The sequence below is a fragment of the Sceloporus occidentalis genome, unplaced genomic scaffold (assembly GCF_023333645.1).
Source record: "Sceloporus occidentalis isolate IW3139 unplaced genomic scaffold, rSceOcc1.0.p SCAF_199, whole genome shotgun sequence".
Classification (NCBI taxonomy): domain Eukaryota; kingdom Metazoa; phylum Chordata; class Lepidosauria; order Squamata; family Phrynosomatidae; genus Sceloporus; species Sceloporus occidentalis.
This window is the reverse complement of record NW_028317179.1, coordinates 1-115,856: the sequence shown is the minus strand read 5'-3', so window position 1 is coordinate 115,856 and position 115,856 is coordinate 1. Positions and strand designations below refer to the sequence as shown.

The window sequence follows — 115,856 nt, the reverse complement described above, 5'->3', positions numbered from 1 at the left end:
CCTCCCCCGTGTCTTCCCAGCCTCCCTCCTATCTCCAGCCTCTCTCCCTCCCTCTCCGTGCTGTCTCCCCTCCTCCCCCCGAGCCGGGTGTGCCGTAGCCCGCAGGATACTCGCAGTGTCCCCGGGCCTTGCACTGGCAGGCGGGTGAACCGCCGGGACATGGCGGGCTGGCCGCGGGAGGCTGGCAGGATTATCGGTGCGGCCCGAGGCCAGTGGTGACCGTGCGGGCAGTGAGCCGGCGGCCGCGAACATGTCGGGGGAGGTCCGCCTGCGGCAGCTCGAGCGCCTGGTCCTGGCCGGGCCGGGCCGCGGAGCCGGGGGCTGTCTGAGCGTGGAGAGCCTGCTGGACTCCCTGCTCTGCCTGTATGATGAGTGCTGCGCCTCCCCGCTGCGCAGGGACAAGAACATCCACGACTACATCGAGTGGGGTAAGTGCGGGGTATTCACTGAGGTGTGCGGGGTATTCACTGAGGTGTGCGGGGTATTCACTGCCATAGGTAGGGTATTCACTGAGGTGTGCGGGGTATTCACTGCCATAGGTAGGGTATTCACTGAGGTGTGCGGTTTTCAATTGTGTTTATTGGTTATTTGCCGAAAACCTTGGAGCCAGGCATAGGGGGGCACGTTGGCGGTGAGGCTGGGCATAGGGGGCACGTTGGCGGTGAGGTTGGGCATAGGGGGCACGTTGGCGGTGAGGCTGGGCATAGGGGGCACGTTGGCGGTGAGGTTGGGCATAGGGGGCACGTTGGCGGTGAGGCTGGGCATAGGGGGCACGTTGGCGGTGAGGTTGGGCATAGGGGGCACGTTGGCAGTGAGGCCAGGCATAGGGGGCACGTTTGCGGTGAGGTTGGGCAAAGGGGGGCACGTTTGCGGTGAGGCCGGGCATAGGGGGCACGTTTGCGGTGAGGCCGGGCATAGGGGGGCACGTTTGCGGTGAGGTTGGGCATAGGGGGGCACGTTGGCGGTGAGGCCAGGCATAGGGGGGCACGTTTGCGGTGAGGTTGGGCATAGGGGGGCACGTTGGCGGTGAGGCTGGGCATAGGGGGGCACTTTGCGGTGAGGTTGGGCATAGGGGGGCACGTTTGCGGTGAGGCTGGGCATAGGGGTATATTCACTGGGTTGTGGTGTTGAGGGGTTTCTCACTGAGTGCTCTTGGTTTGAGGGTTACCCACTCAGGCTGTGGCTTTGGAGATACTGACCGGATGGGCATGAGGTAGAGGTAAGGGGATATCCTCTGAGAGGTCGACCCAATGGGGGGTACCCTGATTCTGCTGGCGCAGAGAGGACCCTCTCGGAGGTGAGGCTGCAGGATACACTGAGATGCAGAGGGATTAGGAGGCACAGAGACTGAGTGCTGGGGTATGGACACTCACCCTCAGCCTGTGGGGAATTGGGAAGAGTCTTGGGCATAGGGGTATTCCAGCTGCCAGAGCCCATTGGTAGACGGCTACTACGGGGGTCTTGCGAAGGGTTGGGTATGAAGGATGGAGACCGTGGCAGGTCTGTGTTGTGTATTAAGGGCGGTTCCGGAGTGAATGGGGTAAAAGCGGGTCCTTGGTTTTCTGGTCATTTGCTACATTATAAAGTGTTCTGCTGTGAGGTCTGAGTGGCGTTCTTCTATACTGGTCGGAGTGACTGGGATATGCTGGTGGGGAGTGCTGGAGATACGGGCTCCTGGAGGAACGCTCTATGCTTGGTGACAGTGTGCATGCGCCCCGGAGCAAGTATGTTCATACTAACCTGGAATTTCAAAGTGAGTGGACACTCGGGCTCTGGAATCAGAAGACGCATCATCACGTTCTACCGCCCCCCTGCTGTATAAGTTGGTGCATTTCTTCAGGGGGTGTAGATGAGAGGGGGTAAGAACGTAAAATGCCCCCCTCCTGTGGCACTGTGGCAGCTTGAAATAAATGGAAGTATTTGGGATTGAATACAGGGGGGCCTCGTTCTGAGGTCGAATAAATGTTTAGGGGGGGTCATCTCCCGGGGCATATTGAGCGATTGGGGTAAATGAGAGTGAGTGAGGGTTATTGGTGTTCTGTGAGTGTGAGAGTGTACGCTCGCCCTAGCCTGGCATTTGGAATGAGCGTTTGGGATTTAATTCTTTTATTTTGGGTTTTTCCCATGTATTTTTTACATTTCCTGCTACGACCCAGCTGTGGAGAAGGGCTTTTGGTTAAACCGATTGCCCCCGTCGTAAGTGATAGCGGGGCATGTGGACCGCTGATGGTTGGAGTAGGGTATTACTTTTTGGTCACATTGTGCTTTGAGGGCAGTAGTTAATCCTGTTCTCTGCTCTCCAGCGTTGGATTGAAAGGCTGTGTCTGACCCCCCCCCCCCCCACGGGGATCTTGGCAGATCATTAGCAGATGGGTAGTTTCAGGCTTATTACCCCCGTCTTAAGGTACTCTTCCTCCCTGGCTGGTGTAATCCACGCTGCCCACCGTATGACTGAAGGATGGGCCATAGGCGATGTCCTAGAGTACATACTGCAATGACATCATAACGGACCCTCGTTACCTAATGTCTCGGCTCGACTTACTCCGCGGTTCTAGTTCTGGCAGACCCTTTGAATGTAGGGACTGCAGGAAGCGCCGCGGTAACAGTTGGTGCTATATAAATACATATATGCTGGGAAGCTTCTGTAAGGATCGATAATGCGATGATAACCTAGATCCGCGCAGGTCCAACGTGACAGCTGGCCTCCTTATTACGGCCGGTGGTCCAACTGGGGGCCGTGACGACGCTGCAGTCTCGCTGCGTTACCGCTCGGGGCAGATTTAGCCGTCTCTGCGGAGTCACGGAAGGTCACGCCGGAGACATCAGCCATTGTTAAGGACATGCTTTAGCCCGGCGGCCGCTTCCAGCGCCGGGGGCTCCGCTTTGTCATTGGCGTGCCCTTGATCGATGCGGCCGTACGGGTGACTGATGGGTGGCCGGGCCGGACCGCGACCCGATAAAGAACATTACGCCTCTGTTATTGCATCGTTATATCTGCAGCGCTTGTGTCTCGGGGAGCTTAGAGACGCATGACATGCCGTTAACCTGTTAAAGCCCAGAATACGGGCTCCCCCTGCCACCGGAATGGTTCAGCTCATTGTGATGGAGGTCTTGAATGGAGCGTTGAACGTATGGCTGGACCATTCATGGTTTTGGTTTTTTTTATTTGGAACTCAGCCTTCCTGAGGACAGATTGGCTCTCCGCAGATTAACCCCTCGGGTGCCGTGTCACGTTAACATTGTATGCTGGGGGGGGGGGCATAGTAAATCCAAACGTGCTGCCGATCTCCATAAGCAAACAGGCTTTTCTCCCGGCGGTGGGTGGGCCGTCCACGTGCCTCATTCATTTAAAATAATTCTGCGTTACCGTCCGCTGATCGCGCGCTGGCCTGGTTCCTGTTAAAGGGATAGTAAGGCACCGCAGTAAGGGGGGGGGGTGGGGGGGTGAAGCCAAGTCGCTGAATATTTTTGGAAGAAATAATCGACTATTATCGTCCTGGCCATCATTCTCACAGCAGGCAAGCGGTTAATTATTTGGAACCCCCGGCACCCTGTACCATTGACGCAGCTGTGCAGTATAGTTTCCATACACGACCCCCCCCCCCACGTAGGATGCATAATATTTAATATGAATGTGCATTGGGCCTAGGGGGCGCTCACCAAGCCCCTGGGCTTCCTGGTGGCTCGTTCCTGCAGCGAGGAAGCGGAGCGCTGCCCGGCGCTGTGCGGCTCAGTGACGCTCCTTCAAGTAAACTGCATCCTCAACACAGCTTGTTGGACGGGGGGGAGAAGCCTCGGTGTTCGTACCTCCACCTCTCGAGGGGTCAGTGCTGCGCCGTCCTCCGTCCAGCAAGGCAGTCATTACCCGCCGTTCTATTATCATTTATTGATTTATATGGCGCCGTCATAGTCCGCAGTGCTGTACACTAGGCATATGATATAACCGCCCCGCACGTCAGTTTGTTGGGCAGAAAATCGTCCTTTTCACAGGAAGTGTTGAGTCGCAAAACACAATTCCAGTGGGGTTTTTTTTTTTTTGGTTCTCTAATCAATAATCCATTCCTAATCTCTTTATGTCACCAGCTGGTCAATATCTACCGATTCCACATCATAAAATAAGTGAAGAAATCAGGAAATGTGTGGTTATTGCAGAATATGTGCGTTAAATCGTTCGCCCAGAGCGTGACGCCTGTCTCAGTCAGTCTGATTTTTGACGTGGAAACATCTGGGGTTTTTTTTTGCCGTGGCTATTCCTGCAACGTTTTAACCAAATCCACATTTTTTTGGAACGATGGCAAATTTACACATTTTTATTGTACCAATTGTATCGTTTTTAAAGTAACGTGCGGAGGAACCCCGCGTCCGCGGCGTTTGGTATCGGTGACTGCGTGCGGTGCTGTCATCAGAAGCCAGATATTAAACCCCAAATCACATTAAAAGAGTTTAGTCCAATGAATATCTTTTTTTGGGGGTCAACATAGAAAAATGATGTCACTGCAGGTTTATGGGCCTCATCCGAATCGCCTGAAGAAGAGGCCTCTTCGGTCTCAAAGTCCCAGAAACGTATATGATTCAGCATCGGGGGTAAGGGGCATCTGGCTGCAGTAATTCATACCCCCACACGCATGCATGATTACAATGGAAGAGCGTTTCTGCTGCTGATTGGCAGTCTCAAGCAGCCAATGAGTGTCGTGCAGCGTCCAGACCGGGGGGGGGGGGAGCTGCAGCTTTGTAGATGCAGTTTCCTTCTTCCTTTGTTTCTGTTACAAAGTACTTTCATATCTTGTTGAGGGGGCTCATTGGAGGGACACTCACTGGAGTGTCGAATGATGTATGTGAGTAAACCTCATTTGCGCAACGTATTAGAGAGTGCGGTTAATGTTTTCTCTAAGTGGGACTGCGCCTTTAAAAATGTGATCGGTAGCGCCTCGCATGCGCCTATAAACAGTGAGCCCCTCTGCCAAATCCGTCGTTACCCCACGGCGCCCCCCCGGACCCCCTCCCTGGTTACTGGCTTCCAATAGCCGCGCCCGGAACCGCGCACGTTCTGTGATAACCCGCCGGCCCTGGCGTAGGTGGCAGTCTGCCGGGTAGCGATAACTCCGGGGCGAGCAGACAGCGCTGCTATTATGTACTTGGCAGCCCGTCCGAACGCGCCAAGCCTTTGTTCTACCCCACGGCTTCAGACTCCGGGTCCTTCCCTCTTTCTGCTTGGTAGGCTAAAGAAAATATTGCTCCAGCGGAGGACGTACGGCAGGGTGTTAGAAAACGTCCTGGAAGCGGCGAATATTACAGAAGGCGTTTAAAGGGACGCTAAGATGTAATGTTTGGGTTGGCGCTGACCGTTTCAACAAATTCCATCATTAATTATCCAGAAAGGTTGACCTAGACCCCAAAATGTTTTTAATGAAGTTCGGAATCTGCATTTTACGGCGTGCATTCTTTAATGTTGGATTCATTTAATGCTTCCCCTGGTTGCAGGAAGTGCTGAACAGGAAGCATACTTAAGTACACTTCCTGCCCGTACTCTGAAGTACTCGCATTGACATCGAGGGGAAGCTGAATATTTGTATCCCATTAGCCCATATGCAGTAGGATGAGACCACTCGCATTGAGTTTAGCGGGGGTGCAGCTGAACAGGAAGCATACTTAAGTACACTTCCTGCACACGCTCAGTAGAAGTCGTGTTAGAATCAAGAGGCCGATCCCCATTCAGCTAGCGTGCGTTGGTACCCCGGCTTCACGGAGAGACAGCCGCGGAATGGGTTACGGGAGACAGACCTCACGTTTTCTTTAACTGCGGTAACCAGAAGAACGCGAGCCAAGAGCGCTGATTTCTGAATCCTCCTCATCGCAGGAGCCAAACGTCTGCTTTTATCTCTCTCCGCGTGTAAAATAACGTCAGTAAAATGTTATTTGCAGAGACGATACGTTATCTCGCGCTGTCTTATCTTAACACTTTTAATAGCTCTCTATGCTAACTAATAACGCTATAAAGCCGCGTGCGTATACGGTCGTTTGAAGATATACGTTTTTTACACTTTTTTTAAATAAATCCGGTGTGTTTTAGCAGAATAGTGACGCGCATTGATCCAGTACGGCTGGACAAACGCAACCTTTAACCCTATTAACCTATTCATGTGACGGGGCAGCTGGCCACGGGCCTCTGAATGAAGGGACAATACCAGGGACAGTCATCTAAAACATAGTCCTCTTATAGATTGTAAGCTCACAAGAGCAGAACCTTTTTCCTTATGTAGCAGGATGTCTTAATGTATGTTTGGGTGGTAGATAAGTGGAACAGCCTCTCAGCAGAAGTGGTAGAGGGTAATACAGTGAGGGGGTTTAAACACGCATGGGATCGGCATACGGCTCCTGAATCTAAGACGAGACCAACGACTGATTAAGGTTTGAATCTTTACAGCAGGAGAAACGAGTAGACGGGGGCCGGATGGGGCCGATCTGCCTTATCTGTGTTTATCGTATTTCACGCTTGCGTTACATGATGTATAAAAAATGTGTCTTTACCTTGGGAGTTGTGCAGATGCGGAACTCGGGGGTTAATTTTGGAAGCCGATTTCAGCATCGCCTCTAAATATACTAAAAAAGAAGAAGCGTAACGTGCCAAGGGATTTATTACTTTTTTTCCATGAAAATGGGACAGTTATTCAAAACAGAAGTTATTTGTAGCCGGAACACAGCAGGAGATGTTGGGGACGAAGCAGGTTGGCTGTACGCTGCCGTTTCTCACTGTCACGGGGTCTACCACTTCTACTGGGCGGCCGTTCCACTACCACCCTCTCAACAAGGACACATAACCAATCTATGTTGCTTACGTAGGAGGTGTCTAATGCTAATGACATAACATCGTCTGTGTTTGCCCCAATAAAAGTAATTGCCTTCATCTGAAGACCCCATGGCCTCTTGGACCGATATGAATCCATTTCCCTTAAATGGTTAAGCGCTGCGTAAATTGTTGGCGCTTTATAAATAAAAGATAATAATAAAAATAATAATAAAGCAAGAGCAATCAGACAATTGTGTGCCTGTTACACAGCCAATAAGATGTGCCGTCCGCTGACCCTTTCGGACCCCCATGACTTGGGGTCAGTGCTGAATACAGAGGTCCTGGGCAGCTTAACGGGAGCGTGTCGTGGCGCATGGTAATCATGTGATGCCCCCCCCCCGGCTTCGCGTCCATTGTCCGTGTTTATGTCTTATTTCGGATGTCGCATTCAAAGTATGAATGGATTTCCTGTAGACGATGGGATTCTAGAATGTTCTATTCGGGGGGCTTCTCCCAACTTTCCCACCAATGCGTAGAAACGGCAGATCAGACCCGTCCCGCCCCGTCTTGGCTGCCCGTTTTTCCAGCTGTAAAGACTCCAACTTTTATCGGTTGGCTAAAGGTGATGTGAGTGGCACAGAGAGCTGGTTTTATATATCTGGCATATTCTGGCCATCCAGATGGGCAGTAGCCTCATCCCAGGGCAGTCCGGCCTGCACTATGGAGGGCCACTCCTAAAAGCAAGATGACGCCTCTTCCTACTTGGCCCATTAACGCTATGGAGGGCTGTGTCCATAGTCTGCCTAGCATAATGTATAGATCAACGTCTCGCTCAAAGCACATCTCTCCTGCTCGGACGGCCGGGGAATGGTCTCTTTTATTTCTTCTAATCTTTATTTTGCTCTGTATTGTGTTGGGGGTCCGGGCAGGTGTTTCTTTTTTCTTCAATGCTCGATTTCCTGTTTTCATTCATTTTTTTGCGCTTATATGAGAGGAAGTTTCCTCTGTATTCCGAGTCCGGTTTCTGTCCGCGAGATGAAAACTTCAGGAGATTAACAATCGGTTTAGGCGTTCCGCCGGCTGGCCTCCTGCCCTTTACTTTCTGCGACTCTGGGAACGAGTCTCAAGCTGCGTCATTCTGTTCCGTACCGAACAACAACATCGCCTTTTCTTCTGGTTACCAACTATGTGACCACCAGCCGACTGCTTCCATAGCCCCGGGCACCTACCTGTTGGCTTGGGTGACCTTTGCCATTGATTTATTGTCTTGTATTATAAAAAAAAAAAACTGCTAATAACCAGAGCTGGAACCCGTGCCGGAGACGTCACGGAACGGTGACCCGTATAAAATAGAACAGTAGAAACATTTTGGAAGCCATGGCTACATGTGATTTTCCCATCTCGTCCTGCTAGTCCCAACATAGATTCTGACAGCAGTTATTCGACCCATCTAGTTTACTACCACTTCTGCTGAGAGGCTGTTCCATTTATCTGTCACCCTCTCAGTAAGATAAAACGTCCTTACTTTCCATCTTGGCCTCTGACACTCTAGTTTTAGCTTATGGCTTATTGTTCTAATCTTTCTCCGACTTTGAAACAAACTTCTCCTGTACTTTAAGTCCTTTCACGTATTTAAACGTTTCTATCCCGTTCTCTCTCTCCACTCCTCAAGGCTTCTGTTAGATTACAGGGATGGACTTGGACAGCTCGGTCTAACGAAAGCATCTCGGATGAGCTTAATGTGATTGGACTGGGGGCATATAGGTGGAACGGGGGTATTATTCTGGGAGTAGGTAGGTAATGAGAGGGTAGAAGATGTGTAAGGCTTGGGTCCTTTTCTATCGAAGGCTATTGAGTAATTCCACGTAGAATTCCAGCCTTCCTTACTGGACAGACGTACAAAGATGTCCCCTGCTGGCTGACTGCTTAAAGGAGTTATTGGTCATGAAGAGCGATGGAGCTTCGTGTTCCTCGTGTTTGGAAGGCATGGATGAGCTCCACGTAGACCTTTGATGCAACTAGAAACATTTTGACACTCTCAGATCTGTAGCGTTACTTATGTATCCGTTTAGTAAGAGATTTCTCTTTTGCTGAGATTAGCTCCGGCGACGTGGAAGAATGAGACCTCCGTTATTGGCAAGAACTGGGAGAGGTATTATTATTATAAGGAATAGTATTGGTTTCTATAGCGCCGTCATGGTCCACTGCGGTGTACAAAGGGTAAGCATGACAAGTAGTGCTTCACAGAACAATTGTCACTTAAGGTAAGGTGGGCCTGCTCAAAGGAGCTTACAATCTAGAATGTTGTGGCAATAGGTTGCTTTTTCTTATAATTGTCCTGTGGAGTTATTAAAGTCCTTCCGATAGCGTCTCGGGTTTTATCGTGGAGAAGTCCTTCCGATAGCGTCTCGGAGTTTATCGTGGAGAAGTCCTTCCGATAGCGTCTCGGGTTTTATCGTGGAGAAGTCCTTCCGATAGCGCCTCGGGTTTATCGTGGAGAAGTCCTTCCGATAGCGTTTCGGGTTTTATCGTGGAGAAGTCCTTCTGATAGCGTCTCGGGTTTTATCATGGAGAAGTCCTTCTGATAGCGTCTCGGGTTTTATCGTGGAGAAGTCCTTCCGATAGCGTCTCGGGTTTATCGTGGAGAAGTCCTTCCGATAGCGTCTCGGGTTTATCGTGGAGAAGTCCTTCCGATAGCGTCTCGGGTTTTATCGTGGAGAAGTCCTTCTGATAGCGTCTCGGGTTTATCGTGGAGAAGTCCTTCCGATAGCGTCTCGGGTTTTATCGTGGAGAAGTCCTTCCGATAGCGCCTCGGGTTTATCGTGGAGAAGTCCTTCCGATAATTCATTTTGAGCTACTGCTGTGCGTCGGGCCCTGTTGGCTCCTCTCCCCGCGAATGGCTTTTTCCGCCACAAATCTTTTTTTTTTTTTTTCTTTCACGTATCTCGGTTTATCGAATGTTTTTGGCCACTTCTAAGGAAATTCAATTCCTGCCCTGCGATTCCCAGCGAGAGGGAATGTCTTCTGGGCATGGGGTATCTGATCTGACACGGAGCCAGAGCGCGGCGCAGGAAAACGTCCGTCACCTTTGGGAACCGATGTGTCCAGCGATTCACAGACCGCGGGCGATTTCACTGCCGCGTCTGCTGAGCCCTTTCCTCAGGAAGAGAACCGTCATCTGGCAAAGGCTGCGTGTCTATAATGTCCTGTTTAAGGGACTCTCCGGTCTCGCCCGCGGCCTTCACCACTCATATATTACAGCACTTTAATGTGTATTCTTCAACAAATATCAAAATAAGGTACCTTTAGGAGAAGCTGCAGCCGTACCCCAACTGTGTTCCTGTTTTGGTGCCACTGATTGGCTGGTTGAAGCAGAATCACCCCCCCCCCCCATGGATCTGCCAGAGGGAACGGGCAACTAGACGGGGGCCGAATGGGTCTGGTCTGCTGCATTGTCTGTAGCGGTAATCTACGTTGTTCGGTTCAAACTGGTTAATTTTAACCCTTCAACCACTTTAACCCTTCAACCACCAAGAAGGTTGATGACTTCCCTCCTACTGGTTTAACCAGCAGAGGTAGACGATTTCCCGCACGCTGCTTGGAACATCTTATTGTGTCTTCAGAGTAAGAAAAGACGTCCTCGGATCGACTAAATGCTGCGGTTTAGGGATGGCCGGAGGAGGCGACGTGGTCCTGGGCCAAGCACCGATGCTGCGGTGAATCCGTCTGCCGGGCGCTCGCTGCCACGCGGCGGAATGAATGGGGATCGGTTGGCAGCTTAGTTCTGGCAGGTGTGATGCCGCCTGCGACGTGCTAATCCTTGGCGTCTCTCAGGGACGCGACGATCGTCTCTTGTGTGCACTTAGCTAATCGGTTCCTACCAGATGAAACGGGCGATTGTGAGGCCCCGGTGCGCGTCATTCATAAAATATCTCGCAACAAAACGTTTTTTAATTACAACGACGGGGATTATGAGACGATCGGCTGATGTCTTTCTGCTCCTGTCCCCGGGTATATTTGGCACCGGGGTTCTCTGTATTAAACACGCGTGTAGCTATTAGACGTCACGAGCCGGAGGCGTCAGCAACCAGAGCGTTGGAACAAATAATCGCTCTTTTATATATTTTTTTAATATCAACTTTATTATTACCGTTTGGTATATGTACGATGACGGACCGGTGATGCCGTTTTATTATTACCGCTCGGGATATCTATAATATTATAGAGGGTCAGAGGACTAGATGAAATGTAAGGAGGTTTTACTTTACATAGGGGGTGGTAGATAAATGGAACAGCCTTCCAGCAGAAGTGGTAGATGCTAATACATTCGCTGTCAGGCTGAAATTAACCGTTTGACTGCTGCATTTGAGAGCGATTGACATATAAATGAGACGCCCATGTGACCCGTGATGGTTCTCTGCAGAGGATCTGCCGCTTTTATTATGTTTTTATTTGGATTTTTATTGAGAATGTCCGGTTTCTCGCAGCCCAGACGTGAGATGATTTTGGTGGCTTGTTTTATATCTGCGTTGTTTAATATCCTCAGTAGTATTGGCCCCCCGCAGAGCTCAGTCATAGACACGAGGGGCCCGGGGTTCAGCCTATACTTGTTGGCACTTAATAAATAAAAGGTAATAATAATAATAATTAATAGTAATACTTGGATGCCATAAAGGAGCTGATGGGAAGCTGACCCTTCACTTTTGCAGCAACTGCAAAGCAATCACCCAATAGCCCCCGGAGAGGCTTTAACCCCTTCTTATCACGTCCAGCTTCTCAGTGTTTGATAGGCTCGGGATGAGTTGATCCGGCTGCCCGTCGCTGGCTATGAAGCGATACGAGTTGATACAAAGTTTGCTTTCCAGAAACCGGAATCCTGCGGGAAGAGGGAGGGGGATGAGTTTGGTGGCCGAGCCAATCGTGAGCACATTTTTTTACTATAAATGGGACAAAGCTTTTTCCTCCCCGTTCTCACGTAGAAGTGGCAGCTCCTTTTCCAACGCCCGATGAGGCCGGTGCGGCGTGTCTGCGACTGCCTGGAGACCTGCCGGAACGTCATAAACAGCCCTGTTCAGTATATTACTGTATACAGCGCTGGGGGTTATATTACTGTATACAGCGCTGGGGGTTATATTACTGTATACAGCGCTGGGGGAGTATATTACTGTATACAGCGCTGGGGGTTATATTACTGTATACAGCGCTGGGGGTTATAGTACTGTATACAGCGCTGGGGTGTGATTATTGTATACAGCGCTGGGGTGTGATTATTGTATACAGCGCTGGGGTGTGATTATTGTATACAGCGCTGGGGTGTGATTATTGTATACAGCGCTGGGGTGTGATTATTGTATACAGCACTGGGGTGTGATTATTGTATACAGCGCTGGGGTGTGATTATGGTATACAGCGCTGGGGTGTGATTATGGTATACATCGCTGGGGTGTGATTATGGTATACAGCGCTGGGGTGTGATTATGGTATACAGCGCTGGGGTGTGATTATTGTATACAGCGCTGGGGTGTGATTATTGTATACAGCGCTGGGGTGTGATTATGGTATACAGCGCTGGGGTGTGATTACTTCTTGTACATCGCGTTCCATTTCACTTCCTTTTTTACCCCTTTTCAGATGCAATCAGGGCTTTATAACCATGCGTAATTTATATTCTAAGGAACGGGTTACGAGGGGTAACGTAATGATGCTGTACGGGGAGGGCGCATGTTACCCCGGGGGTCAGGACTTTGCAGGGGTAGTTAGCAGCTGTGTCTTGTAAATGCCGTACAGTCAGGGGGCTGGAAATGGATAATCCCCGAATTGCCGGCATAGAAGTCCTATCAGAACACAGGGGCTGCCGGGAATCACCCCAAATATGTCAATATGTGACCCGGTGAATTATTTATTGGGGTATATAGCTCCACCATATTCCGTAGCGCGGTACAATGGGTAGACAGGACATATCAGGTAGTATATAACATAACAATTTCAGTTGCAGAGACAACAGGTGAGGAGGTTTCGGAACAAAGGAGCTTACAGTCTAAAGGGAACTTATTGTCCCGATACGCTGCAGCACCAGCCCCGATTTCCACTGGGGGGGGGGGGTGCTCAGGACAGGAAATGATGTCATAGACACTGGTAAAATAAATGTATGAGGATATCAGCATATTTTATGTTTATTATTATATATATTATGAATAGACAGCACCTGGTTCTCCTGCAACTGACAACTCCTATTATGCTCAGACTTTTTTGATGCAGGCAGAGTTAGTCTTCCCGTTAATATTCTTAAATCAGTTCATAAACCGGATTAATGTATTTCCCTGCTGTGAGTTTAACCGTCCGACACTCCACAGCCGCTCTGCGAGACCCCGGCCCCCGAGGGCCGCCGACAGGACGCGATTCCTAGATATCCCACTACGTCAATTACAGATTCACAAAGTTACTGGTTTTTACGTGTTTTACACATAATTCCTGGGCTGTTGGCGGACCTCGAAGACCAGAGTTTTGCAGCCCTGCTTTATCGTTGGCCGGCCTAGAGTGATGAGAATGGTCTGCAGCGGCCGTAATGCGATTACTCATTTGGGAAAATGATGGAGTATTTGGTGACTCGCTCCGTTTCCAGGACCCCAGATAGCAGCATATGGATAATTCACTTATTTTTAGTCAATTTGAGAGCAGCTGCTTCCTCTTCCTGCATCCTCAGAACGAGGGATTTTTGTGAAGCTCGCCGCGGATGGGAAATTGTCGTCAATTAGTGATCCCGACATAAAGAATTATATACATCGTAACATCCTCCTCCTCCGCTCCGGCGGGAAAACGCTTGGCCGCCTGGAAGCGTTCGTTAAAGAGACAGCGCGATGTCTCATCAATGGAGGATGTGTATTACAAATGTAAAAAAAAAAGCCTTTAGGAGAAGCTGCAGCTCCAGAGAAGAACACCTGCTTTAAAGCCCTCTCATTGAGATCATTGGCTGGGCTTTCTGTGCATGCGCACGGGGGGGTCTCTTCAGACCCCCATCCCGGCAATCCTCACCAGAGCTGGACCTGACTGGCAGTAGATGTGTTACGCTGGGGGGATGCAAATAGGGGGGGGGGGGGATCCTGCAGAATCCCCCCATGCGTTTGCAGTGGGTCCCTTTTTAACTTGGAAACATGTATTTTAGATAAATTCCCCATTTTCCCGAAAATAAATGTGCGTTGGCTGTCGATAAGTTTGTCGTTTTATTAGGGATAATGCACGCGGCTGGTGAATTAATTATTTATTATTAATAGCGGTTTAAAAAGCGGCTTTTTCACAGAAAACCCGACAAACGAAAGTATTTATTTAACGGGGATTATTTGATTGTCCCCGTGCGCATCGGCAACATCACAATGTAATGCTCTGGGCTTTGCCGGTTTTGCGGCTGGCTGCGGATCATGGGAATTGCAGTCCCGTGCAGCTGCGGCTGCCGTATACCAGGCAGGGTAATGCAGAGCGAGAGGAGGTGGCCGGGCCGGCATACTTGGAATACCCCGCGCTGTATTTTCCCAAGCCGGGGTCGGGATCAGCGATTTCGGACGTTAACGTGCAAGATCATGAATTCTTCCCGACCTCGAGGAGAGATTTTTTTTCCTCCTCTCTCTCCTTAAATGGTCTGCCTGCTCCAGGCGCTTGGTTTATATCCCCCGCTGCTCCGCGGCATCGATGGTGTGCCTGCGCTGACTCGGTTCTAGGAGCAGCTGTCGGCCCCGTAGCCTCTACTATACCAGATGACCCCTGCCTGACGGGGGGCTCGGCAGCTGCTCCCGGCCCCTCGCTGGAGACGGACGCAGCAATGAATGGCTTTGCATGGAAATAATTGCACTGCACAAGGCTTCAAAAAAGTCAAATGTAAAGGACCGGAGGATGTTTGGTCGGTTCGTCTCCCACCCATGCGTAACTCGGGACCCCCGCAACTGTATATGCCAATGCAGACGGTAACCCGGCTGCCTACGCTGCCCCCCATTAGATTGTAAAATCTTCCCAGCCGTACCCCGGCTTTATATGTTTATAAATATATGTTTATACATACTCCAGCCGTCATGGGCACTTTAATGAATGTGATAGCTGAGCGGTCCCTTGAAATCTTCAGGGGGTCCCCTTTGCCAATGCATGGCGGGGTCTCTGCAGAATCCCCTCCCCCGATACGCATTTGCCCCTTTTCCCTACTAGTGCCGATATCGGATACCCCTAGAACTAATAAAACATTGATCTATACATCCGTCTATACCTTAAATTTCGGTTCAGTCTGTCGTTGCAATGACAGGGGTCCGCGGGGCCGTTCCGCCCCTGCAATAATACCCCGTGGCCGTGGCTTTGGGGTAGTTGTCGTGACCACACGTATGTTTTGGAAGGTGTCCAAACAAAGGACTTGGGTCCTTTTGTCCAACGTACTCATTTTTGCCCCCCAAGGCTTGCTGTACGTTAAGGAGAGGACGAGCCATTGTCTCCTGGGCTAACTGCGGCCCCCTCTCATCAGGGGCGAGGGTAACAAAGTCCTCTCTGATGGCTCCGTAGCCCAAAGCACCGCGGCTTTTGTTAAGGGCCGGTAATGAAATCTCACCTGCTGTCGCCCCCCCCCCCCCCCGGACAGACAATGGAGCTTCTGCACCTCATTCAACACCAGGAAGCCACCGCAACACATGCTGCCACACAGAGCGCCGTCATCCTTACAGCTGCCGGGGCCGTCACCTTACACATCCAACTGAAAAAACACCCCGACGGGAGGGGGTTAAACACAGACCGAGACGCTTATTATTATTATTATTATTATTATTATCTTTTATTTATATGGCGCCAACAGTCTACGCAGCGCTTAATACAATACAGATATACTCAAGGGGTCTGACAAGACAAGAATTGACAGACTGAGACAAACCGATACATTAGGTGGAGAGGCTCGGCTCACAAGCTTACAATCTAGAGGGAAATGGGGTGACAAACATAAGGCACAGAGAAGGGGTGAGAGGTAGTGTGGGGGGGTATCAGTGACGGGTGAGAGGTAGTGTGGGGGTATAAGGCACAGAGAAGGGGTGAGAGGTATTGTGGGGGGTATCAGTGACGGGGTGAGAGGTAGTGCGGGGGGTATCAGTGACGGGTGAGAGGTAGTGCGGGGGGTATCAGTGACGGGTGAGAGGTAGTGTGGGGGGGGTATCAGTGACGGGTGAGAGGTAGTGTGGGGTGTATCAGTGACGGGTGAGAGGTAGTGTGGGGGGGTATCAGTGACAGGTGAGAGGTAGTGTGGGGGGTATCAGTGACGGGTGAGAGGTAGTGCGGGGGGTATCAGTGACGGGTGAGAGGTAGTGCGGGGGGGATCAGTGACGGGTGAGAGGTATTGTGGGGGGTATCAGTGACGGGTGAGAGGTATTGTGGGGGGGTATCAGTGACGGGTGAGAGGTATTGTGGGGGGTATCAGTGACGGGGTGAGAGGTATTGTGGGGGGGTATCAGTGACGGGTGAGAGGTATTGTGGGGGGGTATCAGTGACGGGTGAGAGGTATTGTGGGGGGGTATCAGTGACGGGTGAGAGGTATTGTGGGGGGGTATCAGTGACGGGTGAGAGGTATTGTGGGGGGGTATCAGTGACGGGTGAGAGGTATTGTGGGGGGGTATCAGTGACGGGTGAGAGGTATTGTGGGGGGTATCAGTGACGGGGTGAGAGGTAGTGTGGGGGTCGTATCGATGACAAGGATGTTCTAGCAGCTAAGATGGTTGTGGCTTCTCTGAAGAAGTGGGTTTTTAGATGTTTCTTGAATGTTGGGAGGGAGGGAGAAGCTGAAGGTTCCTTGGGAGAAGATTCCAGAGATATGGGGGCAGCTCGAGTGAAATCTTGTAGACGGGAAAAGGAAGAGGTGATGAGTGAGGAGGAGAGCCTTAGCCCATGGGAGGAACGTAGGGATCGAGTAGGAGAGTATTTGCTAATGAGGTCAGAAATGTACGGAGGAGCAGTGTTGCGGAGGGCTGGCAGTGTTATGGGGGAGCAGTATTATGGGGGGTATTATTGGGGAGCAGTATTATGGGGGGTAATATTGGGGAGCAGTATTATGGGGGGTAATATTGGGGAGCAGTGTTATGAGGGGTATTATTGGGGAGCAGTGTTATGGGGGTATTGGGGAGCAGTATTATGAGGGGTATTATTGGGGAGCAGTGTTATGGGGGGTATTATTGGGGAGCAGTGTTATGGGGGGTATTATTGGGGAGCAGTATTATGGGGGGTATTATTGGGGAGCAGTGTTATGGGGGGTATTATTGGGGAGCAGTGTTATGAGGGGTATTATTGGGGAGCAGTGTTATGGGGGGTATTATTGGGGAGCAGTATTATGGATGGCCTTATATGTCAGTACCAGGATCTTAAATTTAATTCTAAAGGTAATTGGGAGCCAGTGGGGGGTTTCACAGAGGGGGGAAGCAGAAGAGGAGCGACGTGCAAGGAAGATGAGCCTAGCAGCGGCATTTAGGACAGACTGTAGAGGAGAGAGTCGAGACAGTGGAGTGCCAACCAGAAGAGTGTTGCAGTAGTCAAGACGGGAAATGATAAGGGAATGAACCAGGGTTTTTGTGGATTCTTGGGTGAGGAATGGGCGGATACGAGAGATGTTTTTTAGGTGCAAGCGGCAGGATCTGGCGAGGGACTGAATGTGAGGGATGAAGGAGAGGTTTGAGTCAAGGATGACCCCAAGGCATCGGGCCTGGTTAGTAGGAGAGATAGTCGTGTTGTTAATGGTGATAGAGAATTCAGGGAGTGGAGTGGAGATGGAGGGAGGGAAGATGAGTTCCGTTTTAGAAAGATTATTAAAAGGGATCCTGATGCAAAGTTTCAAAAGTGGCCTTATCGCCATAACAACCAAGTGTCCCTGCTGACTGGACCGTGCCCGCGCTCGCTGTGTGATGTCATCGCTTGTATATACAGACCACGTATTCACTGGAGATAATGATGCAAGATTCCGTCACTGTATCATTAGGAGGATTGTCCTCGGGGGGATTGATTCACTAAGCAGTACGTTTGATGAGTTGAATTGAGGCGCGATGAAACGTTTCACCCTCTTAACTTCACATTCAGGGTCGGTCCCGGTGAGCTGCTTCTGTAGGAAGGGCTGAGCAGGCCCTGACTGATGTATAGATGAATTAACTATGGATTTATTAGCTAATTAAGACAACATCCAAAGTCATTAAAAAAAAGTTATATGTGCCCTGGAAAACTCTATACCGATGACCTCAGCTGGACCATAACTTCTATTGGAGGGGCAGCAGCTACAGGCTCTGACCCTGAACATGTGTATCTTAATTAGGTCAGCACTTCGAGCCCAATGGAGGGTCTGACAGCAGGATGTGTCTGTGTGATCTGTGCCCCGGGCCAAGCAAACATTAAAACACTTAATGTACTTATCCACAAGACACCAACATCCACGAGCCAAATGGAGCATTGAGTGGTAACAGCAACTTTAATTCTATATAAATACTGGTAAAAATACACCACCTGACAAACATTTGGGGTCACTGAGCTGTTTCCATGGAAAACAAGGAGACTTCTGGCTGTAACATAATTACAAAAGGTTTTCTAACCATAAATGAGCCTTTTAAACGTAAATTCGGATCAGCGAGCACAACCTGCCATTGAAACACAGGAGTGATGGGAGTGATAATGGGCCATTGGAACACAGGAGTGATGGGAGTGATAAAGGGCCGTTGGAACACGGGAGTGATGGGAGTGATAAAGGGCCATTGGAACACGGGAGTGATGGGAGTGATAAAGGGCCATTGGAACACGGGAGTGATGGGAGTGATAAAGGGCCATTGGAACACGGGAGTGATGGGAGTGATAAAGGGCCATTGGAACACAGGAGTGATGGGAGTGATAAAGGGCCATTGGAACACAGGAGTGATGGGAGTGATAAAGGGCCTCTGTACGCCTATGAAGAGATTCCAATTAAAATCTGCCGTTCCCAGCTACAATAGTCATTTACAGCATTAACCCCGTCTGCGCTGGATTTCTCATCCATTTCATGTTATTTCAATGGGCAAAATCTGCTTTTCTTTCATAAAAAAGTTTCTAAGTGACCCCAAACTTTCGAATGGTAGTGTGTATATAAAATGAAAGGTGCTGTTCCAATGATATGACATAATAATTACATGCTCTAACATGCTAAGATCTGTCCCCCAAAGATTTTATCACAAAGAACCAACACAGAAACTTTTAAAGAAGTGTTTTCCGTGTCTATGGCAACAACCTATTTTTGTGTGAATGAGACGTTTTACATGATTAAGGAGGTATTCCTGGAAGGGTTTGGCATTACTGGGAATAAAGTTTGGAATGCTGGCAGATTTGGGGAAATAAACCTTTTTATCGGCTGCGTTTTACACGTTCGTTTTAACCTATAACTTTCCAGATGGACTGCAACTGCCACGATACGTGGACAACCTGGCTACAGGTGGAGGGAACTATGAAGCTCTAGCTCTCTTGCTGTTACTACTCCCATGATGCTCAGCCAACCTATCACCTACCACACACTGGGCATAATGGGGAGGAATAAAAGCTGCCGCCTGGCCAGTCTTGGTGTAGCCTACGATCTTGAGTTGCAGAAAGGTTTTTAAACATTGTCTTTGAATTTATGTGTCCCCAAATGTGTATGTGTGTAATCGGGACTGCCCTGGGAAGAAGCGAGACGATTGGGAGGTATGTACGTCGCTCTCCTTAGAGTGAAACCCAAGCATTAGTTGCTGGGGGGGGGGATGTAGAACGGGCGATACATTTCTTTTATTGAGACAATGTATCAAAATTTAAGTGAAATTACCCTGAGCTAAGGGTGGGCTCGGTGGGCTTCATACCGCTTATCAGCCGTGTTATATTTACTCTCGGGGTCCCGGCGGGTCGGAGGGGGGGGGTACGGCTGGTATTCCTGTAATGCGGGGAATGACTGCTATAGAGCGTCTCAAAGGGAATTCCCAGCGATGGTCGCCGTTTAACGAGACCCTCGTTGTCCATGTGTTGGTTTATTGACTGAGGCGGGGGGTAGGGGGGCTGGAAGAGTAAATCAGAAGGCTACCCCAGGTGTGGGGTAAATGGGGTGTTACTGGGCAATGTATCAGGCAGATGGGGGGGCTTCTTAGAAAACGCGTGTCCGGTTTATTGAAATAGTTAATCCAGAGTCCTCGAGAGATCGAATTGTGGATCAAGCTGCAGCTTCTTTCATTGCCAATGGGAGCTGGAATTCACTGGCACCTGGCGGGCTAGGGATCTGTGCCATGTGGCCTGCGGCACGGCGTTCAGTCAGAAGGATAATCCCAGCGTGATCCCCGCAGCCGTGATTTCACATCAAGCAGGGAGATGATAGATCTGGTAGTTTAAGGTCAGCTGTTTTATTATTTTAATTTATAAAATTTTTTGCTGAATTTCATCGAAACCTAGAATCCGCCGGCTGATCGGCCCCATTCGGCCCCCGTCTAGTCGCCCGTTTCTCCTGCTGTAAAGACTCAAAACTTGTCTTGTCCGTGAGGCAGGATCTGTATGTGGCGTTGACTTGGGGGCCCTTGGCGTACGGACCCTGTAACGAATCATCACGCAGAGAGGACGCCACTGGCCATCTGGCACACGGGGCACATGCTCTTTAGGCCACTGGCCGACATCGCTCCATACGCACCCCGGCGGCAGATCATGTGCCGCAGCGTGCATACTATACATACGTGGCTATGTGAGCATAAAAGTCTGGCGGCCACTGGCCTTAAAGAGCCGGCGCGGCCTCGTTATACTCGGTCTGGCCCGCTGTCACTGTGATGATGGGGGGCTCTGGATTATTGGGTTGGGGTCTCGCGCACTGCGGGGTATGTGTGCGGAGGTTGCAGCAGTCAACTCCAGTCTGCACATGCCTCCCAACTGTCCCGCTTTGTGCTGATCAGTCCCAGTTCTGCCGCTCTGTCCCGCTGAGCTCTACCTCTTTCCTGCTTTTCGGGGCAGAGGTGCCGCTCAGCAGCGGTCCCGATTTCGTTCTCCAGTGTCTGGGGCTGCATATTGCGCATGCACAGTGACGCTCTGCCTCCCGAGCATAGAAGTTGCCCCTGAGACGGATCTGTTCCTCAGCCGAGGAGGGCACGAAGCGCTCTCGTGGTCGTAAAGATTACGAGCCGCCTTCGGCGAGGGGATCCGGGCTGGAAAGCAAACCCCGCTTTATGTGACAGCCGACTGTTTATGGAAACTCCGGCCGTTAAAGTAAACGTGAGCCTGTCACGCCGAGGCTTTCACCGCAGAGTCTTCTAGAGTATCCATAGGCAGCCCTAGTGCACCTTTTACCACCGACTACAGCTCCCATCATCCTCAGCTGGCTCTGCATGCGCAGTATTGTGGTGCATTGCAGCTTTCGTAAAATACCCGTAAGGTGGGCCAATAATAATCATTTACAGACACGAATCCAGATCTGCAGCACTTATTTAGCAAACATGGCCAGATTACCAGTGAGTATTAACCTTGGAAGTAAAAAGTAGAGCAGCCTCCCAGCAGAAGTGGTAGAGGGTAATACAGTGAGGGTATTGAACATGTATGGGATAGACATACGGCTCCTGAATCTAAGACGAGACCAAAGACTGATTAATGTTTGAGTCTTTACAGCGGGAGACTAGACGGGGGCCGAATGGGGCCGATCTGCCGACAGGTTCTAAGTTTCTATAGGAACTTTTTTATTATTATTTTTTGTGCCGTTTTTAACATGTAAAATGAAGCGCTGGCCCTTTTTCCCTCCCACGGACGAAGCGTTTTGGTCTGCATGCCTGTGGGATTGGGTGTAGGCCGGACCCGCTGGCCTCTGGCCCGTTCATCCGCTGTTTGCTGGAGCTGCGTTTAGCGGACCCGCGCCGGGTTCACGGCGTCAGGAAATGCCAGGACCTCTGTGATTACCGCCCGGCACGAAATATCCGTAAATCAGCGCGGGCCGAGGGGCCGCGGAAACGTGGAAGCCCCACAACGCAGCAGTCATTTTTTACCGTTTCAGGGATATTTAAACTCTATTTAAAATGCGATGATGAGTAAAATAAATAAATCCGACGGCAGGAATTCTGGAAGCGGGATTTCTGGCCAAAGAATGTTTTCTTCTTGGGATGAAATAGACGGGGATCAGAAAGCCCGCTTTCCGTGTCTCTTTGAACCGAAGTCTGATTAATTCCAGAATCCACCGCAAAATAAACGAAAACGTTCCGTGGAAATCCATCCCATAACGGAATGTAACGTTCCGGAGCTTTACGGCCCTCACCGCTCTCCGTTGAAGCCGGAAATTCCACTTCTCTAATTGTAAGAGTTATACTTCGCTCAACATTTCAGCTGTCCAAATAGGGACTGTCTCGTGAAAACCAAGACACTTGGGGCGTGTGTTTATGGCTGTGTCTTAAAAGGCCATCTATCTATCTTTACAGTATCTATCCGTCTATCTATACAGTGTCCGTCCGTCCGTCCGTCCACACGCTGTAATGAGTCTATCTCTTAGTGTTTCTTGGTCCTCTTCGTATCGGGAATCTTTTATTCTCTTTATTCCTTTGCATTCTTTCCCAATCATCCGTGTGTTTAATGAGCCGCTGCCCCAAACATATAGTTCGGAGTTATTACCGATGATGATTATTATGAATATATTATTATATTATTATAATTATGAATATATTATTAATATCTTTTATTTATGTGGCACCAACAATATACTCGGCGCTTCGTACAGTCCGTACATTGTATGCTCCCGTTCGGGGTCCGTCTCCCAGCGGCCGCTCCAATCTTTGGCGTGTTGTTATTCTCCGGGGAGACGTTCCCGGTATCGGGTTTATTCCGTGTATCCGGAACCGTCCCGCGGTCTCTTCTGTGTTTGGGGTCGCTGGCCGTCTGTTTTGAGGGACCGTCCTGATTGCTTCACCGCACTGCGCTCCACGCGCGGCCGCTGGAGAGTTTATGGGTTTCTTATTGCGTGATCTGCAGCCCGCGCGCGGAGTGTGTGTATGTATATGTATGTATGTGTATGTATGTGTATGTGTGCGTGTGTGCGTATGTACGTGTGCGCGGAGTGTGTGTGTATGTGTACGTGTGCGTGTGTATGTACGTGTGCGTGTGCATGTACGTGTGCGTGTGCATGTACGTGTGCGTGTGCATGTACGTGTGTGTGCGTGTGCATGTACGTGTGCGTGCGTGTGTATGTACGTGTGCGTGCGTGTGTATGTACGTGTGTATGTGCGTGTGTGTGCGTGTGTATGTACGTGTGCGTGTGCGTGTGCGTGTACGTGTGCGTGTGCATGTACGTGTGCATGTACGTGTGTGTGCGTGTGCATGTACGTGTGTGTGCGTGTGTATGTGCGTGTGTATGTACGTGTGTATGTATGTACGTGTGTATGTACGTGTGCGTGTGCGTGTGCGTGTGCATGTACGTGTGCGTGTGTATGTACGTGTGCGTGTGCACGGTGTAGGATAATGTGTCTACGGCGGTTTCAGTGATTTATGTCGTTTTTCTCTGCAGCCAAGTCGTTTGCCGTGAAGGTGAAGCAGCTGCGGCTTCATAAAGAAGACTTTGAGATTTTGAAAGTGATCGGGAGAGGAGCGTTCGGCGAGGTGAGGAGGTCTTTGCCGTCTCGTCACATTAACAGCGGATCCAAAACCTGAACAGCACCCCGGGGGGGGTTATTTCTCCCCCCTCCGGCATGTAAAAGGTTAAAAGTGCCCCTGTTGCGTTAAATAGATACATTCTAAAAATAGCATGAAATGGAAGCACCCAGAAATAAGGCCGAAATCCTTTCATTCCTTCCCACATTCATATTTTCTCAGGGACCGCCTAAATCTAGGCTGTGATCATGTGACACAAGAGAAGGGCACTGACAGGCTGATATGATATGACATCATAAGAAGCGTTATATATATATATATATTTCTGTTTTAGCTTGACATTGGACAAGCAAGGCCATAATCTAAAAGTAGAAGGTCAGAAGCTTACATGGAATGTAAGGAAGTTTTACTGATATGGTAGATAAGTGGAGCAGCCTCCCAGCAGAAGTGGTAGAGGGTAATACAGTGAGGGAATATAAACATGCATGGGACAGGCATACGGCTCCTGAATCTAAGACGAGACCAACGACTGATTAAGGTTTTGAGTCTTTACAGAAAACAGGCAGACCAGACAGGGGCCGAATATACATCAATATCTGGTAGAGCCCCCTTTAACCTTTGGGGGGGGTAAACTTGCCTCCCTTAAAGCAGCCAATCAGTGGCAGGATGGGGCCCCCCGTTGGTAGGATGGGGCCCCCCATGGAACTGTCGCTGGCCGGGTACCGGAGATGATGAGGGAGATTTGTGTGCAAGATAATGACCGGGGGAGGGGTAGAGAGGCAACATATATGGGGGGGGGGGTTGTACAATCGCATTTGCAAGGGGGGAGCGCACAAAAATGTAAAGGGCCCTCCCAGCTGTCATATTACATGCGTGTGATGGGGGAGAGCCTTCCTCTCTGCGATACCTGAAGCATTACAAAAAGCTATTACTACAAACCACAATACGCATTGTTTTGGGTAAATTAATGACTGAAATCTCGCGGTCATCGGGTAAAACTAGATATCAAAAATCATACCAAAACAGAGCCAGACCACAATAACCAGCTGTGTATTTCCTCCCCATAAATACTAAATCACCCGATAATAAAGAAATGAAAGGCGAATGATCCTCACAGGTCTTTGGTGGCCAAAAATTAATTTTAAGGGAAAAAAAAGCCCTATTTTATTCTAATGACCCAAAAACAATTTAAATTCTAATTTTATTAAAATCTTAATAATCCCAACAGGTAGAGCGGAGCAAACACACAACGCCGCAAATAATAATAATATCCTTAAAAGTTCTGGTTTGATTTATTTTGGGTCGTTAGAATTTATATCCTGCTGGGATTTAGTACCACCCCCCCTGGTCAGAGGATTCTAGGCACTCACTAAGCATCAGGAAGGCAGTGCTGTCATTGAAATCAGTCACTTTCTGTGCGTGCGGACGGGGGTCTCATTAGACCCCCTTGGAAATCTAATTAAAGGGACCGCAGAGCTATCATTAAGTGAGTGTGATGGCCGGGAGTAAGGCCGCTCGGCTAGTATTGATAGGTGCAGTCTTCCACGTGTCTTTACAGGACAGTCAGGACATCCCGTAACGATAAATGCAGAAAGCGCTTTGTCGTCCGGTCACTGAGAGCGTGATCAGGAAAGCGCCCGGATCAGGGTTTAATTTTTTCCGTTGCGAGCCCCGGGAGGAATAATCGGGCAGTAAATAGCGACACCTGTATTCTGCCGTGACATCATTTTATGTTATACTACGATTTAAAAAATGATTGTAAAAATTAGGTTCCAGGCAGAAATAGATTTTCCTTCACCCAGTTTATGGGACAGTAGGTTGAAATTTGGATTTGATTTTTAATGTCACAGCAGGGGCAGTAGGTACATGGAACGGCCAGCCAGCAGAAGTGACACAAGTCAGTCAGAACATTGATAGAGTTCTCGTCAGATGCAGCGGAACATCCCATACTTTGCATGTCAGAGACTCGTTATCCTCCGGAAGAGTTTAACCCCTTCATCTTTTTTCGTTGTCGCAGGTTGCGGTTGTGAAGTTGAAAAATACAGATAAGGTGTTTGCGATGAAAATCCTGAATAAATGGGAAATGCTGAAGAGGGCGGAGGTGAGTCCCGAAATAACAAGAAAACGGCAAAATGTACCTAAAACCCAAAATAACAAGAAAACGGCAAGACGTAAAGTGAAGAGTTCTGTGGAAATTCCGTCCAGTGATTGTCTCGTGGATTTAGTGTTATAACTGCGGAGATTACTGAGATTTCAACTCCCATCACTATATATAAATATATATACACACACACATACACAAAACACACATATATATACACAAACATACACACACACACATATATACACAAACATACACACACACACATATATATACACAAACATATATATACACAAACATACACACACACATTCACAAACATACATATATACACAAACACACATATACAAACATACACATACACACACATATATATATACAAACATACACACACACATTCACACACATATACACATTGTGATCCTGCACCCACACAGGGTACCAAACAGCACGGTCCTCTAGGGTATTAACGCCACATCTCAGGTAATCACCCACGATTTATTTGTAGTCCACGCATGCAGCTATATACAGGATTACATAGAACACAAATCCCCTACAAACAAAAGCCCAGCTCGTCTGAGCGCTTACTCACATATAACTCCCTCACTACTAAGGGTCTAAACTAAACAAAACGTAATCCCACCAACCTCTTTGATGGTCTCTTTTGTGCAAAGCCAAACAAGTGCTGCTTCCAAACAAACTCTCTCTCCCCCTCTGCCCAACAGGTCAGGCTTTATTGCAGTCGGTGCAGCTAATTACCTGCAGCTGGCCGGTGCATTGGAGTCAGCTTAACCTCCCGGCCTGGAACCCGTGTCAGTCCAGGTGCATGGAAACTGCGGGGTGGAGCACCAGCCTGCCCTATATGTCGTAAAAAACCCTGCAAAATCGAGGGGGAATGTATACCCCTTCCACGACAACACCCCGCACCTTGTTACAACACATATACATACACACACACATATACATACATACACACATTCCTACATACATACACATATACACACACATACATATTCACACACACACACACACATATACATACATACACACAAATACATACACACATTCCTACATACATACACATATACACACACATACATATTCACACACACACACACACATATACATACATACACACAAATACATACACACATTCCTACACACACACACATACATACACACACACACACATACACATGCTATATATTTAAGGACCAACACCAGTGAGCTTCTGCAAATTGGGCTGAGCTGGATCTGAATAATGCCCAAGAAGAGCTGAGCTGGCCGGTTGTAGTGGAGTAACGTTCCAGTATCCCAGTAATGACTTCGGGGTTGGGGAGTCTCTGCTGGGGTATTGTCTGGGTTGGGGGTCTCTGCTGGGGTATTGTCTGGGTTGGGGGGTCTCTGCTTGGGTATTGTCTGGGTTGGGGGTCTCTGTTGGGGTATTGTCTGGGTTGGGGAGGTCTCTGCTGGGGTATTGTCTGGGTTGGGGAGGTCTCTGGGGTATTGTCTGGGTTGGGTGGTCTCTGCTGGGATAATGTCTGGGTTGGGGGGTTTCTGCTGGGGTATTGTCTGGGTTGGGGGGTCTCTAGGTTATGGCACTGTATTCCAATTCCCAGAATAAGGTCAGCACCTTTGATCCCCCACATCCTGCAGCCGCTGCCCTTATCCTGGGAAACGCTCCGCAGTCCCGCTGGGTGTAAAATCGCGTGGGGTAACCCAGTAATCCCACTTCAAGCATCCACTCCGCCCCACCTTTCCCCCCCCCACCCGTCATCTTGTAAAATGTCTCTGTGTTTAAAGGGAATTAACTCCGGGTCTTAATTAATGTAATTCCATGTTCCGCGGCACTGTCCTGTATGATGCGTCCAGCAGAGTATAAATGTGTCGGCCGGAACCGGTTTGGTTTAGAAGAGGCAGGAATAGCCGGTAAATGTGTCTTCTTTTATTTAATAGCAGTTGATGTTTAGGCCGAGCTGCCCCTTTCCCGTCTCGTGGCGCCTGCTTCCCAATCAGATTACGGGTTTAGGCGCAGCGATCGCTGATTATCGGCTTCGTGCCGAGACCTTTTAGTAACGCGTATCTAACTCCCCGTCCGTTCATTAGAACTTACCGTATCCGTTCGATTATAAGATGACCCCCCCCCCAAACGCGAGATCTCAATGAAAGAAAACAGAAATATAATAATATACAAGCCTATTGGGAAAAATTAAAAACCACTACTTTTGCTTTTGTCGCTGTCACACTCTCGCTCACGCTCACACTCTGTCTCACTCACACTCTTTGTCAATCCTTGGCTTCCTCTCCTATCCCCATCTTCTTTCCCGCAGCTCCACTTCTCCAGAGGCCTCTTTTGTCTTCTTTCTTCGACCGCTCCTCCCCGGTATCAGCTCCGTTATCCAGGTACTTCCGCGAAAGGGCGGAGCCTCCCCGCACACACCCTCTCACCCGATTGGAAGAACGGGATAGAAGCTGCCCCCGCGGGGCGCACCGTGACTCCACCTCTTAGCTGCGTGCGTTTAAACCTGGGAGCAGCGCACGTGGCAAATATTCCATAGGAGTCATTTAACTACCCCCAGTATCTTCAAAAGGGGCCAGAGATCGTTCCAGCTACTCCATGCGGAGGCTATGATTAAGGTTAAGGATTGCGGTTTGTACACGTCGGCCCGGACTGGCCGTCTGACACACCGGGAAAGTGCCCGGTGGGCCACTAATCATATAGCACCCCAAACTCAAGTGGCAGATCGAGGGGCTACAGTGGGTGGCCCAGCTGGATATTATTATTATTATTTATTGCCAGGACTACTCTTCATCCCAATCTGGCCCCTCCATGCCTGGATTAACTCTAGAGAGACGGGTGCCTCGCCTTTATAGAGATCCAAGAGTTAAACTGCATAGACGTAGAGTGTCTTATTGCTTTACTCAACCCTCTGGAAGTGAAAGTGTTAAACCACACAGACGTTTAAAGTGTTTCATGATTATAAGAGGAACTCTTCTTCTCCTTCTTCCTTCTGCTGGCACTTCATAGGTTAATGAATATCACAGTTTTGCACCATGAAGTGCTGACATCGGGTCCCTTTAAATGTAATTTTATAGTAAATGAGTGCAATGAATGGGTTTTTCTTTCTGTTGTTAGAATGTATCGGGGTTTTGAGTGACATCACCGGGTGTCAGTATGACAGACAGGAAGGCATCCGGCGTTCACACGGGCTATGACCTCATACTCGGAATAAGTAAATGCGACGAGACTTTATTTATCGTGTTAGATTATCTGTGTCCTTCTCCTCCTCCATGGTCCCAAGATCCTTCTGATATCGATGAGAGGGCTCGCTGCAGACCCTGCACGCAAAAATAGGTGGGCAAAAGGGGTAAATGCCTACCCCCCCCCATACATTTGCAAAATAAAATGTAAAGGGACCTTGCAGCAGCATGAAGGTGCATATGACGGCTGGAGGGTCCATTTAAAGTTTATTCCTAAAGTTTTATTTATTTCGGCAAAAATTGTTTTTTTTTTAATTAGAAAACGTTTGAAAAGTAAAGTTTGCGCAATCACAATAATCTCACGTGTAAGAAAACGATATTTCTGCCTCCCGGCAGCCGGAACAAGTAAAGTTTAAAGGGACCCTCCGGCCGTCATAGGCACCTTAATGCAGCTGCGGGGGTCCCTTTAAATTTTCCGTGGCGCTCTTTTGCTGATGTAAGGGGGGGGGGGTTCTGTCGCCGGCTCTCCGTTCCCGGCCGGGGACCGTCTCTTTTGGGTGCGCATGCTGAAGGTCACGCTCTGATGTGTAACGCTATACGGGAAGACTTTCCACGATACGCCCGTGGGGGGGGGGGGGCGAGCAACTGGGAAAACCCTGCCGCCGATCCTTTGTAGCCAAACGCAATAGAAGCTGACCCCGGGGAAAGGGGCAAACGCTTTGGGTTTAACCCTTCAAATGCATTGCCCAGAGCCGACCCCTAGAAGGACGCCGCTGCCACCGTAGCTCGGGAAGCCGCATATAATGCCGGCTGCTGAAATTTGTGCATTCCTTCATTTTTTGCGGTTTTAGGAAATTTAGTCAGAGGTTTTGAAATGGTTTTTTTTTTCCCGTTAGCAGAAAAAAGGCTCTTGGCTTCAGAATGAATGGAAAGAATCGCAGTATATAATAATACCTGATCTATCATCAACAGCAAGCGCAATACTTTTGGTGTCGGAATAAAATAATCTATTCACAGATCATTCAGTTAATATTTCCATTAACTTTAATAGTAATAACAATAATAACCCCCCCAGCGCTGTATACAGTAATAACCCCCAGCACTGTATACAGTAATAACCCCCAGCGCTGTATACAGTAATAACCCCCCCAGCGCTGTATACAGTAATAACCCCCAGCACTGTATACAGTAATAACCCCCAGCACTGTATACAGTAATAACCCCCAGCGCTGTATACAATAATAACCCCCCCAGCGCTGTATACAGTAATAACCCCCAGCACTGTATACAGTAATAACCCCCAGCACTGTATACAGTAATAACCCCCAGCGCTGTATACAGTAATAACCCCCCCAGCGCTGTATACAGTAATATAACCCCCAGCGCTGTATACAGTAATATAACCCCCAGCACTGTATACAGTAATAACCCCCAGCGCTGTATACAGTAATATAACCCCCAGCGCTGTATACAGTAATAACCCCCAGCGATGTATACAGTAATATAACCCCCAGTGCTGTATACAGTAATACCCCCCAGCGCTGTATACAGTAATAACCCCCCCAGCGCTGTATACAGTAATATAACCCCCAGCACTGTATACAGTAATAACCCCCAGCGATGTATACAGTAATATAACCCCCCCAGTGCTGTATACAGTAATATAACCCCCAGTGCTGTATACAGTAATATAACCCCCAGCGCTGTATACAGTAATATAACCCCCCAGCGCTGTATACAGTAATATAACCCCCCAGCGCTGTATACAGTAATGTTGGTTGGTGACAAAAACCTGGTTTTATATATTTATTTATCGGCGTATACCATGCCCCGGGGTATAACACGAACCCCCGTCTGCACCGGAAGAGAGGGAGACGCGGCTGCAAACTATCCAGGTCTAGGATTTATCGGCGTATAACATGCAAGTAGGGTTTCCGCTTCTTATTTTAGTGCGTCTTGTACGCCGATAAATATGATAATTTTTTTCCAATAAACGCCCTTTATCTGCAGACCTGGAGCCGCCGTCGCTGTCAGTCATGTGATATTTTGGGTGACTTTCCCGGCTCAAACACCACACTGAGCTGATGCTTTATGGCAATGCTAATGAAGTCCGTTCCTCCATAGACTTTCTTTACTTAGATAGTCCATCTGTGTGATATGGAGTTGGGGTATTTGTCGAGCAGACTGGGGTCAGATGAGAGCAAAGGAAGGGGAGGCAGCATTTACATTCGTTGTCATTGACTGAGTTAAAGTCTCTCCGTTTTTGAGCCGCGTGGCAGGGAAGCGGTTAATATCTTCCCATTCCTTTTTTTAACACTTGCCTGAAGGATGCAGAAAAGACGCCATACGAGGCTTTTTCCTCCGCAAACCAGATTATATTTGGTTTTCCTCCCCTTGGGAATAAATATTTAGTAAACAAACGTCACCATGGCAACAGCAGGATGAAGAACGTCTATTTCCAGAGGTATTTTAATGGATGCCGTTCCCAAAATGAATCTGGAAATGTGAGTTATGGTGACCTTCCTTGTGCCCCGGGGGCTGTATACAGCATTCACAGGGTCTTCCTTCTCCTCGCCGTGGGGACTGAGGTTGTTTCTGATCTCGTTGCCGGCGGCGACTTACCTCCTCTTGGCCGCCGCGGAGTCTCACGAGCCGGCCGAGCGGATCCTTCAGATATAATGCTTTATTTTTATGACCGTACGGGGATCTGGGAACTCTCCGGGTTTTTGCCCCAAGCTCAGGGTGAAGGGGCCGATTCTCGGGGTCACGCAGTCAGTCTGAGCTCGTTTGGAGGTTGTAGGTAAACAGGCGGATGGAATGATAGAGAAACGCGTTGGTCATAAAGGAAGCGTCGTCAGAAATAAACGGATAAACCGAGAATTTTTATGACGTTCCGGATCACTGATTTTAACTCCATCAAGTAACTTCGCTGGTGGGGATTTTATCGGGACACTGGGGATGATAAATACCTAGAATGACATTAAATAGAAATGATGTGGAAATATAATTAAAAGGGAGAGTTTATATCGTTACCAAAAATAATGTTCAAAAGTTTGGGGTCACTTCGCTGTTTCCATGAAAAATAAGGGAATTCCTGGATGTAACATAATTACAAAGAGGTTTTCTAACCATCAATTAACCTTTTAAACTTAAACTCGGATCAGTGAACGCACACAGGAGTGATGGGAGTGATAAAGGGCCATTGGAACACAGGAGTGATGGGAGTGATAAAGGGCCATTGGAACACAGGAGTGATGGGAGTGATAAAGGGCCATTGGAACACAGGAGCGATGGGAGTGATAAAGGGCCATTGGAACACAGGAGTGATGGGAGTGATAAAGGGCCGTTGGAACACAGGAGTGATGGGAGTGATAAAGGGCCATTGGAACACAGGAGCGATGGGAGTGATAAAGGGCCATTGGAACACAGGAGTGATGGGAGTGATAAAGGGCCATTGGAACACAGGAGTGATGGGAGTGATAAAGGGCCATTGGAACACAGGAGTGATGGGAGTGATAAAGGGCCATTGGAACACAGGAGCGATGGGAGTGATAAAGGGCCATTGGAACACAGGAGTGATGGGAGTGATAAAGGGCCATTGGAACACAGGAGTGATGGGAGTGATAAAGGGCCATTGGAACACAGGAGTGATGGGAGTGATAAAGGGCCATTGGAACACAGGAGTAGATGATCCTTTTCTAGGAAATGTCTTGGTGACCCCAGACTTTTGAACTGTAGGGTATGCATTATAGGATGAGATCAGCGCTGTGGAATATGACGGCGCGATATAAAAGAACACGTAATAACTGTGTGTTTCCCGCTGGTAACCGCGTGCTTTGCGCTCCTCAGACGGCGTGTTTCCGGGAGGAGAGAGACGTGTTAGTGAACGGAGACAGCCAGTGGATCACGACGCTGCACTACGCCTTCCAGGATGACAACTATCTGGTAGGTTGATTGTTTCCAGAACGTGTCGCTCGCTGAAAAGAGCTGCAGAGAACGACATCACTTCATACAGATCCGGATGCCGGCCGATCGGCCCCCATCCGGCCCCCGTCTAGTCGCCCGTTTCTCCTGCTGTAAAGACTCAAACCTTAATCAGTCGTTGGTCTCGTCTTAGATTCAGGAGCCGTATGTCTATCCCATGCATGTTTAATACCCTCACTGTATTACCCTCTACCACCTCTGCTGAGAGTTCCTTCCACTTATCTACCACTCTCTCAATAAAGAAAACTTCCATACACCACATCTAAGCCTCCGACCCTCTAGTACTCCAGGCCGGACATACCGTGGCCCTTGGTAATACCAGGTGGCCGGGGGCCAGGCGTGTGTTACAAGTGGCTCCTACATTTCCCTGTAGTTATCTCCATGGGTTCATCAGAATGTTTATGATCCAGGCGGAACGTTGCATCATTTATCATGGATGGGCTTCATAGGAGTTGTAGTCCCTGTACGCAGGGACTGTCAGAAATTGCCCGAATCCCAGGAGTTTTGCCCCAATCTCAGGCAGATCCTTAGGGCCACACATTCAGGAGCTGCTCGTATGTAACGATATCTGAGCATCCTAATTAGTGCTTTACTCCCTGCTATACCCCAGCTAAAACCCCTGCCTGAACACAGGTGAATTAATTCAGAATATTTTAACATCCTTACAAGTTATGGTATTGGAACAATTTAGTTTATTTCAAATGAGGAGAAATGTTAGAGAAAGAGGCCCTAGTCTAAAATGAGAGGGTCAGGGTGTGGTAGTTAAGTGGAACAGCCTCCCAGCAGAAGTGGTAGAGGGAATTTAAACATGCGTGGGATAGGCATACAGCTCCCGTATCCCACGTGGAATCTCTGTTCTTTTCAGGCCACGTTTGTCAAGAAAACCAACAAGCGTGTCAGACAATGGCCGCTCCGCGTGACGGTCCGTCGCTCATCTGTTGTTTTGCTGAATAATTCTGGTGTTTTCAGGCAGTTTTAGAATTTTTCCGCCCCGGGTGCTCAGATAAACAGAGCAGCCCGTCCTGCTACACAAACACCGGCACGTTCCTTGCAGTACCATGTTACCCGGGGGCTGACCGGTCTCTTCGGGGGGGTGGGGGGGGTGGACCAGTGAGCCATCAGCACCCCTGACACGTCTTGTGCTTCTTCCTCCCCGCAGTACCTGGTCATGGATTACTACGTGGGGGGGGACCTGCTCACGCTGCTCAGCAAGTTCGAAGACAGGCTGCCCGAGGACATGGCGCGCTTCTACCTGGCAGAGATGGTCATGGCCATCGACTCCGTGCACCAGCTTCACTACGTCCACCGGTGAGTCGCAGCCAACCCGCGATAGATTGTAAGCTCACAGGAGCAGAACCCTCCTCCTGCACCACTATGTGTTATGTATGTTGATGCTGTGTAACAGCGCTACGGTATCTGGTGGCGCTTTATAAATGTAATGTCATTGGGGAGGCGGCCACCCCCACTGGTTTCCTGATCATATGTGTCCGTAGCGATTGCGTAACATTACGATCACCTATTGCATCCGGTGCAGTAAAGTAACGCCGGAGATAAGTGCGAGAAATGTCATGTGTTATATATATATACACGTTCCGCTCGTGATGAGATAGATATATATATATATATATATAGATATATAGCTATACATTCCGCTGCTGATGAGATATATATATACACGTTCCGCTCGTGATGAGATAGATATATATATATATATATATAGATATATAGCTATACATTCCGCTGCTGATGAGATATATATATACACGTTCCGCTCGTGATGAGATAGATAGATATATATATATATATAGATATATAGCTATACATTCCGCTGCTGATGAGATATATATATAGATATATATATACACGTTCCGCTCGTGATGAGATAGATAGATATATATATATATATAGATATATAGCTATACATTCCGCTGCTGATGAGATATATATATAGATATATATATACACGTTCCGCTCGTGATGAGATGTGGGGCTGTCGGCCGGCTCTATGTATTTGCCCCACGTTGTGGCAGATGGCCAGTCCGAGCCTGTCTTATTAACAGTGTTACTGCCCCGTTTTAAAGGTGCCCTCCAACCGTTATAATGCTGTGAGGTCCCTTTAAATTTCCGTGGTGTCTGCCCCGTAGCTTCATGGGGGGCATCCTACAGAAACCCCTCTATGTGCATTTGCCCCCCCCCCAGCATTTGTTCCGGTGTTGGGCTGAACGCGTCTCGTTGCACGCGGTATACTTACGGCCTTTCCGATCCAGAGCTGGCTTGGGGAGGTCTAAGGAGACCCCCTCCCACCGTGTGCATGCGCGGAGTGCTCTAGAACTTTCCATGCTGTCAGCAGCCCTCCAGTAATGCGTTTCTAATCAATGAATGTAATAATAATGCTGATGAATCATTTAGTGCGGCCGTTTGCCGGGGTCACTAATGCTTATTAACCCCGAGCGCTCTGAGGCTGTTTTGAATTGTGTGACATATTAGGCTCTCCTATCCAGTACTCAGGGGGTTAAAATAATTGCATTCACCTATGCTGGGAGGGGGGGGGGCTTCTCCAGTAATTTGCCGATTAATACTCATTAATATTTCATGTAACGGGGGGGGGGGGGTCGGCGGTGATGATATTTTTAAGAAGTATTCGTGGAAACTGTTTACTGGAAAGGGGGGGTCTGCTCAGACCCGGAGGAAGCGGTCATGATCTCACTGGGGGTGTTTGTAAGATGGAGACCCTCTGCCCCTGTTTAGGTCCGGGGGTCCGTAGTTTACACCCAGCCATGTGCCTCGTGCTATTGTCACAACACAATACTTCATCCTAGGTGTAAGCAGACGGGATCTCCTTTGAGGTTATAGGAATGCATATACACATTTCTTCTCAAGGTAGGGTGACCGTTTAACCCCTTCAGGGTCCCTTCTTCCAGGTGCGTTACTCGATGACTAAACATAATCAGTAGACCCCTAACAAGCCCCTTAAGATAAAAGTGCCCCATTGGGGGTTAGTTAACTGCCCCCTATTCCATCGGTCATGCCATGTTTCATCTCTAAACCCGCCGGCTTTCTGTCCCTCCTAAACAGTTATTTCCTTCCCCGCTCCAATGGGTTTTCTCTCTTTATATTATTCCTCCCCAATGTCTAATAATCCCTGAGCACTTCACTGGCATGTTATATAGAGGACTCTTCATATTACGCAGCCTTCTGCCCTCCGCATCTCAACTTAACGCAAAGCGGGGGTACATTTCCACCGGACCTCCGGTCGGCGGCAGCTCTGGCATACTTTATATTTCAGCTTAACTCTCACTTAACCCCTTAATGACAAAATGCATTGTTTTCAATGGGTTTAGGGACCTCCCATGAGTTTTAGATCTGGACCGTACCAAATAGACGCGCAACAGGGGTAACCAGGGTCTAGTATACTGTAAAATGTATATCCGTACGAAAACAGCCCCTAATACCCAGCAAACATTCTGACCTCCTTGAAAAGAGGGGGCATCAGGGGAGGAAAGAGGGGCGACAGAATTTGGAGACCAAAGAGGGACTGGCCAAACTGAATTAGGACAATGGAGAGATATGGTGCACGACATTCTGCCGTTCACGGGCAGGCGGTGGATGATGGGACCTGTAGTCGGTTACCAGCATGGCTGCCTCTGGGATACAGATCACCGGCGGATACCGGGTCGGTTCGTTGGGTGGAAATGGGAGGATTAATTGGGATCACGCAGAGCGGCTCATAAGCCCGGAGTGCGCACAGCGCTGTACACGGGTTACGGAGAGGCTGCAGACACGTTTAATGAACTGTCTGATTCCTTTTCTGCGTGATATTCAGAGAACGTAAAATATAACAATGTTGGCTTTTGTCCGTTCCGGCCCGGTTAAAGCCGCAGGAGTCCTTGCCGTTTATTACCGAGAACAGATTGCGAGGCATGAAACCGTTACACCTTCAGCTAAGTGGAAACGTTTTCTCCTTGGCAAGAATTTTTCGGTAAATGGAAAAAAAAATGAGGAACGTTCCTTTTTTTAGACGTCTGCTGGATTTTGAATTCTGTGAAACAGCTTAACTAGAAAGAGTTATTAAACTATAATAAACAATAAAAAGCCATCATAAAAAGTATAGCGCAGGTGAATGCCATAGTAACAGCAGTCGGAGAATATAGAAACATAGAAGCTGCCGGCAGATCGGCCCCATTTGGCCCCCGTCTAGCTTGCCCATTGGTCTCGTCTTAGATTCAGGAGCCGTATGCCCATCCCACGCAGGTTTAAATCCCCCCACATGGTTTGTGAATAAATTATTTACTGCCTCTGGGGGAGGGGCTTCAGAAGCGGGCAGGGCTAGTCACACACAAGGGGGTGGGTCTGGCTGTTTGAGGGGCATTAATAGTCATGGGGGTGGATGGATCTAGCCAGAGATAAGGGTGGGGCCAGCTCTGTGTGTCCTTAAATGTAGTTGGAGAATTGGGCAGGGAGAAGGCGTGGCTAAGGAGAGCGAGGGCAGTGACCCAGGGTCCCCAGGTGACTTTATACAGGGATACAATGATGTAGCCATACTGCATGCCCCGCCCCCACACAATTGTATGCGCCTAGATTGGACACCTTCGATGGCGGGCGGGGTTATAGACCAGTCAGAGGCAGGGGTGGAGCAGTAGGCGGTACCATGTCACTGGTTGCTAAAGTAACTGCACTTCTTTTAACTCTTTGGATCAGAACTGGACCGCCAATCCCTTTACAACTTTAAGGGGGGGGGCAAAGAGGGGCACTTTTTAGGGGGTTGGTTAGGCTCGGGGCTTTAGTAAGATTTTTTTAGTAAGACTTTGCGGCCTATCGGTATTATTGGCATCGGGGCTGTAGAACCCTGCGATGCCCTCATACCCAGCACGGGTCATCCTGCCAGTCATTTACAGTGAATTCTGCAGAGTGAAGTCATCCAATTTATTAGCCTTTAAGAGTTTTATTTTGTGAGCTCTACATCATTCATTAAGATTTTCACTCATCACTTTTTCCATTCTTTTATGGTTTTTACCACTTTTTCCTCTGGCTCTCCTGCAGCGTCACGGGGGTCTCAGACTGACTCATTAAAGATATTGTCAGGTTCGGCGGGTCAGTGACTTGCCACTTAGAAATCGCACCCTCCAGTGAGATGCCGGGATACAGTACCTTAGTGCTAAAGTCTGTCATTTTATCCATTCATCTGAAGGGTTAACAACATAAAAAAAAGCAGAAAAAAAAGTTATAAAGTTTTTTGGGGGGGGGGGTGTCACATGACAATTATGGGCTCCCGGCAAACATTTGGGCATCCGGTGGTACTGGGAGTGATAATTCTAATGCTGAATTGAGTTCTAAAAGCGTTAAATTCAGCGGAGTAGGTGGGACAGCAGCTTTAATCCTCCATCCATTAGTTTTATGTTGTGTGACGATCTATATGCTGCTGTTAATCTACATGGTAAAGAATAAAAGGAGGTCTTCTCGCCAAACCCACCCCAACATCTCAGGCTTCCATACCACTGTTGGGGTGCATGGCTGGACACAAGGGGGTTACCAAAACTGGAGACGGCCAGGATCAGGGCGAGACCCGACCGGCTACCAACACTTAGCTTCAGAGCATCGGGAGGTGGCCACAGGGGGGGCTCCCAGGTCAGAGAGGCCCCCCTCCCGGCTGACCCGTGGCCCCTAGTGTGGCAGTTACCCAGGACATCGGGGCAACGGCCATAAATCGAGACTGTCCCATGAACTAATAGGAGACTTGGGTGGTATGCTAAGGGCCCTGCTGTTTTTGGGTTCTGCTGCTTTGGTTCTTTGACTCCTTTGGCCCTCTCGGCACAGGACGGCCGGTAGCGTTTCAGGTAGTTACTTGCTTAGCAACAGCTGAAAATGCTTTGGATTCCGCTTCAGCCTTTTCTTTCAAGACTTTGTGGCAGATGGCGTCCACAGATGGCCCCCGCATTCCTAAGGAGCTTACTGCCCTCATGCCTTTAATGGCCACTGACACGCAGTGTCAGGCCGCTCCTGAAGCTTTGACGGGAATTAGCCGGACCGGTAGCAGCCTTTAGCTTTTAATCTCTGGCCGGCTGCCACGATGCTGTGCTGCGGGCGATGAACCGCTCTGCTTACCATCCCAGTGCCCAAACTGGGACTCCGATATCTGCCATTCCTGGACAGGGGCACAACACGCCGTGCCCAGGGGCTCATAACGGGACATAGCGTGCTGTCTGACTGCCCGTCAGCGCTGCCCGACGAGTGTGGATTTTGTAGGTGCTTTTAGCGTAAAGGGGAACTCCCATCACTCTGCCCAAAGTTTATTTTTTTAATAAAGCATTAAGTATGTAAGTTCTTTTAAATATATATACATATTACACTTACTTAAAGGGTTAAAGGGGCAGTTAATGTCCCTGGCATCCCCATTAAAGAAGATGTATATTAAAGTGCTCTCTGGCGAACCCTAACCCTCTCAACATGCATTCTTCATAAAGATATATATATGTGTATGTAAAATACATCACTTACTTGACCTAGAAGCTGCAGCCCTGTTGCCGCAGCAGCCCTTCCCCTCTGTTGTCCCCTTGAAGCAGCCAATCAGTGTCAGAGATGCTCTCCCACTGAAATCAATGGAAGCTCTTGCCACGCATGTACATGGGGGTCTGAACAGACCCCCTTCCCCGGTATTCACTAAGCTGGATCGGCGGTAAGCATATAAGTATATATTCTGCCGAACACATCTCCTGCAAGGAAAATAGTTAAGGGCGGGGGAGGGGCAAAAGCATATGGACGCATTTTAAAGGAAACACTTTAAAGGTAAAGGGATAGTTTGAGATCAGCGGCAGCCTGTGGCAGAGTCAGCATTTTCTCTTTTGAAGTGCACTCATTATCCTTCCCCGTCCCTACAGTCAATAACATAGCAGCAGCGTAACAATAAGGGGAGATAACTTAATGGGGAGGAATAATCATGCAGATCCTGAGTGCAGAAAGTTGCGATGGCAGCTCTGATGGTATACACGTAGGGGTTGATTTATAATCATGTATGATGTCATCGTCGTATGATTGTAACTGTGTGTAAGGCAGGAGATAGACAGTGATAGTTACATCGTCATTCGCTGGGCGACCAGCCCGCTCCTGTCTGTGAATATTCGTTGCCATCGTGGCCCCCGCTGAGGCCTTCGTGGCTCGTATCAAATTGTTCTCGGCTTCTAAGGCCCCCGGTGGCCGACCTGATGACGGCCGCTGGCGAAACTCGCTAGAAACTTGTCCCGTCTTTCCAAGTTAATGCTCAGCCTCCCCGGTGAGGTGCGGAGGTGACTCCGAAGCGATGGCCGGACCGGGCAGAAGATAGAATTACCCCAGAGCTGACATCATCGGGGAGGAATAAGAAGGAATTATAAGAATCCCATCCTTCAGCCAGCGATAACCGGCTTAATTTGGCGTAAAATTATTAATCTGACTCCCCGATGTCAATCCAATAACGAAACGACATCAGTTATGGGAACGGGGCTTATCTCCTTAATGCTGCGTCTGAAAACGCCATCGGACAATATTCTCTCATGGACTTTCAAGAATAATTTACTTTACGAGGAAGAAACACAAAAACCACCTTTTATTTAAAACAATTTGGGGGGGATTGGCACTTTTTACACCCCAGACACATACGCATGTATAAATAAATACTGGTGCAAGGTGACAGTGAACCAATTAGCTGGGGCATTCTATTGGTTGCTACGGTGACCGCATCATTTTTTTACATCTTATCATCAGAATTACATCACCCCCTCCCCCCATCTTTGTCCCAATAGCCCCCCGGCTCCGTCCTTAATGATCTATTTATCATTGTTACTGTAGGAAGAACATAATCTACTCATTAAATATTCTCAGCTCCTAGAAAAGAGGGGAGGAAACAGGAACCATCCGGCCCCATTCGGCCCCCGTCTAGTCGCCCGTTTCTCCTGCTGTAAAGACTCAGACCTTAATCAGTCGTTGGTCTCGTCTTAGATTCAGGAGCCGTATGTCTATCCCATGCATGTTTTATACCCTCACTGTATTAGCCTCTACCACTTCTGCTGGGAGGCTGCTCTACTTATGTACTACCCTGTTGCTAGCAGTTATCTGGAAGCTGAGAAATATTTCTTATTTCGAGCTCTTAATCCTGAGATTAGAATCGTGTTCCATAAAACAGATTTTCGGGATGAAGCGTCTCTGTGGATGCGCGTGTTTCCGGAGGACGTCACTGGGAATAGTCCGTCTTTGTTGCCCAGATCTGCTGATGTAAGCCGTTTCCCCCCCCCCCCCGCGAGCCGCTTTCAGGCCGGGGTGTTCTGCGGGCTCCAGAATACTCGGTGATCATTGATCTGAGTGAATGGGCCGCCCTCCATGTGATGTCTTCTGCGACAAAACAAGCCCGTTCCCATAATGGAGAAATTGCTGGTAGCTCATTATGGACAGAGGGGCGCAGGATTTAGTTTGTTTTGCCCCAAACACACAGCTTCGGCAGAGTATATACACAGGAACTTTATCCATGATCATTAACTAAGAAGTGCCTATTAATAATAATAATAATAATATTATTACCATTATTATTAATTATCATTAATTATTTTTATCAATTAATTATTAATAATAATAATATTATTACCATTAATTATTATTATCAATTATTATCATTAATTATTATTATTTTTATTTATAATAATGATGATAATATTATTATCATTATAATTCTTCTTCTTACTATTATTAATTACTATTATTACCAGTATTATTATTATTATGACATTATATAGATGACAGGGTCTGCTGCAGGGAAGTATAATATGTTTAATATGTATCATGCAGCGAAACTGCTATAAAATCTATATATAAGAAGTGAGAATATAGGCTCCCGGTGCTTATGGCTGCCCAGGACACTGCGCATGCGCACTCCCTTCCCAGAACGCTGTATCGTGTGCCCAGCGGTGTGACGGTGGAAAGGGTTATAGAGGCACCCAGCAGCCATGTTTTTAGTCTTTACGTGGTTTAGGTAATGGGTGGGGGGCAGATTTGACATTTCACCTATACATTTCTGAGCCAATAGCATGATGTATAGGTGAAGAGTCGCCCCCCACAATGTGCCGCCTTCTCTTTTCCCAATGACAGTTAGAATATTTATTTGCCAGGAATACACAGAGCTGCGTTGCCAGTGAAATAGTTTGGGTTCTAATAATGGTAATAAACGTTTCAGGGTATTAGGTCTGTGTTCTCTCTTTATGATTATTATTTATGTTTCAAGTCAAATCTGACAAAAACCCACCTAAGTCTCTCTTAGTCCTATCCAGAAAATAAAGGAGTACCCCTCAAACATTTATTGGAACTAGAAGAATACGAGAAGGGTTTGGGTGGGACCCGCTTACCGTTCTATAGGGGACGCAGGGACCAGCTAGATTGTAGCTATTTCTACGCAGCTATACAATGTATATAGATATTTTATTTTATGTAGTTAAAAGTTAAGTTTTAACCTTTTCTGAGTCCCTATTTTATTATGTATCAAGTCGTGTAAATAATCTCTGCATCTCCAGATATTTCTTAATTTAAAATATATATATATTTTTCTTTATTTCCAGAGACATCAAGCCGGATAATATCTTGCTGGATATGAATGGACACATTCGACTGGCGGATTTTGGCTCCTGTTTAAAACTCATGGAGGATGGCACGGTAGGCTCCTCTTTCCGAATTTTAACTGCGCGTCTTTAATCGCAAATTGATTTTTAAACGGCAGGTCCCTTTTGTTTTAAAGTGTTTGCGTTCTTGAGGTTCCTGCATGCGTGGAGCCATGTTTTGGGTACAAGTTCCATCCCCCTCTCTCTTGATCTCTCGTGCCTTACCAGATACTGCCTGATACAGCTCAGAGTAGACCACGGTTCTTCTCAAAGGTACCTAGTTGTAAGGTTAAAACTAAAAATAGTAGTATAAAATAAATTAAAAATAAGGAGTACAAAAATAAATAAAACATAAAAAAATAAAAATAAGGATTTAAAAAAATAAATAAAAATAAATTAAAAATAAGGAATTAAAAAATAAAATAAAAATAAATTAAAAACAAGGAATTAAAAACTAATAAAAAAAAATGAAAAAAATCAGAGCACTCACCGCTTAACGGTTGGCTTTTTTTTTTTGGTGCCGTATACAGTATACACTGCTCCGCTGCTATAGCGCTGCCACATTCAAATCCATCAAACTATAAGCCATATTATACACTCTGATGGTCAGTATGTACTGGAACCCCTTAATCAATGCAACTACCTGGTTTTAATGTTGTGGGCCAACAATTGTAATCAGAGGCTGTAATATCAGCGTGAGTGCAGCTCACCGGTCTGCGGGACCCCCTGCCACAGGGGATCATATTGGGTATAATGGAAACTCAGAAGAAGCATGAGAGCTCAGATACAGAGTTACTGTTTAGGTGATTAGCTGGAAACTCAGGCAAGTCTTTGAGTGATTCTGTCTCCCCCAGGATAGTCCATATAGACAAGAAGACCCCCTGGAGAGTTTGTATAGTCAAGGAGACCCCCTGGAGAGTTTAGTATAGTCAAGGAGACCCCCTGGAGAGTTTGTATAGTCAAGGAAGACCCCCTGGAGAGTTAGTATAGTCAAGGAGACCCCCTGGAGAGTTAGTATAGTCAAGGAGACCCCCTGGAGCGTTTGTATAGTCAAGAAGACCCCCTGGAGCGTTTGTATAGTCAAGGAAGACCCCCTGGAGAGTTAGTATAGTCAAGTAACATAACATAACAAGTAGTATTTATATAGCTCCTTTCTCCCAGTGGGACTCAAAATGCTTTTTTAGCGCTCGCTCTCGGAATTAACTGGCTGCTGAATATTAGGTGTTATTATTACCAAATCAACGATACTCATTTATCGAGCTCGGGAGGGTGGAGAGCTGAGTTGACCCTGCTGGAGGGTCTGTATAGTAAAGGAAACCCCTTGGAGCATTCGTTTGGTCTAGTAGATACCTTGTTGAGTTTGTATGGTCAAGAAGACTCGTGGAGAGATTGTGGGTTCCTTCCTACTCCCGTAGCCACATCAGCAATTATCCTTGTGAAATATTCTGTCTTTCAGCAGAAATAATGAACTTTTGGTCATCGGGAATACTTGTATCTCCCACTCACACTTTCCCTAAGGGTTGTTGGTTTACACGATGCTGAGTGTGATGGATCTTGAATCTCCCTGCATGGAAATAAAAATTGGTCTGCGGGTTCTAGATCGATTTGCAGTCGTAATGAGTGACCTCTGCCCTTCTAGGTCCAGTCGTCTGTGGCCGTCGGGACTCCGGACTACATCTCTCCTGAGATTCTGCAGGCCATGGAAGACGGGAAGGGGAAGTACGGGCCGGAGTGTGACTGGTGGTCTCTCGGGGTCTGCATGTACGAAATGCTGTACGGAGAAACGCCGTTCTACGCGGAGTCTTTAGTAGAGACGTACGGGAAGATAATGAACCATAAAGTAAGCATCGCTGTTTTCTCGCCATCTTGCTGGCTCGCCATCTTGTTTTTTTCCCACCATGGATAATGCAACCTGAAGGGTAAAAAATGCAGTAGTGAAAAAAAGTTATTTTGTGCTTCTCTGAAACATTTACAAACTTTTCTTATTCTCAAGATGATATAGTTACATAATTAATGAGGCTTAAAAAGTCATAAGTGCGTTAAATTGAACATCTCCAGGAATGTGTGGAATCGCCTATTGCAGGGGAGCCTCCGAAATGATCCCGATGGGCCCTTGGAGCGTTCGCTTGCGGCTGGCCATGCGCTCGCCATACTGTTTTAAGTCTGCGTTTAAGAGACATTCAGGTCATCAGCATGAAATGTTCCTTTCTTGTCCCGAACCTGTGTCCCTTACTCCTTACTCCTCCTACGAGGGCTGTCAGAGCCAATCACCTTCCATTTAACGGAAGGAGCAGCTTAATACGGTGGGTGAACCAATCAAATCATGTAATAGATAGGCTTCTATAACTAGCTCGCTGGATCAGTGATACTTTATTTCGATCCGAAATGTCATTATATTGTTTTTTTTTCTCTCTCTCATGTTTTAAATGATATCATGTAACATGCGTTGAAAATATAAAATGTTACCGATACAAAACATTAACACGCAGCAAGCAGGGAAACGTTAATGCTCTTTTTATGCTGCTATGGCAACCTCATAGTAGCCTTTTGGTACCATGTGACCACAAGGCAGTAATATGCCATAAGGGAATCACCAATTCCGGGCAGGTTTTAATTCAGAAACGATATCATTATTGTCCCGTTATTACACGAATTATACCGGAGTCTAATTAAGCAGGATAGGCATTGCAGCTCAAAAGAGATAATTCCCTGCTTGACCACAGCTGGAATGTTGTGCACAGTAACCAGTTCTCACCCGTTTGTCCCACCTTGCTTTGTCCTCAAGGAGCGGTTCCAGTTTCCAACTCAATTAGCGGACGTCTCCGAAAACGCCAAGGACTTAATCCGAAGGCTGATATGCAGCAGGGAGCACCGGCTGGGTCAGAACGGCATCGAAGACTTTAAGAATCACCCGTTCTTCGCCGGCATCGACTGGGAGAACATCCGCAACTGCGAAGCGCCTTATATCCCCGACGTCAGCAGCCCGACAGACACGTCCAACTTCGACGTTGATGACGACTGCTTGAAGAACTGCGTAAGTCCAAGTCCGTCTGTCCTGCTCGGGATAATGAAGCTGCCTCGTATAGCAAACGCCATAATACATTTATTGTGTGTAGCCACCACAAACCTAATTCTATACCTGCCAACAGTCCCGTATTTCCCGGGGGAGTCCCTAGCGTTGATCCCTATCCCACCTGGGTGTTCCCAAGCTGTACAGCGTCTCTTCACGGTGCCATGAAGGCAGATGCAGGGGTGGCCGGTTACAGATCGTCTTGTTTCTGGTGATATTGTAGGGCAGTAGCGGATTTTTAAGTTCTATTTTACTATATTTTCCCCTGTAAAACAAGAGAAACAAAAATCTTTACGCGGCACGACAGCAAACTGGCCGGCGCTTGGGGTAGATCTGGCTTGGATTTGGGACAGGAGCGCAACAAAGTTTTTTTTGTTTTGTTCGGCTGATCATTACAATCACTGCCTCATCCGGTTACAGAATCTCCGCTTGGCTCCGCCGCGCAGCCGCTTGGAAGCAGATGGGGTTGAAAAATCTTCCTTCCAGTTTTAAACATCTGGACTGATGAGAAGCCCACGAGCTAAAACTGCCCTGAAATTAACTTATTTAACTCTAAATCCCTTTTCCAATGGCCATGCTGTGTATTCCTAGCTAAAAACTACCGTAGAAATTTCCTGGCTTTTGAAAGAAAAGCAGATTTTGTATTAAAATAACATGAAATGGATTAGAATTCCAGCGCAGACGGGGTTAATGTTGTAAATGACTATTTTAGCTGGAAACTCCTGTGTTCCAATGGCCTTTTATCACTCCCATCAGTCATGGGTTCCAATGGCCCTTTATCACTCCCGTGTTCCAATGGCCCTTTATCACTCCCATCACTCCTGGGTTCCAATGGCCCTTTATCACTCCCGTGTTCCAATGACCCTTTATCACTCCCATCACTCCCGTGTTCCAATGGCCCTTTATTACTCCCATCACTCCCGCGTTCCAATGGCACGTTGTGTTCCAAGTTTAAGTTTAAAAGGCTAATTAATGGTTAGAAAACCCTTTTTGCGATTATGTTACAGTCAGAAATTTCCTTGTTTCGACCCCAAACTTTTGAACAGTAGTATATTCTTAAGGTGATATCGCACGGACCATGGCAGTGTGTACATGTTACTTTGTGGCCCTCTGTTTTTTGGCTGTTAATGATTTGGGCCCCTAAGCATTGAGTCCTTTTTTAGTCACCCACCGCGTTAGCTCAATAGAAAATGGAGTTTTGAGTTCAACTTCCTGTAGTTTTTCCACAAAAGAAAAAGATCTAAAATCGCATAAACATTCAGGGTTTTAGAGGCGTCTTCGTCAGACGGAAGCATCGGTGACGGAAAACCTCTTTGACTTTTTTTACGTATTTTTAATATATTTGCCCAATAATAAAAGTTATCGGCTCAGACTAAAGATAACGATACAGATACACGTGTGATACGGATCGCGCGGCGCAGATACAGATCGTAGACTAACTTTTCCCGGGCCTCTTCCGCAGGAGACCATGCCGCCGCCGACACACACGGGATTTTCCGGCCACCATCTTCCATTTGTGGGATTTACTTACACAAGCGAGTGGTGAGTGGCCTGCGGGAGTAACGATCGATCGTCGATAAGGCGAAGGGGATGAGTTTTCTGTCGCGTGTCTGGTTCTGGGGGTATTCGTGTCATCACTGGTGAAATTTGCCGTATTCTCCTTCACTCTATAACATCGATAACAAAGCGTTAGCCTTTCTGATGTTATTTTGATATTAAATAGGGTCTCGAAATGAAATACATTGCCTGGATAAAAAGAGCATTTTCTTACTCCACGCTAGTGAAGGATTGATACTGGGAACTAGAGAGGGCATTCTGGGGGGTTTTAATGACATTTAATTATAAATGGTTATCTCAGCATAAATAAATACATTTATTTAAACTATTATTAAAACATAGCAGTAGTATTAGTAATAGTAATAGCATAGTATTAGTAGTAGTAATAATGGTATTATTAGTAGTAGTAATAGCGTAGTAGAAGTAGTGGTAATAACAGTAGTAGTAGTAGTAGTAATAGTACCAGTAATAGTAATATCAGTAGTAGTAGTAGTAATAGAGTAGTAGTAGTAGCAGTAATAGTAATATCAGTAGTAGTGGTAATAGCAGTAGTAGTAGTAGTAGTGATATCAGTAGTAGTAGTGGTAATAGCAGTAGTAGCAGTAATATTAATATCAGTAGTATTGGTAGTAGTGGTAATATCAGTAGTAGTAATATCAGTAGTAATAGTAGTAGTAATAGCGTAGTAGTATTAGCAGTGGTAATAGCGTAGTAGTAGTAGTAGTATTAGCAGAAGTAGTAGTAGTATTAGCAGTAGTAATAGCGTAGTAGTAGTAGTTGTAATAGCGTAGTAGTATTAGCAGTGGTAATAGCGTAGTAGTAGTATTAGCAGTAATAGCGTAGTAGTAGTAGCGTAGTAGTAGTAGTAATAGCGTAGTAGTATTAGCAGTGGTAATAGCGTAGTAGTAGTAGTATTAGCAGTAGTAGTAGTAGTAGTAGTAGCGTAGTAGTAGTAGTAGTAATAGCGTAGTAGTATTAGCAGTGGTAATAGCGTAGTAGTAGTAGTAGTATTAGCAGTAGTAGTAGTAGTAGTAGTAGTAATAGCGTAGTAGTAGTAGTAATAGCTTGTGTTTTCCAAGCAGTGTATTTGTTTTGGAGCCATATAGTTTTCCGTTTGACCTTCTGGAAGCTGAGATGGGTGGCAGCCTGTGGCAGAATCTGTGTTAATTAATCCACTCAACCTGAGGTTGCCACCTTCCTATTCTAATTCCTGTACGGAGATATTTCCAGCGTTTAAATCATATACCTCCGCTCGTATATATGCCCCCAGTTAATGTATTCATTATAGCTGAAAAAAGGAACCTCTTAGATACCATGCAGCCGTGTGACACCCGACGCGTGTTTGGTTTTTCCCCCCCAGTGTACTTTCGGATAGGCGCTCGCTGAGAGAGGCATCTGGGACATCCAGCACAGACCTGGACGCCACCGTTCAGAGGACCCTGGAAGACAGTTTGGCGACGGAGGCGTACGAGAGGAGGATACGGCGCCTGGAACAGGAGAAGCTGGAACTGAGCCGGAAGCTGCAGGGTGAGCGCGTTATCCCAATCCCGGGAGAGAGGAGCGGCTTCCCAACCCTCTGCCGCACGTTAACAGCGGCCCCATTCGGCCCCCGTCTAATCTGCCCGTTTCTCCTGCTGTAGAGACTCAAACCTTAATCAGTCGTTGGTCTCGTCTTAGATTCAGGAGCCGCATGTCTATCCCACGCGTGTTTAAATCCCACGCGTGCTGTATGTTCACTGTGTGTCCTCCGTGTTTTATCTTCTCAGAGTCCACGCAGGCTGTCCAGGCTCTTCAGTATTCTGCGGTCGATGGTCCGGTCACCGCAAGCAAGGATTTGGAAATCAAGTCTTTGAAGGAGGAAATAGACAAGCTGAAAACCCACGGTACGAACCCAAAGCCCAAACCCCCCCAGCCCCCAGCCGTTCCAAATGCTTCCTTTAATCATTTTTAAAAAGGGCTTTACAGTCATAGTCCAGGGATACGGGAGGAGGTTTTACGGCCAAGTCCTGTACGGAGGCGATGTCTTCGCGCCCCCCCCCCGCCGCCGTATGAAGCGGAATGGTCTCTCTGGCCGCCAGTTTCCATTCGGTTAGAGTAATAAAATGTTTCTGCATTATGTGCTTCGTTGTGAAGGAACGCCGGAGCCCACGGACGTTCTCACGCAGTCCGGATATATGTGTCGGGTCTCGTGGTATTAGCAGCAAAAATCATTTTCACTCGTGTCCCCTTGGATTTGATTCAATTTAATATAACGTAGAGACGGCGGCTATAAAGAAGGCATGTATCGCTATTAATATGTAATATAACTGGTACGGAGTTTTCTAGCCCCCCCCCTCCCGTCTCTTTCTCTTTGTCCTTCTTGCAAGCATTTGCTTTCTTTTAGGAGAAAACCTGATGATGTGGCCCCTAGTCCTACCTAGGTCGCCTATATGTTAGGGGGTTGACCTTATGTGCTTACCGTCATTATACACCGCCTTGGGGTCCACTGCCATTGGAACACAGGAGTGATGGGTGTGATAAAGGGCCATTGGAACACAGGAGTGATGGGAGTGATAAAAGGCCATTGGAACACAGGGGTGATGGGAGTGATAAAGGGCCATTGGCACACAGGAGTGATGGGAGTGATAAAGGGCCATTGGAACACAGGAGTGATGGGAGTGATAAAGGGCCATTGGAACACAGGAGTGATGGGAGTGATAAAGGGCCATTGGAGCACAGGAGTGATGGGAGTGATAAAGGGCCATTGGAGCACAGGAGTGATGGGAGTGATAAAGGGCCATTGGCACACAGGAGTGATGGGAGTGATAAAGGGCCATTGGAACCCAGGAGTGATGGGAGTGATAAAGGGCCATTGGAACCCAGGAGTGATGGGAGTGATAAAGGGCCATTGGAACCCAGGAGTGATGGGAGTGATAAAGGGCCATTGGAACACAGGAGTGATGGGAGTGATAAAGGGCCATTGGCACACAGGAGTGATGGGAGTGATAAAGGGCCATTGGCACACAGGAGTGATGGGAGTGATAAAGGCCTCTGTACACCCATGGAAAGATTCCATTAAAATTCAGCCATTTCTAGCCTCTAGGACTCAGGTCAGCTTGTGTTGAGTACCGGTGTCTTGGCCTCCTCGAGTCTTTATGTAACGATGTGTTTATATTACATGAATCTATAGAACGCCAGCAGATTCCATAACACTGTTACTAGGGATAAGACGGTAACACACGTGAGGCATGTACAGGAGGAGAGGAGAGCTCCGCTCACAGAAGCTGACGCTCGGTCTCTACGAGACGTAAGGAGAGTGGCTACTTGGGCAATGTCGACTTGATTGCAGCGAGGACGAAGTGGAGAAGAAATGGTTTCTTCAGGCTGCCGGCTGAGGGTGTTAGGATGGGGGCTGTCTGCCTCTCTCATGGATAGGTGGGCTTTTAGCGGCTTTTACAGACAAAGTGTAAAAAATGGTCTACAAGCTGCCTGAAATCTTAACATTGAATCATACGTCGGGCTGGCGAGCGATGTCTGATCAACTGGCAGAATATGATAAAATACGCTATTGACGTGATTGTTCCAACATTATATACAGAGCTTGATTTCAGACTGTAGCACGTGTGTGAGAGGCTGTTCCATGTATCTACTACCTTCTCAGCAACGTAAAAGTCAGCACTCATCGTGGCTGTAATGACCGATCCAGGGTGTGAGGGGTTAAAGGGACTGAACGCTTGTCCACCTGCCCGTTTTTTTTTTTATGGACGCCGATTACGGTTTGCGGAGAAGCCCCGGCGCAGGGAGCCGGAATTCTGCTGCCTGTCAGCGCTCCAGGCATGTGTTTCCAATACTCGGCTCGGAGGAATCCCAGAGCGTGCCAAGTATGTGAACGATAACAGCAGAGAAGTGGCTCGCGCACGCTGTCGGTTTACTGCGATTAAACTTTCCTCTCTTTGTCGGTGACCTTGGAGGCGCTCGCCCCAAAACACGCTCCCTGCCGCTCAGGAAATCTCCCGCGCTCCCTAAAACCCACTCTTTCCACCCGTTTCGCTGCGGCGGTGCAGATGCAGTAAGGAGAGAGTATTGAGTGCTTCCTCGGAGTGTCGGCTAAGTCTGGCGATCAGATAGCGGCGGCGGCGTTCCAGGCGCACTCCTGTCTGCCGCCTCTGCCAAATCTCTCGCTCTCTGTATTTTCTGCGCGGCGCGCTTATTTTATTTAGAAAGCAGGGTCCGTGGCGGCTCAGCAGTCGCGCTTTTACTTGTTTAAAGCCCCTCTGATCTGGAAACAATTAAACCCATGGGACCCGGACCAAGTACAATACAAAGTACAGGAGGCCCCGTCTAATCTGCACGTTCCTCCTTAATCAGTCGTTGGTCTCGTCTTAGATTCAGGAGCCGTATGTCTATCCCATGCATGTTTAATCCCCTCACTGTATTACCCTCTACCACTTCTACTGGGAGGCTGTTCCACTTATCAACCACCCTCTCAGTAAAGTAAAACTTCCTTACATTCCATCTAAACCTCTGACCAAGTTTTAGATGGTGACCTCTTGTCCAAACATTTCTTCTGGCATGGCCTCGCTCATCCACTCTCTTCTCTCCCCAAGACCGCACATACTGAGACCCCTCGGTCTTTCTTGATCATTTTTATCCGGAACTCTCTCTTGAATGTCTATATCCTTGCGGAGCTGAGCGCTGCAGAACTGTACGCAATACTCTAGGCATCCGCCGGCGCTCCTAGGGCACAAGTCACACGTCACCAGTAGCCCTTTAAACGGACATCTTATCGCTCTCTTTAGAGACGGCTGGTGTTGAACCTCTGTGACTAAACTTAGAAGAAGCTGTTCCACAAGGAGCTAATATTTAATATTTCTGGAATTTCACAGACCTCCAAATCTGTTCTCTCGCTACAGATCGGCTCCTTCGATTATTGCTCGTTATACTTTCAATCTAAAGGGATATCAGGGGGTCGCATATTCATTGAATAATTGGGGTAATAGTTTGGGGTCTTTTCTTGGCTAAACAAGCAATATCACGCCCAATACACAATGAAAAACAGATCATTAACATCCCTGTTGCCACAATCTGCCACAACCCGTATTTCACGCAATAGTTGGGTATTGGGGATAAAGAAACGCAATCTGATAAAGAGTAATTCAGCTTTCTTAACCTCTTCATCCCCGGAGCGATCATTTTTTCCTATGGAATCACAGCGAAATTATTGTGGGGCTGGACGGAGAATCCCAGGCGATCGGCAACTTTACTTTTTTGAAAACAAATTACCTTTTTCAAGGAAAAAAATAGCATTTGTTTTAGTTTGATTATCCTGCTGGACCCACTGGAACTCAATGACATGATGATAAAACCAAGGGATTAATCATTTCCTCTAAATATATCTATTTATATATTATTATTATTTATTGTTTTATATAGCGCCATCAAATTCCGTAATTTATATAAAATTCGTCACATTTGGCTTCTTTATTTGTTTCTAGAAAACGAACGAATTAAATTCTTTTACTGTTGCTGTTGCCAGTGAAGTTTCGTTGAGTACATTGTATCTAGAATAATAAATGTATCCCGTCGCTAATAAGACGTCCCTTTTAATGACGGGTAACTAAAGCTGAGTGGTTTGTATGGCTGGAAATGTCCGTTATTCGTGAAACCCGCGAGAAAACGCGCATCGTTAACAAATACGTAAAGTGTGAAGACGCCGTTGTATTGAGGCGTCCGTTAAACTCCTTTACCGTTCCTCCTCCAGGGCCCGGCCAGTTGAACCGACAGCTCGAGAAGACCGATGTGACGCGGCAGGACGCGGAGGAATTTTCCCGGCAAATCAAGGCGTTTGAGAAACAAGTGAAAATGCTGAAACAGGAGAAGGAGGACCTCAACAAGGTGAAGACGGCCATTCTGCGCCTTGGGCAATGGATCGCTGTTTCAGCTGCTGATGAGCTGGAGTTATAGGGGTTGTGCTTTAATGACAGCAGATCAATGTAATCTGGGAATGGGTAACCACTAAAGGATTGTTTATAGCCCCCAAGAATTGTATTTTTACTTGTTTTGGGAGGAATCGTTAGTATGGAACACGACCTGCGCATGCTCATTAGCAACGAAGCAGCAGCCAATCCCATGTGTGCTAAGAATACATCGGTGTTCAGACAGTGTGATTAGTTGCTGCAACCCTTATTGGTTTCAGAACGGAACGTCTACTGAGCATGTGCAGGAAGTGTACCGGCGAACGCTTCCTGCTTTCAGTAGAGGCAGCCGGGGGGAGGAGTTACACGAGACAGAAGTCTCCTTTTCTAACGCCCATAACTAAAGAATGCCTGCACCTATTTACATGCCGCAAAATGCACTGTAATCCATGCAAAATGGGTTTATATATATATATATATATATATATATATATATATATATATATATATATATGCATTTAATGGGAAAATTGGGCTGAAGCGCTCCTTAAAGGCGTCGCATGTGTGGTTTGTGCAACGTATCTAATAAAAGACACTTAATGCCCTCTTGATGCCTCTGTGTTTAGGAGTTATTGGAGTCCAGTGAAAGGTTGAAGTCCCAGGCCAAGGAGCTGAAAGAAGCCCAGAGCCAGCGGAAGCAGGCCGCGCAGGAGATGGCCGAGCTCAACGAGCGGCTGGCGGAGCTGCGCACCCACAAGCAGAAGTTTGTCCGTCAGCTGCGTGACAAGGAAGAGGAGATGGATGGGGTGGCGCAGAAAGTAGAGAGCTTACGGCAAGAGCTGCGGCGGGCGGAAAGAGCCAAAAAAGAGGTCCGTGAGTAACAATGTAACAAGTGGAGATTATTCCTGCGCGGGAGATAGTAAGATGGCGTCGCTGTCTGGCAGAGGGCTGGTTATGTGTCCATCGTGGTGCCGGCTGGGTTCGGATGGCCGCTGTTTCGTTGGCGCACCAGCCTGTATCACAACGAATGTCTTTCTCCTCGCAGCTTGAAGCTCAGTCCGAGGCAGCAGCAGCTGAAGCCTCCAAGGACCGGAAGCTGCGGGAGAGGAGCGAGCAGTACGCGAAGCAGCTGGAGGGCGAGCTGGAGGCGCTCAAAGTGAGTGAACCCTGTCCCGGCCGCGGATTAGGAAGCCTTGCTGGGCATGAGAAGTGAGGCCAGATTTACAGATACGGTAGAGGGTCGCAGACTTTTTGAGTTAATGAGAGCGGCTTGTGAGTGATGGACTCCATGGCCTTAACGCTCACGGGGCGAGAAACCATTCCTGACGTATTAAAGGTGCCGTTCCACTTACTCTGTTTAATTAACCGCTACTGTAGCAAAACGCAGCATTAGAAGCATAATTCATAGTTCTGTTAAACGCCCAGATCCTTCCCAGAAATGATTCTTTCTTTAATCTTAATTGTCTTGTGACTCAGAAGTAGGCACTGATACATTAAAAAAATTCCCGTCTCGGGGTGATCTGTGGGGTCCATTTAAATTTCCATGGTATTCCTTTTGCAAAAACACACGGGTGCTCTTTGAAGTCCCCATGGGCTTCGTGTCACCTCTGGGCATGCGTTGCAAGCCCTCCCATTAAAATCAATGCCTCAAGCAGCCAATCAGCTGCAAGAAATGTCAGACTATGGAGGAGGGCAGCTGCAGCAACAGGGCTGCAACTTCTAGGTCAGGTCTTTTATTTTATTGCTTCCAATAATGACTACTAAAGCACTCACAGAGGGTTAGAGGTCCTCGCAGAGTACTTTAATATGCGTTCTTCAGTAATGGGGATGTCATGGACATTAAACTGTCCGTTTAAAGGCTGACCCTTGCTTGCCGATCTCTACACGGGTTAGTTGGGAGCACGTGAGCAGTCGGCGGGTTGGCAGATGTCCTCAGCAAACACCCTCCAGTGAATCAATGCTTTCATTTAACCCCCCCCCACCCCCGGCCTGGAGAACGTCATGAAGTTAAACAACCCCTCCGGCACTCGGGGAGCAGATATGGAGGACTGATCAGGGGGTAAACAAAGCATTAAGCGCTGTTTATACCGCTATGGGGGGATTATGCCGCTAGAAAGCCGCGGCCCTTATCCACAGAAGGGTCTGCGCTTCCTTGCCTTCTCGCCATCTTAGTTTGCTTTGGGTTTATTGTCTATGCTTAAAACACATGAATCCTTATAATGTATACACCTGCGCAATGTCATTAAATAACCGTGTATATATATATATGTGTTAAAAAACCCCCTTCTGGGTGTATCATGGGAGCAGCCATCTTAACCTGTTCTCAGGATCCGCGGGATGATTCCTCCAGGCAGTCTTTGTGATATCGGGCTTGTTGGCAGCTATACACCTACCGATCCAGAGGGTTGTCTGGAATAGAGATAGGGAAAGACATACCTGGGAACTTTCTCAATGAGCGGACCATGAAGCTTCGTGAAGATGCTATGTATTGATTTGTCATTATTTATAGATACTCTTAATTGAGTCACCTGCTTTCAAGCAGGGATATCAACCCCCGACATACTGGTAGCAAAAGCACCAATTGGGAGCCTTATATATGATCACAGTGGGGTAGAATGGGAATGGGAGTTGGTTCCAGACTGTGTGACCCCGAGAATCTGCCCCTTCAGCCTGAAATTGGGGCAAAAACTCTGAGACTCGGGGGCAAACCCTGAGAGTTCCTAGAGAGTCCGGAGGGCCGTAAATAGAATGCTTTCGCTTACTTTCTTATCCTTCTAGCAAAAACAGGTCGGCCACTTTCCTGGCGCCAGCAGCTCGGAACAGCAGCAGGAGATCGGCAAACTCAGGAGCGACCTGGAGAAGAAGAGCGTCTTCTACGAGGAGGAACTCTCCAAGAGGGAGGCTCTGCACGCAACCGAGATCAAGAACCTGAAGAAGGAGCTGCGGGACGCGGAGAGCCAGCAGCTCACCCTCAAGAAAGAGATCATGATCCTGAAGGACAAGCAGGAGAAAACCCGCAGGGAGAGGCAAGTACCAGTCCGATAACCTCACAATGCCTCCTCAGAACCCGCTTTCCACACAATGTCAGGGAAGGGCATAGAAATCTCGTTCTGGAGGGCTTAGGATCAGAATGGATTAATGTTACGCTTCCCTTCCCAGGTGATTACCTTTAAATAATGCTTTAACTCCCACCATATTTTATTACCAGTATCTTAGTAATAACACAATTTCTCGCTCTGTTATCTGAGCCCCAATCTACTAGACAAACCCCCCCGACTCCTTACCATACAGCCTGTGGGGAATAATAGAAAGACACTCTGAAAGTCTGTGGAGGAACGGACCCCATTAGCATTGCCATAAAGCGTCAGCTCAGTGTGGTGTTTGAGGAGGGAAAGTCACCCAAAATATCACATGACTGACAGCAACGGCGGCTCCAGATCTGCAGATAATACCAGGCTGTTGTCAGCAATAACCTACATTACTGTATACAGCACCGGGGGGTTATATCACTGTATACAGCGCTGGGGGTTATATCACTGTATACAGCGCTGGGGGCGTTATATTACTGTATACAGCGCTGGGGGCGTTATATTACTGTATACAGCGCTGGGGGCGTTATATTACTGTATACAGCGCTGGGGGCGTTATATTACTGTATACAGCGCTGGGGGCGTTATATTACTGTATACAGCGCTGGGGGTTATATTACTGTATACAGCGCTGGGGGTTATATTACTGTATACAGCGCTGGGGGTTATATTACTGTATACAGCGCTGGGGGGTATATTACTGTATACAGCGCGCGGGGTTATATTACTGTATACAGTGCTGGGGGTTATATTACTGTATACAGCGCTGGGGTTTATATTACTGTATACAGCGCTGGGGGTTATATTACCGTATACAGTGCTGGGGGTTATTATTGTATACAGTGCTGTATACATTAGGGAATAATAATACACAGATCATGTGATTAATTATTACCATAGCTATCCACACATCCCAAACTTCTTTAATTCCACTGGAAGTTTATTCTACGTATCTACTACTCACTTTACCCCGTATGTCTTCCATGCCATCTGTTTCTAGCACTGCCATGTGTTTTTATTAATCCTGCTTCCATCTTGGATTTGAGTTAATCGTAGATATATACGAATGTTTGCGTGTGAAGCCTCTGTGCTGGGTTTTAATTATTGTATGTAGAACGTATGTAACATTCCAGACACGGATATACCTTTCCTGTGTAACCCACATGTACTATCTTCACTTCTATCTGTGACCAACCGCGCACGCTCTCCAAAGCTTTGCATTATATACTGGTGTGTGTATATATATATATCGTTATAGATCTGTGTATATATATACACACACATTAGGGTAAAGCGCGTCGGGAGTGCGGCCATTAACCAGCTGGGTATTTAAATCCCAAATTACGCTGTCTTTCTCCCGAAGCCTAAAAAGGGCAAAGTGCTCAGCGGGACAAATCTCTAAATTACTGTTTTATGTTAACCAGACAGATTTACGTCTAAACAGAACCCAAGGCGGCCTGATTGCTGCTCTTAAAGGCTGAAGCTGCAGTGAGGTTTAGCCGAGGGGGGATCTGGTGTTACAAGCTGGCAGTGCATGCGCAGGAGAGCTTTAACCCCACAGGAGCTGGAGGCACATCGCTTCACATGTGATCGGGTTGTTTAGAGGGACCCGGAGGGACGCCTATATACCGGCGTACTTACTGATGCTGCTTTCCGGGGGCAGATTGCGCTCTGCCGCGTGCGACCGCGAGCTGGGTATGGGTGGCCACGCACCGCGAGTGTAGCCACGTAATGTGCGGCTGCGTGTAACCAGCTGGTGGCTGCATGTGCTTCATTGGTGGCCACTGGCCATAAAGTGCCAGGACCACCTAGTCACCCCCCGCCCGACCCTGGCCATAGGGCGACCTTTTAATCACATCTATGGTCCCTTTAACACAACTGTTATCATCGGTTTGCTTTTGACCTCAACAACCTACTTTTTTCTTTCTTTTTTCAGCCAAAGCGAGCGGGAAGAGTTCGAAGCTGAATTTAAGCAGAAGTTTGAGCGCGAGCGGCTCTTACTAACAGGAGAAAACAAGAAGCTCTCCAACGAGCTGGACAAGGTAGGGGCCTCGCTCACAGATTTTCCTGTAGAAATGATTTTTTGGGGAGATGTAGGACTGTCAGTTTATGGAGTTCCAAAGCGATTGGCTAGGGGGTTCCGGTACTTTCTTCATTTTGGCATCCCCTGACGAGTGACGCCTGCCGTCCACCAGCGTCACCGGGTCCCCGACGCATCCCTTCAGTCGCCGTTACACGGGTGGGGAACCCGAGAGCGTCACTTCCATAGATATTCCAGGTGGAATCACATGATCTTCCCAGACGTGACCATCTCATCGTTAGCGGGAGCGCACATTAATATTTTACTAATAAATAATATTAATATTAGTATTTTAGTAACTCGCAAAGACCCGTGTCCGGTAGGAAAAGTCATCCGGTCTCTCTTCCTTCTGGAACTCCGCTGACACCACTTAGGCTTCCCTGTAATTAGCGTGTTTAGCACAGCTGGTACATACATGCCCCGTAATCACCGTCAAATTGCATGCTTTCACTGCTGTATCATGCCGTTAATTAGTTACACGGTGCAATTATGAAGCTGCACCAAAACAACAAATTATCCGCAGGAAAGAGATCGCGATGCAGGGCCAATAGCTGTAAGTGGTGCTCGGCGTTCAGTACGTGGGAAATCACACGGCGTTATTGTCCGTATGCTGAAAGCATCGCTACCAATATCAAAATATTCTTTCTGAGTACCCAGATCTATGTCCACATCATGCGCATGGTGGTGTATTCTGAACTACGCATTCTGACTGTGTCCTGTACCAGACAGTATCCATCGCAGCCAATCCTGTACCAGACAGTATCCATCACAGCCAATCCTGTACCAGACAGTATCCATCACAGCCAATCCTGTACCAGACAGTGTCCATCGCAGCCAATCCTGTACCAGACAGTATCTATCGCAGCCAATCCTGTACCAGACAGTATCCATCACAGCCAATCCTGTACCAGACAGTATCCGTCACAGCCAATCCTGTACCAGACAGTATCCATCACAGCCAATCCTGTACCAGACAGTATCTATCGCAGCCAATCCTGTACCAGACAGTATCCGTCACAGCCAATCCTGTACCGGACAGTATCCTTCGCAGCCAATCCTGTACCAGACAGTATCCTTCGCAGCCAATCCTGTACCAGACAGTATCCATCACAGCCAATCCTGTACCAGACAGTATCCATCACAGCCAATCCTGTACCAGACAGTATCCATCACAGCCAATCCTGTACCAGACAGTATCTATCGCAGCCAATCCTGTACCAGACAGTATCCGTCACAGCCAATCCTGTACCGGACAGTATCCTTCGCAGCCAATCCTGTACCAGACAGTATCCTTCGCAGCCAATCCTGTACCAGACAGTATCCATCACAGCCAATCCTGTACCAGACAGTATCCATCACAGCCAATCCTGTACCAGACAGTATCCATCACAGCCAATCCTGTACCAGACAGTATCCATCACAGCCAATCCTGTACCGGACAGTATCCTTCGCAGCCAATCCTGTACCAGACAGTATCCTTCGCAGCCAATCCTGTACCAGACAGTATCCTTCGCAGCCAATCCTGTACCAGACATTATCCTTCTCAGCCAATCCTGTACCAGACAGTATCCTTCGCAGCCAATCCTGTACCAGACAGTATCCTCCAGCCAATCCCGCTCATTCTGACAGTGTCCTCATTAGAAGAGCATGCACATTGTCAGCAGTCATATCCTTCTATCCCGGAACATTCTAGCGATTCTGATCCGTGTTTAGAGTGCATTGAAACGTAGACTTTATTGTGTCTGGAATGCTGGAATCTGGTCATTCCGGGTCAATCACGTAACCTTCTGATTTCCAACCAAGTTATTAAAGTCTGTTTGTGAATTGTGATTTCATGCGCCGCACTCCCGTTCCTTTCAGCTCGCCGCTATGTTTGAAAAACTGAGCATCAACAACCGGCAGCTGGAGGAAGAGATGAGGGATCTGTCCGACAAGAAGGAGTCCGTGGCTCACTGGGAGGCTCAGATCACCGAGATCATCCAGTGGTCAGTATCCCTGGGACCCTTAACTCTGATACAGACCGAGGCTGACTAGTCTATGCCATGAGTCTCAGGTTCTACGCATCTCCCCTTCTCACCATCCCATGCTCTCCATCCCATGCCATGCTCACCATCCTCTTCTCACTATCCCAGGCTCACCATCCCATGCTCACCATCCCATGCTCACCATCCCATGCTCACCATCCCATGCTCACCATCCTCTTCTCACTATCCCATGCTCACCATCCCATGCTCACCATCCTCTTCTCACCATCCCATGCTCACCATCCTCTTCTCACCATCCCATGCTCACCATCCTCTTCTCACCATCCCATGCTCACTATCCCAGACTCACTATCCCATACTCACCATCCCATGCTCACCATCCTCTTCTCACCATCCCAGGCTCACCATCCCAGGCTCACCATCCCATACTCACCATCCCATGCTCACCATCCTCTTCTCACCATCCCAGGCTCACCATCCCAGGCTCACCATCCCATGCTCTCCTTCCAATGCTCTATGAGTAGACACTTATTGACTTCTGCTGTTGTCAACAATGCCGCCAAGTCCCATCCTGATGAAGGACATCTCAGGCTTTGGTTTGGTTATGAAGGCAGCTGATGTAGTAGAGATATATCATATTAAGAAGAAAAAAAAAGTGAGAACAGGTTCTGAAATTATATCAAAGTATTTGGGGAAACTAGAAATCATGGCAAACGACTTAAAGGGACGGTCCAATGTCCCAGACGCCCCTACCATAGAAGAACGCATTTTAAAGTACTCTGTGAGTAACCCTGACCCTCTGTGAGTACTCAATTTTTATTTTTCTGCTTAAAAAGAATAACTTTTTACATTTGTTTTATTTGTCAAAAAAAGCTAAAATGTAGCAAATATGCACAAGATGGCAAACTGCCAAATTCTCAAGTGTCTCTTTGGCCCCAGTTACTGCTTCTTTATTTTATTTTGTAGTTTTAATGTCTGTTATGTGGATCACAGTCTATGGAGCGTAAAAGAATCAAACTGGGTCACCGGGGGCCAAAAAAGTGAGAGAGAAAAAAAATATATAAATATGGCTGAGCATAAAATAAATTACTAAATAAAAATGAGATCTACTGACAAACCTGCCTTCTTAAATATTCATTCCTGTCTGGAGCGTGGGTTCCAGCTTGATCGTGAAGTTATAAGGATACATGTTCCTGGGCTTATCCATAGATAATGTGACTTGGTAAATGCCTATTGGCTCTCTCTCTCTGTATATATATATATATATATAGATCTATCTATACGACCATTAAAATGTTTGGGAAACCAGAACATTTCTAGCGGTGACGTTATACGTTAAATATCGTTAAATGCATCTCCATATGAGAGCATTAGATACATTTAGGGAACAGCGGTATTTGGTTTGATTAAATGCCGCCCCCCCTCATGCTCTTTGACAGGTTAAATTGCGATTTGCAGGCAGTTTCAGGGTTAATAATAGTAACGGTGCAGAGTAATTCTATCTCAGATCGCGGTATAAAAATACTGTGGGAATTATAGAGCTCCCACCCGCTTTAAAGGACATTAATAGAAGATCAGTCATCTGGAGCTTAACTTAGATGGCCAGAAAGTTAAAGTTTGGGTCATGTAGAAATGTCTTTGTTTTGGGCGGGGGGGGGGGGGGTGGCGAGCAGATTTTGTCCATTAAAATAACATGAAATGGATCCGAAATCCAGCGCAGACGGGGTTAATGTCGTAAATGACTTGTAGCTGAAAACGGCTGATTTTTAATGGAATCTCTTCATAGGCGTACAGAGGCCCTTTATCACTCCCATCACTCCTGTGTTCCAATGGCCCTTTATCACTCCCATCACTCCTGTATTCCAATGGCCCTTTATCACTCCCATCACTCCTGTGTTCTAATGGCCCTTTATCACTCCCATCACTCCTGTGTTCCAATGGCCCTTTATCACTCCCATCACTCCTGTATTCCAATGGCCCTTTATCACTCCCATCACTCCTGTGTTCTAATGGCCCTTTATCACTCCCATCACTCCTGTGTTCCAATGGCCCTTTATCACTCCCATCACTCCTGTGTTCCAATGGCACGTTGAGTTAGCTGACCCAAGTTTAAGTGTAAAAGGCTAAATGATGGTTAGAAACCCTTTTGTAATTATGTTACAGCCAGAAATTTCCTTGTTTTTCATGAAAACAGCTGAGTGACCCCAAACTTTTGAACCCCCGTTTCTGGTTTTATATTCCTGAATATGCAGCATGGTAATCTTGCCAGAGTTTCCTGTTCTTGATAAAATGCGTCTATACCGGATCCTTCTTCTATGATCTTGATCAGGCGAAGTTGAGGAAAGAATATGGCGGCTTCCATATTTCACCCACAGAGCAGATCTTTATAACCCGAGTGTCCTTGGGGTTGATGCTTTGACGGCTAGCGAGTAGAGGAGAGGAGAAAGACATTTAAATACTTAAAGGGATTTAACAAAGTAAAGGAGAGAAGAAAAAACAGAAACTAGAGGTTTAAAGGCTTAGCTGGAATTTTTTTTTTTACTTTACTAAGAGGGTGGTAGATAAGTAGAAGAGGCTCCCAGCAGAAGTGGTAGAGGGTAATACAGTGAGGGAATATAAACATGCATGGGATGGGCAAATGGATCCTGAATCTAAGAGGAGACCAACGACTCATTAAGGTTTGGGTCTTTACAGCAAGAATGGGCAGAGTAGACGTACTTTTCATTTTAAAAGCATGGCGGCGGATATCCGTCTCCGTCTGATTATTATTTTATTTAATTCATTGCAAATCGGGTTGTGAGTAATTGAGCGCATCCTGTGAAGTCCAGACTTTTCCATTTAAAACCCTAGAGTCGTTAATTTCAGTTATAGTAACCATGTTTTTTTGTATTCCTAACTTTGAAAATGTATTTTTTTTTCTCTTTATTTCCTTTTTTTTTTTTTTCTTTCGCGGTTGGATCATAGCGGGACCCCTGCATGGACTTCCCGAGTGTTTAGTTTAGTTCGCATCACACCAGCCGAGCGGCAAAATCCCCGTCAACAGCCATCAAAACCCTCAGTGTTGTCTTTTTATGGCAATATTACCCCAGCGCCAGGGATCATTGCCCATATATGGTCAAAGTTTTGGAAAGTTCCCTCGCTCCCGTGATCCTCGGCTTGGACATCCAGGAATTAAAGAGCCCTGGTCTCCTGGATGCCAGCCAAGATCTGCAAGGCAGAACACTCGAGTCAGCTTACGGCCCTTAACCCTTGCGCTTCCACTCAGCCCAACGAGACTCAGCAGGCGAGAGGCACGTAGGCCCCCCCCCCGGTCGGGATCTCGGGGGTTAAGAGAGTGGCACGCACTGATTGCGGACCTTATACAGAGGCATAAGGAGGATGTCATGAGATGATCTGTGCTCTAAATTGTCTGGCAATGATGTCATCGCTCGATGTAAACAGAAAAGCACTTTTTGCTTTATGAAGGGCCTCTGATTAACCATTTAGTGGCAGTTTATTTCTAAACAGATCTTACAACTGGAATGTCCAAGGAGTACAAGTAGCTATTAATGGGGAACTCTCACGGATTTGTTTTGCCCGTCATAATACGACAAACTGTGTTTTAATAGTTCTAATTACCCTCTGTCATACTTGCCAGTCTGTAATACCCCGGTTATGTTCCTGACCCTTTGTTAAAATGTCCTTTCTCCATCCTCGTGGCTCAGAGTCATAGGAAAACCTAAGGCCTTAATACCTCCTTCGTCTCACCCGCCGTTCAGAATGTTTCGACTGTAACCGCATCCTTTTGGTTTTGAGTATAAAGTGTAAGAAGCTTAATGTTGACCAAGGAGTCTTCGGTCAAGCGTTTGGGGGGCAGAATGGAGGGTAGGATGAGATGGAAACTGACCTCTAATGCCTAAACTTGGGATGGACTTCAAGGTCAGCGAATGGACCTCACGGGAGTCTCAAAGTTCTAATGTTCATCAGAAATGTGAAGAGTACGGCCAGAAGAAGGCAAAACCAGGAGGAAGATCATCAATGCCGCGCGTAAAGCTTGTCTGCTGTTACCGATATTTATACTGTTTGCGTTTCCCTTTCCCACGCCAGGGTGAGCGATGAGAAGGATGCGCGCGGCTACCTGCAAGCTTTGGCTTCCAAGATGACCGAAGAACTAGAGACCCTGAGAAACTCCAGTCTGGGTGGCAGGGCCACGGTAAGACCCCTCCCGGGACATTTTTATTATGGATTTATATGAATAACCCGGTAGTCGACAAAGAAGGAGACTAACCGGTCATAAATATGGCCGAAAGGAGGAGGATTGGGGATTTTTGCCTTCTTTTGGATGAAGAGTAGGAAGGTTGGGTAGAAGGGTTGAACTTGATGGACTTAGGTCTTTTTTTAACCTTATGTACTATGTAACTATGTAGGATTGTTCGCTGCACTTGTATGCCACATAATACACATTTAGTAGTAAGTCATGAGGCTGACGCAGGCCTCGGTCTGTCCGGCGTGTTCAGTTCACGTATGAGAAGCCAGAACCCGCGTAATTCTCTGACTCTGCCGTGCAGGACATGCCGTGGAAGATGCGACGTTTTGCCAAGCTGGACATGTCTGCGCGACTGGAGCTTCAGTCGGCCCTGGATGCCGAGATCAGAGCCAAACAAGCCATACAAGAGGAGCTCAACAAAGCCAAGGCGGCCCTCATCGCCACCGAGTGGTACGTCCGGAGGGGCCGGTAATGTCGTATCGGTGAAAGCTCTGCATTTAATGCATCCCTGAAATAATACATTTTTCTATGAGTGCAGAAGGTTACATTGTAGCAACAGACCATGAACAACCTCAGATTACAGACACGGGAGAGATAATTCTCAGACCGTGACCTAAAAATCCCCCCCTGCAGCGCTGTCAATGAGCTTTGCAGCCAACCAGCTATAGCTGCCAACTCCCACAAGGCTCAGCCAGCTCTTATAGGAGTTGCAGTACGATAACAATAGGACAGGTTTTTTTTGTCCCCAGTCTGGCTGTAAATAACCTCCAAAAATGTGGAATTGAATTATAAAAGATTTGAATTCAGCTGAATGAGATATATTAACATGCGGCGGCTTTCATTCATCGCTGCTAGCGATAATTCTCACGCAGAGACATTGGCTGAGCTCTGCCTACACACAGGTCGTCTGTATTTTAGTATTATAGACCCCGTAATGTCCGACACAGTATAACGTCTCCCTCTCGTGGCTGCTTCATTGTCACTTAACACCAGCTGGAATATGTTTATTAAGGTGGAATTGAAGCGATAAAAGGCTGGCGAGCGGCTGCTTCACGGACGGGAAAATATGTTTCATTTTTATGTTCATTCCCAGTCCACGTTTTCACAATTTAACTGTCTGAGGAAAGGCCATGCGAACCTAAAGCTGCTGTCCCACTTACACTGATAATCAGGCTGCCGGGCGATCCATACTGAGATCAACTGGGCAGGATATATTAAAATAAATAAAGCTGATCCATGCTAACATACAGGGATCTATATATATATACATGTATACAGTATATCGCTACTTAAAGTATAAGCTGTATATATGTGATGTTATCCCCTAAATTTAACAATATCAAAAATGTGAATATTGACCCGGTCTGAACCACATCAATCAAAGAGTTAATGGGGCTACCGCTAGGAGGGCTATAGATGTATAGATGGATAAGATCATTGTATTGCATCGTCTGCCATCAATATAACATATATATATAACATAAATCTCATTTAAAAGCAAACTCCAGGAATCCGACAAGAGGAACGAGGAGCTGGCGGCAGAAGTCGAGAAGCTGAAGTGGGAGACGGATGAGTTTAGATCAGAGAAAGGTACGGGGCGTTCATCAGAGAGTTAAACATCCCCACTGACTTCAATCTACATTACGAAGGGCCGACCCCTGGGGGCTGACCCTGTATAATGTATAGCGAGGACCCCACAAATTAACTATACGTGTGTTCTACAGGGCAGGAGTCTGTAAATGGCTTTAACACGTTGGCTAGCTGCATTGGTGTAGAGATCTGACATGCGGCATAGAACCTGCAGCCGGCGTTCTATCGCAGGAATGGTAACAACGTAGACCTGCAGACGAGAGCGCGTTACAAACGGCTGGCATGGCAAGAAACAACAGGCTCGATGCCGGAACCTAGACAAAGGTTCTAGATCCGGAGCCGGCGCTGTAGAGTTAGCGTTGCGTTTGGGTCCTCCGGTCTCGAGTTAGACGTCTGGTGTCGCCTAGAACGAGCCACCGAGGAGGCACCCGGGCTTGAAACTGCATGCGCGGAGGATTTCTTTCATTTGACTGTATGTATTACCCTCCTTGGCTTTAGATTTTACTGACACGTGACTCGTGTTTCTTCCCGTTCCCTCAGGCGTCAAACACCAGGAGTCTCAGAATTCATTCCTGGCCTTTCTGAACGCGCCTACCTCTGTTCTGGATCACTTTGAAGTAAGTGTTTGATCCGGACCTTTCATGCGGGATCTGGAAACAACCAGAAGCGTCTTTCTCTTGTTCTCGTTTTCTTTCGGCGTGAGTGTTTTCTATGGCTGTTGTTTTGGTGCTTCTACTTCCCACGCCATGGGGAGCTGGGGGTCTTACTACCCCCCCCCCCCCGGGGGCAGAAGACAGCGGAGCATGATACGTTGAGGCTCATTTAAACTGTTTGCACGCTTGTGGGGTTGATTCACTTTTGAGGGTATTTGCATTACAACTGCAGTTTAAGCTCAGCTATTTCACCATGATTATGAAGGACCGACCCCTGATTGAGCTATACATTATGCAGGGCCCGCTCAGCCCTTGTTGCCGAGAGATTTGCCAGGAATGGCCGTTTATAATGCATAGTGGATTCAGGGAGTTGAAGCCGCAAACGTCTGGCCAACTGCCCCTTTAGTTTACCCGAGGCGTTTCTTTTTGGTAACGTATGTCCAGCTAATTGCTTACGTGTCCACGTCTTACTATGTGCTAAGCGTGTGCCCCCCTTTCCTGGTCAGACGCCTGCCGTGTCAATTGTGTCTTGCTTTATGGCGTAGTAATTAAAAGTCCCTCCATTCCATAACAGAGACGTCACATTGCGTCACTTCGTGCCTCTCTATCCCTTTATGTCGCTCTCTTTTTAAAGTTATCCGCAGGAGACGTCAGAGGTCCCCTAGGTCTCTCCCTTCCCATAGGTATATAACCCCAGCCTGTAATATCTGAGGACGGGATCTATGCGCGTTATAAGACACTGGCTTCAGATGCGGCTCATGTACTTATAGCACCTAAAAATGTACTTAATATTATATTTAAATGTATATTAGTACATATATATCTATATATATTGCTGCACATAGTGCTGTAGATTGTAAGCTCACAAGATCAGGGCCCTCTACCGCCCCTTATGTCTGAACTTGTTAATGCCGGGCAGCACTTTACTCGTGCCAATAAAACATATAACGTCGGGTACGGTAACCCTACCTGCAGCGGCGGTTTCGTTTGCTTGTTTGTAAAGCGAAGGCATTCTTCAGTGGTTAACGCGTTCTCCTCCTCTCTTTGTTGAAGCGTTCTCCATCGTGCCATCCCGCCGCCAAAGGCAGACGTGTAAGAGGCTGCCTTACTTTGTGTGCTTCCCCTTTTCTGCCTGTGGTATAAATGTCTTTGTTCTACGTGGATCATTTTCAGGCTTCTTCTCCCGTCCGTGGCTCTTGCATGCCGTGTGGCTGAATTTTTTTTTATTTTTTTTTCCTTTAACCTACTTGTTGCCCGTGCTGCAGATCTTTAACACCTGTGTTAAAGGAGGACAGTGAGAGATTTATGTTGGGACAGAATCCTCCCCGCAGCCCGTCTCGGGAGCGGTTTGCCGGCTCTTCCCCCTTAATTTTCAGTCCCCATTGGTATTAATAATATTAAAACACCTGATCGTAACGGACTGACGTCTGATCAGATTTCCGCAAATGACACTAAACAGTTAATTAATTTGAGGGTTCTATGATTTTTAACTCTTTCATTTTGGTATCGCTGCCATTGTTATTTTTCGTAACACCCGTTTTGCTGTTATAATTTGCGATTTGCGTGCGCGAGGATGTCATTTTTTTTTTTTCCTTACGTTGCACACATCCTTCAATAAGAAGCTGCCGTTGGCCCTTGTCTGCTTAACGACAATGTCTGCCCTTGCGATTACAGATGGATTCCGTGGACAACTTCACTTTATCCAACACCCCGTCTCGGGACGAAGATGGGAAATCGCAGGTCATATCCCGCTCCAGATCCCCGTCCACCATGAGTGACGTAGAACCCGCCGAGGTATAAACCAAGACGTTCTTACGCTACGGACATTCGATGCGACCTCTCCCACCTCTAGATACAAAACCTCTTTCGTTGTTCTTTATACCTCTATTGATTTCCTATATCTGCCTATATCAGGAAGTCGGCGCTATGATGTCATAGTCACAGCGCAACCAATAGGATCTCTTTACCATTTGTGGCTTCTTTTTCAAAGCAGTCAGGATCACAGAGGCCCCAGGAGCTTCTAGTTTAAATGTATTAAATATTAATATGAAATAGACCTCTCCATGTGTCGTTTATCTCTACTCTGCAGGTCGCCGATCACCCGCCACGCTCCGCACAGACGCCGACAATGAGAGCATCGTACCTGAGCTCAGGCTCCTCGGTACCTAAGGTGACGCGCAGACGCCCCGCCGCCGTTGCCATTCCTCCCTCCCGTTATTCTGCGTTGCTCGTTATTTTTATTTTTTTTATTCTGCAACGTGTTGGGTTCTTCAGCATTCTGAAGCATCAGCATTCCCTTACTCAGCCGCCTGGCACTCAGAGGGTTAAAGGAAATCTATCATGGAAATGTTAATTATTTTTTTTAAATACCTGCACAGAACAGTGTCCTAAATCATGAATATATATATAGATAGATATTAGACAGCATATATATATAGATAAATATTAGACCATATATATATATATATATATATATATATATATATATATAAATATTAGACAGTATATATAGATATATATTAGACAGTATATAGATATTTATATATATATATATATATATATAGATATATTAGATATATATTAGACAGTGTATATAGATAGATAGATATATATTAGACAGTATATAGATATATATAGATAGATATATATTAGACAGTATATAGATATATAGATATATATTAGACAGTGTATATAGATAGATATTAGACAGTATATAGATATAGCTATATATATATATATATATATTTATTTTTAATACCTCTGTATTATGAAGCCTATGGGTAGAGGTTTTTTGCCAGTGGGACCCAAAATAATGATTCGGGGATAAAATGCTTAATTATTAATATATGTTAAAGTGATGAAAGTATGGCTGACGTTGTGATGGATTAGATAAATGTGGTTGAAGTCGGGGAAGGCAGCACACGGACTCTGTGTATTTGTATTTTCAGCCCAAAGCTCACCAGTTTGTTGTGAAGTCCTTCAGCGTGCCTACAAAATGCAACCAGTGCACGTCTCTCATGGTCGGGCTGATCCGGCAGGGCTGCACCTGCGAAGGTGAGTTCATGTAACAGAACCAAAGGGGCTGACCGTTCATTTACATAGAAACATAGCATTAGCCGGCAGATCGGCCCCATTCGGCCCCCGTCTCGTAGCCTGTTTCTCCCGCTGTAAAGACCTTAATCAGTCGTTGGTCTCGTCTTAGATTCAAGACCCGTATGTCTATCCTGCGCATGTTTAAATCCCCTCACTGTATTACCCTCTACCACTTCTGCCAGGTGGTTGTTCGAGGAAGCAGATCGATGCAATGAGGTTGCTGGGTGCAACCATCTTGGTTTTTTGATCACAGCATAATCAGCTGCCCGTGTGATATATATATATATATATATATGTGCATGCGTGCCTTTTACTTCTTCTGTATGCCTCGGCTCTGATTAAATAGCAGTTACCAGTTCAGCCAATTATATTGACAGCTGGTATAATGGTTAAAAAATAAATAAAAAACCCCCAAAAATATCAGTATTGACGATTAATCCGGCTGAGGATCCAAGTAACCGTTGCCACTTTCTCTTCCTTTCAGTGTGTGGATTTTCTTGCCACGTAACCTGCGCGGACAAGGCGCCTGCTGTTTGCCCCATCCCACCAGAGCAGACTAAGGGGCCGCTAGGCATTGACCCACAGAAAGGCATCGGGACGGCTTACGAAGGCCACGTCCGGGTAAGCGCTTTGCGTGACGATATAAGTCATGCGGCGGCGGCGGCGTGTTCCCAGCGTGATTTAATTAAAGCCATTCCCGGACAGAAACGGACCGCTTATAATATTGTTACTTGGTAAATTGCCGTCTAGATCGGCGGTTGACGGACTGCAAATGACCCCCATCTGAATGATCAAAATGAAAGTGATGATGGGATTGGTTGACGTTTGGATTGGCAGTTAAAGGGGTGGTTGGGTAGAGGACATTATTCTGTTCTCCGTTGCTGTAAAGCAGCCCCTGCCCCGGTGTTATCGGCCCCCGACGGCTCCTCCGTCTTCGTACAATTCATATCTGACGAGGCTGTCTCTCCGCCATCAGGTGCCCAAGCCGGCGGGTGTTAAGAAGGGTTGGCAGAGGTCCCTGGCCGTGGTCTGTGACTTCAAACTCTTCCTTTACGACGTCACGGAGGGGAAAGCGCCGCAGCCCACGTGTGTCGTGAGTCAGGTCATCGACATGAGGTAAGCTCAGAAATCCCTAACAGAAGACGGGCGAGTCCTTCATGTGATAATAGTAAGTTCTGGCCTCAAACACTCATAATGTATAATGTATAATTAAATGGGTGAGTCTCATTGATTTAACTATACATTATACAGGGCCAGCCAAGCTCTCCTTGCACCAGAAACTCACTGGGCCCTTCATAATGTATAGTGAAGAACCTCAAACACAACTGCCCCTTTAGTGAATAGACCCCAAACTCTTCTATCATCTATAACCGCAAAGCACCTTCTTTTATCACACGCATACGTGGTAAAGGATTTTCAGGGTACACGTATGGCGTCGCTCCCGCTGACAGTAAAACCTCATGCGTCTCTTTTACAGGGATGAAGAATTTGCCGTGAGTTCCGTACTGGCGTCTGATGTCATCCACGCGAGCCGCAAGGATATTCCATGCATTTTTAGAGTGAGTCGCGTCGGTTCCGGGGCGCTCTTTTCAGTAACGTGTTCAGCAAAATGCCGCCTCCCTCCGGTATGACAGGAACACGTTTCGTGCACACGTTTCAGAATGATGCTTATTCATTCGCCTCTGCTGCATTGCGTTTAACTCTTATTTCGGAAGAACATCCCATTTGTCTCCGTTGATACGTCACATATGTCAGATTTCTGGGGCGTGGGGTGTCTTTAATTACCAATACTTTATGTAACTCTTATTTTTTGGCTCTGTGTAAATTATGGTCAAATAAAACCTCATTAACGATACTAATAACTAAATAATAGATTTCTTTTAAAAATGACTGTTCACTATAAGCATAGGCGTCTTCATAGTAATATAGTAACTAAGGCTGAAAAAAGGCCTATGTCCGCCTAGTTCTCCCCGTCTACCGATCCTTCCTGCTTTTGAACCAAAATAAGAAAAAAAACAAAAAAAAACCCAAACCCAATTATGCTATTTTTCAAATGTTGCCACTTAGGGAGATTACGGGGATAAGAAGAAGCTCCACCGAAAGGCTTCGCAGGTCTTTAAGGGGTCTTCTCTATGACGATGTGTTCAGGAAGATGCCCCAAGAGTCGCTTGCAGAATTAACTCTTAATAACCCGCACGTTTTTGCTCTCTCGCAGGTCACGGCTTCTCAGCTCTCCGCGTCCAGCAGCAAGTGCTCCATTCTGCTACTGGCAGACAGCGAAAGCGAAAAGAGCAAGTGGGTCGCCGTGCTGAACGAGCTCCACCGGATCCTGAAGAAGAACAAGCTGAAAGATCGCTCTGTGTACATCCCGAAGGAGGCGTACGACAGCACCCTACCGCTCATTAAAAACACCCAGTCCGCCGCCATCCTCGGTAAGGGTCCCCAATACCCCGGCAGATACCCCCTTTTCTCCGGGCTGCGTGATGAATACTTTGCATCTGTATAGGAAGATTTTTGTGGGTTTGGGGGACATACTGGGTTACTCGCTGAGTTTGTTACCCAAGTCTGTCTTATTGTAGAGATTATAACTTTTGTTATTGAGGCATTAGGACGATTGGCTTTACACACTACCGTTCACAAGTTTGGGGTCACTCAGGAGTTTTTATGGAAAACAAGGACATTTCTGGGTGTAACCATCAATTAGCCTTTTAAACAAACGTGCCATTGGAACACAGGAGTGATGGGAGTGATAAAGGGCCATTGGAACACAGGAGTGATGGGAGTGATAAAGGGCCATTGGAACACAGGAGTGATGGGAGTGATAAAGGGCCATTGGAACACAGGAGTGATGGGAGTGATAAAGGGCCATTGGAACACAGGAGTGATGGGAGTGATAAAGGGCCATTGGAACACAGGAGTGATGGGAGTGATAAAGGGCCATTGGAACCCAGGAGTGATGGGAGTGATAAAGGGCCTCTCTACGCCTATGAAGAGATTCCATTAGAAATCAGCCGTGTGTAATCGACCCCAAACTTTTGAACGGTGGGGTATTAATTTTGTGTTTCTGCATTTTATGTTTATCAAGATTGTCTACAAATCCATTTTAATTGCTAATTCCTTTCATCTCTGTTGCAGATCACGAACGCATAGCCCTGGGCAACGAAGAGGGACTGTTTGTAGTCCACGTTACCAAGGATGGTAAGGACTCTCGTTGGTCGTTATCTCGGCCGTTCTCCGTACCGTCAGCTCTTCCAAACTGTGTTTCTTCTCAGAAGCATTTCAATTAAATAATATACATATTCTTATAAAATATGTCCCTCTGAGCGGGCCGTAGTCCCCCCCCCGTACATGTATTATATAGATCCTATCTGTGTATGAAGCCGCTATCAATGATCTCTCGTTCCTAGAAATTATTCGCGTCGGGGATAACAAGAAGGTTCACCAGGTAGACCTCATCCCCAACGAGCAGCTGATCGCCGTGATTTCGGGGAGGAATCGCCACGTCCGGCTCTACCCCGTGGCCTCTTTAGACGGCAGGGAGACCGAGTTCTTCAAGCTCGCCGAGACGAAGGGCTGCCAGGGCATGGTGTCCGGCCACGTGCGGCACGGCGCCCTCGCGTGCCTTTGCGTGTCCATGAAGAGGCAGGTTCTCTGTTACGAACTGAACCAAAGCAAAATCCGCCACAAAAAAATCAAAGAGATCCAGGTTCCGGGGAACGTCCAGTGGATGGCCATTTTCAACGAGCGCCTCTGCGTGGGTTATCAGTCGGGGTTTATGAGGTATCCTTTGCACGCCGACGGGAGTCCTTGTAGTCTGCTCCATCCGGACGACCACACGTTGTCCTTCATCGCGCAGCAACCCACGGACGCCATCTGCGCCGTCGAGATCTCGAACAAGGAATACCTGCTGTGTTTTAGCAGCGTTGGGGTTTATGTCGACTGCCAGGGCAGGAGGTCGCGGCAGCAGGAGCTGATGTGGCCGGCGGTTCCTTCATCGTGCTGTAAGTGCCGGCATAACGTGTACAGAATATATCGCTGCATGCCTGCGGGAAACAATAGAATGGCTCGGTCTTATTCACTCCGCCTGACACTCTGGGATTCGTTAATTAATCGACAGAGTTGCGTTTCTTCTCTTTGACTTCTCTGTACGTTAGAAAGGGCCGTCCCCAGTGAGCTTTGGGCGCAGGAAGAGTTTGGTTGGCCTTGTATGATGTATAGTTTAAGCTGTGACATTTCTTTAACATCCCCTTACACATTAAATTATGCCCTATACAGGGCCAGGTCAGCCCTTAATGCTGGAGGAACTTGTCAGGGTTGGATAATAAATAGTGATTAATGAAAGTCAATGGAGGGAAGGACCTCATTAGCATTGCCATAAAGCATCAGCTCAGTGTGGTGTTTGAGCCAGGAAAGTCACCCAAAATATCACATGACCGACAACAATGGTGTCCTCCAGGTGTGGGGGGGTTATATTACTGTATACAGCGCCGGGGGTTATATTACTGTATACAGTGCTGGGGGTTATATTACTGTATACAGCGCTGGGGGTTATTACTGTATACAGCACTGGGGGTTATATTACTGTATACAGCGCTGGGGGTTATATTACTGTATACAGCGCTGGGGGGTTATATTACTGTATACAGCGCTGGGGGGTGATATTACTGTATACAGTGCTGGGGGTTATATTACTGTATACAGCGCTGGGGGTGATATTACTATATACAGCGCTGCGGGGGTTATATTACTGTATACAGCGCTGGGGGGTATATTATAATAGTTTCGCCGTGGGAATACCCCTGTAAGTATTGCTGTAACGAGGCTGTAGGATGCAGGAATCAGATTTATTTATTATTGTGTGAAAATCCCGTTCTTATATTACTGTTCTTGACTCTTTAAACAGAAGTAGCCGTCCAATCAGATTTCCACTTACTGAATGAAAGGCGTCCAATCCGGCCCCCGTGGCCAATGTGTGCAGGAATAATTCAATGGGGGTTTTTTTGGATGTTATTGGTCATTATTATATAATATAATTATTATATAAATATAATATAATTCACAATATATGATTAGAATCCTTTGGGGGGGCTCGGGATGTCGGTCCCTTGGTGCTGGCTGATAGTTATGGGGGTTGTGTTTTGGGGGCTATAATAATCTCTCCTAACCGTGTGATGCGCTTGCAGGTTACAACGCGCCGTACCTCTCCGTGTACAGCGAGAACGCAGTAGACGTCTTTGACGTGAACACCATGGAGTGGATTCAGACGATTCCTCTGAAGAAGGTAAAGAATTAACCCTTCTCTCCTTTTTTTAATTATTTAGATGATTATTCAGATTATTTCACAAAGTGTCTCAGAATTCCTGGCCCCCCTAAGGGCTCCTTTAAGGTGTTACTTGGGACGATTCGCTAAAAGGGGTGGAAGAAAGTGGTCCTTTTTAGAAGAAGACAATGTTTCCTTTTTTTTGGAATTTGATTGTTCTTTGGTTATTTTTCAAGGTCAAACTGGAGCCCCCTATAGAAACCAGTAAGGTGTTTAATGTTCTTCTTCTTATATTTAGGTACGCCCGTTAAACGCAGAAGGCTCCCTAAATCTTTTGGGGCTGGAGACGATACGACTTATTTATTTTAAAAATAAAATGGCAGGTAAGTCTCAGGACCCCTATGTTTTGGTTTTTTGTTTTTTTTTTTACCTTCGCATCATGTGGCCTGATTCTTGGCCTCTGCAGAGCTACTGGACTCCCTTCCGTCTTCGTGTTGCGTGCCTCCGTCTTCGTGTTGTGTGCCTCCGTCTTCGTGTTGTGTGCCTCTGTCTTCGTGTTGCGTGCCTCTGTCTTCGTGTTGCGTGACTCCGTCTTCGTGTTGTGTGCCTCTGTCTTCGTGTTGTGTGCCTCTGTCTTCGTGTTGCGTGCCTCTGTCCTCGTGTTGTGTGCCTCCGTCTTCGTGTTGCGTGCCTCCGTCTTCGTGTTGCGTGCCTCTGTCTTCGTGTTGCGTGCCTCTGTCTTCGTGTTGCGTGACTCCGTCTTCGTGTTGCGTGACTCCGTCTTCGTGTTGCGTGTCTCCGTCTTCGTGTTGCGTGTCTCTGTCTTCGTGTTGCGTGTCTCTGTCTTCGTGTTGCGTGTCTCTGTCTTCGTGTTGCGTGTCTCTGTCTTCTCTGTCTTTTTTTTACCTTCGCATCATGTGGCCTGATTCTTGGCCTCCGCAGAGCTGCTGGACTCCCTTCCGTCTTCGTGTTGCGTGCCTCCGTCTTCGTGTTGCGTGCCTCCGTCTTCGTGTTGCGTGCCTCCGTCTTCGTGTTGCGTGCCTCCGTCTTCGTGTTGCGTGCCTCCGTCTTCGTGTTGCGTGCCTCCGTCTTCGTGTTGCGTGTTTCTCTTCGTGTTGCGTCTCTCTTCGTGTTGCGTGTCTCTGTCTTCGTGTTGCGTGTCTCTGTCTTCGTGTTGCGTGTCTCTGTCTTCGTGTGCATTTACCCACCGCCATATTAGTTTATTCGACCTTCGTGTTCTTTTTCATGTTCTCCCGAATACGGATGCAAGAGTCCTGTCGTCGCTGCGTTCTGCTCTCATTGGCTGACGTTTCTCTTTGTTTCTCAGAAGGGGATGAGCTGGTTGTTCCAGAAACTTCCGATAACAGCCGCAAACAAATGGTGAGAAACATCAACAACAAGAGGCGCTACTCGTTCCGCGTGCCGGAGGAGGAGCGGATGCAGCAGAGGAGGTGAGCTCAGGGACCCGGAGAGAAGGTTTCATCCAGAAATGGATCTCATCTCATCCCCCTCCTGCGCATGCTCCCTGCCGGGCTTCACACAAGCACACGTGGCTCTTTAGACGGGTCACACATCGGCTCTATCACCTAAAGCGTATCAACTTTAGCCGATCTGCCATTTAATCGCATTTAAGCAACACCTAAACATTTAAAAAGCTTTTCCGGTTTCTAAGGCAACCGCTTATCAGTGCCTGCTTTCGAGTCACATGATAAATACGTGTTCCCGGAAAAAATATGAACGAGGCAAAATTCTACACGATTAAAGAATTATGGTCGTGGTGTCCGGTAGCTTATAATAATGCTTGTAACGCAGCATTCCCTTTAAAAAAAAAATAAAAAAAAAAATGTAAAATTTAGGTGGAACAGCAGCTTTAATCTGCGGGATCAGGCAAAACTATTCATTTAACTCTGTAACCGTTGCCTGAACGTCGATAGAATAAAAAGATTTCATGGACTGAGCCCGCTGTGAGCAGACGGACGCTCCGCTGACTCCTGCACACCCGGTGACCCTCGTAGATACCCCGTGACCCTCATAGATACCCTGTTGGGGGTAATCCCGTATTATAGAGACACAATAATCCAGTTAATGAAACAGCATCACGGTCGCGTTCTATTGAGCTGATGTCATGTATGGGAGGGACAGGTAGATATGGAAACTTGTTGTCATGGTTTCCGACACGCAATCTGTAAAGGTCCGTCGTACAGATGCATACATTATCCGCTTTATATATATCCGCTGTATTCAAAAGAGGGGAAATGTTGAGGCCATCAGAGAGGGTAGTAGATAAGTGGAACAGTCTCCCAGCAGAAGTGGTAGAGGGTAATACAGTGAGGGGATTAAACATGCCTGGGGTAGGCATACGGCTCCTGAATCTAAGGCGAGACCAACGACTGATTAAGGTCTTCGCAGCTGGAAAAACCGGCAGACGGAATGAGTCCGATCCGGCGGCAGATTCTGTGTTTTTTTATGTATTAAATCTCCATTTTTATTGCAGGGAAATGTTACGAGATCCAGAAATGAGAAACAAACTGATTTCCAACCCAACCAATTTTAACCATATTGCACATATGGGGCCTGGAGATGGCATTCAGATACTGAAAGATCTGCCCATGGTAAGGCTTTAATCCGGATTAACCCGAGGCTGCCGGTCACGAGGTCTGCCGGGCTAATATTAGGCGTTAATGCAGAATAATGCGATTAGAGCGCGGCGCGGCAACTAAACCGCCGGCTATCGTATAAAATATCTCAGGCGGCTGTAAAGCGGCATCTTCGTCCGCGGTTAAACAGAAAGGTCTTTTAAAGATGCTGTTCCACTTGTTACAAAAAGCTAAGAAATTGAGTTCTATCATTTTAACTCCCAAAAAACTACATTTTCATAAAGTGTGTGAATTGTCTTTAGTAAATCAGCATTGTTTTTAGGCGGATTGCCCCCGCTGGCAGATGCGGTCACGACCCCGATCGTCTAAGGGCCGCTTTCGCATAGGAGCAGTCTGTAGAATTTCAGCACAAGGTTCATTCTGATTCCTATTTGAGACGATATCCTGACCTTTCCTAAAGATACAAATATGGGGCAAATTCAACCCAAAATCACAGCAGGTTAAATTTACTTCTAACCTCTATGGATTAAGGTTATGCTCCATGCTTGCACGGGGTTTGCATGCAGTGAAACGCGTTGTCCATGAAAGCCACAAGTAAGCAAACCTACGGCACAAACTGTGCGCACAGAAAGGTCATAACCGTACCGACATCATACCGTGGTGTAAAAATGACATCACTCCAGGGCGATCTATTAAGGGATCTCAATATGTCGGCTTGGAGGAGAGAAGAGAGGGGGGTGGGGGGCATTTAAACTTAAAGGGTTTTTCAAAGGAGGAGAAATGTTAGAACACGAGACTGCAATCTAGAACTAGACGGTCAGAGGCTTAGATGGAATGTAAGGAAGATTTACTTTACTGAGCGGGTGGTAGATAAGTGGAGCAGCCTCCCAGCAGAAGTGGTAGAGGTTAATACAGCGAGGGGATTTAAACATGAGCAGGATAGACATACGGCTCCTGAATCTAAGACGAGACCAACGACTGATTAAGGTTGGAGTCTTTACAGCAGGAGAAACGGGTGACTAGACGGGGGCCGAATGGGGCCGGTTCTAGTAATCAGACTGTCCCAAATACTATATAAGTGTATAACTGTACGGAATATGATGGCGCTATATAAAGCTATATAATAATATGTATGGTCCCTTTAAGGGTGTAAGAGGCACTGCGAGTGTTAAGGCTGTCATTTCTAGATGGGTAACTATTAACCCTTCCAAAATAAGTAGACTAATTACATTTAACCAAAAAAAAAGTTTAGTTCGCTTTAATTCCTATGTACGATACCGGAGATAACCGATGATATGAGAGTCTCGCAGGAGGACCCTCCGTTCCCGATGCGACCCGAGACTCGACTTATGAGCTGACGATCTGTTCTTCCTCTCTGTCTTTCTATTAGCCGAGGTCCCCTTATCCATCTCCCCTCCGCCATAACTCCAGCTTGATCTCCACTCCGAGCAACTTCGAGCACGTCTATCACATGACCGTAAACTCTGCCGAAAACTTCCTCTCCTCCGATCCCGCACTCCTTGCCTCCTCTTCCTCCCCGGCCCGCGGCTCGGCCCCTGGCCCTCACAGGGTACGCCGAGCGGAGTCGCTACTAACCCGTGTGCTGTGTCAGCCTGGCTTCACCTCATTGCTTCCCATGTCCATCGCGTTCTGGATACCTGTCCGGCCCACTCCATGTTCATCCTGTCCCACGAGAGCCCCCCCAAAACAGGACTGTCCGGCGATGGTGCGTCTACTAAACGAGTGATTGCTTAGAAGGCGCGTCGTCACCATGTAGACAAGATACTCGCAAACGTTAGAATGCCTCTCATGTATGTATTCCTCTGAAGGGTTAATCCTTTTAAACATACATGCAATACAAGCAGCCATTTCAGTTTCTTTGGCCACGGCCTATCAGTAGCTGCTTTTGTGTCACCTGACAATAAAGCGATCCCGGCAAAAATTGTACGCGATTATGGAATTCTTTGTTACGATGTAAGTCTTCAGCAGTTCTGTGGACGGACAGAGTGTTGGACGTGCCCCCCGATGACGGGGATGAGTTATTGTTTTAGATGGAGGGGGTAAGAGTGAGGGGTTGGGGGTAAAATGGGGATATTTGGAGTAGGATTATCAATCGCCTAGGGGCTTCTGCTCCTAATCTGCAGTGTTTACATCAGGGGTAGGGATCAGAGACCCCCCACAAGCCTCTTTATGCTCTTTGCCCATTCCTGTTTCACGGCACAGGTGACCCACGGATGGGCGGAGTTTCGGTTTTGCCCAATGAAATTTGAAATCCAGAGCCATTACATTTTGAGAATTTATTTATTTTTTCTCCGAAAGCCCTTCCAAAGGATACAGATCCCAACTCCCCGCAGGGAAGCCTTGCTCGTCTCTTTCTGTTATGTTTGTGTCCATTCTGCGCTCCATTGGCCACGTCACGTATGAATGTGTTTGCCGTAATCATCCAGCGGGCCGAGGCTGCAGTCTGCCGGCCGTACCGAGGCTGCGGACCTCTTCTCCGTCCTTTTTGTTTTTGTGGTTCTGTTGTACTTTTTGGGATCGCGTTGTCATTGGCGGTGTGCGTCTTACCACTTGCTGCTGGATATACACGAGACGTAAAAGATTTAATCATCTTTTTTCCACCCCAGAATCTCCGGCATCAGGACAGTCGGACGATGTTCAGCGGCTCTGTCAGTATTCCGTCTATCACCAAATCGCGCGTGGAGCCAGGACGGTCAATGAGCGCCAGCAGTGGACTAGCTGCAAGTACGTTCTCATGTGTTATTTATTATTATTATTTAAAAATTATATGATTACAATGCAGAATGAATCAATATATTATATATTTTATATAAATATTTTTTTATTCTGTTAGCCCCTTATTATATAATGTTATATTACTCCCCATTTTATATTCAAATATTATATAACCCCCATATTATATTATGTTATCCCATATTATTATATTACCCCATATTATAGTATATTATTATATTACATGACCCCTCATATTATATTACGTTACCCCATATTATTATATTATCCCCATGTTATAGTATATTATTATATGAACCTCATAATATATTAGAATATTATATTACCTCCATATTATATGGTATAACCCCCTATATTGTATTATAATATTATATTATATTCTATTACCCCTACATATATATGTTATATATCACCCCCATATCATATTATAACATATGTTGTTATTCCCTTATATCATATTCTAATTTTATATTATATCACCAATATATATTATATTACTCCCTATATTATATTATAGTACCCCCATATCATATTTTAATTTTATATTATATTACCATTATATTATATTACTCCCTATATTATATTATAGTACCCCCATATCATATTATAATATTATATCACCCCTGCCAGCACTAAGCAGCTGGAAGAAGAATATTTCAAAATATTTATTAACTTGTTAGATGTAGCGAAGACTGCGATCTTAATGTATAATTAAGTTAACACTGAGGTCTGGTTCGTTAAGTGTTCTCTCGTAATTAATGCCTTAATTAATCACAGGGACGTCACAGAACGGTAGCGCCTTACGCCGGGACTTTTCTGGAGGGAGTTACGGAGCAAAACGCCAGCCCATGACTTCACCGTCGGACGGATCCCTCTCTTCCGGTGGACTCGAACAGGGCGGCGATGCGCCTGCGCGGGATTACGAGCGTGAGGTAAGGGTGTGTTGGGATTGGCTGTATGTATGTGGACTGCCTTATACATTATAATTCTTACAACTAGACGTTGATCAGGCTACGTTTCTTTAAGAGCCATTGGGTGAAACTTAATTGTAGCTAACAAAGCGCTTCTTCATTGGCCGGCAGGACTCTGACTCACCGAGGCACTCAACAGCTTCCAACAGCTCCAACCTCAGCAGCCCTCCGAGCCCGGCGTCTCCCCACAAGACCAAGAGCAGTTCCTTGGAGAGCTCCGACCACGTGAGTTGGGACGCGTGAACTCACCCTGCCACCCCTTCCAGCTTCTCCTCGCTCGCCCCCAAGATCACTCGTCTACCTACACCCCAGCTCCTCAGGACTGGTCTGGATCTCCAGGAACACCTTATATATATATAAATATCTAACGCCATCAGCACCGCATTGCCTCGGACTTGAGAGAAGGCGGAATGTTGGTGAACAGACGTGGTAGATAGATTGTAGCAAACCGTTGCTTTTATCATGGTTTACAGGTGGTTTCCGTGCTGTGAAAGATGAGATCCAATCCGCGCACACAGGATAAAAAAAACACAATTTTCTGGGGGACTTGCGGACCCCGGTAAGCTTTGTCTGACTGTCAAGGATCGGCTCTGTGCCGCCTGTCCCCTCAGGGGCGGCGCGTGGCCACCCAATGAATGTTAAAAAAAAAAACGCGTTGTCACTCGTGACCCTCTTTTCATCAATAATGTATTTTACTACGAAGCAGAGTTTAATCTAAATAGTCCATATGGTGTGTATATAAGGATCGTGTATTCCGTTAAGAATAGAGGCGTATTTAAGAAGATCCCGCCATTTTAACCACGGATCGTCGCTTTCATAATTGACGCCGGGAAAGCCAGGCGAACAGATCGGAGTGGGCAGGCCGCTCCTGGTTTCGGTTCTGTATCCTTCACGTGAATCATTTTAAGGCGTATTCTCCGCTTTTCAGTTGCTTTTATTTAATGTGATGTTTGGTTGAAAAGAGGAACCCCTGTCCCGCACCGTCCTTTTGCCACGAAATCAGTCAGAACGCGTAGGTTACGCCACGAGGACAGAACGCACCTTTATGTCCCGGTACATCTCTCGTATATCAGATGCTGATGTTAGTTCCAAGCCACCAAACGTCACGTCGCGTCATCTTCTGTCCTCCTGAGAAGCGGACCGCAGACGCTTTTCCACCCCAGTCTTACTCCAGATATGCAAAGAGGAGTCGTTCTGCTCCTAGTCACGCCACTACCCGCTCGGTTTCATGCCCGGGATCTGGGAAGTTCAGTTTAACGCGTGGGAGCCGGTGGGGTCTGCCGGTCTTTTACCGAACGCCCGCCGCTACTTGATAAGATAAAGAAGGGGGGCCGAGTATGAAGACCACTCCTGGTTGAAGGTGTTGCAGCAGATGCGATGCTCCCGCTCGCTGCTCCGCTTTCTCCGCGTCAGACCCGTCACGTTATTTCGTCTGCGCCTGCAGTCCATTGACATGCGACCTCCTGGTCTCCGATGCGCTGCCCACCCCACGTACGTCGCGCCGTCTGCTTCGGGACATGCGGACCCCCGTGTGTGTTTTCCGCTAGTTGTAACTTATTGGGCTATACATATGTACGCATTGGAAGCTCTCCTCTTATCGGTGCTAAACCATAGCTCTTAGGCGGGATCCGAGAAGCGATTCTGTGCGGCCCGGCCGCCCGACCTTCTCCAAATGCATGGATTTCACGATCTACCCCTCACATTATCGTCACTAGTAAGACCCCCCCCCTTTGCATGCGGGCCGCTGTATTTGAGACAATGCAGCTTTCTTTATATTTATTTATTTATTATAGAAATTTTTTTTAAGCCACCGCTCCCTCACCAAAGTATTCTGAAGAACCCCCCTCCCCCCATCAGCGCTGTATAAATCCATATATTGTGCTTTGCGCCGTCATCGGGAAAAAAAAATTATTATTTTGTGTGTGTGTGTGTGTTTGTTATAATGGAGATGTCATTTTATCTGTTAATATATTTATAATCACAATGCTGGTAAATTTTATACAATTAATGAAAAGAAGAAGAAAAAAAAAAAAGGAAATGCTCAAAAAAAAAATAATTAAAAATAAAAAATAAAATAAAAAGATAGGCAGCTTTTATTCATCAATGCGATATATTCCGTCGTGTCAAAATAGAACCCCCCCCCGTAAAATGCAAAGAAGCCCCCATCCCTGCGATCGCCGATATTTTTTTATTAAGCAACAAAAAAAAAGGTGAGGTTAACCCTTAAGTGCCAGGGACTGTCATCCAAACGGTCAGTATGGGGGTTGCAATAGCGGAAATGATAGAAAAGTGTCAGTATTGACAAAAGGCCCGTATTATAGGTAAAAATGTATGTTTTTTGCTCAGGCCGTATCACACTATTATTATAATTTTTGCCCATATTTGCCTGCTTCATCCCACACAGAATAATGAACGATTTCTGCCACAAAAAAAAGAAAAAATCCACAAAATTGCATGTTGCATCTCATGCTAGGTCTGGCCATCCAGCTGTTGGTTCAACTCCCATTACTCTCAGCCAGCTTGGCAGTTGTCGATCGCTGTGTGCATCTGAGTAGTTTTTCTGTCATCTTGTTAAGTGATAGCCTTGCTTTTTTGATCGCGTTGCTCTTGGAGGACCCTGTAGGACAGCATGAAGTTCCACTGAGCTGACTGGTGTGTCTGGCTGAGGCTCATAGGAGTTTTGATCACTTAATTCCCAATAAAACTCAGGTTGCTTAGCCCTGTCGTGTGTATAAATTGTGCGTCGGCGGCTCTTATGCAGCATTCGGTAGTCAGTCACTCGCCGCACCCACAGGGTCGAATGTTTGCCTTCAGACCTTCCTAGTTATGGAATGAGGCGAAGAAACCCTTAAACATATGCTTAGGGCCACACTTATGGATACGCAGGCTGAGACTGACCATCTGGGCCAATGCCTGGTGGGTAGCTGGCCATCGGCGCCCCATACCGACCCCATCTGCCGTTCCAGCTGCTTGTGTGGCGTATATCTACGTCATCGGTCATACGGCCGCTAGACATACTGGACAGATCCTGTATTCGCAGTTAATGGACCCAGGCGCTCGGTGTACATGTGACACCAAGTTCCACCAGTCCACAAAGTCACAGATGCCGCTTCGTAACATTAACAAGTTTTCATCAGCTTGAAGATAAAATGTGTCAGCCGATCCCCCGATACACGACGCGGCTCGGAAATCTTACATGTGTGTCCAGACTTTACTTACATTTTAAGTAAAGCCTATGGACTAAAGCCGCGGGGCGAAGGTGTCATGGACGGGGTTCCAACAAACGTTAAGTAATTCCATCGGCGCTAGGAACGGCAGCATTTACTAATCATCACAACTTACTGATATTGTCAGTAATTAAACCCCTCTTGTTCTAAACCAATCTTCCTTTTCTCCCCTAAATAAGTCGCTCCACGTTTCCCAATATAAACCTTAATTCCACGCGAGCAACGTGGCAAACTGCCCTCCTCGGGGTTAATTTACAACGAGTTTAAAACTTTTGGAGGCTTTTAGCAAGAGTGAATTTGTGGTGCAATAACCATAGCAACATATGGATTATTTCTGATTGCTGCGCTTTGCACCACAATTGTTCTACATCCATCACCGCTATTGTTTCAGAGCCATCACCGCTATTGTTCTAGATCCAGCACCGCTATTGTTCTAGATCCAGCACCGCTATTGTTCTAGATCCAGCACCGCTATTGTTCTAGACACCCCGTATTCTGCAGAGCAACTAGATTAAGGCATTATTCTGGCTACACACGCATCTAAAATAACCCCTTCAGGGGCAACACGCACTGGGGTGTTTTATCGCCATACAGCAACTATCGCAACCTGTTTCTGGACGTTTAGACGGCCATTTAAACATTGCATGGACCCCTTAAAGCCAGCCGCTGTACCCTGATCCGTGGGGGTCGAATGCACTATACAATCGGGGCTCGTGATTTTGCAGCGTCACACGTCTGACGTGTCGGCTTGAATGTTATATGTAACAAAACAATGCAAAAGAATAGCTTTTCACTTTTATAATCATGACTCGAAGATAAAAGTGAGATATATACATATAGGTAAATCATCTGCAATGATGCAAGAGGCCTTTATCGTGAAATGTGCGGTGTACTCACTACTCACAGAACCTCGGAAAGGCGACTCAGAACGTCGGGGGGCTTCACTGATGTAGAGGCAAATATCTTCCCACCCCTTAGTAAAATTACACCTACCCCTTAGCTGCGAGAGAGAGATAGAGAATCACACGGCAAATGAAGGGGTTTATTTACTAAGGGGAGCGTCTGCAGGAGAGTTGTGGTTCCAGGTCCTTCGCTTGAAGGGCCAGTACTGCGTGAAGGTCTGAGCTGGCCCTGTGTAATGTATAATTCAATGGGTGATTGAACTATACATTATACAGGGCCAGCCAAGCTGCAGGAGAATCTCTTTGGGGTTCATAAGTCAAGGAGCTGGAACAGAACTCTCCCTTTAGTGAATAGACCCAACAGACAGTTTGCGTGGGGCTTGAGAGCAGAGCTGAATCTCTCAGAACCAAATTCTTATAAACTAATTCCTAGTGGAACCCGCAGCTTAATAAATACTTACATCTGCGGCGCCTCAAGCCACCGGTGTGCAGAAGACGGTCGCCGACCGAACTGCAAACCTTATCCAGGATCAGGGTCCCAAACCACGTTCGCTGCTTCCTCATTGCAGTAACATTCACCGATGGCATTACGGACTCGCTCCACGTTCCTTTACATCGGGGCTGACGCCAACGTGATTTTAATGCAATAAAACGGGGCGCATTCTAAACAAAACCAAAACGATTCCTTTCCATTTAATTCCACTTCAGTCTGCTTTTTTATCTATGAGTTTCATATCATTTATTTTTCAAAGAATATTTTTTAGAGTTTTGGGTTTTTTTCCCTGTAATAATAATAATGTACAGTTGGTTTTTTTTTTGCATGTCATAGATGTAATCACCTATTTTGTTCTAGATTCTAAAAATCCGACGTGTGGGAACAATTGCATTTGGTGACGTTGTTGGGGCAGCGAAGTGGAGGATGTAAATTCTTTTGCACAGTCTATATTTAAAAATAGTCCTCAACAACACAATAAACAAAGACTAACCGCCGATGTTTTATGTTGGAAACACTCTGAATAAATATATTAACCTGACTTTGATGTATTGCAATAAAACAGGGAACTATTCGAACACAACCATTTCTGCTCCGCTCCTCATTTTCTCCGATATTCTCGGAAGCCGTTCTTTCGCAGCAATACGTCTTCGGAAACGACACCAAGACCAATGGGCAACATCTCTGGGTCGTCGAGAACGCTCTTTCCTCCCATCCTGAAACTATGAAGCCTGAATTTTGTTAGAACAAGAGGCCATAGTCATGGAGGCTTACTTAGATGTAATGTAAGGAAGTTTTACTTTACATAAAGGGTGATAGATAAGTGGAACAGCCGCCCAGCTGAAGTGGTAGAGGCTAATGCAGCGAGGGTATATAATATATATATATATATATATATATATATATATATATATGGCTCCTGAATCTAGAGCTTTGAGAGGCATCGTGCTATACGTCAACACCGTACAGGCCGGTTACCCAATGGGAGGACCAGACGGCCCAGTGGATGATATCTGCCAACGCGTTCTGTGTTTCTAAAGGTGTCCATTTAATTGCAAACGTGCCAATTTCTGAATGATAACTGTCCGTGTCCAAATAATTAATCTCATAGGAGAGCCTGCGGTCAGGTACCGGGCTGTCATCCGGTATCAACTACCCCACAAACCCACCAAAGCGGTTCCTTCTACTCAAATCGTGATGAGATGCAATAAAGGGAATCAATTCCCTTTAAATACAAATAAGGAACCATATTTTTTTTGCCGGGTAATCTATCTCTGTATCTAAACCTTGTTAATGTACTGGAATTACCCACATGCACCCGGGGTGGCTGGATCCTGGGGAAGTGGCCACAAGAGGGCGCTTTTCCCTTACACCATAAAACATTATGAGCGCAGAGGTCTCATTAATTCACCTTCAGGCGCTGCCGGCGGCGTCCCGATTCAGACTGAAGGCTCCAGCGATGAATTCGGGGATCCTGTTTGAGACGTGGGAATCTGCACTTTCCACTGAGTCTTTATTCACACAAAAAAAAAAACTTGTGCTGCTTATTAATTTCCACATAACTTCCAGTAAAAACAAATTAAATGACGGCTGTCCGGATAAAGTGGAGGCGGCGGCCAGAAACGAGTCCTTCTGATCAGTAGACTGTAAAAGTAAAGTGAGGCTTTTAAAAAAAATAACACCGTCTGCATGTGTCAGAGGCGCTCGCTACACCAGACATTTTTTATCTCCCAAAATTCACTCTGTACAATAAAGAGCCAGCCCTGGGGGGTTTCTGCTCTACAGAAAGCCACGGTGGCCCCGGGGTATGATTACGTACAAGATTATTTTTTTACTATTCTCTCCAATTTATTAAGTTCACAATTATTGCCAGTATGATCCATACACTAGAGACCATCTCTCCGCCAGGGCTGTCCGAAACACACGTTTATACCGTTCCCACGTAAGAAAAGAAAAGTCATATAGTCGTGTGAAAAAGAAAGTACACTCTTAGTTTTACATATCAGGACATAATCATCTGTTGCTTAGCAGGTCTTAAAATGAGGTCAATACAACCTCAGATGGAAAAATGACATGACATATTACACTGTGTCATGATTTATTCAACAAAAATAAAGCCAAAATGAAGAAGCCATGCATAAGAAAAAAAAATAGTACACCCTTTCTGTATCCATATGAATTAAGATGCTAAGTAGCAAACAGGTGCTGCTAATCAAATGTCATTGATTAACTGATCATCAGCAAATGTGACAACCTCTGTTAAAGTCCAATTTTTCCTTGAGTGGACCTCCCGGCAAATTCACCCCAGGGCCAGACTGTGCAATGCTCAGAGAAATTGCAAACAAAACCCATGAGTTACACCTCAGACTCTACAGGCCTCAGCATGTTAAATGTTAAAGTACATGAGGGTACAATTTCAAAAAAAAGACTGAACAAGTATGGTTTGTTTGAAAGGGTTGCCAGGAGAAAGACTTCTTTTTAAAATGAACATGGCAGCACGGCTTAGGTTTGCCAAGTCACATCTGAATAAAGCACAGGACTTCTGGAACAATGTCCTTTGGGCAGGAAAGACCAAAGTGGAGATGTTTGGCCAAAACGCACAGGACATCTTTGGAGAAAACCCAACACACCTCATACCTACTATAAAGCACGGTGGTGGATGGGTGATGATTTGGGCTTGTTTTGGAGCCACAGGACCTGGGAACCTTGCAGTCAGAGCCCACCATGAACTCCTCCGTATACCAAAGTATTCTAGAGTCAAATGTGAGGGCATCTGTCCAACAGCGAAAACATGGCTGAAATTGGGTCACGCAACAGGACAACGGAGCTAAAGCACACCAGCAAATCTACAAAAGAACGGCTGAAAAGTGAAGAATCAACGAGTTGCAATGCCGCAGTCAAAGTCCAGACCTCACCCAGATTGAAATGCTGTGGAGGGACCTCAAGGGAGCCGTGCATAAAACAAATGCCCGCAAACCTCAATGAATTGTTTTGGCAACAGTTCATCAAAAAGACATTAAACTGGTCAGAAACGGGGAACAAATAGTAATGAAGGGAATATTAAGGTATCCAAGTATATTTAAGGCCAATACAAAGACCCGTTTGGAGGATCCTTCCTTGGAATGATTTCGGTAGCGTAAGTGGGTAGGTGAGCCTGGGAGACTTTTTTTTTCTTTTTTTACTTGAGACGTCACCTTTTTGTTTTGGTGACCCGGTCCATTCAGGGGGAACAGGCATAACGTCACCAGTGTCCAGTTTTATTATTTGACCCAAACCCATGTGCCCCTTTTTTCTAGGTCAGAATGTTTGCTGGGTATGAGGGCATCGCAGGGTTCTACGGTCATAAAAAACCCAATAATGCATAGAGACAGCAGGAAATGGCTTTATAAAATTGAAACGTATACATAAGTTCTAGGGGTCCCAGATACGATGCTATTAACACGTCACGGTCACAAAGTGTCTTGGTAATGCCCCACACCCTTTAAATAAAAAAAATAACTAAAAATAGTATGAACAGGCCAATTCAGGTACATGACATCAATAACTACCGCCGGTGTTTATCAGCCACAGGTTTACACTCCGGCAGCCGACGGCTTCTCGTTCACGCAGACGCGATGAAGATGGGTTAACAGGTTACGATGTTATACGACTTGGGTGAAAACACACAAAAAAAAAAAACACACCAAATAATTTCATTTCTTTAATGGAAATCAAATTGGTAACAATTCTGCCATAAAATTCATGATATTTTGCAGACATGGCTAAAACTACTGCAACAATTAACCTGTATGACGGAGCGCCCCCTACAGCCGACAACTGGAGCAACGCAAGACGGACAAACCCCAGCCTTCCCAGCGTTACTTTTCCGCCGACGAAGCGCGTGAGAACACTTATTAAACGTGTGCGTGCCGAGAGCGGTTATACGAATACATTCACCTGTCATGGACGGAACGCGGCTGTTTCCAGAAAGCTCATGTAAAAAATGGAAGCTCTCTATTACGCAAGTTGGCCGCTGCAATCCGGACTCAATATTACCCCGGACGCCTTTTGTGGCAACACTTCTTTAAAAACCCCAACAAGGGGGGGCTTTCAGGATGCCCCGACATGATGTTGATCAAAAAAAAACCAAAAACCCTCAACAAGCCTCCTTCACTCGTTGGCACGTATTAACATGCGCCAAGAGGTCTCAGCATCCCAAAGTTATTCAAGGATCGACCATATAATTCTACCATAAGCCTGTTTTATGCAAATAAAAAAAAAAACAAAAAAAAAAACACTTAACCTACTGCAGCCGAGCTGTCAAAAATCAATACCATCTATACTACGCGCCGCTGATTGGAATGGCAGCATAGCCGTGACTGGGGGTTCTTTCTGGAAGCACGCGTTACCATGAAGGAGCGATTTTGAGTGCCTTAAGTCAGACTGCTAACCAACGCGGCACGTGGTCCGCATTATAGATGCCCAAACACAAGAGTATCTAAACCTGAATCCATTATTACACCCAAAGCAGCGCCTACCACCAAGCACTAAAAACCAATATGGCGCCCTAACATGGAAGAGCCAACAAAGAATGGCTCCATAGAGCGAGCAGAACGCTCTCCTTGTATTAATGTACAGGGCCAGCGGAGAGAATGGATTATAGTCATTTAAAGTATTTTTGGAACCAAACTTTTTACTGGTCACATGATCCCGGCCCTGTAGAATAATGGCTGCGTTTAAAAAAGGACCAATTAGACCCCAGATGATGATCATCCGTTCCGGAAAGGGTCTGCCGCTGGGTCCATCAGGAAGAGCTTCTTAGTTAAAGCAGGAGTAAGTAGTGACGCTCTCTTAATAAAGCGACATTAAAGCATTCTTGCTTCCAAACCAAAGATCTCTTAATTGTTTATTACGCACTTTATTCTAGGACCCACCGCCATTAGTTTGGTAATTCATTACAAATTCCGTTTCACAGTACAAAAAGCATTCCATTTTACCTAATAGCAAGAAAACAAGGGGAGAAAAACGGGGGGGGGGGGGGGGGGGAAGAAGAGCACATGAAGCAAGATTACATCGCGGCGGCAGCTTACGGGGAAATCATTTCTAGAGCTTCCATCTTTCCGTAGAATTGTCTCTCCGGTACAATCTTTTTCCTTATGGAAGATTTAATTTTTCCTGATTTGTACGGATTTCAACCAGTTTTACAGTCTTCAGAACTTCCAAGGACCCCCCGGGTTTCACTTACGATTTCACTTACAGTCCTGTCCGTTTAGCCCTCCAGCTGAAAGAAAAGTCACTTGGGGGGAGGGGGGGTAACAAACCAGAAAAAAAAAAAAAAAAGGGGTATTTTCTTCACCAGCGAGGCTCGCGCTTCCTGCCGCAGAGTTTTTAAAAACACCTTTTCTTTAGGGTTTGTGGACAGGAGGGAGTAGGACCGGCAGCCATCAGACCGCTTATTTTCTTTTGTCCTCCCTTCCGTTCCAGTAATTCCTGTAGGTCTCCTCAAACATGTCCTTGCAGGGGATGCTCGCCTTCAGCTTGGAGCAGATCAGGAAGGACCCCCCCATCTTGCGGTGCAGGGAATAGGTTTCCTCCGGCGGCGGGATGAGCCGGTGCTTTAACATGACCGGGATCAGCCGGTGGATCCGCTCGGTGGTGCTCTGAGAGCCAAAGTCAAACGGCGTGTCGGAACAGAAAGCCTCGCCCAGGATCAAAACGGCATCCAAGTGGGCGTTCTCCATCGTCTGGGGGGGGCACATAAAACAGACATATAGATATTGTGCATGTGAGGGGTTAATTGTACCCGTTATAGTAATCGGCATCTCCAGCAAGCATGGCCGTCGGGCAAACAACGTCTGCCAGGGAGGGTGCTTTATAACAGAGCGATCCATGGGAGAGTTGACTCCATATTATGAAGGGCCAACTCCACGACGAGACGGGGCGACCTTGCATAATGTATAGGTAAAGCGGTCTCCTCACCTATTAAAGTATGCATTATACAGGGCCAGCTCAGCCCTTCTTGTTGGAGAAACAAGTCTGTGTTGGCCCTTCATAATGAATAAGAAAGTTAAAAACCACAACTCTCCCTTTAGTAAACAGACACCAAAGCGTTGCCAGTCAAGAGAAAGTCCCCACGTTTCCTATTATTTAGTTTTCTGGAGGTTTCCGTTAATAGCACTCGACATGCTCGCAGCGGCAGGACTGTAGACGGGAACAAATACAGAAAATTATTCACCTTGGATTCATAGCCGGTGAGAAACTTCATCTCCACGGACTTCCTTAAGAGCGTCTCTCTGTCTTTGTCAGCGGCCGCCTTGATTATCTGCGGGAAAGAAATTTACAGCACGCCGTTCACTGGGCGGAGCCTAAGTGCTGAGTGACACCATGATGTCATGCGAGGGGGGGGGGGGTGTCAGTGATATTATTATTCACCGGTCACCGGATAGTCCGCCTCTCACCTCTATATACAGGTCTGTGAACTGCTCATCAAAGCCTCTCGTTGCGCCGAAGTCCAATAAGGCCACCTAAAAAGACCAAGGGGAGGAATAATCAGAGAGCCTTGGAAACGGGTCTGCCTCAGGGTTCTAGAACAAACAGAGCCGTTGTATTGTATTTTGTTTAAATCCCTTTCCAGGCAAGGAAGTTTTGGGCTCAGATCTGTGAAAATCTAAAAACGATCAAGTTTGGGGCCTGGGGGCCGAACCGGTATCCAGTGAAGGAGACGCGGGAGGAGTAGTCATGCGCAGCCCAGCTGCTGCCGGCCTCTACCCGCCGCGGACGGTCGGCTGAGAGTACTGAATATCGTTACCTTCTTCAGCTGGGGGTCATAGAAGAAGTTGGACCAGTTGGGGTCGGTCTGCATGAAGCGGAACTCGAACAATTCCCGTAGACACAAGAGGAGGATGTTGGAGCAGATCTGCGAGACAGCAATTAGAACGTCAGGAGAACACCGAGAACGCCGAGAACGCGCCCAATTAATTCTGTTATTGTGAAAATCGAGCACCCAACACAAAACCAAATGGAGAACGATGCGGTCCGGATAAAAGGGGATTATTCACTTAGTGGAGCGAGACGGGGAGATGGATCATTCCGGTAATCTAGTGACTGCCACGAAGGGAAACACAAGACCGTTGGGTGTTTTTGGGACTTTTTGGCAGCATCAGAGCTGATCAGAGACCCAGATGACCCAAAACCAGCGCAGCATATATCGGACGGAACCGGAGATATTTAAATAAACGGAACCTTGCAGAATACGGAACCAATATAATCGCCCCGGGGGGGGGGGGGTCTATAATCTACCAAGGGGCTTTATAAATATTAATATGGCCAGAACTCAGGCTTTTGGTGTTAACCCCAAACCCCAGTATATATTGTATTGGGTACCCTTAGAGTGCGAATGCGCGCATGCACACACACCATGTCCACAAGACATGCCTCTATATAGGAGGATTAGCAATTAAGCTCATAAACATAAATTAATCTTTGTTGAAATCAGGAATCCAGTTGATCCGCACGGTTCTCGGCGTATCCAGCCCCGTCTTACAGACCCCCCCTCCCCCCCCCACTTGTTTATGGCCGGTAACTTTCCGAGACCCTTGTACCGCATAGAAAGCGCTGGGAGGTTATTTTTGAACGGTTACGCCGAGCGAAGGCAGCGTGTGGCGCAGGTCCAGGACACCAGCTGTAACTTGGATGTGTCGGACAACTGCCACGTTCCCCGCACTCCGAGAGCGGCTGAAGGTCAGCGGAACGACATATCAAAAGCAAAAAATAAGGTCAAAATCATGGAGGAACCGGCCCTGCTGCTTACAAGTATTAATCGGCTCCTTATCAGCACCCAGAACATAAAAACGGGTTGGTAGCCACGCCACTGAACCGAGCACCCATCGCTACCTGAAGTATTCACAACACACGGCCGTTGTCCGATTTCAGCAGGTGCCTCCTTATTCAGCAGACCGTGCCCTAACCGGTACCACCGCCCGCCCCAGGAAGTCTCCCCTGAAACCCTCGCTGAATGGGACACAGTATATGCTATGTTCCAAAAGCAACTTGGTCTACCAACATAGACAATCTCGGTACCCAAAATGCCCCAGACCCCCCCATCATTATTATCCAACTACTGCCCGGTCTGCGGTCGGCACGCGCGTGCACACAGACGGGATCGGAATACACATTACAAAAGAGATGATTCAACCAGCGTCACCCCGGCGCTAGGAGTTATGTTTTCAAAGCATTGGGAACGGTAACATGTGTGGCTTTACAGACGTGTGCGTTGCGTGTCCTACCGGAGAGTACGATGGAGTTACACAAAGCAAATAATATATAACCTCATTGCGCGTTTCCTGGTTGAGATCCTCCGCCTGATCCAGAGGGAAGCCGGAGACCAGCTCGGTGGTGAGGACGTGCGCGCTGCACAGCTCGTCCACCACGGCCGGGACGTAGAAGAACGGGTGGTCGTTCAGCAGCTCCCTGTGGGGGGGCGAGAGGGTGAGGGACCCGCGAGAAACGCCCTCCGTTAACACACCTGTTCACCAGGTACGGATATACAACGGCTTCAGCGCCCCCCAAAAAACCAAAACACGTACTTGAATCTTTTAGCGCATGCAGCTTCGCGCTTGTAATCGCACTCCAGGGCCAGCTCCCTGCTCAGGACTTCAATCAGATGCTCGGGAAACAGACCTAGGAAACAGGGACGCTATTAGCCGACACGTCGCAAGCTGCCGGGGGCCACCGTACAAGCAGCGCAGGACTACCAGGCAGCAGCGCCAGGACCTGGGGGCCAAATGCAGGAAATCGGGACAAAAAAAAAAAAACAAAAAAAAAAAACAAAAAAAAACGACGAGAGCTGTACCTTCAGGAAGAGCGTTGCTCATATTCAGAACCGTCATGAGGTTGTTCACGTCGCTGTTGATGCTCTGAGCTACTCCGGGATACTACAATAAAAGAGAAAAAGCCGGAGAAGTCAACAAAGAAGCCCTTTCCGGTTCCACGTTGGCGACACGCGTGTCCCGCATATTGTCGGCACGGTAACCGAGAGTTCAGACGCACCTGGATTTTCATGGCCACCTCTCTGCCGTCTTTGAGCCGGGCCAGGTGTACCTGGCCGATGGACGCCGCGGCAAACGGCCGCTCCTCGAAGAACTCCAGCTTCTCCCTCCAGTTGGGGCCCAGATCCGCATTTAACGTTTTCTGCAATAAACGGACGCGTTAGAACCCGAGGGCCACGAGTACGAGAGACGAGCGACCTCTCATACTCACCATCATCTGCTTTATGGGCATGAAGTCCGCGCTCTGACGCACTCGCTCAAACACCTTCTGCAGCTGCGGGTTGATGAACGCATCGTCTGAAAGAATTTAGGGGTTAAATGGTTAATATATACGCCGAACGGCCCTTTATACGTACCCAGCCGACGCTGGGTTTAGTGAATAAGGTGCAAAACGACCAGATTTAAAAAAATTTCAAACCAAGCGCAGCATTAGAAACATCATTGGTGGTGCCGACCAACACCCAGACCCGAAATAATAAAAAAAAAATTATAAAAATAATGTTAACTCCGCCTCATTTATACATTTTTTGCTGGGAACACTTACCGTATTGGCTCGGATATAAGCTGCACCCCAACATAGGCCGCACCCTAAAAGTTAGGTGCTTTTTTTAATGAAAAAAAGTTTCTGGCTCTGGCCCCCCCCCCCCGCGATATGCTGCCACTCTATTCCCCCCCCCCCCCAAAAATATGCTGCGACTCTGTCCCCAAGATGTCCCTGCTTCCACCAGACTTACCGGTGCAGACTCCACGGGGTCTTGCGGGGCCGGCGGGGGACAGCTACACAACACTTCTGCCGTGGGAAGTACCGGCAAGGAAGATTATTCGCGCAGACGTTCACCGGCAGCGGCGATGCAAGCAGAAACAACCTCCGCTGCCGGCACGTCTGCAAGATGTGCTTTAAAAATCTCCCGGCACCCGTCCCCCTACCCCCCCCCCGTGGGAAGTGCTGGCAGGGGAGGCTGTCTGAGCGTATCGGGGAGTAGGATGCGGGTCCCCTGCACCGCTGCGGGGGATCTGTATCCTAACCCCGCTGCCTGCCCGGCGCCCGTAACCGCATTCCGCTAGACCCCGAATATAGGCCCCACCCCCACTTTAAAGACTTAAAGTGGGGGGGAAAAAGTGCGGCCTATATTCGAGCCAATACGGTAATTATCATGCGACACAGAGAGGCTTGTATTAATGCGATGAACGGATCTGCGAAGGTTTATTAGTTCGGGGAGCCGAGTGAGTGCTTTGTGGAAGTGGGACGGCAACTTTAACCTCTTAATGACAAAGCCCATACATGTACGGGCTCAAAATGCATTGTTTTCAATGGGTTTAGGGACCGCCCATTGTCCTTAAGGGGTTAAGAGACGCGCCTGGGAATTCTGTTTAGAACACAGAATAAAAGTTACATTAAAACAAAATCATCATTATCGGAACACAAAGCAGAGTCACTTTTTTGGCCGTATCAACCCCAACATGGATTTTTGTTGGGCAACAAACCGTCACGGTGAAGCAACCCGACAGGGATCCGCCGCCCCGCGCTCACATCAACGAGCCCTTTGTAGCCGGCATAAATCTTACCCAGAAGTCCCTGCGCTCTGGTTAATACCGGCAATGTTTAGCCCGGGGTGTATTTAGAACACAGAACTAGCAGCCTCCTCCCCACGGCTATGGAAAGATACGGATGCCTGCGGCCGCGCATGGCCGAAGATTAAAAGGCACAAGACTCCTGGTGTTAACCCCTCGTGCACATCTGTGACTTTACTCAGCGAGCCGAGGCTAAAGTGAGAAAACTCTACCAATAGATCTTCATGTTCCAATGAGAGGAGATGATATTTAAACGCTGCCAAGGGTATTTGTGGCAGATAAATGAAACAGTCACCCAGCAGAGGTGGTAGAGGCTAATATTTAAACATGCATGGGATAGGCAGATGGCGCCGATCTGCCGGCAGGTTCTACTTTGTGACACCACCTTAAAGCTTTGTTTGCATTCACTGGGACAGCGATGCACAATCACCCGGGGAGGAAATATAAAAATAAAGCGCGCGGGAGGTCACTTTGCTCTGCTGGAGAGCAGCGATTATGAGGCTCTGGTTGGCGATAACACTTTAGCCGGAGTAGTCTGCGCATTCCTGCAGGGTACAGCATGTGCGCCGCTGAGAGACTCGTCAATGGGCAGCCGGCAGCCACAACCTCCGACGAAGCACAGAGGCAGAAAGGGGGGGGGGGGGGTTGTCGGGGTTTCGCTAAACAGCAGCCCTGCATGTGCCTCAGAACAGCAACTCCCATCACGCAGTCAGCACTAGGCAGATCACTTGCATGTGGGCTGCCAAGGGGTTAAACCAGGCCCAGAAAGGCTGTTGCGGAGATCGCAATTTGAGTGGAACACCATCTTTAATGCGAATCCAACATTCAGTATTTTAGACGCCCAAAGATTTTTGCCTAGATTAGTAATTTTATCCACCAAAAAAACATTGCATTACTAGCACGTCACATGACGCTGAGTGGGCGGGCCCTTTGGACGTTCTAACCCATGTATGCCGCAAGAGATCAGCACGCCGCTGCGCATGCGTAATAACACGGCGCCGGGGCTGTTAGGAGCGGGCGTCTCAGGCCTACCTTGAATGCTCAGCATCTGGCCCAGTTTCAGAGCGGCCCCCCGGACCTTGCACAGAGTCCTCACTATCCTCTCTGCATTCGCTTCCGACAGGAAGGGGCTGGAATCCATAACGGATTTCTTACCTAAAAACAGCCAAAAAATACAAATTCTCAACGGAAAAAGCAAATAATCAGTAATATATTAATTTACATTTTTTTTTTTATAAATATGTATCATTATGACATTTTAATTTTTTTTCTTAAATATGTCAAAAAAATATAATTTAAAATAATGAAAGATGTAATAAAATTAAATGATAATGTTTATATACGCACACACATTTAAACGCTCTGACAAAACTAGACATTGGGTAAAGAGGGTTTGGCCCGCAGGGCTTACAATCTAGAGATTAATGGCGTCACGTAACAGATGCAATAGCAAGCGGCTCATAAAGGCTTTTCTCTGGGTGGTAAAAAGGAGTTTATTAGAACGTCCGTCTGGGCTGCGGAATCGAGTAATAACGTGGCTGGCGGAAGCAGATACTCGGCTAAATCTCTTATCACGTGTCTGATGGTGAAAGATGGAGAAACGGTAAAACAAGAGGATCAGATGGAATGGAAGAGAGTTTCACTTTACTGAGAGGGTGGTAGATAAGTGGAACAGCCTCCCAGCAGAAGTGGTAGAGGGTAATACAGTGAGGGGATTTAAACACGCATGGGATAGACATACGGCTCCTGAATCCAAGACGAGACCAACAACTGATTAAGGTTTGAGTCTTTACAGCGGGAGAAACGGGCGACTAGACGGGGGCCGGATGGGGGCCGATCTGCTGGAAGTAGCACAAAGTACTTTACAGATATTTCCACAACATGCGCACCCCCCCCCCCCCCGATGACAGCAGGGGTGACATTTGTAACCGGAGTCGTTATATTTGTTAATAAACAAGTCGCTGCGGCAGCAGAAAACGTGACGAAAATTCCCCCCGCCGCGAAGTCATAAAACTAAAACCAAAATAAAAATAGCAATGAGGGCGACCCGAACAAAATCAGATCTCATTAATAGCCATCAATCCTGAACGCGGGGGCCGCACCGGGGGGGGGATATAGATTTATTCCGAGATCGCGGAGGGTTTCTATTTACGCACACGACGACCGGATAGCAACCGACCAAATATATTAGCGGCATTCATAAACGATAGCGAGTATCCGCCCCGGAGCGTATTATTAATTATTATTATTAGTTAGGACATACGTAGTATATCACAATGTGACAGAAACAGGCGAGAAGGGCCCTGCGCACAGGAGCTTACAATCTAGATGGCGTATTCACTAGAACGCACAAAAACAACGATGCTCTACGGGGTCCGTCCGTTACGTTGTATCTCCCCAGAAGGGTTAAAGACCGATGTATCGGGTAATTAAAGGCTCAAAGCAAGCGGTATCTGATCCGTTAACCCTTTTAGCAGAGACCCCGCTTCTAACTAGGCTCGTGAAGAATGAGTTTCCGATTAACCCTGGAACTCCTGGATATATAGGGGGGTCCTTAAAGGGGCCCTGCAGGCCTCAACATTAAAGCACACGATGGCCCGGTTACCTTACAATAAACATTTAGTGTATAATATAAATGCCCTCCCGCCTCTCCCCCTCATCTACTAGACTCGCAGGACACAAGGACGGCTCCATAAAACCTCATTCTCTGTGCAAATTATTTACCCCAACTATAGATCTGCCCCACTGATATAAGGGACGGAGCTTTATACACCCGAGAGGGCGCAGGTCAATGCTACAAAGCTTACTGGAATGTTTTACGATGTTTACCCTTTAAAGTGCGAGGAGGTGCCAGGTAAGGACCCGGGTGCCAAATACCGAGCCTCTGTTTGTGCCAAAAAACGGGCATTGCGTGAGTTTAATGAATACAGCCCCGCTGCACCAGCCGCCAACCCCCCCCCCCCCTTTCAAAGGTGATTCAAAGTTACGGAGGCAACAAGTCGCTCCCTAAACACACAGCGACGAGGCGGGGGCCAAATCAACTCCCTGGACGTCAACAAAATAGTGCCAAGGGTTAAAACGGGGAGGCAGTAAAGTGTTCAGGGGGCACGAGGCTTTAATGGCATCTCCTACCAGACATACACAAGCATGTGCGTATACTATAGTTACATATAGCTCGGAGGGGGCAGCAGCACTTTGTGACACCCTTCATTTATACAAACATAATCTGTCCGTTTTCTTATCGATTCATAGCGCCATCATAGTCCGCAGCGCTGACATCACAAACCTGGCATGAGCTCAGAGTGATTGGCTGTCAGGGAATTGCACATTAACCCAGAGGTCTGTTCCTTTAAGAGAAATGCCACACAGGTTCAGACCAACTCCCAACTATCTTATCCCTCAAATTATTATTAAAGTTACTATTTTATTTCTATATTTATTTATAAAACACAGCTTTCTGCAGCTCCTTTCCTCCTCTTCCTGCGCAGGAAGGTGGGGCATCCATAGAAAACGACGGAAAACAAGGGATTTAACCCGGCGACGGAGAGAGCGAGCGATCAAGCGGCAGCATTTATAATGTCAGCCGTAAGGAGTGGCCGGGGCAGGGAAAATTGGCAAGAAAACCACGAAAACACCAAAGATTGCGCAACCTCGTGAGGTTTCTTCGAGGGTTACTCTGTAACGGAGTTAGGAATCTGCCGCGCGGTCCAAGAAAGGGAAATGTGATGACTTAACAAAAAAATCCCCAGACGAGAAAGGTTTTAAAGTAGATTTACGGCAAACTTTAAAAGCCCCTTAAGCCCTGAAGTAGATTGTAAGCTCACGAGCTCAGGGCTTCCTCTTCTCCTTCTGTCCCAGTAGGTCTTAACGTTTGTTAATCTTATTGTCATTTTAAATTGTTTAAGTATTTCCACTGTCTCCTATTGTAACAGCGCTACGGAAGCTGTTGGCGCTATATAAAGGTAAACCAGACCTGGAAACATAAAGCAAGCGTAGTTTGGGGAGCTTGGCTTGGGAGAGAGACCTAAAAAGGATCCTTAAAATCTGTGCCCCGGCAACTCGGGTAGCAAGAGAGAATCAAATGTTGGTTTTAAACTTTTACCGGCGTCCTCAGACTACCCGGGGAATTAATACATGGCAGGAAGGCAATTGTGATGCTCATTGTAACAAAATAACTCCTCTATACCTGGTTTTAACGGAGTTAATGTTCCAAATTACTATTGTAGCAGGGAAAGGCTGATTTTTAATGGAATCTCTTCATAGGCGTACAGAGACCCTTTATCACTCCCATCACTCCTGTGTTCCAACGGCCCTTTATCACTCCCATCACTCCTGTGTTCCAACGGCCCTTTATCACTCCTGTGTTCCAATGGCCCTTTATTACTCCCATCACTCCTGTGCCCCAATGGCCCTTTATCACTCCCATCACTCCTGTGCTCCAACGGCCCTTTATCACTCCCATCACTCCTGTGTTCCAACGGCCCTTTATCACTCCCATCACTCCTGTGTTCCAACGGCCCTTTATCACTCCCATCACTCCTGTGTTCCAACGGCCCTTTATAACTCCCATCACTCCTGTGCCCCAATGGCCCTTTATCACTCCCATCACTCCTGTGCCCCAATGGCCCTTTATTACTCCCATCACTCCTGTGCCCCAATGGCCCTTTATCACTCCCATCACTCCTGTGCTCCAATGGCCCTTTATCACCCCTGAGACGCTGGACACCTTAACGATGGCCTCCGTTTCTGCCACAAACCGTTTTCTAAGCTACAATACATTTTACGTTTGGATGCGAATCTCTGCAAAGTAAGAACGCATCGGGATTTCCCAACAGGCTGCTGTCTGTCTAGGGGCCACAGCAAGATTAAAGGCCACGTTCATCCACTGTGACCCTCCTGTAATGTGAATCAAGTGGCATCTGGCGCAGAATATGATGGTGCTATATAATTGTGAGTGTTCTATAATCTCCTGACCAACCAATCACAAGGCAGGATGCATAGCCGCTCACGAGAGGTCACTTACCATCGGCGTTCTCCGACTTTAGGCTCAGGCTTTTCTTCGCAACTTCGGCCAACGCGCCGATCCCCAGACCAACAGCCAGACCTGCATTAAGAAAATTTACATCCAGTTTTACTTTAATGAGAGGGTGGTAGATAAGTAGAACAGCAGCTCAGCAGAAGTGGTAGAGGTTAATACAGCAAGGGGAATTACACATGCATGGGTTAGGCATACGGCTCCTGAATCTAGGACGAGACCAACGGCTGATTAAGGTTTGAGTCTTTACAGCACAACGGGTGACCAAACGGGGGCCGGTTGGTTTCAATTATCTGGGAAACCTAAATTCTTTTGTTTAAGGACCCCCGAGAGCCGATGACATCAACCGTTGTCGCTTACTTGCAACTTGACATTTGCATATAAAGAAAAAAGTAGCCAAGATCACAATAATCCGCTCCGTACCCCATCCGGCCGCTTTATGAAAACCCCAGCGTTAACTTAAACCCCACCAAGCAGAGGAGCCCTTTAATAAGGCGATATCATTGAATTCACACGGCCGCTGCAGAGCGATGATGCGAGCGAACGCTGAAAGAACATAGAACAGCTTAACAATCCTTAATGAGAAAAACAGAGTAATTAAATCCTGGAACCCGGACAGTAAAACCGGCCGCAAACAAAAGCGCCATTAATTAATGATCAGCCAGAGAATCAGAAACCAGAACGCAAAACATCATCGATGTGTCCAAAACTTAACTCCTAACACGCCAGCGAGCTAACACTGCGGACGATCTGCCAGAACGAGATCTCTCGCTTAACTAACCCTACATCGCTACTGCCCCTGCAACACCCTCAGCCTGCCCAAAATGCCCCCCCCCCCCCCCGCCAGGCCGTATGACTCTCACAGAACACAGTGTAGGAATATCGCATTATAGAGAAAGGGTTACGGATACAATGTATCCATTAGCATAAATAAAGCAGCGCTGTTATAATCCACGTGAACACTTTCCTGATAAATCCCACCAAAAATCCAAATACATGGGATGTGATTTAATAGCAGAAATAAAAAAAAAAAAAAAAAAAAAGAATTATATATATATATATAAGTAGAAGTCCCTGGAGTGCCGGTAACTATTTTTGGATGTTTTATATATATATATATATAATAAATGAAAAAAAGTTTGGTTCCTACAGACACAGCCGCAGTCACAGAACGGCAGCATTTAAACAAAGACGCGATTGTCCGGCGAGCTCTGGTTACTCGGCCCGCGGGGATCCGGTGCATGCGATCTCCGTATGACTCGGAGAATTTGAGGTTTTGTTCCTAGATGAAACGGCTACTAATCAGGAGTTACCTCCGAAGTTGGCCAGTCTTCCGATTCGGGTCACGGGGACTTTCCTCTCGCGCGCACGTTCGCTGAGCTGAAAGACATGAGGTTACATCAGCACCCAATCAATCACGCTGAAAAACAGATAGCCATGAGAAACCTTTACCAGAAATCAGTATGGATCTGTATATTTTCCCTGTGTAAAAGCATGAATGGAATTCCTTTATTTTGTTATTTTTCTAATTTTTCTGGTAGAAGCATCAGCCGGCAGGGGGGGGCTGAAATTATATGTTAAAAAAAAAAAAAAAAGAAAAAAAAAAGGGAAATTTAACAGCCAGAGTGGTGGTGAATTCCTATTGCGCAACATCTCCCCCTGTTGCCCCCATATAGGTCTGGCGAGGATAAGGAAATGCGTGGAATGATTAATTAAACACACAATGTTTTGGCCCTGACCCAAAATATTCAAATCACTGCAGCCAGGGAGGCAAGGTAATACATGTTTTCTGTATGCCATATTATCTATTTGGTATTTGATTATTCCTCCCCATCAAGCTGCACACGCCCTACTGGCTCCAACAACTTTAGGGAGAAATGAGCAGAAGGTGTGGGGGGGGGGGGCATTTATTTTATTTTTTATTGGACCAGCATTTTACTATCGGGACAAAATCATTATATAAATAGCATAGCCTTTGCCGGAGGCCGTATCCCCCCCGGTTGCCTCCCATGAACTTTAATAAAAGCTGCTCTTCTGTAGCACGGACAGCACGGGGTTAATCGCACACGGAACGTCCCCTACATAACCCCACGCTAACGAGATTCACGCCAACAAAGCAGATACAAGAGACAGATATCGTCTTATTACCCCAGTACAGATCCTTATTATAGGTTTACCTCCCAAGTGTCCCTGTAGATAAAGGACAGTCCCTCCTCGGGATTTAAATCCTCTGCCCATTTTTTCCTCCCCTGATGCCCCTCTTTTCTAGGGAGGTCAGAATGTTTGCTGGGTATGAGGGTATCGCAGGGTTCTACTGCTCTAAAATGTGTATAATATGTTTATAATTGGGTAAATAACACATATTGGGGGGGGTATAAAATACTCTCCAATCACACCTTATAAACTTGCGTTATTCATATTTAATTGCGATGTTTAAAAGAATTCCAACGGGATTAGCGACGTTGGGGCTGGAGATGTTTTTGGCAGGTTAATCCGAGGGAGGCTGGGGCACCTTCATACGCGAGAGCTGATTCACGTCTCCCCGATGTCTAACGCCGCAGACGGAGGCGATGTGGCCAGCGGACGTGCAGACCGGCACACGGCAGGCGAGCCTTCCAAAGACTCACCGTGCTTTACAGACAGCGCGATCTTCATCGCACGTAGAGGGGTTTAGCTACAGAGCGACCCGAGCTCAGACACAAAATAAATAACAGCTAAGCAATACGGCCGGCTGAACGCGGCTAGGACCTGGGAGCCCCCGGCCCCTGAAAGTTAACCCTGGAGATGCTTGCAAGAGAGGCTGAGCTACATAATGACTAGTTAGTTAGTTAGTTTAGTGAATAAAAGGTACTCACCACCTGTTTGTGAGGTTTGTGCTCTGGGTTATTCTTGGCCTCCCTGGCTTTCTCGATGTCCTCTGCCGTCAGGCCGGTCACCGACGAGTGGTCCTGGTGGAAGGTCCTTCTTTGGCCTGAAGCTCCGAAAGCACCAGCGCTGTCCTTAACGCTTCCAAATAAAGCCCCGCTTTCCACCGGGGACGACCGGTCGGGTCGGAAGGAATAGTCCGCTTGGCCCTGGGCGTTGTCTGTATTCCGGATCCCTGATTCCGCTTCCGTTTGGTAGACATCGCTGCTTTGGCTGGAAGACGGGGAATACTCCATGCCGGCAATCTCCGAGGCCGGCCCCGGAAAGTTGTACTCCATAGTAACATCTTGCCCAGCGATGTTCTCCTGCTGCTTGCCAAGTTCCTGGAGAGGGATATCAGCAGTCACCTCCGCCTCAAAATCATCAAATTGACTTAGTTTTAGAAGAAAAGAAAAAAAAAAACAAAAAACGGTAGCCTCACCTGCATTTTTCCCATAGCCGCGCTGAAACGTTCCTCCACCGCCACCTGCCAGCTCTTCGCGAAGGCAGGGGCATCTCCGCCAACCACCGCCTGGCGCAGCTGTCCCGTCTGCACCTCCAGTATGGCCTTGCTGAGCTTGGCCAGCCCTCGCATCACCTTGATTGCATCGGCAGCCATGATTGGTAACTGCTAGCCACACCTGCGGGGAGGCAACACCGGTCAGACACTACTCTGAGCTGGACCCACGAGGTCCATCACTGGAAAGTCAGAAGGCATAACGGGAACGGGCAAACTTAAGTAATGAGCACCAGGGATGTAGTAAGTTCTAAATTTAAAGGGACAGCAGCCATTATATGCATTAACATGACAGCTGGAGCGTCCCTTTAAATATCCTGAAGTCATTGCATCCTCCTATAGAGGACATCAGGCACATAGAGCCTTATAGGACACAACCCTCTCGACAACAGATTGTACATTCCCCGATACAAAACACCGAACACTCACACCCTCTCCCCACTAGCACAACAAACACACTCACACCCTCTCCCCACTAACACAACAAACACACTCACACCCTCTCCCCACTAACACAAACACACAGCAAGAGTCGTGGAGATTGTAGACTTGCAAGCGCAGGGCTTTCTTCCTCCTGCGTTAATCTTATTGTCATCAGTTCATCCGCTGACGCTCCATAAATAAATGTAACAAGACCCCCCCCCACCCCTCATAAGGTGCCGAAAATTTTATTACTACCTTTCACTTGGTGCACAAAGTGACAGCAAAAACACCCAATTAAAACAAACTAGTAACTAGTACCCCTGCCCCTAGTCCTTTTTGACCCCCCCATATGTCCCATTTGGAAGTGCTAGGGGCAAACCAGAATACTTTCGATAAAAACCTGTGTAGAAGTACCAATTCTCAAACCTTAACAAGTTTTGCTTTAGTGATAGAGTGGTAGATAAGTGGAAGAGCCTCCCAGCAGAAGCGGCAGAGGGTAATAAGCATGCATGGGATAGACATACGGCTCCTAAATCTAAGACAAGACCAACGACTGATTAAGGTTTAAGCCTTTACAGCAGGAGAAACAGGCGACTAGACGGGGGCCAGATGGGGCCGACCTGCTGTAATATTCTATGTTTCTCTGAATGGGAATCAGTGCTGCAGCTTCATGACGAGCAATAGACGGCGGTTCTACCGTAATCTGTGTAACGACAAACAGCCTGAATGGAAGAACGTAACCGTCTCTCGTACCGATTTACGTAATCAGCTTCAATAAAGAAGTCACTCCAGAGACCCCCCCCCCGATATACTGCCCAACGGGGTGAGTGGCGGCATCGCGTTAATTACGTCCTTGGGAAGATTCCTTGTTAATTCAGAAATGACGGGACCTCAACAGAACTCAAAACATCATACGAGAGGCGAGCGACGAAGAGGACGTCGAATGACGAAGGCGAGCGCCGGGCTGGTTTATTAAACGGGGAAATATACGAGAAACCTGAACTCCAGAGACCTCATTAGACTAAAGGAGCATCAACACAGAGTATCCAGGGAACAACAAGAGCCTCTCGAGATCTCAACGAGACGCGAAAGAGAAACCCTCTCAATATAATAATCACAGATCCACCAACAAGAGGACAAAATCCTTCCCGACTTCCATCAAACAGCCCCTGATTTCTCACCGAATCATCTAATCCCATCATTAATATACATTATATACTCCGTATAACCCGATATATCCCTCACATTATATATCATATATTATAACTAATCCAGTCCGTATAACCTGTTATATCCCTGTATATTCCTCATATTATATATTATATACTCTCCGGCCGTATAACTAATCCCGTCCTTATAACCCGTTATATCCCTGTATATTCCTCATATTATATACTCTCCAGACCATAAAGAAAGACATCTATTGGATCTGATATCGCAGCCTATATTGGGTATGGGGAGTCGATTCCACATCTTTACTGCTCTTACTGTTATAAAAAAACAAACAAAAAAAAAAAAAACCTTAACTCAACTTCTTTAGCGTCTCTTCATAACCGAGTACTTTCCTCCTATTAACTCAAATATTTAATATTTTGCTTTATTAAAATTCTGTTTACAGGTTTAGTTATAGAATCTGCCAGCAGATCGGCCCCCGTCTAGTCGCCCGTTTTTCCTGCTGTAAAGACGCAAACCTTAGTCAGTCGTTGGTCTCGTCTTAGATTCAGGAGCCGTATGTCTATCCCATGCCTGTTGAAATAAACTCACTGTTTTAGTGTCTACCACCTCTGCTGGGAGACTGTTACACTTATCTACCATCCTCTCCGTAAAGTAAAACTCTTAAGCATCCGTCAAATTTTTCCGCTCAAATATATATAGTGAACCGTGAGATACAGTTTTAGCAGGATTACCCCGATAAAGGCTTGTATGTTCGGTTACAAAAAAAACTTTACAGATAGGAAGGCGGCCAAATGCAGAGTAACAACCCCCCCCCCGCATGTGATGGGACAGGGATCGCGGATCAGGCAGATAGCACGAGTGCTGCGCATGGACAGACGGGACATGCATTTCATTAAGTGACAGAAGCAGCTGCCGGGGGACAGGTATGGGGACGATTCGTCAGTCAAGGTCATTGTGCAATGGTTTGTAAACAAGTACCGTATTTATATAAAATAAAAAAAAAATAAAAAAGCCAAGAAAGGGCTTTTTACACAAAAAATATCAGCTGTGAGAAAGCCGCATGAGAAATACCCGGAAATAAAATCACCCTTATAGGGTTAAAAGCTGAGCTGACGCTTTATGGCAATGCTAATGAAGTCCGCGTCCCTCAATAGACTCATTAGCCAGCATGTCAGGCCAGGTTATTAAGACTGAGCCATTCTATTGTTTCCCCACAGACCGCGTTCGTGTGAGTCCATGCGCTTAGAACCCTGATGACATCATGCCTATGAATTGAAACGCAGCGATTTTACGTATACAATATAATTTTATGATATATTATACACATTTACAGAGCAGCGGTGGAGAACATTTTGGTAGAACGCGGCATTCCAACGATTCACGCTTAAAGCTGCCCCTCGCCAATGACATCACACCAAGGCTATCTACCCGTTACCCCAAAAGGACGCGCTTTAACCATAAAAAAAAAAAAAAAAAAAAAAGTAGAAGAGAAAGAAATCAGGAAATTTGGCTCAACAATCAGATCACTTAAAAGGGACGGCGCCCCTACTTTGCGAAACGCACAGACGATTTATGGTGTTAATCTTTCCAACCCATTTGTGACCTTGAAGACCACCGGTTGCCCTTGAGACTATACCCGACCCTCGATAACGCAACTTCCTCGGAAGGAAAATTAATGTACAATAATTATATAATAAAATCAAAGAAAATATATATAAAATATTTTGTTTAACTTATCCTGCGGACCATGCCCAATCTGTTTAAAAGGGATCAGAACACTGATTAAGGAGTGGTGGTTACAGGGCTACTTTCCCCTCCACTGCTGGTACCGAATGGCAACTATCGCTCCAGAAACCACGGCCAAGACTACTTCCAGCTCTAATTACCAGCAACAAAGTAACGCTGGGATCTGGAGAGCCTCGTTAGATACAGTTACAATTCATCAAAAAACTTCCTACACGGCAAGATCTGAAAGTAACTCCAGAAATGGGTTTTAACAAAGAAGCTTTTATTATTTTTTGGGTATTTTTGCATTTTTTTTTTTTTATTTTTTTTTAGACATTGAAATTAAACCAAATGTCTGAATAGCTGCCAAGAGTCCCGGTTTAGAAATCCATTCCTAGATCTTAGATGAAACAGATGGCGAGTCACATAAGGTGATCCATTCCGAGGAAGCGATTAACCAATAGATTGCACTTTACTCTACTGCGCTCTAGGTTTTTTGTTTTTATTATTATTGTTGTTTTTAGTACATTTTCTTTCCTTATTTCTTCTTGTTTTTAGTACAATTTCTTGTGGAATGTGGTTTTTGGGCACAAGAAAAAATCCTAAAGGGGCCAACAAGTATTCTTTTAACTATGAGAAGCGCTTCTACTTTTATGTAACTTTTATTTAGGTTATACCATGAAAGATGTGGATGACAGACAATGGGGTTTACTCACTAAACGGAGAGTTGAGGTTTTGACTCCTACTTCTCTATTCATCATGAAGGGCCAACGTCGGGACGTTTCTCTGGCAAGAAGGGCTGAGCTAGCCCTGTATGATGGATCATTCAATGGGTGAGGAGACTTGAGATACATTATCCGGGGCCGGCCAAGGTATTCATGCAGGAGAAGCTCTCTGGGTTTGGACCATGCAGGTCATCAGCCAATGAGGTTTTACACCGAGCCAATCAGAAGATCCCGCAGAGCATCCCCAAGAGGTTCTGCGGCTGCTGTTTATTGACTAAAATCCATGGTCCTCCTAATTTGGGAATATGATTTACTAATCATTAATTTCTGTAAATCAGAAGGGGGGGGATCAGATAATAGCCTGACGTGGTAGCTATGTGGAACAGCCTCCCAGCAGAAGGGGTAGAGGGTAATACAGCGAGGGGATTTACACACGCATGGGATAGACGAGACCAACGACTGATTAAGGTCTGAGTCCGAGCGACTAGACAGGGGCCGAGCTGCCAGCAAACTCTGTTAATCCAATTAAAACGTGTAACTAAGTCCCCCAGCATCCGCGTGAAACAAGCAGCATTAATGGTGCAGGCCGTGAAAGGGTTAACGTCACGCTGCCAGCCGCGGCAATTCCTCTTTTTCCTCTCCGTTACGACATTCTGATGAGTTTTATTTCCCGTTTGCCAGATTTCAGAGGATCGTCTGGCCGGCTGCCAGCGATACATAAAGGGCAACGGTCGCCTTCACGGCTTTTATCGAGCGGAATTAATAAATAATCCCTAAAAACCGGGAGGATTTACATGAAACATAAAAGCTGTGGAGGCATGTAACTGTATATCAGCAGAGGTGGCAGGCGCTAACAAGGAGAGGACGCACAGGCAGAAGAAGAGCCAGCCGCTTCTAACGTCCTCAAACTTTGGGTTTCTATGTTTAGATCACTGGCGGCCAGCCTGTGGCTTATTGGCCAAAAAGTAGTAGTCCATTCCAATCCAGGCAATGCAGTGAAAAATTGGGCATAAAATATAAGAGCGACCGTTTGTTAGCGAGACTCTTGTGCTGTGCAGAGAGCATTTAACAACGCGGCCGATATACAGTTAAATACCCCACAAGCCCCGACACGCAGGGGCTTCTGCCAGCCACAGGGCAACCGGCCAAACGCGATAACCGAACAGGCGGGACGGGAGGTAACAGCGCGAGGGCCACGTCCTGCTCCGATCACTCACAGCCAGGACCCCCCATAGCAGCGGCTCGAGCCAGCAGAATACACCCAACGAGCCCAGGAGCACCTTCTCCCGGCCACGTAATTTACCCCCCAGCGGGGCATCTACGGCCACAATCAGCTTCAAGAGGATCAGAGGTACAGCGTGCCTTAACCCCTCGCCTGCTGGAGTGGGGGATGGAGGGGTGACAATAGCCCATCCGCAGGACATCTTAGACTAACTAGGGGGAACGCATTACTATCCGCTCCGGCAGGCAAAGGGTTAGTTAACCGCCAACAGTTTCTGCCCCTCGGCCTGGCAATCCTCTGGGAGGCAGAGGTTAAACTTATCAAGGTCACAGTCTTGGCCACTCAAGACACATGGCAGGGATACAAGCTGCGATCGCGTCTGCCTGTGTGATTCACAGGGGGCAAAAGAGCAGCAGCAGCGACAAACAGAGGCAGAGATCCCGTCCACAAAAAGGCAGCCGACGTAAAGCGATGCCACGTTCTGCCACAGGCCGCCAGGACCCGCTCTATACCCCCCAGCCCCCACATCCCATCACAGCCAATCAGCCTGCGCTGTTATAACATATGGCAGCCGCATCAATACATAAGGAGACTTACATAGAGTTCTATAGAAAGCTTTAACATCTACAGCAGACATTATACAGATCCACCAATAGAATCAGTTGTTGGTCTCGTCTTAGAGTCAGGAGCCGTACGTCTACCCCATGCATGTCCCAGAGCAGTGCCAAAAACATGTATAAATGCCCTTTAACCCTTCTGTATCCAGCGTGTAGCATGTGGGCAGCGCTGTACCGTTAACATATATAGTTTACATCCATTAACCCCTTAATCCCATGACTGTCCGTGCAGCACGTCATATCTGGAGCCCTTATATAACTCATATGGGTTAACCCGTTGCTCCCCAGTTATACTGCATTGATGCTGCAAGGGCTTACGGCCTCCCACGCTGAGGCATAGCTAGGCGTACCGTAAAAAGCATAGACACCCCGCGACGTAGCCAGTACACCTCCCCAGGTACAGTGCCTCCTACCTCTGCTTATCTGCTCCGGGTTCCCCGTACCACAGAGCTCCGCTGAGCCGCTGCTTCCAAACCCAACACGAGGTCCGTACTGTTTACCAGCAGCGCGCACACAGCATCCCAGCCCCCTCAAGTCCCGCCCCTGTCTATCTTTACCTTTCTCATTGGCTTGCTCCCTGGGACAGTGTCTGTATTCACGTTCTGATTGGTCTAGGCGTCTGGCAGTAAGAAGAACGTGACTGAAGCGTACCCTGGAATTTCAGCCAATCGCGAGCACCGACTAGAAGCTGGGCGGGGCCAACAGGAACTCAACAACAAGTTGTGTCAACCAATGGGAAAGCGGCAGCTGTAGAACTCCCAGGTGTGTCCTTCAAAACATCAACAAGCTGCGAGGGCTCTGACGGAGGGGGGGTCGGGGCGGCAGCTACCACCTAGAGGAAGGGGGGGGGGTCAGCACGTTGAATACATTATGCGTTCTGAGGGAACGCTCTAGGGCGGCAAATGTCTCTGCGAAAAAGGGCTGAGCTGGCCCTGCATAATGAATAATTCAACCATCGAGTACTTTCAACAACTCTTTCTGGTTGAAGTATGCATTTTACAGGGCTACTGAAGCTCACTGGAGTTGGCCCCTCATAATTTAACCCTTTCAGGACCGGGGTTTTATTGGAACTTTTTTTTTGTGATTTTTTTTTTTTTACCATATTTTTACTTCAAACCACTATGCTTTTTTTGCATATTTGTTGAACCCGCACAAATAATGCATTGTTTTGTTTAAGACAAAAGTCATAGAAATACATGAAACATTCTAATTGTTTTTGATAATATGTGAAAACCAATCCTAAAATAGGGAAAAATAATCAAATTTGTTTGCTATTTTTCGTAGGATTTCATAGACAGTAGAAGCCTAGGCTGAACAACCGACCCAATTTATTTTAATTGTTTAAAAATATTATTTTTAATTTTGTCCTTTTTATTATTTTTTTTGTGCTGTGGTGCAATGTGCATAGAAATACCTTTTGGGTTTTTTAGTTTTTTTTTGAAAGGGGAATCATTTTTGTTTCTCCCTCTGATCTCTCCTGTGCTGATCACACTTCGCCCCATCAGCTAGCAGGGGGGGCCATCCGAGATACATGGAATACCTGATCACACGATTAGGAATTCCTCTTATAACGGGGTACCGGCGCTCGCACTAAGCACTATTACTCACAATCGGCAGTAACTGCATTGACTCCTGTAATCTCTCCTTCCAACTCCCCTTTTACTGAATAATCAGCTTTTTTTCACTAAATTATGCACCATGAAGGAACAAGGCTAGAAAGATTTTCTTGCAAGAAGGATAAGTTAGATAATGGTTACTGCTCCTTGCGCTGCTGCCGTTCTCGCTGCTAATCATCAGGATATGACATCATATCCTGATGCTCTGTGATGTAAGGGGGGGCCGTGCCTTTTACTGCAGCCTATGGAGGCTGTGCCAGCTGGACACAGTACTCCATAGGGTACATAGGCTGGTTGTAGACATCAGAGACCTCTTCCGTGATCTGCCAATTCTTGGCGCTGATTGCCCCCTGCGTTCACCCAACCCACAAACGCATCTCCATGCACAGAAAATAGCAGGGTGCGGGCAAAGGGGCAGACAAAACGAAACGTTAAATGGTCCGCATTGCATCCGATGGCTGCAGTGTCCCTTTAAATGATTGATCTTGCGTAACTGTTATCATCTCACGTGGCAATGAAAGTTCTAGAAGATACTGAATAGACTCTCTTGTGTTCTTTGATTCCTTTAATAATATAGTAACTTGTTGTACCGGTTTAGGATTCCTGTGTCCGCTGTCACAGGCGCCTCCTTTACCGCGTTCCTTACAGACTCACAATATTAGCTCAAGGTGGTGTTTTCCTGAACCCCGTGTGCGGCTGATACGCTTATCTCACTTTCTTCGCTCTGTACGTTGAAACAGTAGCCAGTGCTGTTCATATCAGCGAAAGCCTCCCTTTCCTCAGACCTCAGGCTGTTATCTCGCTCTGAAATGCTCACACTTTCTCCGAACGGACCAGGGAGGCCGGATAGAGAGGATCCGACAAAAACAATAACAAAAATCTTTTGTGAATTCTCTCTTTCAATTGAGTTTAATTTAATAGAATTCATGCTTTGAATTTGACTTGTTACCAAATCCAAACTAAATAACCCCATATAACAGAGTAGACTGTGAAACACCCCGTATGTTTATTCCTCCCCATTAAGTTATCTCTCCCCTGTTGTTAAGTTGCTTATTGTTGCTGACTGGTTCTGGCAGCCTTTGTAAGAGTGGGAGTACATACTCTCCACATTTCAGGTGTTTATACCTGGACAACTTTGTGGGGTGGAGGGGAGAGTACTCACCCAACTGACCCGAAAAGCCACCTTTCAGCAGCACTAAGCTAAGTCAGATCTGCAATCGGGCAGCACAGACCTCCATTGATTTTTCACCCCACTGGGGAGGTCAGAGGAGACTCGTAAATCTCCCTCACCGGTCCACGATCTCCGCTGCCCCCAAAAAGTGGGCTAAAGTGCTGCACAATCAATACAGTCAACTTCAAAACGGGATGATTGGGCGGTATGCGAGTAAAAGGGGGGGAGGGGAATAAGATAATGCTAGATGTGCCACATACTGCCATGGCACCTAAATATCTCCAAAACAAATACACGGACTGACAAACAGAAAGCACAAGGGGTGGCGAGTTTCAGCAAGATTGCTTTAGCTATTCTGAAAGCTGTGACAGTTCACCTCTAACGTACCCTCCGCCTAGTAGGTTCCTGGGTATTAATGCGCAGATTTTGACTTATTTCTGATTGCCTGGTCCCAAAGCTCCTGTCTTATTACCCTACGCTTCGGATGCAGCACTTTAGCACTTTGTGATCTTGAAGTACCATCACAAGTCTTCTGATGAACTCACCTTAAGTTTTAACAATAATGATGATGTCAGAAAACATGTTGTATTTTGTATGCGCTGTTTATTAGGGTGACCACATCAGCCATGTTTTCCAGGTCACATATAATTTATACATATTACTAACTAGCCCTTTCATAAGTCTATAGATCCCACGCACTCGCAATATGCAAAGACATCAGAACAGAGGGATTGTGGTCTCGAATATTCGGGTCAGAGGTAGAGATTGCTTGGACAGTGGGATAGAGTAGCAAAATCGGGATCGTCCCACAAAAATCAAGCTGAATTTTTTTTTTTTATAAATATTTTGGCACTTTTAAAAATAATGCAAATGTCACATATTAGCCCACCCAGGACCCTGCAGTATTATAAAAATATACCATAAATATTGTGGTTTATGGCCCAAACCTGTGATAGGTAAGAATTAGAAATCTCTGTCCTGCTTCGTTTTAATTATTTACTGTTTTGTAAGCAAAAGTAAATTGGGTAACCGGCTGGACCCGACTCCACGCGTGGCCCATCCCAACACGGGACAAATACAATAGAGCCGTTATGTGGCTTCCCCTTGAATGTCACTTTCTCTGCAGCAGAAGACGGAAACTTGTCACAAACTTAGTTATGTAGCTAGATTTCCGGCTTGCTCAACAGCTGGCAGAGGTTGTCGTCGTATAAACAGAGCCCTGTGCGACTGCAGTGTGTCCTCTGTTTACATACGAGATACAAATGTATCACCTCCGCTAGCCGCCAGATAATGTGGATTTATTGTGAATCGGCGAAGGAGTGAAAAAAACAGCCGCCATTGTCTTATTAATAATGCGATTTGCTGATTTGGCTTGCAGAATGCTTAAAAACTCATAACCCTGACAGCCGCAACAGCTACACAATAAAAAAAATTAAATAAATACACTAAATAAAGCCATGGAATGTTTATAGACTAAATTAAACTATATATATATATATATATATATATATATATGTATATATATATATATATATATCTAGGAAGCCCACCTCATGTGTATCCTGCTCTCATGATCTGCCGAATTATTCTCCTTCATTGAGTTTTCTCTCCGCTGCTGTTAAGTTGCTGATCGTTGTTGATTGGCTCAGATAGCCTTTGTAACAGGAAGAGGTGAAAGGAAAGAACTTCAAGAAGAATATTTCATTTAAAAGATTGCAATTTTCTTTAGTTTTGGCTACTTCTAAAGATGTAAAGGTGACCGTTCACCTCTGACTGTTGTTCTAGATGGCCGTGCTTTGCAGTGCCACCTTCTGGCCAGGAACTGTACTGCAGGCGCCCTCCCCTTTGAACACCTGTCTCTCTATCTCAAAGTCCACTTCTGTATTCCAGGTCTGGGAAAGTGTCCAGGACACTGCAAACATAAAACTTCCACCATCCCAGTGCTCTGACATTCATACAAGATTATCATTTTAATATTAGTGCGCTTTTTATTTTTTGGAGGGATCACAGCTCCCAACCCAAACTCTAAGAGGTGTATTCATAAATAAAAGGAAGATAAGCCTAGCAGCAGCAGTCGAGAGAGGCGAGGATGCGGACCAGAAGAATAGTCAAGATGGGAAATAAAAAGGTTTTTTTTTTGTGGCTTCTTGGGTGGGGAATTGGTGGATGCAAGCAGTATCGTTTAGGTGCAAGTGGCAGGATCTGGAGGGACTGAATGTGGGGGATGAAGGAGAGGTTTGAGTCGAGGATGACCCCAAGGCATCCGGCCTGGTTAGTGGGACGGCTAGTGGTGTTGTTAACTAAAGCTAGAAAAATAAATAAATGACTTAACCGTAAGAGAAACTTCAGCTCCAGAGCTGCAGCGGAATGCTTTCTCCATGATTTGAACTTTCACACTACCGAT

The 115,856-nt window shown here is 46.9% G+C and overlaps 2 protein-coding genes across 3 annotated transcripts; one reads left to right on the top strand and one right to left on the bottom strand.

The window, feature by feature from the left end:
* Positions 1 to 250: 250 nt before the first annotated feature.
* Positions 251 to 81,344, top strand: LOC149278144 (serine/threonine-protein kinase MRCK alpha-like). 2 transcript variants are annotated; one of them, XM_089502294.1, is made up of 39 exons: positions 251 to 428; positions 23,280 to 23,371; positions 25,380 to 25,463; positions 32,514 to 32,609; positions 33,808 to 33,956; positions 42,224 to 42,317; positions 43,902 to 44,102; positions 45,048 to 45,296; positions 46,795 to 46,874; positions 48,250 to 48,416; positions 48,656 to 48,772; positions 51,618 to 51,623; positions 52,630 to 52,763; positions 53,410 to 53,652; positions 53,829 to 53,939; positions 55,562 to 55,809; positions 57,809 to 57,914; positions 59,813 to 59,937; positions 64,024 to 64,129; positions 64,485 to 64,633; positions 65,682 to 65,773; positions 66,314 to 66,390; positions 67,480 to 67,518; positions 68,101 to 68,220; positions 68,516 to 68,596; positions 69,375 to 69,480; positions 70,004 to 70,140; positions 70,496 to 70,635; positions 70,997 to 71,078; positions 71,735 to 71,951; positions 72,655 to 72,717; positions 72,927 to 73,520; positions 74,703 to 74,800; positions 75,078 to 75,162; positions 76,107 to 76,230; positions 77,274 to 77,391; positions 80,004 to 80,121; positions 80,908 to 81,062; positions 81,213 to 81,344. In XM_089502294.1, the coding sequence occupies exons 1-39, from the start codon at positions 251 to 253 to the stop codon at positions 81,342 to 81,344; spliced, it is 5,313 nt and encodes a 1,770-aa protein (XP_089358420.1). The 2 variants fall into 2 exon arrangements, with proteins under 2 accessions (XP_089358420.1, XP_089358421.1); XM_089502295.1 differs by lacking the exons at positions 67,480 to 67,518; positions 68,101 to 68,220.
* Positions 81,345 to 91,155: 9,811 nt separating this feature from the next.
* Positions 91,156 to 104,879, bottom strand: LOC149278143 (atypical kinase COQ8A, mitochondrial-like). Its single transcript, XM_089502250.1, has 14 exons — positions 104,703 to 104,879; positions 104,212 to 104,604; positions 102,670 to 102,736; positions 101,345 to 101,425; positions 97,354 to 97,476; positions 94,961 to 95,046; positions 94,751 to 94,891; positions 94,554 to 94,635; positions 94,288 to 94,381; positions 94,030 to 94,171; positions 92,511 to 92,618; positions 92,161 to 92,226; positions 91,938 to 92,024; positions 91,156 to 91,446 (listed from the first exon to the last, which is right to left on the bottom strand). Exons 1-14 carry the CDS (start codon positions 104,877 to 104,879, stop codon positions 91,156 to 91,158), a joined length of 1,938 nt encoding a protein of 645 aa, XP_089358376.1.
* Positions 104,880 to 115,856: the final 10,977 nt, after the last annotated feature.

Bases quoted from the DNA above. Each gene is read 5' to 3' on its own strand.
- LOC149278143 (XM_089502250.1), bottom strand. From the start codon at position 104,879: ATGGCTGCCGATGCAATCAAGGTGATGCGAGGGCTGGCCAAGCTCAGC. The intron at 94,382-94,553 runs GTACAGCTCTCG...CCTGTTTCCTAG, and splicing joins GAGCAACGCTCTTCCTGAAG to GTCTGTTTCCCGAGCATCTG. The intron at 92,619-94,029 runs GTTATATATTAT...GCTGTCTCGCAG, and splicing joins ACCAGGAAACGCGCAATGAG to ATCTGCTCCAACATCCTCCT.
- LOC149278144 (XM_089502294.1), top strand. From the start codon at position 251: ATGTCGGGGGAGGTCCGCCTGCGGCAGCTCGAGCGCCTGGTCCTGGCC. The intron at 45,297-46,794 runs GTAAGTCCAAGT...CCTCTTCCGCAG, and splicing joins ACGACTGCTTGAAGAACTGC to GAGACCATGCCGCCGCCGAC. The intron at 77,392-80,003 runs GTAAGGCTTTAA...TTTCCACCCCAG, and splicing joins TACTGAAAGATCTGCCCATG to AATCTCCGGCATCAGGACAG.